This window comes from Dermacentor variabilis, chromosome 8, assembly GCF_050947875.1.
Source record: "Dermacentor variabilis isolate Ectoservices chromosome 8, ASM5094787v1, whole genome shotgun sequence".
In the NCBI taxonomy this organism is placed as follows: domain Eukaryota; kingdom Metazoa; phylum Arthropoda; class Arachnida; order Ixodida; family Ixodidae; genus Dermacentor; species Dermacentor variabilis.
Genome location: NC_134575.1, coordinates 65,126,450 through 65,270,628, shown reverse-complemented (window position 1 = coordinate 65,270,628; position 144,179 = coordinate 65,126,450). Strand labels below are relative to the sequence as shown.

The following is a 144,179-nucleotide window of genomic DNA, read 5'->3' as shown; positions in this document are numbered from 1 at the left end:
GCGATTGTCATTGCAGCTAATCCCCCTGAAGAGTCTTCCGTCACTCCTTCACCGACAACACCACCAACAGGTAAGTTCCACCTTGGAACACACTGAAATAACGAATGCACCCTTCGTGGGAAACTCAATGCGGTACGGCCTCTTTCAAAGTGTAGCGGTTTCAAACACAACACCAGAAAGTAATCGGCTCAAGAGGAACGAATGTGCACGCGCCTAAATTTGCGGTATGGTCTTGTTAGTATGCTCACTGTGGGTAGGTTGTCACCAGATTATGCAACTCATTACAATACGGGCGCAGCCTAAGTCACAGAAATATTGCTGTATATAAATGCATGACGGTGAATTGCATGGAAACTTGAAAACGGCAACATAGGTGTCACGTTATAGTGAGGGTGACGAATAGAATGCGACATAACTATAGTTAACGATTTAACTATTTATTTACGCGGAAGCATCAAATGGCGCATCGAGAAAAAAAAACTGACATCTAGGCCCTGGGCAAGGGAAAAACGGCACCTAAATTCTCATTGGCTCCGACGCCAAGTCATGAGTGCGTCCCGGTGGAGCAGAGCTGGCGAAAGAGAACAGCTGCTGCCGCGATAGCACGCCAGGTGTTGCGTGAGGAGGGGAGGGCATCGCCGCGACGCCACGTCACCCTTGCTCGCGCTCTCGGAAATCTGTCCTCCGCGCGTTGCTTGTTCCTGCAAGCTCTCGCCTCCGTTCTAACTGCGCCTCCGTAATCGCCATAAGGGAAATAATGTATGAAACAATAAATTCAAAGGAAAAAACGCTGGTGCTAGTGAGTTTCAAACCTACGACTCCAGCCTCAGAGGCCGAGTGTCTTATCTACTGGGCTAAACCAGCGCCTCGTAGGTAGCATGTGCGTAGGGGTCAACGTTCTTTCTCACGTCATTCATATACGGTCATCTATCAACTCACTGTTAGGAATGCGGCTGTGCGCCGGTGTATGGGTCCTGCCGGGTTCTTGCAAAGCACAAAGATTAAGACGTACGAGAGATTATTGAGGCGCAGGCTATCTGACGGAATAGTGATAGTGTGCTAGTGCCCCTTCGGTGGACTTGTTACATATAAGGAGATGGCTTTTTTGGATGGTTAAAAATTTGGATGAGGTGGCGCCACTGTGCACGAGTTAAAGAGGCGGGTATTTCCTGAAAATCAAGTTGTTGAAGTTTGCGCATTGTGGTGCCGTTTCCCTTCTGTCCTTGTTCGCTGGCGCTACATGTGCTTTCCGAGTCAGTTTACCAACACGCCCAACAAATGGCAATGCTTCATACACTTGAATTCCTTCACTCAACCTCGGCGTGCGTTTGCCACGCCTACAATTTGCGCATATTTCAAAACCCCCGCAGCAGACGCAACCAAAGCGAGCCGACTAAATCTACCGCTTCCCTATCACGTGAGGGCCTATTTTCAATCATCCGATTCTTACAAATTTTTTATGACTAGGCTTCACGATTCTCACGTGACGTTCCCGCCTAGTTCTCTTCCTCCATGGTCCCATCACAGTGGCACACAACACCTGTTTCTTGTTTCGACGCCGTACTCTTCGGCTATACATTAACACAAATGCCGCACAAACACCGTCCCACACGTTTTCAACAAGAGCGTGTGATGGCTGCGGCGAGGCCCCCGAAGGCAACGCGGCCTCAGCGGCGGCAGCCGTTGGCCACACTGTTCTCGGCCGTCATGCTGTGACGTCATATTTGGCACGCAGGCCTGCAAACATGTCCAGAAGGCGTAGATTTTGCACCGAGCCATAGCATATGTTAGGCGGGGGATAGCGGTTCTTCCCCGGCAAAATGGATAAACAATGTGCGTGTGTCAAGAACGTGTAGGACGACGCTACGGCAGCCGGCGGAGCATGACATCCTGTCGTCGGCCAAGGTAGAAAGATGAGTGGAGCGATGGTTGTGGAGCCCTTCCGGATGGATGACGAAGTTCGTCTTATTCTCGTGGATCGGGGGCCGAGCTACCCGATATTAGCGGCGGCGAATATGAAATGTGATGACAATGATGACGCCCCCCCCTCCCCCCTAACTGATCACTGTTCGCTTGATCACTGTTCTTGCAGTTCCCGGTCCCGTCACTCCTAGTCCGACGACTCCAACACCACCAGGTAAGTACACCTTGGAGCACGTTGAATAACTTATGAAAGCTACGCAGCAAACTCAATAGAGAATGGCGCCTGCGAAAATTTAGCGGTTTCAAATGGAACACCAGGAACTGATGAGCCAAAGTGGAACATGCGTGCATGCACCTGAATTCGTGATATCATCTTGCGCACTCGGAATAACAGAATTCAGCACATTATGGGCGGATGTGCACACAAGGTTATGCAATTCATATTAGAAAATGGGCGCATTGTATGTGACACAAATGCTAGTGCAGAATAATGCATGAAGCTGAATTGCATTAAAACCCAAAAAAGCCTCAGAGATGTTACCTTATCGTGACGCTGATTAAGCGCCAAAACGCTGCCCAATGTTTTCGCTATTTATTGGACGAAGTTCTGCCCAGTGAAACAAATAACGCAGAGCTAAACGTCAAAGGTGAACACAGTCGTCCATCGTCAAAATTTCATCGACGGGTCAGACGCGTCGGCTATTGCTACACCGTTTCTTCATGGGCGCCACCATATTGCCACGCAGTGGCGCCATCTATGAGCAGTCGGCATGCTGGCTTGGGCGACGTGTCTTGCATGGCAGGTGTACGCACGCCAGTAGTTTCTGGCGTTTGTTTTCGCGCTTGTGCGGTTTTTTTTATTCGACGTGCGTCTTGTACCTGGTAAAGGGTTCCTTGAGACGTGCTGAAGTGGTTTAAGTCGGTATGACTGGACATTCTGCTGGCGTTGAGGCGGAGGGAGCACGCAGGGCGATGTGTGCTCACATATTTGAGCCTAGAATCAGCCGCGGAGATTAATTGTGTATTTCCGAATGCTCCGCTCAATAATGTGACCTTATTGCAGCATTATCCTTTAGTTCTAAGCTGCGCTTTAGGAGCAATGAAACATACGCAACGATCGTGACAGCGTGGGTACCGTTCTGCTACGATAGGAGCTGTGCTGTAACACTGTTAGCTGCACTGTTAGCTGTTAACTGTTAGCTGTTAGCTGTTAACTGTTAGCTGCAGATTAGATTGCGCGACTGCTTGGTTCGGTGGATGAGGATTCCACCCATGAATGAAATTGTTTTGGTTAGTAATAACACCTTACCTTACAGTGTGAATTACGCTTGTCCAGCAAAGCGGCCGTTTATGAACTGCATGAGCGTCCTCAGCAGCCGTGGATGCTGGATTACAGATACCTTTGTTCTCTATAGCGCACGGTCCAAGCATACGGCATCAACGTTTATAGATCTATAAACGTTGTGCCGTGTGACTATGCGAGGTCGTATATTGCGGCGTTAGCCCGTTTTCTCTTTCTTTTTAGAGAAAGAGGATGTAACCCAATTGTTTTTTTCAGTTGTGTTCGTTCCATTTTCTACGACGCACTCATGTTTCACGCAAATTTTGTCACCCAAAACAGCCTTCGCATTCTTTTTATGCGATCGCTCTTATCTCTTATGGCTTTACTGGGCAAAAAGGCAATGCCGAAGCACATAGCTTAGATATGTATCATGCCGGTTCACCAACCGCAGTGATCGCTGTGTTGAGCAGCGCCATCGGCTTCATGCAGGAAGGCAAGCGTAGACATATAGCGATTGCAAGCCTACTAGACTTGACTTGCATGAGAACGATGCCGTTGTATCACAAATATTTCATAGCGCCTGCCGCTTAGATGTTTCGAAAGAAATGCAGCACTACATATGTGGCGTTCTGCAGCTGAGATGTGTGCGAGACCATTTATTAAGGAAGAAAAAATTGTCTATAGCTCTATCATTTTTTACAATGAGAGATTTCCTAAGGGACACACTCATTTGCCTAATGGGACATGTATAGGTTCTTCGTATTTCTGCTAAGGTAATTAAGTTTGCCAGATTCTAACGGCAAGACTACAAAGCGTGCTCCCTAATTTTGTTAAAATTGGCATAGTGGTTCAAAAGTCGACCTTTCAGTCCCGCATCTCCCACTATTAATTGACAAACCGGCGACAGCTGCCGAGACGAGAATGTGTTCCTCACTGTGTTTCGAATGAGGTAAGTTCCGCGCAATTCTTAAAATCTTTACTCATGGGCTTGTATAGCGCACAATCTGCATGCAATAACCATCAAACGTCCGTTGTAATGAGCTTCATCTTTGGGCTCAGGAAATATTGTTGGCACAGAAACAGCCCGCAGGTGTGACAGTGTCGATTCGACACCAAGCACCTTCACCGCTCTTGTTTCGGTGAAAAATGTTCGTTCCAGACAGGACGAGATAATATGGTCTGCACAAGCCTGCGTATTGCATGTAATATGTTCCTGAGTGCAAGGGTAATCATAACGACAAACATCTGCCTGCCGTTCACTGGTAACACGTTCGCAAACGAACGTGTGGCAGGAGAAAACCCCTAAAGCCACGTGCTTCGAGCTTGCTTTCAAATCATGAAAGGAAAACTCATATGCGAAGTGAATTATTAATATAAATAGAACTAAAATGGGTCATACCTTTATGCGCTCACCTTGCAGAAGTTACATCGCTGAAAAAGCATGTATCAACGTGGACCGCATGTTTCCTATTTTTGAAAAAAAATTGCAGCTGATACAACCTACCTTTTCAGAAGCTGTATACAGCGAAGGTATGCGTAAATGCATAAGGAGTTTTAAAACACAAGTTTTTGTTAATTCAGTGTGAGTGCAAACTGAAAGCGATCGCTTTATTTCTCTTGGCGAAAACCGCAATGCACCTTTGAACGCAACCAGCGTTATATAGAAGGCGAAGAGACAAGCTAGCTTTCTGCGCCATTTGTTTGGGGTACACGACCTCATCTTGACGTAATAGTTCGGCGTAAACCCGCAATGTGGATAGAAGTAATTAATAAAGGGAAAATCAGACATCCACCCATTCGTAGCAATTGCTACAAAGAAAACCCATATGGGCTCCTCGAAAGAAAAGTCTCGCACTTGAAGAAAAATTCGTCCTGGTCCGGGACTCGAACCCGGGATCACCACCTTTCCGGGGCAGCCGTTCTACTATATGAGCTAACCAGGCTCAGATGGTAGAGCCTTGTTAGCTGGTTGATGGTAGATGGTAGAGATGTGTGGATGTCTGATTTTTCCCTTTATTAATTACTTCTCTCCACTTTGCGGGTTTCCGAAGAACTATTACGTCAAACTCTTGCCTTTGCTTCGAGTTGTTGACAAATACGACTTCGTCCTACCATCTGCTAGCTGTCTGGTTAGCTCAGATGGTAGAGCGGCTGCCCCAGAAAGGCGGTGGTGCCGGGTTCGAGTCCCGGACCAGGATGAATTTTTCTTCAATTGCGAGGCTTTTCTTTCGAGGAACCCGTATGGCTTTCATTTGTAGCAATTGCTACGAATGGGTGGATGTCTGATTTGCCCTTTATTAACGACCTCATCTTGAAGGGGCCGATTGCGACCCTCTATGGTGCTCGCTGGTGGCTCAATGCATGCGCAACGAGAGGCCATCCCCTTCGGTGCCCTCTCGCCCGTCTCGTTGCTGCTCTTCGCGCTGCGACACCCTCACCCTGTCCACCCGTAGCCAACGACCCGCATGCGCAGGCTGGCTTCTTCCCCCTACCTTCCACTGGTCGAGGCGAAATAGTATGAACCATCGCTCCTAAATGAGGCTGCTGTCCCATAGACGAGTGTGAGCTATTACGTGAGAACGCAGAAGGAGGAGCAGGCAGCCACGGTCAGTAACATAGGCACAGAGGCGTTCCAAAAAGGAAGCTTCGCTTTAAAGGAACGCTGTTGCCGCTTTTTGCTCCGTCGTAATTGCCGAAACATACCGGCATGCAACACTTGCTTGGCATTTCCGCACCGTTATTTTATTGGAAACATGACTTACAGCGAGTATATAGACAGAGGGACCAAAAGAGCGACGAAGACAAGTGCTGACTTCAAACTGATTTTTTATATTGAATAACACGAATATATACTGAGACACCAAGACATAAGCGCCCCCTCCAAAGCACGAAACCAGCGTGAGTACGCACTCAAAGTTCACACGAACCAAGACCGCCTCCTTAAGATGAACGAGCGCGCAGGTGCGATCTCGGAGAAAGCAAGTTATCTGTTAATGAAGGCTTGCTAAAGGAGTCATTTTCAGTGATCGCTGCAGCTTCAATGATAAGTCCATTGTTTTCATTGGGATGCTTAGCTAAGATACTGGTCTTTTCAAAGGGCGGAATACAGCCACATTGTGCGCAATGGATACCTAGAAACCTTTCCCGCCGTTCGCGCACTTTATCGCTATGTTTTCGCAGTCTAACATTTAGGAATCTACCTGTCAGCCCTGTATAAGACCGACCGCATTTCAACAGTATCTTGTAAACTACATCTTTCGAGCAACCTGTATACCTTCTGCTGTGATGGATACTGCAAGAACTTCGTTCCTTACCACCCGGATTATTTCTAACGCAAAGCTGCGCAAGTTTTCTAGGCGCAGAGAAAACAACATTGACACCTACTTTTTGTCCTATTTTCTTAACTTTGTGAGAGATCCCACGAATGTACGGGAGAAAGCTGTTTTGTTTTGTTAACGTGATCGAAGAAACAAAAAAAGCTGTTCCCTGTGTACTCCCTGTAAGTGATGTTCCCAATGGAATACCAACTAGCCCGTACCGAAACCCTGCTCCATCCTTTCAGGCGACAAATTAACGAAAATGCCATAGAAACCAATACAGACACTGCTTCAACAATGGCTGCAATAGTCACAGCTTTGGTGAGGCCAGGGAATGCTACGCAGCCTCAGCGGCGGAGGGCGGTGGTAGGAAGGTTCTCTGCCGGGAAGAGAAAAGTTCACATGCATTCTTGCACGCAGTCTTGAAAACTTCTATACAGAAGGTTTAGGTCTTGCGCCGAGCCATAATTTTACCATTTCTTAGGAGGTGAAAAGTGGTCTATGGAGAAAGGATAAACAATGTAGGCGTGTCAATAACGTGTAGGACGACGCGACGGCAGCCGACGTAGCTTGACGTCCTGCCGTCGGCGTAGGCAGAAAGATGAGTGGAGCGATGGCTGCGTCGGCTACCCCCATGATGACGAAGCTCGTCTTATGCTCGTGAATTACGGGCCGTGCAGCCTTAGATTAGCAGCGGTGAATATGAGGCGTGATTACGATTATGACGTTGCTATGAGCGCTACTCGTCAACGTTCTTGCAGTTGTTCCCCCTCCTGTCACTCCTGCCCCGCGGAGTCCCCCACCACCAGGTGAGTGCACGTTGGAACGTTCTGGACTAACCAAAGCTACACATCAAAGTCAGCAGAGAATGGCGCCTCTGAAAATTTAGCGGTTTCAAGTAGAACACCAGGAACTGATGAGCCAGAACGCAGAAAATGCGTACGCAGCTACATTCGAGGTGTGATGTCACACACATGGCATGCTAAAATTGTGTTCATCGTGGGCGGATATGTTCACTAGAATGCGCAACTTATATTACAACATGGCAGCCTTGTATATGACAAAATTACTTCTAGAGATTGATGCGTGACACTCAATTTGATTGAAGCATTAGAAAGGTCACGTTATAGTGATGGTGATGAGCACAATTGTCAGAACGTTAAAGACTTAAGTTTTTAATGTACGAAACTGTGGCCAGCAATACAAGCAGGAAACAGAGTACAATGATAGCGCTGAGCACAGTCGTAGATCGTCTAAATCGCATGTACGGGTGAGACACGTCGGCTAGTTATACATGACTCATTGTGCATTCCAACGCACTCCACGCACGTTCTAAAACATCCACAAATACTCGCGTCTCGAATGTAACCTGTTTAACAGTATTCCTAGAAAATGTATACGGCCGATAGAATCGGCGACAGCATCCGCAAAACTTTTGATACGTGCAGGCGCGTCTTTCCAACCTCTCGCAGAGAAGTTTCAGGTCTGCGCTTTAGGTAAGATAACGCCAGCTACGTCACTATTCACGGCCGGTGGCAGCCATGTTCTCGGCCGGCGCACTATAAGGTCACATTCTTGCGCGCAGGACTGAAAACGTGTCCGTAATGTGTAGGTCGCGTGCCTAGCCATAAGTTGACTTTCTGTTCGGAGGTGAAATTCGGTCCTCGGAAAAAGGAAAAACAATGTACGCGTGCCAAGAACGTGCAGAACGATGTGACGGCAGCTGACTTAGCATGTCGTCCTGCCGTCCGCGTAGGCAGAAACATGAGTGGAGCAATGGGTGCTTCGTCCAGCCCGAGAGATCACAAAGCTCGTCTTATGCTCGTGAATAGCAAGCCGAGTAGTCCGAGATTAGCCGCGGCGGACATAACGTCTGATGACAATGATGACATTGCTCTGAACACCTATCGTCATTGTTCTTGCAGTTGTGCCTCCACCTCCCACTCCTCCTCCGCCAACTCCCCCACCACCAGGTGAGTGCACCTTGTAACGTTATAAAAGACCTAACAAAAACTACACAGGAAACTCAATAGAGAATGGCGTCTTTGTGAATTTAGCTGTTGTATGTACAACGCCAAGAACGGATGAGCCAGAACGGAGCAAGAATGCGTGCACCTAAATTGGCGGTGTCATCTCACACACTTGGAATGCTAATATTATGGCTGATATATCCACCAGGATATATATACATACATACATACATACATACATACATACATACATACATACATACATACATACATACATACATACATACATACATACATACATACATACATACATACATACATACATACATACATACGTACGTACGTACATACATGCATACATACATACATACATACTTATTTCAGCAGTTCACAGCTTATTACACATATCGTGCCCGCATAAGCGCAAGTCAAGTTACAACAGTCAGGTGATGCAACTCAAGTTACATCATGGAAGCCTTGCATATGACAAAAATTCTTCTGTAGACAATAACGTGATGCTGAATTTCGCTGGAACTACACATCATCAGCACAAGGGTGACGTTATAATGACGGGGACGAATACGAGTGCCAAAATGCTAGTTTAAGCTTTAACTATTTATTGGACGAACTTGTGCCAAGCAAAACAAACAATCCTCAGAACACATCGATAGCGCCGAGCACAGTAGTCGATCATCGAATTCCCAACTATGGATGAGACGCATGGGCTATTTATACATTGCTCATTGTGCATTCCAACAAAATCCGCGCACGTTCTGGTTTGTACCGAGTGGTATACTGCTAAAGGGAACACTTGAGTGCCGAGGACGTCCAAATTTCCCTCTCTCGCAAAAGTACAATCGCCTAGATTTGCAGCAGATAACTTGTGGTTGGTACCTTTGTCCCATTTCGACACAGTTGGGCACTGTAAAGACTGGTTTTACAGACTGGTGGTACACTGTACACAGCGGCTGGTTGCTATAGGGCTCCAGCAAAGATACAAGCTTGCATTTGCGTGTTCCCCTTAAAAGTGGTTAACATTGCAGACATTCATCTCGTCTCGAAAGGAATATGATTACATAATGTTCGGTGACAACTTAGACAACGGATGAAATTGGGGCTGGATTAAAAAAAATACATACGATGAACGCGGAGGTGTTTTTCCAACATTCTTTAGAAAAGTGTCAAGCCTGCGCGTCACGTGATTTGACGTCCGCTACGTCACTATTCACTGGTCGCCTGCTCACGCGCTTCACGCTGGCGGTCTGGTTCACGCTAGCGCGAAACGAAAAAAATAGAAAGATATATTTTGTAGTTTGTAATATACCGAAATCGGCCGCAGATAGAAACGTGATAAAGAAGAAAAAAATTTTTTAATAGATTTTCGCTATTTAACTTTGGAATGAACTATCAAAACACCTCAAAAATTCTGATGCATTTTGTGCCGCTGTCTCTTCTGTATAAGCATTCACTTTTTTTCTTGTTTTTTTGTTATCTGCTTGTGTGCAATAATGTCTTCCCCCCTCATGCAATACCTCTGTAGAGTTTTTAAGGGTACTGTAAATAAATAAATAAATAAATAAATAAATAAATAAATAAATAAATAAATAAATAAATTACTGTGTTCTAGGGTTAGATTGACGTTTCGTGACGCCGGAAGGTATTAGTATTAGGTCACAGTACTATTAGGCAGATATTTCTGAGTGGCACTGTAAAATTATCAACCAAAATGAGTAAGTAGCAGGAGAGATACGTCGAAGAGATATTTATTGCCCTCAAAAAAGGAAGATGCATGAGGGCTCTAAAAACGAAAGGCGCCATGTTCTGTAATGGGATTAGTTATCCCATCATTACAGAATACACACAACCTTAATAAATAAAATAAAATGAAAGAGCCCATGAGGTGAACCACTGCGGCCATGGTACATAATTCATATTTACTATTCGTAAGAAACGACACTTGCCCGCTAAAGCACATGTGATCGGTAACAAGTGCAGAGTCAACAGAACCCGCATATATACGAGAACAATTTGTCAGCAAGCACTCAATCCTTTCTTTTCCGAGCCTTCTCTTCCTTCCTGCGGACCTAATGCAAGAAATTATCTCTTAATAATTAACTAGCCCATGACAGTAGCCAAGACATTAATATGTTCCTCGGTGCGTTCGAATGAGATAGATTGAATGCGCTTCTGTAAAACTGTACCCACGGGCTTATAAATTGTACAACCTGCATGCAATAACTGTCAAATATCCTTGATTTTCGGGCTTAAAATATATTGTCGGTGCAGAAATAGGGCACAGCTGGGACATTGTAAATTCCACGTCAAGCACCTTCGCCGTTCTTCGCTCTGTAAAGGGTGCTGGTCCTGGATAGGACGAGGGAAAATGGTCTGCACACATCTGCGTGTACGTGAAATATGCGCCTGGCTGACACGGTTAATCATAATAAGAAACGTGTGCCGCCGTTCACGAACGACGCATTCGCAAACAACCACGCGACATGAGAAAACCCCTAATCCACATGTGTTGCTAAGATTTCTTTTAAAATATTAAAGCAGTGCTCACACGGGCAGTAAATTATGAACATAAACATAAATAAAAGGTGTCACATGTGCATACAGGAAGGCTGCGCAAGTTCTCTCACTAGGGTTGGCGATTGGGGCGAGTTGGTATTGCATTTTAAAACTGGTATAGCCCAACATGGAAACGAAGGGAAGGGACAGAGCTCTGTTCCTTCTTGTGCGGCATATTAACATATACGCCGCACAAACCAATACAGACACGTTTTCAGCAACGACTGCGATGACCAGCTGTTGCCAGACCAATATGCTACGCGGCCGTAGCGGCGGCGTACTACAGGGTCGTATACTTGAACACAGGCGTGAACACCTGTCCAGAAGGTCCAGAGGCGTGGCGCCGAGCCATAAGTGGACCTTTTGTTAGGAGCTGAAATTCGGTCAGCGGAAAAACAACAAGTAATGTACGCGCGCCCAGAACGTGTAGAACGATGTGACGCGGCCGACGGAGCATGACGTCCTGCCGTCGGCGTAGCCAGAAAGATGCATGGAGCGATGGCTGCGGCGTCCAGCCCGGCTGATGAAGGCGCTCGTCCTTATGCTCGTGGCACGTGAGCCGAGCTGTCCCGGATTGGGGGCGGCGAATATGACACGCGATTAGGATGATGATGTTGCCATGAACAATTCTCGTCATTGTTCTTGCAGTTGTCCTGCCTCCTGTCACTCGCCCTCCGCCACCTCCACCACCACCAGGTGAGTACACATTGGAGCACTCTAAAAGAACTAACGAGACCTACACACCAAACTCAGTAGAGCATGGTGCCTTCTTGAAAGTTGAGTGGTTTCAATTTCAAAACCAGGCACGAAGGAGAAATCCCTAGAAAACGACACCTGCTTCTTAATGCACATGTCTAAGGGAACAAGCGTACAAACAACAGCACCCACATATGTGCGAAAACTATTTATCAGCAAGTACGCAAGCTCCCCTTTGGGACCATTCTATTCCTTTTGCGGATGTAAAGTAAGAAAAAATAACCGTTAAGGGGGGATGTGGGCTTAAATTCATAATTTTGCCGAGAAATACACATTTTATATTTTTTGTTTTTGATTTCTGATCGTATACAGAAGCTCCTCGCGAAGTTTCGTTGTTATCTGTAGGATAAAATAGTAGAAAATGGGCTTTTTACCCAGCAGTTGATGTGCTCTGGCATTTTTTGAGAGTTTTTGGTCGGCTTTGGTCAGTTTGCGCTTTTTGGCCTATTAGCACAATTAGGAGAAATGTCGTTTCGAAAGCCGAAATGCGAAAAGTGTTTGTATGATTGTTTTAGGCTGAAAATTTGTGAGGAAAAAGACTTGGATATCCTGACTTTCCAAGTTGCCTCTATCGGAAAAAAGAAATCCAGATTTCTGGATTGCAGCATAAACAACCAGAACATGCTGTTTTCAAGTGATGCGAATACTACAGAATGAATAATAAAAGTGCAAACAGCTGCACCTAATTCTGTAAGATTGGGCGTCTAGAATATATTTAAATAGTAAATATTTATTTAGCTTTATAATCTTTCAAAAGAGAGCTCTCATATCGTGACACACTCATTGTCTTAATTGGACATGTATAACTTTCCTTCTGTTCTTGATATGGTAAATAAATTCTGCATGTTCTTAATGTAAGAAGACAAAGCCTGCTGCCGAATTTCGTTGAAATTGCCATGTTGGTTCAAATGTAAACCTTGAAGCCTCGTATTTACCATTAAATATTGGGAAACCTGTGACAGCTATTTGCCGAGACAAGACTACGTTCCTCATTTCGTTCAAATGAGAGAGGTTGAATTGAGAGAGGTTAAAATTTGTACCGGTGGCCTTATACTGTACAATCTGCATGCAACAAGGATCGATTGTCGGTTTCAATTAACTTCATCTTGCAGCTTAGGAAATATTGTCGGTACAGAAACAAGGCACATGGTTGAGTCGGCCAGTTCTACTTGGTGAACGTTGGCACTTCTTAGTTCTGTGAAACGTGTTCCTTCCAGATAGGACGAGTGAAAATGGCCTGCAGACCAACGTGTACGTGAAGCATGAGCCTGAGTGCCACGTTCATGATAATAAGAAACATCTGCCACCGTTTACTAACGACACGTATGCAAACAAGCGTGTGGCCGGAGAAATCCCCTCAAGTGACGTGTTTCTAAGCTTGCTTTTAAGTGAGGAATCAAAGCTCATATGATAGTAAAGTATGAATATAAACCGAAATAAAAAGTGTCCCAGCTTTATGCACGCACCCTTTACAAATGACATCGTTGCAACCATGTTTATCGACTTGCAGCGCATGTTTCTTAAAATAATGCAGCAGATCAAACCTCCTCTACCGGAATGCATATACAGCCAAGCTTTCCGCAAATGCATAAGAGGTGCTGAAACACGCGTTTGTGTTTACTCAATGTAAGTGCAAAGTGAAACTGAACGCTTTGTAGCTGTGGGCGAAGAATACAGTGCACCCTTGAACGCAACCCGCGTTATAGGGGTTGAAAGAGACAAACTGGCTTGTTGCGCCGTCTGTTTGAGTTACGCGTCTTACCCTTGGAGGCACCGATGCGACCGTCCACGTGCACTCTTAGGCAAAGTTACACCCTTCGGCTTGCCCCTTCTGCCACACAACAATAATCGTTATCTGCCTTGATGCGTTTCCTTTCTTTAACGCTGCGAGCCCGGAACTTTCCAGTAACGAACGGCACGCGCGTTATCAGAAGGGGCACTCCAAAGGGTGTAAACTGTTCTGTGCTGATAACGCGCGTGCCGTTCGTTACTGGAAAGTACCGGGCTCGCAGCGTTAAAGAAAGGAAACGCATCAAGGCAGATAACGATTATTGTTGTGTGGCAGAAGGGGCAAGCCGAAGGGTGTAACTTTGCCTAAGAGTGTGGTTGGCAGGCGGTGCAACGCATCTCCACCGTGAGGCCATCTCCTCCGGTGCCCTGTCTCCCGTCTCATCGCGGCTTTCCGCGTGGCGGCCCGATTGCCCTCTCCAACAGGTGCCATCCGCTGGCAATCGCAGGCCGCTACCTGCCCCTCCCCCCTCCACCCTAGTTTCCACTACTGCGTGAGATGTAGTGTGAGCGATCGCTCCTAGATGGCGCCACGTCTGCAGCCGAGCTCGAGCAATTCGACCAGAACGCACGAGGAGCAGCAGCAGCAGGAGTAGACAGCCACTGTGAGCATGAAATGCGCAAGGGCGTTCGCAAAGAAAACTGCGCTTAAAAATAGCGGACTTGTACCTTTTTGTTCCGTCGCAATTGCCAACACATATTTGCACAAAAGACTTGTTTCGCATTACCGTGCATTCATCTTTCACTGCACATGACCAAAAATGCCGCACAAACGAAGAAAGATGTGTTTTCAACAATGAATACACGCGCCAACTTGGCGAGGCTAGCGAACGCAACGCGGCGCCACAGTGGGGGAAACTGGTGGCAGCAATGTTCTCGGCCGGCATACTATAAGTGCATCAGCTAGCACGCAGGCCTGAAAGCTTGTCCAGAAAGTGAATAGTGGTCTCCGGAAAAATGGATAAACAATGTATGCATGTCAAGAACGTGTAGGAAGACTTCACGGCAGCCGACGTAGCATGAGGTACTGCCGTCGGCGTAGGCAGAAAGATGAGGGGAGCGGTGCAGCCCGACTGATGACGAAGCTCGTGCTTTCCTCGCGGATCGCGAGCCGAGTTGCCCGACATTCGGGGAATATGACATATTATGATGACGTTGCTATCGACACTTCTCGTCATTGTTCTTGCAGTTGTTCCCCCTCCTGTCACCCGACCTCCACCACCACCAGGTGAGTACACCTTCGAGCATTCTAATAGAACTAACGAAACCTACACAGCGAACGTAATAGAGAATGCCATATGTTTAAATTTAGCGGTATCATATGGAAGACCAGGAACTGACTAGCCAGAGCGGAGAAAGAAATGTGCATGAAACTAAATTCGCAATGACAATTTTCAGACTTGTAATGCTCACATTCAGCACGTTATGGGTGGACATATTCACTACTATATTGAATTCACACTGTAAAGGCGAAGCCTTGTAAGTGACAGAAATATTTCTGTAGATTAAGGCGTGTCGTTGAATTTCAGTGGAACTGCAAAACATCACGAATGTCATGTTACAATGGCTCTGACGAATAGAAGTGCCCAAACGCTAGTTAACGATTTAACTACTTATTGGACAAACTTGTGCTCAGCAAAACGAAAAACGCTCACAGCTGAACGATAACAGTGAGCTGAGCCGTTGATCGTTGAAATACCATATACTCTTAAAAGGACCGTTGTAGTTACTACCTAGCTTCACACCATTTTCTGCCATAGTGTAACGGCTGGTAGTGTAATGGCATACAATACAAATATTCGCACCTTTGCTGAGTATATCGGTAAAGCTGTGGCGTATACTCCAGTGGCTCCGGAATATGTGTTATAGAAAAGAAAAATTAAATCCGGTGGTGCTGAGAGCGTTAGGAATTGGTAACTACGAACCATCGGTACCAGTGACTATCATGTTTATTCAGTTATGCTACTAGCATTTATCGTTACCAGCTCAAATTATACTAAGATAGTAAATGGTGTGACGCCGAGTAGTAAGTACTAGGACCTTTTCTTTTGAGAGTGTACGGGTCCGAGGCGTCGGCCATTTATACACAAATCATCGTACAGTTCAACGTGATCCGCTCACGTTCTGGAATGTGAACCATTATTCGCGTCTCGAGTGTAATCTGATTACGCAAGGTTGAAGGACAATGTAGACAGCAGATAGAATGGGCGACAGGCGTTCCAGGAAGTTCCGACTCATGCAGGTGCGCCTTGCGAACTTCTGGAGAAGTTCTAGGTCTTCGCTACAGGTGATATGATGTCAGCTACGTCACTATTCAGGTGTTTATTGTTTCCACAGGGCTCGCTGGCACTGCAGCTGGCGCTAGTGCAAGTCAGACAGAATAATAAGCCCCATTTCAATATTATAATGTACGGAAATCTCCAGCAGATAGGCAGATTATGAAGAAAATAACGACATTGGTGTATTCGCAATTCGCAGTGGCGTTTCTTAAAGCACAAAATTATGAGTAGCTTTTCAGAAACAATAGGCGCGGTACTGAATGTAAGTATTATTAATGGCGTACAATTCATTTTTCTGGATTTGTACATAGAAACACATACATTTTTCAGATGCGCTGTCGCATATTCAACCACTTCATTTGACAAACCAGGCAAGATGTGTGCCGAAAAGAAAATTATTTCATACAAATACTGATGATGCATGACACATCTGAAAAAAAGAAAGCATCACATTCTGTAATTTAAATACCGATCCCATCATTACAGGGCACAGCTAAACATGACCAAATAGAAGAATATGAAAAATACGTTGAGGTGACACACTCCACACTTGGTGCATAAGTATGTATTTGAATTATTCGGAACGAGCCTGAGCTCTTGACCGAGAGTTAACCAAGAGTTAACCAAGCTTGCTCTCTTTTCTTTTTACTCGAATAATACTTTTGTAAGCACAATGTGCTTGATTGTGCACTGTTAAACTTTATTACAATATTTATATTTTTGCTTGAAAAACTGCTTAATCTACATTTATTGCTTTAATGCTACCAAGGCGGATGAGTTTCGGTGTTTCCTTGTCGATTATTTTTTTTCTGTTCTTTTCTTCCTTTTCAACATGATTGCCATTGTAATGTCCACTTGCTATGCTCTCAAGTGAGAGTGGCCGTACTGAAAATAAAAAATAAATAATAAAGTAAGTATACTATATCATAGGTAGCAAATAGAGAAACAACATTACCCGCATATACGCGAAAACTCTCTGTCAGCTAGTGCGAAAACCTAAGCTGTTTTTCAATTGCGGATGTAATGAAAAAAAGTATCCTTTAGCAATGGACAAACCGGTGACACTTATTGGTACAAGAATATGTTCCTCATGGCGTTTGTATGGGGTCAATTGAGTAAAGTCCTGTAAATCTGCAACCAGCAACAAATGTCGGTTGTCATGAGCTTCATCTTCGCGCTGTGGAAATATTGTCGGTGCACAAGCAGGGCACAGGTGCGACACTCTCAATTCCACTTTAAGCGCTTCTCCTTGTTGGTTCTGCGAAAGGTGTTGGTTCCAGGTACCACGAGTGAAAGCGGTCTGCACACGCCTACGTATTCGTGAAATATATGCGAGTGTGCCACGGTAATCATCATAATCTTCTGCGCGCCGTTCACAAGCGAGAGGTTGGCAATCAAAGACGTGGTACGAGTAGAGCCATAAGGCGACGTTTCTTTCTAAACTTCATTTCAAGTTATGAAAGCAAAGCTCGTCTGCGCAGTAAAGTATAAATATAAACAGAAATAAAGAGGGACATACCTTTATGAACTCAGCCTGTACGAATTACATTGTTGGAACAACGTACATAAACTCACCCTTCATGTTTCCTCCCTTTCAAAAAGAACACGCTTGCACCTTCTTACGCCTTCATTATCGCCGGAACATACGTGCACAGAACACAGTATGGCACTTCCGTGCCGTCGTTTTAATCTGCGCATTAAGAAAGAGGCCGCACAACCGATGATCGGCATGTCTTCAACAACAACTGTAGGCACCAGCTGCAGCGAGGCCAGCATTCAACGCGCCCGCAATGGTGGCGGCTGGTGGCAGAATTGTTCTCATCCGGCATGCTGTAATGTCATATTCTTGCATTTGAGCCAAAAAACGCCTGCAAGAGGTGTAAGTTTTTCGCCGGGACATAAGTTTAATGTTTGATAGGCGACGAAAAGGGGTCGTCAGAAAATGGATAAACGATGTACGCCAAGATGCCAAGAACGATTAGGACGACGCGTGACGGCACCCAACGTAGCATGTCGTCCTGCCGTCGACGTAAGTAGAAGAATGAGTGGAACAATGGCAGATGACGAAACTCGTCCTCATGCTCGTGGCCGGCGAGCTGAGTGGCCCGAGATTCACCGTTCACTGGTCGCCTGTTGACTCGTTTCACGGCAGCGTTCCGGTTCACGCTAGCGCGAAACGACAGAAATAGAAAGGCATATTTTGTAGTTGGTAATATACAGAAATCGGCAGCAGATAGGCACGTTATGACGAAAAAAGAAATTAAGTTATAGTATTTTGAGGTTAGCTTGGCGCTTGCTGAAGGCTGAAGATATTAGTATACTTACACTATAATTAGGCGACCCACTAAATCTAATCCTTCTTCTAAGTCGGCATACTATTTGTCTAGATTATATATGTATGAATTGCCTGTTCAAATTCTCAGCCAAAAATGTGTAAGTAGCAGGCAGGATATTTGGAAGAAATATTCATTGCACACAAAAACTGATGATGCATGTGGGAAAAAAGAAAAACGAAATGCATCACGTTCTATAATAGAATCGCTGATCCCATTATTACAGAATACACACAAACCTGACTAAATAAAAGAAAATGAAGATGCCTATGAGGTGAAACACTACGGGCATGATACATAATTCATATTATTGTTCGTGAAAAACGACAACTGCCTAATTATCCTTTAATTATTAACGAACTGACGACACTTGCCGAGACAAGAATATGTCCCTCACTGCGTTCGAATCAGCTAGAACGAGCGAAGTTAAATGAAACTGTACTTAAATGAAACTGTAGTTTACAAAGAGTATTAATAAAGAGTTTATAAGAACTATCAAATGTCGGTTGTAATGAGCTTCATCTTAAGGATAATCGAATACTGTAGGTACACAAACAGGGCACAGCAGGGACATTGTCACTTGCACGTCAAGTACCCTCGCTGTTCCTGGTTCTGTGTACAATACGGCGTGCACACACCCACAGATACGTGGAATATGTGCCTGAGTGCAATAGCGATCACAATAACAAACATTTGTCCACTGTTCACTATGACACGTTGGCAAACCAACATGTGGCAGGAAAGAGCCCCTGAAGCCAGGTGCTTATAAACATGCTTCTAAATGATGAAAGCAAAGCCAATATGCGCAGTAACGTATTAATAGAAACAGAAAAAGGCAGGGTCATACCTTCATCCAATCAGCCTGCACAAGCTATATCGCTGGAAGAGCGCGTATTGGCTTGCACCGCATGTTTTCTTGCTTTTAAAAGGCACACACTTGCACTTTTTAACCTCTGTAGTAATTGCAGGAACATATCTGCATTGAATACTTGCTTCGCAATACCATGCATTCATGTCGCGCTGCACTTTAGCAAACATGCCACACAAATAAAATTAGGCCCGTTTTCAACAACGAATGCGACGCGGCCGCAGCGGCGGCATCCGGAGGCAGCCATGTTCTCGGTCGGGGCACTATTACAGGGTCGTATACTGGCACGCAGGCCTTATCACGTGTCCAGAAGGTATAAAGGTCTGCCGCGGAGTCACAATTTGACTTTTTGATAGGATGTGGAATTCGGTACCCGGAAAAGGATCAAAAATGTGCGCGTGCCAAGGACGTGTAGGACAACGTGCCAGCGTCCTACGTAGCATGACGTCCTGCCGTCGGCGTAGGCTGATAGATGAGTGGAGCGATGGCTGCCCGACAGATGAAGAAGCTCGTCCTTATGCTGATGGCTCGCTGGCCGAGCTGCACGTGATTAGCGTCGCAGCGTCGCAGAGTGAGTGGCGTGATGGCAATGTTGGCGTTTCCATAAGCATTTGTTGGCATTGTTCTTGCAGTTGTTCCGCCTCCTGTCACTCGCTCTCCGCCACCTCCACCACCTCCAGGTGAGTACAGAAATGAGCACTCTAAAAGAGCTAACGACACCTATACAGCGAACCGAATAGAGAATGCAGTGTTGGAAGATTTAGCAATTTCATATACAACACTTGGAAATGACTAGCCAGAGCGGAACGAATGTAGAGGCACTTAATTAGCGGTCTCTCTTTTCACACTTGTAATGCTCACATTCAGCATTATCAGTCACCGAAGTCCGCTATCTCGTCGACAATGGCGCCAAAATTCGCGTCCTTCCTCGTATGTTTGCTGAGCGCCGCCATCTTACCGACTCTCCTCCTTTCACCGCGGTAAGTGGATCGACAATACAGACCTACGGACAAAAGTTGGTGACCCTTGACATTAGCCTGAGACGTACCTTTCGCTGTATCGTTGTCGTCGCGGCCATGCGTTAGCCCATCATCGGAACCGATTATCTTTGGGAATACAATCTCGTCGTCGACGTTTGGGACAGACGTATCTTGGAACCCGGGACGAGCGTGACCTTTCAAGGAGTTTCCTGCCCCACTCCACCGCTTCGGCTTCTCCAGGCGCACATGGCCGTTCCCGATCCTTGGTGAGCTGTCCTTGCCGAGTGTCCGGAATTCTTACGACCGTCCGCCTTTCAGCCCTCGGTCGCTCACAGCGGGACATCATACCGTAACGACTGACTCTCTCGTGTTTGCTCGGGCTCGTCGCCTCGCGCCGGATCGCCTAGCTGTCACCGTAAACGAGTCGGACCACATGCTTGATCTTGGCTTCATTTGTCCCTTTTTGAATCCTTGCACCTCGCCACTACATGTGGTGCCCAAGAAGACCTGTGACTGGCGCCCCTTCGGTGATTACCATGCTCTAAACAAGGCCACTGTCCCGTACCGATACCCAATACCTCACATTCAGGACTTTATGGGGGCACTGTACGACTGCACCAACTTTTGCAAGGTCGACCTGGTCAAAGCCTACCACCAGATTTGTTGTGGAACCCTCAGATATTACCAAGATCGCTATGACAACACCGTTCGGCCTGTCCCAATATCTGCGCATGCCTTTCTGTCTTGATCATGCGGCCCAGACCTTTCCGCGTTCGGTTGACCAACAATTAAGTGGCTTGACATGTTGCTTTGCCTATCTTGATGACATTCTCGTCTACAGCACCAACGTCGAAGCTTACAAGCTCCATCTACGTGAACTGCTCGCAAGACTAAGCAAGTTTGGTGTTGTCGTTAGTGCCCAGAAAAGCAAGTTCGGCATTACGGAGTTCGATTTCCTCGGCTTTCGTGTAAACGACCACGGTATTCGTCCACTCCCGACCCGCATCACAGCCATCCGTGAGTTTCTTCGGCCATCCACTACCAGGCAACTGCGCGAATTTCATGACCTCGCCAACTATTACCACTGGTTTATTCCTCGCTTCGCCAATATACTGCAGCCTGTATACAAACTTGTATCTGGCATCAAGACACTGAATGCTCTCGTGGCCTGGAACGATACCGCTGATGGCGCATCATCAAAGAAGCCATTGCTAACGCGACGCTCCTCGTCCAGCCCAAGTGGGACGCGCCAACATCTGTCATGGTTGACCAATAGGACACCGCTGTCGGCAAATTCTTGCAGCAGTTCGTTGCTGGTAGTTCCAGCCGATGGCCTTCTTTTCCAAGAAGCTTGCGCCCACTGAGCGCCGCTACAGCACGTTTGGCAGAGAGCTGCTCGCTATGTATTAGGCTGGGAAGCAGTTTCGACATTTTCTCGAGGGACACTCCTTTCATGTCCTTACTAACATAAAGCACTGATTTCCGCCCTAGCGTCCAGCAGAACATCCTACATCCACCGCGAAATGGGACAGCTCGCCTACATTTCTGATTACACCAGCGAGATTCGGCACGTCAGCGGGAAATTGAATGCCACTGCCACGCATTTTCTCGCGCCGCCATTCATGCAACGGACCATGGCCGACCAGTCATCGACTTCACGACCATGGCTACTGCACTGAGTGTCGACACGTAGCTCTAGCTGCTTCGGAAGAGCGGTACCTCTCTGGTGTTTAAAGATATCTTGCTTCCTCACTGCGACGTGCCCCTGGTTGGTGATACGTCACAGGTCGTCCTCGTCCTTACGTGCCTCGCCTATACTGCCTTCGATGCCCTCCATTACTTGGCTAATCCTGGCGTTCGCGCAACAAGGCGCCTCGTCACTTCTCCTTATGCGTAGCCCAGTATATGAACGGAGACATCCGTCTCTAGTCATACGCACGCCATCTGCCAACAGTGTAAAGTGCATCGCCACTGATATCATCGACCTGTCAGGTGTGAGAGACATTTAGGCGTACGTTCCATTGACAAGATGATTTGCCTCTACCCAGAAAGGTTGTTAGTGTAAGCCTGGACTTGTGAAGCGGGACAAACGTTCATGCGGGCGTCACCATGTCAATATAATTGCCCTCTTCTCCAAAACAGCGTCATCACTTTTTATTTTGCGAGCTGAGACAAAATGAAGGACGAAGGAAAGACAAACCGAAGGGCAGGAGGTCAACCACTAGAGAACCCACTTACAGAGACTCCAGAAGAAGACGTCGACAACCACAAGACCGCAAGCGGGTCTTTAAAGCCGTCCTGTCCCCCGAGTTAATCAGAACTGCTGGAGACTCGGATGACAGTCACAGCCATGTACCAATGAAGTGAATACAATCTTTTCTAATTTATTTCATCGTCACGATGCCGGCCTTCATCGTCGTTTCCTCATTCTTACGGTGAGGACCCATCTCACCCAGTCGAGAACGTTTCGCCGCACTGCGACTCCTCTTGGCACATTCCCGTCCCCGGACGCCCGCTTCAGCCCTCTGCACGTCGGTATTGTTGACCCCCATCGTTTCTCCGGGAACCATCGCTACTTGTTACGCTACATATATAGGTTCACCAGATGTCCTTTCTAAGTGTCTCTCTAACATCTAACAGATGGCCTTTCTTAGTGTCTTACTAACATCTTTCTAACAGATGGCCTTTGTGAGTGTCATTCTCACATCTTTCTAACAGATGGCTTTTCCGAGTGTCTTTCTCCAATCTTTCTAACAGATGGCCTTTCTGAGTGTCTTTCTAACATATTTCTAACAGATGGTCTTTCTGAGTGTCTTTCTAACATATTTCTAACAAATGGCCTTTCGGAGTGTCTTTATGATATCTTTATATTCGGTGGCTTTCTGACTGCCTTTCTAGCATCTTTCTAAGAGATGACCTTTCTGAGTGTCTTTCTAACATCTTTCTAACAGATGGGCTTTCCGAGTGTTTTTATAACATGCTTCCAACAGATGGCCTTTCCAAGGGTCTTTCTAGCATCATTCTAAGGGATGACCTTTCTGAGTGCCTTTCTAACATCTTCCAGATAAATTTGAGGCCTGTGCGTCATTTGACATTACGTCTGCTACGCCGCTATACATTGGTCGCTTGTTCACGCGCCTCACGCCGGCGGTCTGGTTCACGCTAGCGCGAGAACAGGAAAATAAAGAGATATATTGTAGTTCGTATTATACAGAAATCAGCAGCATATAGGCACGTTATAAAGAAGAGCAATTAAGTTTTTGTATTCGGATGTTAGACTGACGCTTCGTGAAGCCTGAAGGCTTTAATAAATTTACACTCTTTTTAGATGAACTACTAAATCTAAACCTTATTCTAGGCATTTCAGCATTTTCCTTCAGCATTTCTTACCTTGATTTGTTTATATCGATGAACTGCGTGTTAAAACTTTTCATAAATGTGTAAATAGCAGACAATATATGCCGAACAACCATATACTGCACACAAATACTGGGGATCCATGTGTGCTCTTAAAAGCAAGATGCATCACTTTCTGTAATGGTATTACTGATCCCATCATTGTAGAATACACAAAAACCTGAATAAATAGAGGAAATTGAAAAGTCCCGTGAGGCGATACACTCCGGGCATGGTAAATAATTCATTTTTATTACCCGTAAAAACGACACCTGCCTGATTATCTTTTAATAATTAACAAACTGACGACACTTCTGGATACAAGAATATGTCCCTCACTGCGTTCGAATCAGCTAGATTGAGTGCAGTTTAATATATTAAACTGTACAATGTGCATGCAATAACTATCAAATGTCCATTGTAATGAGCTTCATCCTAAGGATAATCAATTATTGTAGGTACACAAACAGGGCACCGCAGGGACATTGTCACTTCCTCGCCTAGTACCATCGCTGTTCCTGGTTCTGTCCAGAATACGGTGTGCACACAACTGCGAATACGTAGAATACGTAGGTGACTGCAGGGGTAATCATAATAACAAACTTCTGTCCACCGTTCGCTACTGACACGTTCGCAAACCAACATGTGGCAGGAAAAAGCCCCTGAAGCCACATGCTTATAAACATGCTTTTAAATGATGACAGCAAAGCTCATACGTGCAGTAAAGTATTAATACAAACAGAAGTAAAAACGGTCATACCTTCATCCAATCAGCCTGCACAAGTTGTGTCGCTGGAAGAGCGCGTATCGGCTTGCACTGCATGTTTTCTTGCTTTTAAAAGGCGCACACTTCCACGTTTTCACCTCTGTAGTAATTTCAGGAACATATCTGCCCTGAACACTTGCTTCGAAGTACCGTGCATTAATCTTCCGCTGCATATTACAAAACATTCCGCGCAAACCAAAATGGACGCGTTTTCAACGAATGCGGCGCGGCCGCAGCGGCGGCGTCCGGAGGCTGCCATGTTCTCGGCCGGCGTACTATTACAGGGTCGTATAGTGACACGCAGGCGTGATCATCTGTCCAGAAGGTATAGATGTCTGGCGCGGAGTCATAAGTTGACTTTTTGATAGGATGTGGAATTCGGTACCCCGAAAATGATGAAAAATGTACGCATGCCAAGGACGTGTAGGACAACGTGCCAGCATCCGACGTAGCATGACGTACTGCCGTCGGCGTAGGATGATAGATCAGTGGAGCGATGGCTGCCCGACAGCTGAAGAAGCTCGTCCTTATGCTGGTGACTCGCTGGCCGAGCTGCCCGTGATTAGCGTCGCAGAGTGAGTGGCGTGATGGCAATGTTGGCGTTGCCATAAGCATTTGTTGTCATTGTTCTTGCAGTTGTTCCGCCTCCTGTCACTCGCTCTCCGCCAGCTCCACCACCTCCAGGTGAGTACAGAAATGAGCACTCTAAAAGAACTAACGAGGCCTATACAGCCAACAGAATAGAGAACGCAGTGTTTGAAAATTTGCGCAATTTCATATACAACACTTGGAAATGACGAGCCAGAGCGGAACGAATGTACATGCACCTAAATTCGCGGTCACTTTTTTCACACCTGTAATGCTCACATTCCGCATATTCAGTCACCGAAGTCCGCTATCTCATCGACAATGGCGCCGAGATTCGCGTCCTTCCTCGCATGTTGTGCTGAGCGCTGCCATCTTCCCAACTCTCCTCCTCTGACGGCGTTCAGTGGATCGACAATCCAGACCTACGGACAAAAGTGTGTGACCCTCGACATCGGCCTGAGACGTACCTTTCGCTGGATCGTTGTCATCGCGGCCATGCGTTAGCCCATAATCGGAACGGGTTTTCTTTGGGAATAGAATGTCGTGGACCAGGTGTGGGACAGACGCATCTTGGACCCGGGGTCGAGCGTAACCTTTCAAGGAGTTTCCTGCCGCATCCACCACTTCTGCTTCTCCAGGCGCACATAGCCGTTCGCGATCCTTGGTCAGCTGTTCTTGCCGAGTTTCCGGAAGTCTTACGACCGTCCGCCTTTCCGCCCTCTGTCGCTCACAGCGTGACATCATACCGTCACGACTGACTCTCTCGTGTTTGCTCGGGCTCGTCGCCTCGCGCCGGATCGCCTAGCTGTCACCGAAAAGGGGTCGGACCACATGCTTGACCTTGGCTTCATATGTGCATTTTTCAGTCCTTGCACCTCGCCACTATATGTGGTGCCCAAGAAGACCTGTGACTGGCGCCCCTTCGGTGATTACCATGCTCTAAACAAGGCCACTGTCCCGTACCGATACCCAATACCTCACATTCAGGACTTTATGGGGGCACTGTACGACTGCACCAACTTTTGCAAGATCGACCTGGTGAAAACCTACGACCAGATTCCTGTGGAACCCTGAGATATTACCAAGATCGCTATCACAACACCCTTGAGCCTTTCCCAATATCTGCGCATGCCTTTCTGTCTTGATAATGCGGCCCAGACCTTTCCACGTTTGGTTGACCAAGAATTAAGTGGCTTGACATGTTGCTTTGCCTATCTTGATGACATTCTCGTCTACAGCACCAACGCCGAAGCTTACAAGGTCCATCTACGTGAACTGCTCGCAAGACTAAGCAAGTTTGGTGTTGTCGTTAATGGCCCGAAGAGCGAGTTCGGCATTACGGAGTTCGATTTCCTCGGCTTTCGCGTAAACGACCGCGGTATTCGTCCATTCCCGACCCGCATCACAGCTATTCGGGAGTTTCTTCCGCCATCCACTACCAGGCAACTGCGCGAATTTTATGGTCTCGCCAACTATTACCGCCGCTTTATTCCTCGCTGCGCCAATATATTGCAGCCTCTATACAAACTTGTCTCTGGCATCAAGACACCGAATGCTCTCGCGGCCTGGAACGATATCGCTGATGGCGCATCATCAAAGAAGCCATTTCTAACGCGACGCTCCTCGTCCAGCCCAAATAGGATGCGCCAACATCTGTCATGGTTGACCAATCGGACACCGCTGTCGGCGCATTCTTGCAACAGTTCGTTGCTCGTAGTTGCAGCCGATGGCATTCTTTTCGTAGAAGCTTGGGCCCACTGGTCGCCACTGCAGCACGACTGGCAGAGAGCTGCTCGCTATGTATTAGGCTGGGAAGCAGTTTCGACATTTTCTCGAGGGACACTCCTTTCATGTCCTTACTAACATAAACCACTGACTTACGCCCTAGCGTCCAGCAAAACATCCTACGCCCTCCACAAAATGGGGCAGGTCGCCTACATTTCTGAATACACCAGCGAGATTCGGCACGTCAGCGGAAAATTGAATGTCATTGCCAGCGCATTTTCTCGCGCTGCCATTCAAGGAACGGACCATGGCCGACCAGTCATTGACTTCACGACCACGGCTACTGCCCTGAGTGTCGACACGTAGCTCTAGCTGCTTCGGAAGAGCGGTACCTCTCTGGTGTTTAAAGATATCTTGCTTCCTCACTGCGACGTGCCCCTGGTTGGTTATACGTCACAGGTCGTCCTCGTCCTTACGTGCCTCGCCTATACCGCCTTCGATGCCCTCCATTGCTTGGCTAATCCTGGCGTTCGCGCAACAAGGCGGCTCGTCACTTCTCCGTATGCTTGGCACAGTGTGAACGGAGACGCCCGTTGCTGGTCATACGCACGGCACCTGCCAACAGTCCAAAGTGCATCGCCACTCTTATTATCGACCTCGCGGGTGTGAGAGACATTCAAGCGTACGTTCCCATGACAAGATGATTTGTCTCATCCCAGAAAGGTTGTTACTATAATCCTGGACCTGTCAAGTGGGAGAAGCGTTCACGCGGGCCTCCCCATGTGAAAATAATTGCCCTCTTCTCCAAAATAGCCTCATCCATTTTTATTTCCCTAGCTACACAAAGGGAAGGCAAAGGAAAAAAAACCCGGAAGGGCAGGAGGTCGACGACAAAAGAACCCATTATCACAGACTCCCGAAGAAGACGTCGAAAACCACAAGACCCCAAAGGGTTATTTATGTCCGTGCTGGCTCCCGTGTCCATGAGAACCGCTCGAGACTCGGATGACAGTCATGACCATGTACCAACGTAATAGAATACAATCTTTTCTAATTTATTTCATCGTCACGATGCCCGCCTTCATCGTCGTTTCCTCATTCTTGCGGTGAGGACCCATCTCACCCAGTTGAGAACGTTTCGCCGCACTGCGGCTCCTCTTGGCCCATTTCCGTCCCCGGATGCCCGCTTCAGCCCTCTGCACGTCGGCAGTGTTCACCCCCATCGTTCTTCAGGGAACCATCGCTATTTCTTAAGCTGCATTTATAGGTTCACCAGATGTCCTTTCTAAGTGTCTCTCTAACATCTAACAGGTGCCTTTCTTAGTGTCTTACTAACATCTTTCTAACAGATGGCCTTTCTGAGTATCATTATAACATCTTTCTAACAGATGGCTTTTCTGAGTGTCTTTCTCCAATCTTTGTAACAGATGGCCTTTCGGAGTGTCTTTCTAACATATTTCTAACAGATGGTCTTTCTGAGTGTCTTTCGTACATATTTCTAACAAATGGCCTTTCTGAGTGTCTTTATGATATCTTTAATTCGATGGTCTTGTTGACTGCCTTTCTAACACCTTTATAACAGATGGCCTTTCTTAGTGTCTTTCGAACATCTTTCTAAGAAATGGGCTTTCTGAGTGTGTTTCTAGCATGCTGCCAACAGATGGCCTTTCCAAGGGCCTTTCTAGCATCATTCTAAGAGATGGCCTTTCTGAGTGCCTTTCTAACATCTTCCAGATAAATTTGAGGCCTGCGCGTCATTTGACATTCCGCCTGCTACGCCACTATTCACTGGTTCCTTGTTCACGCGCCTCACGCCGGCGGTCTAGTTCACGCTAGCGCGAGACCCGGAAAATAAAGAGTTGTATTGTAGTTCGCACTATACAGAAATCGGGAGCATATAGGCACGTTATAAAGGAAAGTAATTAAGTTTTTGTACTCGGATGTTAGATTGACCCTTCGTGAAGCCTGAAGGCTTTAATAAATTTACACTATATTTAGATGAACTACTATATCTAAGCCTTATTGTAAGAATTTCAGCATTTTCCTTCAGCATTTTTTACCTAGATTTGTTTGTATCGATGAACTGCGTGTTAAAACTTTCCATCAATGTGTAAATAGCAGGAAATATATGCCCAACAACCATATACTGCACACAAGTACTGAGGATGCATGTATGCTCTTAAAAAACAAAATGCATCACTTTGTTTAATGGGATTCCTGATCCCATCATTGTAGAATGCACAAAAACCTGAATACATAGAGGAAATTGAAAAATCCCGTGAGGCGCAACACTCCGGGCATGGTAAATAATTCATTTTTATTACCTGTAAAAAACGACACCTGCCTGATTATCCTTTAATAATTAAGAAACTGATGATACTTCTCGAGACAAGAATATGTCCCTCACGGCGTTCGAATCGGGTAGATTGAGTGCAGTTATGTTAAACTCTACAATGTGCAGGCAATAACTATCATATGTCCGTTGTAATGAGCTTCATCTTAAGGATAATCAAATACGGTAGGTACACAAACAGGGCACAGCAGGGACATTATCACTTCCACGTCAAGTACCTTCGCTGTTTCTGGTTCTGTGTGGAATACTGTGTGCACACACCTGCGAATACGTGGAATACGTGGCTGACTGCAAGGCTAATCATAATAACAAACATCTGTCCACCGTTCGCTACTGACACGTTCGCAAACCAGCATGTGGTAGGAAAAAGCCCCTGAAGCCACGTGCTTATCAACATGCTTTTAAATGATGAAAGCAAAGCTCATATGAGCAGTAAAGTATTAATATAAACGGAAGTAAAAACGGTCATACCTTCATCCAATCAGCCTGCACAAGTTGTGTCGCTGGAAGAGCGCGTATCGGCTTGCACTGCATGTTTTCTTGCTTTTAAAAGGCACACACTTCCACGTTTTCACCTCTGTAGTAATTGCATGAACATATCTGCACTGAACACTTGCTTCGAATTACCGCGCATTAATCTTCCGCTGCACATTACGAAACATTCCGCGCAAACCAAAATGGACGCGTTTTCAACGAATGCGACGCGGCCGCAGCGGCGGCGTCTGGAGGCAGCCATGTTCTCGGCCTGCGCACTATTACGGGGTCGTATACTGGCACGCAGGCGTGATCACCTGTCCAGAAGGTATAGAGGTGTGGCGCGGAGTCATAAGTTGACTTTTTGATAGGATGTGGAATTCGGTACCTGGTAAATGATCAACAATGTACGCGTGCCAAGGACGTTTAGGACAACGTACCAGCATCCGACGTAGCATGACGTCCTGCCGTCGCCGTAGGCTGACAGATGAGTGGAGCGATGGCTGCCCGACTGATGAAGAAGCTCGTTCTTATGCTGATGGCTCGCTGGCCGAGCTGCGCGTGATAAGCGTCGCAGAGTGAGTGCCGTGATGGCAATGTTGGAGTTGCCATAAGCATTTGTTGTCATTGTTCTTGCAGTTGTTCCGCCTCCTGTCACTCGCTCTCCGCCACCTCCACCACCTCCAGGTGAGTACAGAAATGAGCACTCTAAAAGAACTAACGAGTCCTGTACAGCGAATCGAATAGAGAATGAAGTGTTTGAAATTTAGCAATTTCATATACAACACTTGCAAATGACTAGCCAGAGCGGAACGAGTGTACATGCACCTAAATTCGCGATCACTGTTTTCACACTTGTAATGCTCACATTCAGCACATTCAGTCACCATAGTCCGCTATCTCGTCGACAATGGCACCGAGATTCGCGTCCTTCCTCGTATGTTGGCTGAGCGCCGCCATGTTACCGACACTCCTCATGTCACCATGGTCATTGGATCGACAATCCAGGCCTACGAATAAATGTTGGTGACTCTTGACATCGGCCTGAGACGCACCTATCGCTGGACCGTTGTCATCGCGGCCATGCGCAGACCATCATCGGAGCCCATTTTCTTTGGGAATACAATCTCGTGGTCGACGTGTGGGACAGACGCATCTTGGACCCCGTGACGAGCGTAACCTTCCAAGGAGTTTCCTGCCGCACTCCATCGCTTCGGCTTCACCAGACGCACATGGCCGTTGCCGATCCTTTGTCAGCTGTCCTTGTCGAGTTTCCGGAAGTACGACCGTCCGCCTTTCAGCCGTCGGTCGCTCACTGCGTGACATCATACCGTCACGAATGACTCGCTCGTGTCTGCTCGGGCTTGTCGCCTCGCGCCGGATCGCCTAGCTGTCACCAAAAAAGTGTCGGACCACAAGGATGACCTTGGCTTCATTCGTCCCTTTTTCAGTCCTTGGGCGTCGCCACTACATGTGGTGCCCAAGAAGACCGGTGACTGGCGCCCTTGAGGTGATAACCATGCTCTAAACAAGGCCACTGTTCGGGACCGATAACCAATACCTCACATTCAGGACTTTATGGGGGAACTGTAGGACTGCACAATCTTTTGCAAGGTCGACCTGGTCAAAGCCTACCACCAGATTCCTGTGGAACCCTCAGATATTACCAAGATCGCTATCACAACACCCTTTGGCCTGTCCCAATGTCTGCGCCTGCCTTTCGGTCTTGGTAATGTGGCCCACACCTTTCAGCGTTTGGTTGACCAAGGGTTAAGTGGCTTGACATGTTGCTTTCCCTATCTTGACGACATTCTCGTCTACAGCACCAACGCCGAAGCTCACAAGCTCCACTTACGTGAACTACTCGCAAGACAGAGCAAGTTTGGTCTTGTGGTTAATGCTCCGAAGAGCGTGTTCGGCGTTACGGAGTTCGATTTCCTTGGCTAACGCGTAGACGCCCACGGTATTCGTCCACTCCCGACCCGAATCACAGCTATCCGTGAATTTCTTCAGCGATCCACTACCAGGCAATTGCGCGAATTTTTTGGCCTCGCCAACTATTACCGCCGCTTTATTCCTTGCTGCGCAAATATACTGTAGCCTATAAACAAACCTCTCTGTGACATCAAGACTCCGAATACTCTCGTGGCCTGGAAGGACACCGCTGACGGCGCATCATCAAAGAAGCCATTGCTAACGCGACCCTCCTTCTCCAGCCCAAATTGGACGCGCCAACATCTGTCATGGTTGACTAATCGGACACCGTTGTCGGCGCATTCTTGCAGCAGTTCATTGCTGGTAGTTGCAGCCGATGGCCTTCTTTTCCAAGAAGCTTGGGCCCACTGAGTGCCAATACATCACGACTGGCAGAGAGCTGCTTCCTATGTATTAGGCTGGAAAGCAGTTTCGACATTTTTTTGAGTGACACTCCTTTCATGTACTTACTAACATAAACCACTGACTTCCACCCTAGCGTCCAGCAGAACATCGTACGCCCTCCACGAAATGGGACAGCTCGCCTACATTTCTGAATACACCAGCGAGGTTCGGCATGTCAGCGGAAAATTGAATGCCATTGCCAACGCATTTTCTCGCGCCGCCATTCATGGAACGGACTATGGCCGACCAGTCATCGACTTCGCGACTATGGCTACTGCCCAGAGTGTCGACACGTACCTTTAGCTACTTCGGAAGAGCGGTAACTCTCTGGTGTTTAAAGATATCTTGCTTCCTCACTGCCACGTGCCCCTGGTTGGTGATACGTCACAGGTCGTCCTCGTCCTTACTTGCCGCGCCTATACCACCTTCGATGCCCTCCATTGCTTGGCTAATCCTGGCGTTCGCGCAACAAATCGACTCGTCACTTCTCATTATGCGTGGCGCAGTATGAACGGAGACGTCCATCGCTGGTCATGGGCACGTCATCTGCCAACAGTCTAAAGTACATCGCCATTGTTATTATTGACCGGTGAGGTGTGAGAGACATTCAGGCGTACGTTCCCATGACAGCATGATTTGACTCATCCCAGAAAGGTTGTTACTGTAAGCCTGGACCGGTCAAGTGTGAGAAGCGTTCCAGCGGGCCTCCCGATGTGAACATAATTGCCCTCTTCTCCAAAATAGCGTCATCCATTTTTATTTCCCTAGCTGCACAAAGGGAAGGACAAAGGAAGAAAACCCGAAAGGCAGGAGGTCGACAACAAAAGATCCCACTTCCACAGACTCCCGAAGAAGACGTCGACAACCACAAGACCGCAAAGGGTTATTAAGGCCGTCCTGGTCCCCGTGTTCATCAGAACCGCTCGAGACTCGTATGACAGTCACAACCATGTACCAATGAAGTGAATATAATCTTCTGTAATTTATTTCATCGTCACGATGCCCGCCTTCGTCGTCGTTTCCTCATTCTTGCGGTAAGGACCCATCTCACCTAGTGGATAACGTTTCGCCGCACTGCGACTCCTCTTGGCACATTTGCGTCCACGGACGCCCGCTTCAGCCCTCTGCACGTCGGTATTGTTGACCCCCATCCTTCCTCTGGGAACAATCGCTACCTGTTAACCTGCATTGATAGGTTGAACAGATGTCCTTTCTAAGTGTATCTCTAACATCTAACAGATGGCCTTTCTTAGTGTCTTACTAACATCTTTCTAACAGATGGCCTTTCTGAGTGTCATTCTGACATCTTTCTAACAGATGGCTTTTCTGAGTATCTTTCTTAAATCTTTCAAACAGATGGCCTTTCTGAGTGTCTTTCTATGATATTTCTAACAGATGACCTTTCTGAGTATCTTTCTAACATATTTCTAACAGATGGCCTTTCCGAGCGTCTTTCTTATATTTTTATAATCGATGGCCTTTCTGAGTGCTTTTCTAACATCTTTCTAAGGGATGACCTTTCTGAGTGTCTTCCTGACACCTTTTTAACAGATGGCCTTTCTGAGTGTCTTTCTAACATCTCTTCAACAGATGGGCTTTCCGAGTGTCTTTCTAACGTGCTTCCAACAGATGGCCTTTCCAAGGGTCTTTCTAGCATGATTTTAACAGATGGCCTTTTTGAGTGGCTTTCTAATATCTTCCAGATAAATTTGAGGCCTGCGCGTCATTTGACATTACGTCTGCTACGTCACTATTCACTGGTCACATGTTCACGCACCTCAAGCCGGCGGTTTGGTTCACGCTAGCGCGAGACCAGGAAAATGAAGAGATATTTTGTATTTCGTACTATAGAGAAATCGGCAGCATATAGGTACGTTATAAAGAAAAGTAATTAAGTTTCTGTACTGGGATGTTAGATTGATGCTTCGTGAAGCCTGAAGGTGTTATTATATATACACAATTTTTGGTGAACTAACAAATCTAAGCCTTATTCTAGGCATTTCAGCATTCTTTCAGCATTTTCATTTTTTTGCATGTCATATTTTGCATTTTGCATTTCAGCATTTTTTTGCCTAGATTTGTTTATATCGATGAACTGCGTGTTGAAACTTTCCATCAATGTGTAAATAGCAGGCACTATATGCCGAACAACCATATACTGCACACAAATACTGGGGATGCATGTGTGCTGTTAAAAAACAAAATGCATCACTTTCTTTAATGGTATTACTGATCCCATCATTGTAGAATACACACAAACTTGAATGAATAGAGGAAATTGAAAAATCCCGTGAGGCGAAACACTGCGGGCATTGTACATAATTCGTTTTTATTCCCCGTAAAAAACGACGCCTGCCTGATTATTCTTTAATAATTAACAAACTGACGACACTTCTCCAGACAAGAATATGTCCCTCACTGCGTTCTAATCAGCTAGATTGAGCACAGTTATGTTAAACTGTACAATGTGCTTGCAATAACTATCCAATGTCCGTCGTAATGAGCTTCATCTTCTTCATCATCATCATCATCAGCCTGGTTACGCCCACTGCAGGGCAAAGGCCTCTCCCATACTTCTAAGATGAGCTTCATCTTAAGGATAATCAAATACTGTAGGTACACAAACAGGGCACAGTACAGCACGGACATTGTCACTTCCTCGCCTAGTACCATCGCTTTCCTGGTTCTGTGTAGGATACGGTGTGCACACACCTGCGAATACGTGGAATACGTGGCTGACTTCAAGGGTAGTCATAAGAACAAACATCTGTCCACCGTTCGCTACTGACATGTTTGCAAACCAACATTTGGCAGGAAAAAGCCCCTGAAGCCACGTGCTTATAAACATGCATTTAAATTATGAAAGCAAAGCTCATATGCGCGGTATAGTATTAATACACACAGAAGTAAAAACGGTCATACCTTCATCCAATCAGCCTGCAGAAGTTTTCCTGCACATGCTTGCACCGCATGTTTTCTTGCTTTTAAGAAGCACACGCTTGCACTTTTTCACCTCTGTAGTAATTGCAGGAACATATCTCCACTGAACACTTGTTTCGCATTACCGTGCATTCATATTCCTCTGCACATTCCAAACGTGCCGCGCAAACCAAAATGGACACCTTTTCTATGAGTGCGGCGCTGCCTAAGCGGCGGCGTCCGGAGGCAGCCATGTTCTCGGCCGGCGTACTATTTCAGGGCCGTATACTGGCACGCAGGCTTTATCACGTGTCCAGAAGTTATAGAGGTCTGGCGCGGAGTCATAATTTGACTTTTTATAGGATGTGGAATTCGGTACCCTGAATATGATCAACAATGTACGCGTGCCAATGACACGTAGGACAACGTGACGGCAGCCGACGTAGCATGACGTTCTGCCATCGGCGTAGGCAGATAGATGAGAGGAACGATGGCTGCGGCATCCCGCTCGACTGAAAAAGAAGCTCGTCCTTATGCTCGTGGCTCGCTAGTTGAGCTGCCCGAGATTAGCATCGCATAGTGATGGCGTGGTGGCAATGTCGACGTTCCCATAAGCATTTCTTGTCATTGTTCTTGCAGTTGTTCCGCCTCCTGTCACTCGCTCTCCGCCACCTCCACCACCCCCAGGTGAGTACAGAAATGAGCATTCTAAAAGAAGTAACGAGACCTATACAGCGAACCGAATAGAGAATGCAGTGTTGGAAAATTTACCAATTTCTTATACAACACTTGGAAATGACTAGCGAGAGCCGAACAAATGTACATGCGCCTAAATTCGCGATGACTCGTTTCACACTTGTAATGCTCACATTCAGCACATTATGAACCCATATATTCGCTAGAATGTGCAATTTGTCCTACAAGAGAGAAGCCTTGCAAGTGACAGCAATGTTGCTGTATAGTAATGCATAACGCTGAATTTCGGTGACACTGCAAAACTCCAGTACATATGTTACTTTATGATGTCTCTGAGAGACAGAAGTGCCAATATGCTGGTTAGCTATCTATTTATTTGTGCGCAGGACACTTGTGCGCAGGAGAAAGACTGCTCACAGCACAGCGATATCGGCGACAAGAGTTGTAGACATTGGAAATGACATAGACACACAAACACCTACGCTAGCAGTTATTACATAGTTTCACAGCATCTTGTGCCTTAGTGTAACGGCTGTTTCTGTAACGGCAAGTAATAGAAATATTTTTGTGTGTCGGAAAAGTGTGTAGGAAAAGCTGCGGTCTATTCCACAGTTCATATATTGCAAGTGTTATAGAAAAAGAAAGCTCTGAATCCAGTGGTGCTATGTGCGTTCGGAATTTGTAACTGAGAACTACTAGTACCACTGGCTACCTTGTTTATTCAGTCATGATACAAACTCTATTGCTCAACTGTCAGGGCTCAATAGGAAGCGAGGTCCTCCAAGTCATCTCACCAGGAAGGACACGGAGTAAAACACTCTGGCAAACGTCCGTGTAGTCTCATCTTAAGTTCGCTTGGTCGAACAAGTCGAAGAAGTCGAACTTAGCAAGATCGGACGGCTGCTACAGCGTTAAGCATGGCGGCCAAAGTTTATAATTCCCACGCGGGTGGCCTCGGCCGAGCGTGAGGAGACGATAGTTGGTTTCTTCCGGAATTGCACATTCCTATTAAAATTCGCAAGCAGACTTTCGCTTACTTCGGCCTGTTTATAAAGCTACGTCAATAACTATACACAGTAACAGTAACTAGAAGCGCAGTGATGCAAATACCCTTCTTGATAAATGTCATCTATAGGCAACTTGCAACCATGTATTGGAATCTGGTATAGTACGAAGTGTACGAGGAGCAGGCTTCTTTTCAAGAGTGAGCGTTTGAGAGATAGGTGAACTTCGTGCTCCTCTTGCGAGCTCTGAGCGTGCTACCGGACTTCAAAGCTTGGCTGAGATGTTCACAACAGCGTATGATATCGCGGCGTACTGTGCTTTTTCCGACATGCCCGACGGATGGTTGAGGACGCCTTTCAAGAACGACTGCAATTGCCAGCTGCGGCGAGGCCAACTGATGCCACGCAGCCATAGGGACGGAGGCCAGTGGCAGCCATGTTTTCGGTCGGCGTGCCATAAGGTTTTACTCTTGCACCCAGGCCTGAAAACGTGTCCATAATGTGTGGGTCGTATGCCAAGCCATAATTTTACCATTTTTTCAGGAGGTGAAAAGCGGTCCCCGGAAAAATATATAAACAATGCACTCGTGTCAAGGAGGTGTAGTATGACGTCACGGTAGTCGACGTAACATGACGCGCTGCCGTCGGCGTGAGTAGAAAGATCAGTGCAGCAATGGTTGCGTACTCCAGCGCAATGGATCGCGAACCTCGTCTTATGCTCATTAATGTCGGGCCGAGCTGCCCGAGATTAGTCGCGGTGGATATGAAGCCTGATGACGACGATTACGTTGCTATCGACACTTTTTTCCATTGTTTCTACAGTTGTGCCCCCAACTCCCACTCCTGCTCCGCCACCTCCCCCACCACCAGGTGCGTACACCTTGGAGTGCTTTAAAATAACTTACGAAACCTGCACAGCAAACTCAATAGAGAATGGGATCTCTATATTTGGCTGTTTCTTATACAACACGAGGAATGAATGAGCGAGAACGGAGCAAATGTGCTGTACATAAATTAGCCGTGTCAACACACACTTGGAATGCTCAAACTGCGCATATAACGGGCGGATATATTCATTAACATATACCATTGAAATTAACGTATAAAAGCCTTTGATGTGACAGCAATTTTTCTGTAGATAATTGCGTGATACTGTGTTGCATTGGAACCACAAAACAATCACACAAATAGCACGTTACACTTACGGCGATTAACAGAATCGCAAAATAGTAGTTAAGGCGTTAACTTGTGCCCAGCAAGAGAAACAACCCACAGAGCACGTCGATAGTGGCAAGCACTGTCGTCGGTCATGGAAAGAGGCTGGTTGGCTATTTATACATTGACAACTTTACATTCGAACGAAATCCCCGCGCGTTCGGAATGTTCGGAGGGGTCTACTGCTGAAGGGAACACTTGAGTGGAGAAAACATCCGGATTTCCTTCTGTCTCAAGAGCACAATCGCCTAGATTTGCAAAAGGTAACTTGTGGTTGGTACCTTTGTCCTATTTCATCGTACTTGGACCATGTACAGGGATTCCTCTCGTAGCTTATTCTTGCTATAAAGCACTCGCCATCAAAGACACAAGCACGTATTCGTGTGTTCCCTTTAAGTGGACCGCAGTGGACACCATTATTCGCGTCTCGAATGCAATCTGATTAGACATTGTTCGGCGACAACGTAGACAACGGATAAGATCGGCGACTGCATTAAAATGTATCCGATGCATGCTGGGGTGTCTTTGTAGCATCTTATAGAGGAGTTTGAGGCTTGCGCGTCACGTGAAATGACGTGCGCTACGTCACTATTCACAGGTCACTTGTTCACGCGTGCCATGCCAGTGGTCTGACTCACGCCAGTGCGAAACGAAAATCAAATAAAATAAGAAGCTATATTTTGCAGTTCGCAGTATACGGCAATCGGCAGAAGACCAGGTAGTAAAGAAAAAAAATTATTAAAATACTACATTCTGTGTTTGCATAGGCGCTTCCTGAAGCCTGGAGGCATTAGTTTATTTAGACTATTATTAGGCATGCTACTAAATGTAATCTTTATCTTAGGTCAGCATTGTTACTTGTCTAGATCTACGTATATTTCTGAGCTGCGTGTTAAAATTCACAACTAATGTGGGTAAATAACAGGCAATATATGTCGAATAAATATTTATTGCACACAAAAACTGTAATGGAACTACTGCATCCATCATTACAGAATACAAGCAAACGTGACTAAATAACACAAAATGAAAAAGCCCGTGAGCTGAAACAATATGGGCATGGTGCATAATTCTACTTTGCAGAACAAAAGTAGCCGCATTTATGGGAAAACTATTTATCAGCAAGCACGCAACCCTTCCTTTTCTGGGCCTTGTCTTCCTTTTGGCGCTTGTAATAACAGAAATTATCCTTTAATAATTAACAAACCGACTACACTTGCCGAGACAAGAATATGTTCCTCAGTGTGTTTGAATGAGATTGTCGCGGGGTAGTGACGCATAAAGAACACAGTAGCAATACTGTGATGTAGGAAACTAGCGTTTTATTAGGTGAACTTGTAACCTCAAATACAGGCTATACTCAAAGAATGGCGACAGCGCAGCGGCGAACACAGTCGACGATGGTCGAAAATCTGATCAGCGGGTCAAGCGTGTCGGCTTTTATACATCAGTCGTCGAATGTTCCAGACTAATCGCTGTGAACTGCGTGCCTTCCACAAAGTTCTATATTATTGGCGTCGCGCACACATGCAATCAGGTCGCTATCTTGTACACGTTCGAAAAGCCGACTTTCGATTTCGCCTCACGTGATTGGCCTAGATTGGCCTAGGCCGCGATATCGGCGCAGCCTGGACAGTCGCGCGAGGCGAAATCGAACGTCGGCTTTTCGAACTTGTACAAGATAGCGGTCCAGATTACACAAGGTTCGGACACAGACAGCGGATGAAGCATCGATAACATTCCAGAAACTTGCGATAAATGCAGGCGCGTCCTGCGCTGTGCGATAACATTTCTTAGGCGGTGAAACGTGTCACCCGATAAAGACAAGCAAGTACACGTGTCAGTATATTGAGTGCAGTTACGTAACACTGTACCCATAGGCTTATATAGTGTGCAATCTTCATATAGTAAGCTGAAACTGCCAGGTTTAATGAACTTCATCTTTGCGTTTATGAAATAGTGTCGGCACAGAAACGGGACACAGCTGGGACGTTGTAAATTCCACGTCAAGCACTTTCGCCGTTCTTGGTTCTGTGAAAGGTGTTCGTGCAAGATAGGACAAGTGAAGATCGTCTGCACACACTGGCGTGTAAATGAGGCATAGGCCTGACTGACACGGTAATCATAATAAACATCTGTCACTGTTCATTAGCAACACATTCGCAAACAAACGCGTGACACGAGCAAACACATTAATCCGCTTGTTTCTAAGAATGATCTTAAAATATGAAAAACTGTTCATATGAGCAGTAAAGTATAAATATAAACAGAAATAAAAAGTTTGAAACCTGCATACACGCAGGCTGCGCAAATTCTATCGCTGGAACAGTGTGCATATACTTGCAGCGCATGTGTTCCTCTCTTGAAAAAGAACACTCTTGCACTTTTTTGCCTCTGTCGTAATTGCAGGAACATATCTGCGTACAACACTTGCTTGACATATTCGGGCATTCATCTTCCGCGACACATTACCAAACATGCCGCACAAACGAAGATATATGTAATGATTTGCTAGGGTAGTGCAGGCAGAGGCCATTCTTTTCGCTACATTCTTCCGGCTAACCTCGTCCTCTTCTTCCTTTCCTGATTAATCCACTGGTGAGGTGGATTGCCACACACTCCCAATCGGCTTTCCTGGCCCCCACGATAATAATACGGTATCATATTCCCAATTGGAAGCCTTTTCTGCATTTTCACTGGGTCCATGGTACATTCTCTTCAGGAGTCCTTGCTGTCTAGTACCTTGACGACATAGTAAGGTCCTGTAAACTGTGTTTTCGAATGACGTCCCTTTCGGAGCAGAATCCTCGATTATGGTTCAATCTCCGGCATCATTGTGTAGTGCTTTCGGTCAAAATTCTTACTCATTGTCGCTCTACATTTTTGTCACCGTCGAGGAGTCTTGGGATGTTCCTGTAGATCAATTTGTTTCACTAAGCACAATTCGCGGTCCGCTGGCAGCCATGAACTCGTGCCCAATGTTGCAAAATGTGGGCTTCATCCCAGGCCTGCTGTATATGATCTGTTGTGTTGCGCAACGGCGGCTTCGAAGGCACATTTCCAGCCGCCTTTGAATTCGGGGAATAATTGTATGTACATCAAAAAGTCCCTTATCATTCTCGCTGCGAGGCAAGTCGCTTCCGGGTGGTAAGGTGCTGAAAAACGAAGGGTGCTATTCACTTTTTTCAGCCCGAAGTCGCAGTTTATCGCTTTTAAATGCTGGGCCATTGTCTGCGACGACGACGACTCTGACGTTCTTGAAGAGTTTTCGTTCCAGTAATGACATCACGCAGTTTGCGTCCTTTCCAGTTTTGGCGGCGACAAAACGCGTGCACTCGTCCACGGCGACATGGAATGCTTGCGTCCTCCTAACTCCCTCGCCCTTCTTTTTAATTTAAGCGAAATCAAGATGAACAAACTGGAAGGGGATATCGGAATACTTTGGCAAGACCACCCTTTTGCCTCTAGGCTTGTACTTGGCTTTAACAAGCTGACAGTGACGACAAGTTTTCACATAATTTGGGATGTCTTCTTTCATCGTTTTCCAAGTGAGACGCTGGGCTATGTTGTGGAATTTCTTCCAGAATCCGTCGTACCGTCCTGGCTCTGGACTAGTTTGGTAAATCTTCAGGACTGTTGGTACTTTGGTCTCGAGGACGTATGATTTTCGGTTCTTTACTGCCATATCCTGTGTGCCTTCCCAAAACTGCAACAACAGGTTTGCATTTCTAGTTGAAGTTTCATGCGGCAAGTGGAGTCAAGATACGGCATCGGCGTCTTGATGTTTCTATCCCTGGCGATGTATGATGTCAAAGCTGAATTGTTGTATTTCGCTACCTCATAGAGCTGTTCTGCCCTTTGGCTGTGATAGCTCTAACAGGTACGTCAACGCCTGGTTGTCTGTGAACAGCTTGAAGTGGTTGCCTTCCAGGTAGCTTCTGGAACATCGCAAGCGTAACACCACCGCCAGTGCTTCTTTCTCCGTAGTTGCACAATTTTGTTGTGTCTTCGTAAAAGTGGCAGAGTAGTAACGTACTACCCTCAGCTCCTTTCCTTGGTGGTTTGTGGCATCACGCTGGTAGAGTATGGTGCCTACTCCATAATAAGATGCGTCGGTATAGAGTTCAAGGGGCAGCTTGAAGTCGGAGAGCATTATAACAGGGTCCGATGAAATGATGCGGACAAGCTCCGTGTTGCTGTTCTCACACTCTTCTGACCACATAAATGGCATGCCGTTTCTGGTGAGTGCGGTGAGACATTTGGTTTTCCTTGCATAGTTTCTTATGAACGCACTGAAATGGCCCACCAGTCTCAAGAACACTCGGAGGGAATGAACAGCATACGGTTTCACCATTTTCTTGATGCGTGGAACATTCTCTTCTTTGTGGCTTTTCGTTTCACTGTCACACACCGCTCCGCAGAAAACTACCTTATTTAAAAAAACAACTCAATTTTCTTTCTGTTAACTTTAAGTTTTGCGGTCCTTAGTGCCTGAACTACTTTACATAAATGCCCCCAGTCGTTTTCCCTTGTCCTGGAGGGACAAGAGAAAACCACGATATACACGATATCATCCACATATACATTTCAAAATTTTCCAGTCAACTTGCTCAGAGTTTCGTTCATCATCTTCTAGAACCTCGACCCAGAATTCTTTCAGCCAAGAGGTAACCGTTTATGCTCGTAAATGTCGACCGGTGTGACAAATGCTTCGAAATTCTTAGTTTCTTCCTTCAGCGGCACTTGCCATTAACCTTTGCATAAGTCTATGCGTGACAATCATTCGCATCCTCTAGTCACTAATGTCATCCATCCTAGGCATCGGGTGTGGAAAAAGATCGGTCTGCTTGTTTATCATCCGGTAATCAGTGCACAGTCGTAATGATCCATTTTTATTAGGTACAATGGAAATAGGGGAAGCAAAACAGGATGTCGATGGCTAATGATCACTGCTTCTAACATGCCTTGAAGTCCTTGCCTTAGTCATAAATGACCTTCATAGCTCAGGATATACGGCCTTTTTTTCTCACACCTGTGCTGTCGCGCAACACGAACGCCACCTGAATCGCGGTTGTGGCTTCCGGATATGGCCCAATGCAGATTAGCTCGGGGAACTTCAGCGCTACGTCTTCCACACATGATGGCTTTCGTTCGTTGGGTTTTTCTGTCAAACACACATCTTGCTCAGATTGTCCAATAAAAAAATAAATTATGGGGTTTTATGTGCCAAAACCAGTTTCTTATTATGAGGCACGCCGTAGTGGAGGACTCCGGAAATTTAGACCACCTGAGGTCCTTTAACGTGCACCTAAATCTAAGCACACCGGTGTTTTCGCATTGCGCCCCCATCGAAATGCGGCCGCCGTGGCCGGCATTCGAGCCTGCGACTTCGTGCTCAGCAGCCCAACACCATAGCCATTAAGCAACCACGGCGCATATTGTACAATAGTCACCTTGTCATTCCATAGTATGGAGATCTTCATGTTCTTTGTATGAGGTCGTGATAAAAAAAGGCGAAGTACACCGCTAACATTACGAGCGGTTACACCTTGAACTTCTACCCGTCAAACTCAAGAGCTGCTATTGTCCATTTATGTTAATGTCAAGATAAACCATCGTAGCTACACACAAGAATAGGCTTTCCGGATATCATGCTGGTTGACTACACTAAAGTTTCATTATTTCGCTCACAGAAGCGCCAGTGTAAATCAATGCTTACGTGTTTCGGTTGTTTACAAGCATCGGCACTGACAGAATGCCTGATTTAACAAGGAGCACCATTTCTTCAGCATATTGGTGAGATTCTGTAATGCTGGAATTTTGGAGGTATGGCTGGTTATGAAGTACCGAGCCTCGCGTCTACTTGTCGCTTGGTCTAGACTTGCGACTCTTGTCTCTTTTGATGGCGCAATGAAATCTGTCTCATAACGTGTGCCAGTGAGTGAAGGAGTTGGTCTATTGTGCTTGGGGACCTAGCTAGAACTTGTTTCTGCCACTCTCTTGTCGTACCGTGTAAATGAGGATGATAACTGACGATTTTGGAAGTTCGGGCTCGGCTGTAAAAATTGAATTGCACTTTTTGAACACATACCCTCTTATGTTTATTGCTTTCTGTCTGTAGAATATGGCGTTATTCTAAAGTTCCACGGTATTCTTCTTGAATGATCGAGAGAAACTCACCTTCCACCCATTAAATGATCCATTCAAATGTAGACGTAACCGAAGATCATACCATTTCCGCGTGTGGCCACACAGAAATGGCAGAATGTTCTGTGTGCGATCCTCATTAGTCAACCATTGGTTTCTGGAGTAAGCATACTGATAAAACTGAAGCTAGGTATGGACATGCACCGGACGAGTTTCCATCAAATGTGTCTGGTTTTAAGAAAGGTTCTTCTCTCTCGCTTCCAGATCTTGATAGCATAACAAGAAGATCTGCCAGCTGCTGCTGTTGCTTCATCTGGCATTTATGAGTGCGTTATTAACAGTTATATCACTGTCTGGCGGCGTTGCAACTGGCTCAGTTTCATGAGTTAAGATGGGTCCTTTAAAGCAAGTTCCAGATTCGTCCAGGAGGCGCTTGGAACGCTCTATAGGAGATCAGTTGTGGTGACATCCTCCAGTGGCCCGGCATGTTGTTCCTCACCTGCTTTGCAGCCCTCGATGGTGGTTCGTCCTTCGTTGAACGCGACCTTCATCTTCTTCTTCATAGGTTCCTATTTTCGACTGCGCCCATGTAATAATTTCACTGGGGTACTGCAGGTGGAACGCATTTATTGCTACATTCTTCCCGTTAACCTCATCCTCTTCTTTCTTTCTTCCTTGCCCCGCTTGTGATGTGCATCACCACAATAGACACGCTTTCAACAATGACTGTGATCGTCAGTTTGGCGACACCAACGAATGCGATAGGGCCGCAGAGACGGCGTGCCGGTGGTAGCAACATTTTGGGCCGGCGCACTATAGCACCCCATACTTCCACCCAGGCGTGAACTCCTGTCCAGAAGTTCTAGACGTGCCATAAGTTGGCATTTTGTAGAGATGTGAAATTCGGTCCCCGGAAAAGGATGAACAATGTACGTGTGCCTGAACGCGTAGGACGACTTGACGACAGCCGACATAGCATGGCGCCGTGTCGTCGGCGTAGGCAGAAAGATGAGTGGAGCGATGGCTGCGGCGCAGTGCCCGACTGTTGACGAAGCTCGCCCTTTGCTCGTGGATCGCGAGCCGAGTTGCCCGACATTCGGGGAATATGACACCTTATGGTGATGATTGCGCTGCTATCGACACTTTTCGCAATTGTTCTTGCAGTTGTTCCCCCTCCTGTCACTCGACCTCCACCACCACCAGGTGAGTACACATTGGAGCCCTCCAAAAGAACTAACGAGACGTACACAGCGCACCGAATTGAGAATGCTGTGTTTGAAAATTTAGCGGTTTCATACAGAAGACTAGGTACGGACTAGCCAGAGCAGAAGATATGTGCATGCACCCAAATTCACGATGACACTTTTCACTCTTGTAATACTCACATTCAACACATTATGGGGAGCTATATTCACTAGAATATGTTATTCATACTACAAAGGACAAGCCTTGTAAGTGACAGAACTGTTACTGTAGGTTAGTACAGAACGCTGAATATCAGTGAAAGTGAAATGACTCTGACGGACCGAAGTGACAATATGCTGGTTAACTTTCTATTTATTGGACGAACTTGGATGAAGTCACTACTCCATATGGACTAAGCGTGACTGAAACCAAAGGACAAGTTCCAGGCCTGCGCGTCACGTGAGATGACGTCGGATACGTGACTATATACCGGTCCATTGTTTCCGCGCCTTTGAACGGTGATGCAGCTAGAGTTAGTGAGAGACAGAAACAACAGAGCGCTCTATTTTGCCGTTGCTAGTGTGCGGATATCGGCCCGAAACATGCACCTTATGAAGAAAACATCAGCGAAATTTGTGCGTCCTGGAATTCACTCTTGCCTTTCTAGAAACCTGAAGATATTAGTAGATTTACAAAATTACTACGTATGCTACTAAATGTGATCCTCATTCTTGAAGGACATGTTTATTTATGTGGGTTTATACATATATTTCAGCTGTGTTAGAAAGATTCCAACCGCAGTACTTCTTAAAGACTGTAAAATGCGTGGGGAAAAACACAGACGCACTGCCGTCGGCGTGAGTAGACAGATCAGTGGAGCAATGGTTACGTGGTCCAGCGCAACGGATCGCGAACCTCGTCTTATGCTATTAATGGCGGGCCGAGCTGCCCGAGATTAGTCGTGGTGGATATGAAGCCTGATGACGATGATTACATTGCTATAGACACTTTTTTTTCATTGTTTCTACAGTTGCGCCCCCAACTCCCACTCCTGCTCTGCCACCTCCCCCACCACCAGGTGCGTACACCTTGGAGTGCTTTGAAAGAACTTACGAAACCTGCACAGCAAACTCAATAAAGAATGGCGTCTCTGTAAATTTGGCTGTTTCTTGTACAACACGAGGAATGAATGAGCGAGAACAGAGCAAATGTGCATGTGCCTAAATTCGCGGTGTCATCTCGCACACTTGGAATGCTCAAACAGCGCATATAATGGGCGGATATATTCACTAGCATATTTTATTCAAATTAACATATGCAAGCCTTTTATGTGACAGCAACTTTTCTTAGGTAAAAGTGTGATGGTGTATGGCATGGGAACTACCAAACAAATGCACAAATATCACGTTATAATGACGGCGACCAACAACATCGCAAAAAGGTTGTTAAAGCGTCTACTATTGATCGGGCGTACGCGTACCCAGCAAAATAAACAACCCACAGAGCATGTCAATGGCGGCAAGTCCAGTGGTCGCTCATAGGAAGAGATGCGTCGGGTCTTTATACATTGCTAAATGTACATTCGAACAAAATCCCTCGCGTTCTGGAATTTTCGGAGTCGTCTACTGCTGAAGGTCACACTTGAGTGCAGAAGACGTCCGGATTTCCCTCTGTCGCAATAGTACAATCGCCTAGATTTGCTGCAGACAACCTGTGGTTAGTACCTTTGTCCCGTCTCACTTGGACACACTTGGGCAGTATACATACATTGCTCCCATAGCTTCTGGTTGCTATAAAGGGCGAGCAGAAACAGAGGCGCGTATTTGTGCAAGTCCTTTATTGGCTTCTCAGATGGAATCTCATTGTACATTGTTCGGCGACAACGTAGACAACGGATGAAATCGGCGACTGCGTTAAAACGTATCCGATGCATGCAGGAGTGCCTTTCTAACATGTTCCGGAGAACTTTGAGGCCTGCGCGTCATTTGATATGACGTCCGCTACGTCACTACTCACTGGTCGCTTGTTCACGCGCTTCACGCCGGCGGTGCGGTTCATGCTAGCGCGAAACAAGGAAAATGGAAAGACGTATCTTGTAGTTTGTAATATACAAAAATAGGCAGCACACAGGCACGTTAGGCAGAAAAAGAATAGGTTTTTGTATTCTGATGCTAGATTGGCGCTTCTTGAAGCCTGACGGTATCAGCATATTTACACTATTTTTAGGTGAACTACTAAATCGAATCCTTACTCTGGGTCAGCATTTTTACTTGTCTCGATTTATATATATCTGTGAACAGTATGTTAAAATTCTCAACCAAAGTGTTTAAATAGCAGGCAATATATGCCGAATAACTATATATTACACACAAAAACTGACGATGCATGTGTGCTCTAAAAACTAAATGCATCACGTTCTTTACTGGAATTACTGAATCCATCATTACAGGATACAAACAAATTGACTAAATAAAACAAAATGAGAAAGCCCGTCAGGTGAAACAATATGGGCATGGTGCCTAATTCACGTTTAGTATTCGTAAAAAACAACTCTCTGGTAAAGGACATGCCACAGTTAACAAGTGCACGATCAATGTTTGCTGCATAGATGCGAAAACTTTTTGTCAGGAAGCACGTAACCTTTTCTTTCCTGAACTTTTCCTGCCTTTCGGCGGATGTAATGCAAGAAATTATCCTTTAGTAATTAATAAACAAATGACAGTTGCCGAAACAAAAATATGTTCCTCACTGCGTTCGAATCAGATAGATTAAGTGCAGCTATGTAAAACTGTACCCATGTGCTTATGAAGTGTACAATATGCATGCAAGAGTCCGTTGTAATGAGCTTCATTATTGAGCTCACGAAATATATACAGTACAGATACAGGGCAGAGCAGGGATATTGTAACTTTCACGTCAAGCGCCTTCGCCGTTCCTGGTTCGGTGAAACGTGTTCGTTCGCGACAGGACAAGGGAATATGGTTTGCACACACCTACGCATACGTGGAATATGTGCCTGAGTGCCAGGTAATCACAGTACAAGCATCTGCGCGCCGCTCACTTGTGACACTTGCGCAAGCAAATATGTGGCAGTAGAAAATCCCGCAAGCCACGTGCCTGTAAGCTTGCTTTTAAATTATGAAAGCAAAGCTCATATTCGCGATGAAGCATTAATTTTCACAGAAATAAAAATTATCATAACTCTATGGGGGGCAATCAGGCTGTACAGTTATATCGCTGGAAAAGCGCGTATCGGCTTACACCGCATGTTTTCTTCCTTCGAAAAAGCACGCACTTGCGCTTTTTCACCTCTGTAGTAATTGCAGGAACATATATGCACTGCACACTTGCTTGGCATTTCCGCGCATTCATGTTCAGCTGCACATTACCAAACATGCCGCACAAACCAAGACAGGCACGTTTTCAACAACGACTGCTATCGCCAGCTCTGGCGACTTCAACAAATGCGACGCGGCCGTACCGCCGGCGTACTACAGGGTCATATACTTGCACGCAGGCCTGATCACCTGTCCAGAAGGTATAGAGGTCTAATGCCGACCCACAAGCCTAACTTTTGTTTGAATGTGAAATTGAGTCCCCGGAAGAAGGATAAGCAATGTATGCGTGCCCAGAACGCGTAGGACAACGCGACGGCAGCCGACGTAGCATGACGTCCTGCCGTCTGCGTAGGCAGAAAGATGAGTGGAGCGATGGCTGCGGCAGCCAGCCCGACTGATGAAGAAGCTCGTCCTTACGCTCGTGACTCACTAGCATATAGCTGCCCGAGATTAACGTTGCAGAAGGGGCCGCGTGATGGCAATTTTGACGTTGCTATGAACATTTGTTGTCATTGTTCTTCCAATTGCTGTGCCTCCCGTTACTACTACTACGCCACCTCCACCACCACCGGGTGAGTACGCATTGGAGCACTCTAAAGGAATTAACGAGACCTACACAGAGAACCGAATACAGAATGCCATGTTTGAAAATTTAGCTGTTGCATATAGAACACTAGGTATGGACTAGCCAGAGCAGAACAAATGTGCATGTATCTAAATTCTCGATGACACTTTCCACATCTGGAATGCTCACATTCAGCACATTATGAACAGACATAGTCTTTTACCGAGCCATAAGCTGACTATTCGATGGGACGTAGAAAGCGGTCCCCAGAATATGAATAAACTATGTACGCGTGCCAAGAACGTGTAGGACGATTTGAGGACAGCCGATGTAGCATGGCGTCCTGCCGTCGGCGTAGGCAGTAAGATGAGTGGAGCGATGGCTGCGGCGTCCAGCCCGACTGATGATGAAGCTTGTCCTGACGCCCATTCCTCGCTAGCTGAGCTGACCGAGATTAGCGTCACAGAATGAGTCGAGTGATGACAATGTTTACGTTGCTATGATCATTTGTCGTCATTGTTCTTGCAGTTGTTCCGCCTCCTGCGACTACCCCGCGGCCACCTCGACCAACACCAGGTACGTGCGCATTGGAGCACTATAAAAGAATTAACGAGACGTACGCAGCCAACCGGATAAAGAATGCCATGCTTGAAAATTTAGCTGTTTCATATAGACCTTTTCATCTGGTGAGGAGGAAAGGGCACGCTGCGAGCCTTTCCGATCCGGCGAGACGCTGCTTGAAAGTATTGCTGTCGCATGCTGCGGAACGATTTCGAGATGTTTTAGATCGTACTTTGTGAAATTTACGCAATGTCCGTTCATATAAGCGTGTCAGGGAAGCCTTTCGGGGCATCGGTATCTACAGTACGCAGTAATAGTTCTTGGTGGCGCAAACATGTGACGCGCATTATCACCCGCGGTGTTTGTACGTATTGTGCGCCATTTTGCCTATATCGGTTTTAGTTCAACGAAGAGAATCAGTATGTATGTATTACCAGCATTAATTGATAAATGTTCTCGCTATCTGACCACTTGGCCGAGGGACTAAAACATAAAACATAAGAGCGCATGCTCTTGTACGGGCAACCTAAGGCAACCACAAAACATCTATGTGGCAGGCTCTATCAAATATTTGTGATACACCGGCGTCGTTCTCACGCATTTGAAGTCTAGTAGGCTTGAAATCACTATATATCTATGTTTCCCTTCCTGCATGAGGCCGATGGCGCTGCTTAACACAGTGATCACGGCGGTTGGTGAACCAGCATGATACATATATAAGCTATGTGCTTCGGCATTGCGTTTTGCCCTGCAAAACCATAAGATATAAGAGGGAACGCATAAAAAAATGCGATGGCTACTTTTGAGGACAAAATTACCGTAATACGTGTGAGGGCGTCGTAGAGAACGGAATGGACACAACCGAAAAGAAATTGGGTTATCATCCTCTTTCTCGAAAAAGAAAGAGAAAACGGGTTAACGCCGCAGTACGATCTCGTATAGTCATGCCGCAGTACGTTTATAGATCTATAAACCTAGATGCCGTATGCTTGGACCATGCGCTATATAGAACAAATATATCTGTAATCCAGCATCTACCACTGCTTAGAACGCTCATGCAGTTCGTAAACGGTCGCTTTGCTGGACAAGCTTAATTCACCTTGTAACGTATGTTCTTATTACTAAGCAAAACAACTTTATTCTTGGGTGGAAACCTCATCCACCGAACCAAGTTATCACGCAATGTAATCTGCAGCTAACAGTGTGAACGCGTGTGAAAGTATAACAGCACTGCTCCTATCATAACGGAATGGTACCCACGCTGTTACGATCGTCGCGTATGTTTCATTGCTCCTAAAACGCAGCTTAGACTACAGGATAATACTGCAATAGGGTCACATTAGTGAATGAAACCTTCAGAAATACAGAATCTCCTAGGCTGACTGTAGGCTCAAATATGCGCGCACACAAAGCGCTGGGGGCTCCGTCCGCCTCAACGCCAGCAGAAAGTACGGCCATACCGACCTAAACCACATCTGTATGTCTCACAGAACCACCCACCACGTAGAAGACGCACGTCATACTAAGTAGACCGCATGAGCGCCAAAGCAAACGTCAGAAACTATTGCTCAGCGTATACCTGCCATTCAAGACGGAGCGCTCGCCCAAGCAAGCATGCCGACTGCCCATAGATGGCGCCACTGCGTAGCAATATGGTGGCGTCCATGATAAAGGGGTGTATAGAAGACTAGGTGCGGACTAGCCTGAGCGGAACAAATGTGCATGCACCTAAATTCGCGATGACACTTTTCACATTTGTAAGGCTCATACTGAGCACATTATGGGGAGATATATTCACTAGAATATGTAAATCACGATACAACGCGAAATCCTTGTAAGTGACAAAAGTGTTACTGTAGATTAACACACAAAGCTGAATATCAGTGAAAGTGCAAAACACCAGCACAAATGTGGCATTATAATGACTCTGACGGACTTAAGTGCCAATATGCTTGTTAGCTATCTATTTATTGGACGAACTAGTGCGCAGCAAAACGAACTATGCTCGCAGCACAACGAAATCGGTGAGCAGAGCCCTAGATCGTGCAAATGTCATATAAACTGAAAAAAAAACTACCGTAGCAGTTACTACATAGCTTCACACCATTTGCTGCCTTAGTGTAACGGCTGTTAGTGCAACTGCAACTAATACAGATGTCCTCACCTCTGCTGAGTATATCGGAAAAGCTGTGGCGTATTCCACAGTGAATCTAATGTGTTATAGAAAAGAAACTCTGAATCCAGTGGGGCTAATTGCGTTCTGAACTTGTAACGGAAAACTACCGATACGAGTGACTTCCTCGTTTAGTCAGTTGTGGTACAAACTCTATCGTTACCAACTGCACTTATACTAAGTTGCAAGTTGTGCGACGCTTAGCAGTAACTACTGTGACCTTTTTTTTATTATCAGTGCACGTGTGCGACGCATCGGCTATTTATAGACGAGTAATTGTGTATTTTATTGTAATCCGCGCACGTTCCAGTATGTAAGCCGTTACTCACGTTCCGAGTGCAATGTGATTACACATGGTTCGGGGGCACTGTAGATAAGAGATACAACGGGTGACAAGATTCAACAAAATTTCGATCCATACAGGCGCGTATTGCGAACACCTTCCAGTTCCCTTGAGTCACGAATTACGATATTCTGTCGTGAAAAAAATTTGAACCTGCAGGTATTGATCTTTGAGGGGTCCCGAGCGGGAAGAAAAAGAATCATCTCTTTAGGGAAACTATTATTTGGAAATTCGGTCGCGTCCTCACATGGGGACATCGTGACTCAATACTTTTTTTTTTCGCAAGTACGCTTTGGCAGTTTGCAGGAAGGAGGGGAATTGCGTATTCAAGGTTGAGCGAGTAGTGCATCAACAGTTTACAGGTTGTGGTATTAAAAGAAACAGTCCTCCTCAGCTGCGATGCGCCAGAAAACATGGAATTTCCGGCAGCGGACCCTGATTTTCGCCCCACACTTCTCGTACATACACTGCTTCGGAAACCGTGACTGGACTTGCTGAGGCCAGTGGTTCTTCGCGTCATGATCGCAACGTGTTTAGAGCAAGGACGATGACCTAAAATTAGCTGTTGAGGAACGACATTAAAAGGAACAATGCTAAATTGCAGCGCCGACAAAAGTATCAAATACGAAAACAACAGTCCTTGCTGGTTCCGGGGCTCCGCTTCGCCGGAACAAAAGCATATTGATCTGGCATAAAACTGGGAGTCACTCGTATCCAGACAACCACTCGAGGAGGCGACATAATTGATGGACCGACAAGGTTCTCTCGATTGTCCTCTAACCAGAGCGTCTACCATTTTCGCGATGGAACTGTGCGTACGGCGATCTTTGTACTACATTAAAAAAATTGGGTCCATTTGAATATATAAAGGATTCGCAAAAGACAAAAAAATTAACTCTTCGGTGGTGAACTAGATGGCGCAACAATTCCATACAAGCGTCGTGTGTAGTTATAAAGTTTCGTACGTTGCGTATAGATCGCCGGCGTGGTAAGAAAAAAGTGATTAAATCACGGTGTCCCCTTATGGAGGCACTTATAAAAACAGGGTCAAAACTATTCAGTAGGAGAACTCTCCCTATTAAGTAACTGCTTTTCATTTAGCGTAACTTTCTCTTTACAGCCAACAGGGGATTTTAACTCTCTTAAATGATTAAGGCTGCGCTAAAAGAGAAACATGAGCATCGACTTACCAGAAATTCGGTAAAACGTCGAGGCGTCCATATTCGAACTTCTTTTCAAGCGAAGCTTGTATTGGCTCAAACATGGCGTTGTCGTGGCCACGCAAAAAAAAAAAAAAGACAGAGTTGCTCCCATAGCACATCTGCTGCGGGACAGGGTGGTTTGATGAGTAGACAGCTGCGCCGGCTCCAGAACGGGAGTCATTAGCAAAGATTCCAGCTGCACAGGCGCAATCACGCCCCTATCAACCTAGTCAGAGCCGTTTCACCTCCGCCGGGGAAGAAACGGACAGGAAAGGGTTTCCCACGCGCTGCACCGGCTTCATTTCTGTTCAGTTCACTTTCAGAAAACGGATGAGGCGGCCACGTGTTGTGCGTTCCCCCAAGGAACGGGCAGCCTTCGACGAGCGGCGGCGAGTGCTCGCCTATGAAAGGGCTTGCCGCCGGCGCGCCGATTCAGCTATTAGCCGCCCTAGCCCAGGCAATCCGACAGCAACAAGCTCCTGAGCTGAGGGAGCGGGAGGCCGAAGCAATCCGGCACCGTTAGCTGCGGGTTACTTAACCGAGCCGAAGGTCAGGTGCACGCAGGACAAGCCTCGCTTACTCCCCTTTTCCGGTAGGGCGAGGGTTGGTCATTTTTCCTTCAATAGTGTTTAGCTCCTTCATGTCAGATGGAACTCATTTACGTTTATGTGTGCCTCGAATACTATTCGCAGCAGTCTGCAGCGCGACCCCTTCGCTTTTTAATGAAAAAGGCAACGAAGAAAGTCGCGTCTCCATATGGAGTCAGCGTGACTCAAAGCAATAGACAAGTTCCAGGCCTGCGCGTCACGTGAGATGACGTCAGCTACGCGTCTATTCCCGGTCGCTTGTGTCCGCGTGCCTCGACGGTGGTGCAGCTCGAGCTAGCGGTAGGCAGAAATAATACAGCACCCTCTTTTGCTGGTAATATTGTACGGAAATCGGCCGGAGATATGCGCATTATGAAGAAAAGAACAACGAAATTTCTGTATTCCGCAGTTCACTCTGGCGTTTCTTGAAACCTGAAGATATTAGTAGAATAAAAAAATTATTACGCGGACTACGAAAGATGATCCTCATTCTTGAAGCTGATGTTCATTTGTATGGGTTTATACATATATTTCAGCTGCGTTGTAAAATTTCCAACCACAGTACTTTTTAAAGACGGTAAAATGGGTGGCAAGAAACATTTTGTGCTTCGGAAAACTGATCATGTTGACAGCTCTAAAAAAAGAAAGGCAGCACTTTCTGTAATGTAATTACTGATTTTAACATTACAAGATAGGTGGAAACTTGTCCAAGAAGAAAAAAAAGATTAAGCCCTAGGTGTGGAACACTGGGCAAAGGAAACATAATCCTGTGTTCGAATTCGTAGAAAACGACTCCTGCTTGTTTAAACAAACATCATAGCGAACAAGTTTACAAACAACAGTATCTGCATATATGCAAAACTATTTATCCTCAAGTACTCGAAGCTTTCTTTTCTGAGGATTCTCTTACTATACGGCTGCAAAGCAAAAAAAAAATTATCCTTTAAGAGGGGGAAGGGGCGTAAATCACACTTTTCTCCAAACATTCCTATTTATGCTTTTGTGTTTTAGATTTCTCATGATATAGAAAAGCTCCTCGCCAAGCTTGGCTTGTTATCAGTGCCATAGAAGAATAAAAAATTAGCTTTTTTACCTGACTGTTGTATGTGTTCTGGCATTTTCGTTCATATTTACTAAGTTTGAGCATTTTGGCCAATTCGCACATTTCGGAAAACTATCGTTTTCAAAGGGGACATGCAAAAAGTGATGGTATGATTGTTCAAAGCTGAAAATTTGCGAGGAAAATGGTTTCGGCACCTTGACTTTCTACGTTGCCTGTATCGAAAAGAAGTCCAGATTCTTGCATCATGGTATAGACAATCCGAAAATACTTAGTTTTGATGTGATGCGAATCCTACAGAATGAATCATAAAATTACAAACTGCTGGGCCTATCCTGTAATATTGGGCGTTCAGAATATATATTTGTACAAAAAATGTTACAAATTTATAGTTATTAAAATGATAGTTTTCCTAGGGGGACATACTCATTTGTTAGTGGGACATGTATAACTTTTTTTTTCTAATTCTAGTCAGATATCTATATTTGGTACATGTTCTAGCGACAAGAAGACAAAGCCTGCTGCCGAACTTTGTTAAAATCGGCATGTCACTTCGAAAGTAAACCTTTGAGCTCCGCATCCCCCTTTAATAATTGACAAATAGGTGACATTTGCCCTGATAAGTTCCTCATTGCGTTTGAATGAGGTAGGCTGAGTGCAGTTCTTGAAATATTTACCCGTATGCTCGTATAGTGCGCAATCTGAATGAAATAACCATAAAAGGTCGGCTGTCATGAGCTTCATCTCATAGCTCCAAGCTCATATGCTCCAGTGTGGCTGTGCTACGTGGTGCGGACTAGCATTGTCCAGCACCAGCTACACCGACGGATGGTAGTCACGCCCAACTTGCATATTTTGAAGCACTATCATTGTTCAATACAAAGCGTAGCCTTTCAGCCCGTCTCACCTGGAGGGGCACGGCGTAAACGCACGCTTGCAAGTGTGTGTGTGGTCTGACTTCAAGTTTTCCGTGGTTTGATCCTAGTTGACGGCTCAAAACTATTCGAACTTAGCGAGATCACCCGTCCACTACACCGATAAGCGAGCTGACCACGGTTTAATTCCTACGTGGGTGGCCACGGCCGAGCGTGAGGTCACGATAGTCGGCTTCTTCCGGAATGACGCTATCTGTATCGAAATTCGAAAGCAGATTTCCGCTTACTTCAGCGTGTTTGTTAAACTGTATGAATAAATATGCACGCTAACACTAGGAAGCATCGCACTGTATCAAACACTCTTCTTAATTGATGTCAGCTATAGGCAACTTGCGATCGCGTATGCTAGTCTGCTATATTACGAAACAAAGCGTCCACAGAACGATGAGGTGAGGACTCCTTCTGAAGAAGTAGCGTTTAAGAGAAAGGTGACTTCGCGCTCCCCTGGCGAGCTCTGCGCACCCCACACGACTGAAAAACTTAACTGAGATGTTCACGGGAGCGTGTGCTATCCGCGCACTATACTTTTATTGCGATAACAATTATACGGAGAGTCCCAGTGCATTTTTGACGTCGCCGTGATGTCTCGTATAAATTTGAAGGGCGATAGCACCGTCGCCACGCGTGGTATGCTGTATGTGCGAGTGAAAGCACGCGAAAGGAGCCGGCGATCGCGGCTCAATCTGTAAAACGGGGTAAATCCGGAGCAAAGCGAAGAGCAATCGCGCCGTCTTCCGTCGCGCGAAAGACCGTGGGGGGGATGGTAGGGAAATAGGGGGGGCGGCGTTGTGCTTCACCAGCAACTAAGTATTTCGCGACCGGACGCAAGGGTAACTGACAACCGCGGTTCAATATCGCGCGCTATCCTTACTTCGTATAGCTGTCTACTAATTTTCTATCGAAATCTATGCTTCACCTCTCGGGAGAGACTGCGACTTCTTTAATTAGGCAAGCCCAAAGGGGTGGTTCAGGAGCCCTTTCAGCAACTGCAATCGACAGCTGGGGCGAGCCAGCCAATACGATGGGGCAGCAGTGGAGGCGGCCGGTGGTCGCGATGTTCTCGGCCGGCGTACTATAAGGTCATATTCGTTTACGCAGGCGTGAACAGTTGTCTAGAATGTTTAGGTCTTGTGCCGAGCGATAATTTTGCCATTTTTAGGTGGTGAAAGGCTGTCCCCGGAAAAATTAATAAACAATGGCCACGTTGCAAGAACGTGCAGGACGACGTGACGGCAGCCAACCTAGCATAACGTCCTGCCGTTGGCGTAGGCAAAAAGATGAGTGGAGCAATGAGTGCGTCGTCCAGGCCGACATATCATGAAGCTCGTCTTATGCTCGTGAATCGGGTGCCAAACTGCCCGAGATTAGCCGCGGTGAACATGACGCCTGATGATGATGATGACATCGTCATGGACACTTTTGGTCCTTGTTCTTGCAGCTGTTCCCCCGACTGTCCCTCCTGCTCCTCCACATCGGCCGCCCCCAGGTGAGTACACCTTGCAGCACTCTAAAAGAACTTACGAAAACTACACAGCAAATTCAATAGAAAATGGTATCCTGGTACCTTTAGTGGTTTCAGGTACAACGCCAGGAACGGATGAGCCAGAATGCAGCAAGTGTGCGTGCACGTAAATTCGCGATGTCGTCCCACACACTTGAAATGCTCAACTTGCGCACATTATGGGCGGATATATTCATTAGCATATAAAACTGAATTAACAACATGGAAGCCTTGTGAGTGACAAGAATGTTTCTGTAAATAACTGCGTGGCGCTCAATTGAGTGATTAAATTATGGGTAGGGTTGAGTGCAGTTCTGTAAAACTACCCATGGGCTTGTATAGTGTACAATCTGCATGCAATAAGCATCAAATGTCAATTCTAATTAACTTCAACTTCGCGCTTAGGAAATGTTGCCGGTGCAGAAACAGGGCACCGCTGGGACATTGTCAATTCCACGTCAAGGACCTTCGCTGTTCTTGGCTTTGGGAAAGGTGTTCGCCTTAGATAGGTCGAGTGAAAATGGTCTGCAGACCATCGTGTGCGTGAAACATGTGCTTGTGTGTAAATATATTCGTAATAAGAATTATGTGCTGCCGTTCACTAGAGACTCATTCACGAACAAGCACGTGACTTGAGAAAACCCCCAATGCCACCTGTTTCTATGATTACTTTTAAAATATGAAAGCAATGCTAATATGGACAGTAAAGCATGAATATAAATAGAAATAGAAAGTGCCACACCTTCATCCATGCAGCCCGCACAAGTTCCATCGTTCGATGCATGTGTATCGACTTGCACCACATGCTTCGTTTCAAAAATCCAGCAGATTCAACCTACTTATTTGGAATTTACATACAGCGCAACCTAGCATCTTTACGTAAATGCATAAGTAGTGCTGAAACACGTGTTCGTGCTTATTCAGTGTGAGTGCAAAGTGAAACAGAACGCTTTGTTTGTGTTGACGAAGATTGCAATGCGCCTTTGAACACAACCAGCGGTATAGAGGTTGAAAGAGGCGAGCTCACTTGCTGCGCCACTTGTTTGGGTTACCCGACCTCCCCTTGGAGGCGCCGATGCGACCGTTTACGCCGTTGGCAGGCGGTGCAGCGCATCCTCAACGTGAGGTTATCTCCACCGAAGCTATATCCCGTCCCATCGCTGCGCTCCACATGGCGGCCCGATTGCCATCTCACCCAGCTAGCGGCCAACTAGCTGCATTAGCAGGCCCCCTACCCTCTCCGCGACAACCTTTCAGTGCTGCGTGAGAAGAAGTGTGAGCAACAGTGTTATGCCATGTTTTCAGTTTACTTGTTTTCTTGCATTAATACATGTTAACAATTCTACCTCTTTGCTATATTTGCATTAACCTGAATTGTTTTGTTACTTTTATTTGTTCATAACGCCATTCTTTGTACTATCATATGTTTTGGTTCCTTTGCTGTCATGTGTAATTATTTGTAGACAACTTTAAAACTTTGCTGCGTTTGCTGTAACCTAACTTGTTTTGATCTTTCTAATTAGAACAGGAGGTCCCCCTACAGCCTTGCGCTTTGGGACCTCCTTCTGTATATCTTGTTACTGTGATTTTATTTTCTTGAGTGAATAAATAAAATTCTTCTTCTTCAAAAGCAATCACTGCTAGATGGGGCCGCCGTCCCGCAGTCGAGCCTCATGGGTGGCGACAGTGGAGAAAAAACCTGCCATGAGTAACTACTTAAGAGGAAAAACGAAATCGGGAAACAAACAATTTGTGAGAACTCAAAGGGAAGCTGATTACCTTTCGAAGCGAGATCAGGATGCCTTAGAACACGCACCGATAAAGCCAGATATAAGAAGGAAGAAGAAGCATGTGCCTGCTGTTGTAAAGCGAGGGAAACGATGGAGCATGTTTTATTAGAATGTGCGGATATCTGCCCAACGGTCGATTTACGCACCACCGGTTTCCTTGAAGCGCTTGGGTTCAGCGAGAGCAGGGAGAAAGTAAACATGTCGGCAATAGAGACTAGTAAGACGCGATTGGAAGATTGGTGGAAGAAAAGTCAGGAAACGAGAAAAAATGGAGACGTACAAAAACGAAGTTCACAACAGGGGGTCAAAAAATTGGTTATGGAAATTCATCGCGAGCTTTTTTTATTTAACTTAAGTAGGTTATGGCAGTATAATAACAAGAGCTTGGTGGCGCAACCCGCCGTCCCCGTTCCGAAGGGGACGCTTATAACATCCATCTGTCCATCCGTCTATCCGAGTTTGAGCTATTCGGTGAGAACGCGCGAGGAGCAGTACTTAGCGGAAGCAGGCACCAGCAGTCAGCAAGAGTTGCGCAAGGGCGTTGGCAAATAAAGCTACGCTTTAACGGAGAACGCTAGTACTTATTTCGTCCCTCGAAACTGACGAAGCTCGTCCTTTGCTCGTGGATCGCGAGCCGAGTTGCCTGACATTCGGGGAATATGACACATTGTGATGATGATAACGTTGCTATGGACACTTCTCGTCATTCTTCTTTCAGTTGGTCCCCCTCCTGTACCTCCACCTCCACCACCTCCACCACCACCAGGTGAGCACACCTTCGAGCACTGTAATAGAACTAACGAAATCTACACAGCGAACGTAATATAGAATGTATGTATGTATGTATGTATGTATGTATGTATGTATGTATCTATGTATGTATGTATGTATAATAATAATAATAATATTTGGGGTTTTACGTGCCAAAACCACTTTCTGATTATGAGGCACGCCGTAGTGGAGGACTCCGGAAATTTTGACCACCTGGGGTTCTTTAACGTGCACCTAAATCTAAGCACACGGGTGTTTTCGCATTTCGCCCCCATCGAAATGCGGCCGCCGTGGCCGGGATTCGATCCCGCGACCTCGTGCTCAGCAGCCCAACACCATAGCCACTGAGCAACCACGGCGGGTGTGTATGTATGTATGTATGTATGTATGTATGTATGTATGTATGTATGTATGTATGTATGTATGTATGTATGTATGTATGTATGTATGTATGTATGTATGTATGTATGTATGTATGTATGTATGTATGTATGTATGTATGTATGTATGTATGTATGTATGTAGGCGTAGCCTACTGCTACAGCTACATGCAGCGTATTCGCAGCGTTTGCTTGGTGCACGAAAGGGCTTGAGTACGGGCCGGTGCTCACATTTTCCAGTGTGGCCGCGTTGCGTGGTGCGAGCCGGCTTTGTCCTTGCAACAGCTTGACGGGCCGATACTAGCCACATCCAACTTGGGCATTTACAAGCTCAATGAATAGCGCAATACATAGCAAAGTCTGTCGACTCGTCTCACCAGGAGGGGCCAGGAGTGAGCGGGCGTTGGCAAAGGTGCGCGTGGTCTGAGCTTAAGTTTCGCGTTCTTCGATGCTAGTTGAGTGTTCAAAACTATAGACCGGTACAAACTTAGACGGCAGCGACATTTCCTTCTCAAAGGCGGATGCACACAAGCTTCCACCAATGGGTGCGCACTCTAGACTGACGTCAAGAGCCGGATGACCGGTGACCCCGCCGACGGAGAACATGGCAGCCCGTGCTTTGAACTGGGCCGAGTCGCCTCAGTGTGACTATTTCTTTAGTCGGGGAGGCAATCGGCTGCCGCGTTTCGGTCATCTGAGTGGGGCATCTCCAGTCTATTTAGGTTGTACCCGACTGTAGTCGCACCTAGGGAGACGCGAGGGCTGCTACACCAATAAGCAGGGTTGCCAAAGTTTAAGCCCTACGCAGGGGATGAGCCTGAGGCTGAGCCTGAGGAGGCAATAGCCAGCTTCTCCTGGAAGCCCGCAATTCTTATCGAAATTTGAAAGCAGATTTTCGCTTACTAGAGCCTGTTCATAAACTGCGTCAATAACTACACACTGTAACAGTAGGACGAAGTGAACTGACCCGTACACCCTTTTTTTGATTGATGTCAGGTATAGGGAAATACCATCCGCGCATAGGAATCCGCTATTATTACGAAATATTACGAAAACCGTCGCAAAGCAAGAAAAGGAGCAGGCTTCCCTTAAAAGGTGAGCGTCCTAAAAGAAAGGTGACTTCACGCTCCGCTTGCGAGCACCACGAGCCGCGCGTGACTGCAAAATTTGGCGAAGTTGTTCACAGCAGCGTATTCTATCCGCGGACTGCGTTTTTTCGCTAATCCCGAGGGTTGGCTCAGGGCTTCTTTAAAGAAACCGTGGGCGGCATTGTACGCCATTATTCGCGTCTCGAATAGAGCCTTATTACAAAAAGGTTCGGCGACCAAGTAGAGAACTCACAGAATCGACGAAAGTATTCGAGAAAGTTCCGATGCATGCAGGCGCGGCTTTCCAGCACCTTCTAGACACGCTTCAGGCGTTCGTGTCACGTGAGATAACTTCGGCCACGTCGCTATTCAGTGGACGCTTGTTTCCGACTGCGTCGCCGGCAGCGCAGCTCGCGCTAGCCCGAGAGCGAAGAAAAAATAACAAGCCAGATTTCGTGGTTCGTAATGTGCAGTAATGGACAGCAGATAGTGGGCACGCTATGACAAAAATAGAAATTGCAGTATTTTGAGCTTATATTGGCGTTTCTTGAAGCAAGAAGTTGTTAGTAGAATTACAACATCATTCATCGTTCTACTAGATGTTGTCCCTATTTTTGGTAGGCATTTTTATTTGTCCAGATTTGGATATATTTTTGAACTGCGTTGTAAAATTTTCAATATCAATATATTTATGAAGTAGGCAAGATGTACGACGGAAAAAAAAACATTTACTGCATACACAAACTTGCGATGCATGAAACCCTCAAAACATAAAGAAAGGCAGCACACTGAAATGTAATTACTCATCCCATCATTACAGAATAGACACAAGCAACATCCAAAGAGAATAAAAAAAAGTCGTAAAGGTGAAACAATATGCACATGTATGGTAAATAATTCAGTGTTAGGATTTGTAGAAAACGATACTTCCATACATTAGAGCGCATCTCAGAGTGAAGAATTGTAGAAGCAGCAGTGCCCGCATATATGCGAAAAGTATTTGTCAGCAAGTGCATAAACCCGTCTTTCCTGAGCAATCTCTTCCTTTGTGCGGATGTAATGCAAGAACATTATCCTTTAAGAATTGACAAACCTGTGACCGTTGCCGACACAAGAATGTGTTCCCCAATCTGTACTCATGACATAAGTTGAGTGCAGTTCTTAAAAACTGTGTCCATGCCCTTATGTAGTGCACAATCTGCATGCAATGACCACCAAATGCGGGTTGTAATTAACTTTATCTTTTTGCTTAGAAAATATTGTCGGTACGGAAACGAGGCACAGGAGTGAAGCTGCCAATTACCCTTGAAGCACCTTGGCCGTTATTAGTTCTATCAAAGGTGTTCGTTCCAGATAGTTTGAGTGAGAATAGTCTGCAAACACCTGCGTGTACGTGAAATATGCACCTGAGTGGCATGCTAAGCATAATCAGAAACATGGGCCCACCGATTACTTGCGACACCTTCCCAAGCAAACGCGCGACTTGAGAAAACGCCTTAGGCCACGTGTTTCTAAGCTTGCTTTTAAAATGTGAAATCAGTGCACATATGGGCGGTAAAGCATATACAAATATAAACAGAAATCGAAAGTGCCATACTTTCATGCACGCAGCCTGCACAAATTCCATAATTGGAACAGCTTGTACCGAACGTGCACTTGATGTTTCGTTCCTTTGAAAAAGAACACACTTGCACCTTTCGTCTTCCGTCGTAATTGCTGGAACAAAGCGACACGCCGAACTTATTTGGTATTTCAGCGCCGTCCGTTTCGGCTAAACATTAAAAACAACGCCGCAAAAATGAAGACGGACATGTCTTCAACAACGATTGCATGGGCCAGCTGTGGCGGGGCCAGCGAATCCAACGCGGCCGCAGTGGCGGCAGCCGTTGCCAGCAATGTCACCTGACGTTGCTGACGTCACCCAGGCCTGCACGTAGGCCTGAAAACTTTTCCTGGAGGTGTAGGTCTTACGCCGAGCCATGAGCTTACGATTTGATAGCAAGGAAAGAGCGGTCTCCGGGAAATGGGTAAACAACGTACGCGTACCAAGAACGTGCAGGACGACGTGACGGTAGCCGACGTGGCATGACGTACTTCCGTTGGCGTATAATTAGAAAGATGGGTGGAGTGATGGCTGTGGCGTCCAGCCCGACTGATGACTTAGGTCGTCCATATGCTCGTGGATCACGAGCCGAGCTGCCCGAGATTCGCGGCCGTGAATAGGATGCCTGATGACGAAGATGACGTTGCTATTAATACTTTTCGTCATTGTTCTTGCAGTTGTGCCCCCATCTACCCCTCCTGCTGCGCGAAGTACAACCACATCATGTGAGTATGCTTACGGGAGCACTCTAAAAGAACTAACTAAACCTGCCCAGAAAACTCAGTAGAGAATGGCATCTTTAAAAATTTAGCGGTTTCACATGCAACGCCAAAAACTGATGAGCTAGAACAAAACAAATGCGCATGTGCTTAAACTCGCGGGCTCATCTTGCACACTTGGAATGCTCAAACTGAGCACACATTTGGCGGAAATATCAGCTAGAATATAAAACTCACATTATAACATGGGTGCGTTGTAATAGAAACGTTGCTGTTGATAAATGCATGACGGGAAATTGGATTGTCGCTTTAAATCAGCAGTATTTTTGAATAACTTGTGTACAGAGGAAAACGAAGGTAAGAAATTGAGTTTGGCACGGCCATGACATGCAGTCGCAGTTTCTCTGAGGGACAAGTGTTCAGCAGTAACACGTTTCGGGGCATTGATATCACTGAGCGCTAGCGGTTTAGCAGTTTTTCAAATCCCGCGCGTTTGATTTGCAACTGCATAACTTGACTAATATAATGGAAAGGTGTTAGAAATTCTCAATTGAAGAGTTCAAGTTTAAAGCAATGTTTTTATTGGTAGTCAGTTAATCACCGTTTGTTACCGAAGCCATACTGAAAATAACCAAGAAGACAGTGAACAACCCTAAGTTGGATGCATTATCGTAACCCACATCTGGATATCTTAAGACTTGGTACGAGCTAGCTGAAACATCCCTTATACAGGAATTCTATCGTATAGACTTTTTGGGGCTTCTGCGCTTTCTTCGATCTCCTGCGCTCTCCCTTCCTAGATATTGGCGTGCTCAAGAGGGTTGGATGTCACTTAGTCTCGCTGCCTGAGTCTCTTAGCAATATTTCTGGACTTACGTGTCGAACACAGTGCGGCCACAGTCGTGCAAGCGTGCTGTTTTTTTGCAACAATTTGCACGCACTTCCAGGCTTATAAATTCCGATTAGCACGTTTGCCTTGATAGTTTATACCTACTATGACATAGTAAATTCTCTAAAATTGATTCTATCATCCTTTTGTCTTTGGACCTCCTTTCATTTGTCATACACGCTGGTACATGTCTTTGTCGAATGTAGAAAACACAGAAATAACTGTCATTTTGTTTATGCCGCACTTGGAGCACGTAATCCTCTACGAAGGTTATGCACTATCTCTCATGTCGTCGGCGACTGGAAACAAGAGCCGAAATTAATCAGCGCCTGGCAGTAGCAGGAAAGAATTATTGCACTACATTATATCACTGAGATAGCATCTGTTTGTTTTCTCTCTGACGTCAGCGCTTTTTGCGGATTTGGTCATTGTCTGACTGGGCGATTGCGTGCGGTCTTGCGTTGCGATCACCGAGTTGGGAAGACTGTTAAAGTGAAGCTTTCTTGTAAACCTTTACCATTGGGATCTTTTTAGCATCGTCATCCTATTGTAGTAATGCCACCGTCGTCATTCTAGCTCGGTCACTTTCCTTCCTCACACCGTAGTCTTCATTCTATCCTAGTAATTCCCTTGCAATCAGCCGATATCAGCATTACATTTTTATCACTCCACCGTCATCAATACAGGGTCGCGATCCAATGGTCTTCATGCTGTCGTCATCACATCATCGCCATTAATAAAGTGAAAATGAGACATCCACCTGTTCGTAGTAATTGCTACAAAGGAAACCCATACGGGTTCCTCGAAAGAAAAGCCTCGGAGTTGAAGAAAAATTCGTCCAGGTCCGGGAATTTTTCTTCAACTCTGAGGCTTTCCTTGCGAGGAACCCGTATGGGTTTCCTTAGTAGCAATTGCTACGAACGGGTGGATTTCTGATTCTAACTTTATTAATTACTTCTCTCCACCTTGCAGTTTTCCGCAGGTCAAATACGTCAAACTTCATCGCTATTCCACCATGGTCACGCCATCGTTCTCATTACCGTCGTCATGAAGTTATCATCATGGCATCGTGGTAGTTCCGCTGCCATTTTGTCGTAGTGACGTCAAGGCATAATCGTTCATAGTATTCATTTCAACGTCATCGTGATAACGTCCTTAGAATGATAAGCACTTGGACTATTTGTTTTGACATTATATCTTGCAAAGGGGAGCGCAGAAGAGTTGCCGAAGAAGGGAGACCGAGACAGGAAAGACGCGCACTTTCAACTGAGAAACACACCAAAATGAGCGTTGTTGCGCCTGCGCTGACAACGCTTCTGGTGGTATGCTTCTGAAAATAAACTCAGTTTCAAATGAGCGTCTTTGCTGTCTTGGTCTGCATTTTTCCAAAGCACTTTTGCGCCCCCTTTGCAAGGTGATGATGTCGGCGTGACAATTCGTCCTACCATGTTAGCCATTTTAGCATCGTCATGATATTGCTGTCATGTCGTCGTTGTCATTCTAGCTCCGTAATTCCCTTTGTCACACCGTCCTCGTCATCCTGCCGTCATACCATTGGTATCGTTCAAGCAACCATATCACGTTGTCCTCAAGCCGTCGTCGTATCACTGTCGTCATACCATTCTAATCATTTTAGCATCGTCCCACATTGTCGTCATACTGGTGTCGTCATTGCCGCTCCCAAATTCCTCTCGTCACATCATCCTCATCCTCATCATACCGTCGGTATCATTCTAGCAACCGCATCACATTATCGTCACACTGCCTTTGTCAAATCTTTGTTGTCACTCCAGCGTTGTCATTCCATGGTTGTATGACCATCACTGCCATATCGTCGTCGCCATTCCGGCATTAGGTCACTGTCATATTTGCATCGCCATTATGCATTCGTCTTAGTGCCGTTGTGGCCGTTCCATAGTCTTCCACTACCTTCGTTTTCGTCATTCTTTCGGTCCCGCTGTCTATGTTGAAGTTGAAGTTGAAGTTTATTCAAAATAGGAATGTACACAGAAAATGTTGAACAGGATATCTGAATCCCTAGCTGTAAGTACGAGCTGTAAGTGGTGTTTGCAGTGGAATACCAACTAGCCCGTACCCAAACCCTGCCATCCTCTTCGCTTTGCCGCAGTGACTGTAGGGCTGTCATGACATTGTGGCCATGGCGTCGTCGCCATTTCATCGTTGCCGCTGCGTCGTCGTAATAAAGTCATCTCTATGACATAGTGGTCGCCATATTCGTCATACGTGGTATATGAATCATCGATCGCGACGAGGCTATGTTGGGCGAGTTGGGTGACGTGGTTCGCAGCGAAATTGTCCAACTCGGTCGTGTGTCCTTTAATTGCAAACATTCACTAAGCAGGAACATCATCCTTCAATCGTATCCATGAAAGCTTCGGCTAAACCGATTTCCGCAGCAAGTCGCCTTCTGTATGTGACAACATTACCTTCAGTATGACCAATGAATACATCAAGACCTATTTGGTAAGATCTCATATTCAGCAAAATGGTGACGACGATGATGACAGCAGCAGTACAGTGGGAGTAAGAGGAGAATAAAGAGGAGGAGAAAAGTTGAAGAAAGAAGCAAAGAAAGCTTCGCTTTAAAAGGGGGGAGGGTATAAATTCCCACGTGGGTAGAGCACAGTAAAAACAGGCTCGACTATGGGCTAAGCTTGTGTCTGCTCCCGGCCGCCGCTCTGCAAGGCGAATATTCACAACGTTATAAAATTGTCGTAGCGGGTTTTTATAATTCCATATTTGATTAAAGCTGCAGCAAGAGAAAGGGTGAGGATCGGAGTAGGCAGAGGCGTACATTATCCAAAGGAAGCAGCGCTCTTCATGGTCTGCGCAGAACGCAATTTGCGAATGCGGCGCCACCACTGGCAAAGACACGAAACTGACCCCAGTGTACGGGGCCTGGCCAAACAGCCACTACTAAGCAGTGTCATAACGTTTCTTGATTAGCTCTTGTCTTGAAGAATGTAATTAATTTATGAACATTCTGACACTGTCACCTTCAAACTAGTCAGCTTGCGCTGCAAAATAGCCCTTCCTGTATTCCTGCCGCTTTGCAGGTATTTCCTAGGTCTCGGCAATCTTTCCTACACAAGTCGAGCCACAGATGCGTTTCTTACTTGATTTCCGCAATTCTGCTGGAACGGTAAACTTTAATATTTAACCTTGAGCTTTGAGTGACATCAGCGAGACCTAAATCTAGTCAATGACCTACCTTTGACTTCGTGAATCATCACAGAGGACGAAACCTCCGGTGTGCGGGTACTACACTTAGACGGTGCAAGCGTGATCGCAGCGAAAACAGCCAATTTTAGCAAGACACCCCCCCCCCCCCCTGGATAAAAGAGAACAGAAAATAGAACCTGGGCATTTCTAAATATCGCGAAAGCTCCTTCATCATCTTTTTCAATATTCTCAGCATGGGGTTAGTGGAATTCATCCGAAATAGCCGAGCCCGCAACAGCGAGCTTCAAAGCCAAGTATTAGTGAGTCTCGAAGGAATCGTTTGTCGGTAACAAGCGCAAGCTGTGAGGCACAAGAACCTAGATGCTGTACAAGGACAGTGCGAGTATTCCACACAGATGAGCTTCTTGCCGTAAACGGCATCGTTTCTTTTCCACGCACAACCCAAACTCGAGATATTTCACTCTCCTATCAAAATTAAAAGCATGGCGCGAAGATCGCTGTTTTGTCTGTGTGGCGAACTTTTCTTCTCCTGGCGGGTCGCTGGTTTTGGACATGAGCGAGTTGGACAGTACGGCTTAGGAGTTGAGGAAGAGGAGTTAGAAGATGGAGTAGATCAACTGAAGGGACGTACAAATCGAACCCATGTGTTATGTGCTTAGTCGTTTCAAAGCACGACTGCCAAAATCAAGCACCAATCGCCAGAGGCGCTCGACTCGGATGGGAATTATTACTTGTACAAATAAATATTTGCACACTTGCAGAAACACAGGGAGCACTGTATCCCTGCGCGAGGAGACTATTCCACAGGTGTAATTGTTTAAATGAAGACATGTATTGCTTAATTGAAAATAGCACCAGTCGCAAAACGTCTTTGGCCCTACTGGGAATAAAATTGACAACCCGGTACTCCTCACTTTTGGGAGAGGTCACACTCCTTTACTTGCGGACAACTTATTGTGGCGGTGCTTCTGTGCATGTCTTACTGTGTCAAGTAGCCCGGCTGCGTTTGACCATACTTTCGGTCTCTTCGAACCGATACCGGTGGAATTAGCGTAGCTTGCACCGTCCGACGGTTTTGAATTTCCCTAAACGCTGAAGAGAGACATAGTGAAAAATATTGCGCGCAGACACGAGGACAAGCCGAGAGAAAAACAACCACGAGCACTAATTCACAATTGAAGTTTATTCCAGACACATGCACGGGGGGAATAAATAGGAAAACCGAAAGAGAACAAAACGAGGCGATCATCTTGAACCAACTCTTGAACCAACTTGGCCAACTCAGTCGGGTACATGGGGTAACTCGTGATGTTCAACATGATAGGCTTGTTTTGTTTTGTTTCGGTTTTCCTATTTATTCCCCCCGTGCATGTGCATGGAATAAACTTCAATTGTGAGTTAGCACTCGTCCTTGTTTTTTTCTCTGCTGGTCCTCAGATCTCCACGCAAACTTTTTCAGTATGCATTTTAACCAACTAGAGCAACTTTCTGCTCTCCTAAACCGAAGAGAGAAGGGGAAAATATGTCATATGTAACCCTGACTGGAGTATTTTGCGTTAGTTTGCTTTTTTAAGGTGCGCTTTTGCTTCTGCTCCTCTCTCCCCCGTAGGTTTCTCTTCATCGCCGCAGAAACTTGTCTGCGAGCATAGTGTGTAATTTCCAATGTAATTGTCCTATTAGCATTGCACGGCCGCAGCTTTAGATATTGCCATTTTCTAGGGGCGATATTTTATTGCAAAAGCCTTTGTCCGTAAAGCAGTGACATGAAATGAGTGTCACATTTTGAAACGCACCTTCATTGCCAATATATGTTTCATACGAACCCGCAGCCTTCTTGTCCGTTTGCCTCGCGTTGTATTTGTACGAACGGCAGTATTTTTGGCAGCAACACCGATGCCAAGCGCCAAACTTATTGTTTGTTAGTTTTGTCTATTTATCATGTGAGAAGATCTAGTACAATATCGCAATATCTGCGAATAAATATATTGAATCAGCGATGCCCCAGTGACAATGATCAAACTCAAGTTAGCAAGTAATTAGGGTTCGCTAAGGTTTTTTTTAAATCATGCGTGAACAGCGCACAAGCTGTCGGCGACAAAAGAAAGACAACGAGACAAGCACAGGTCTAACAATTTAAATTTTATTTGGAAGCAACATGCTATATAAGAAAGAGATGTGGGTCACGTGCATGATACGCATTCAGGAAAAATCAATAACAGTGATCTCGCCTTTCAGTATTTCAATTCCGCCCTCTTTTTCTATCCCTCTACAGCTTATTTCTTCTTGCATTTCGCGCAGCTGCACCCCCCGTACGAGGGCCGGCGCTGATCTGCACGTACAACATTGAACGATTCTCAGCGAGTTCGGTGCTACCTGCTGACGGCATTTGCGACCAGATATACCTAGACTCTGTGTGCAGATCCCCGCCCTGCAGCACAGGTGCACAATGGACCCTCACAAAAGAGATTACTGAGTTTCTCGATGCTGCCAAAGCGTCAAAAACCGGCAACAAGAAAACGAGGCTAGGCTTGGCTTTCGACTCCCAGTAAGTTTTCGCGCAACTTAAGCTTTCTTCTTCTACCGCAAAAACACACTAACAGAGCCCACTTTTATAGATCCCACCTACCGTAAGCTGCAGCTTTTCGCTAAAGCTTTCCTTCACTAAGGATGTTAGCAAGAAATCTGTAGAACGCCCCCCATTTGCAAAGAAGTGCTTTCCACTCTGCTTTATTTAAAGCAAATGAAACAAAGAAAGTGTCATTGTCATACGACTGCCAGATGTTCAAAACTCGGATGGCTTGAGGTTGTGAAAAATTTCAACGATCTTTTATCGTATCTAGTGGAGACCTTTTAGATGTTTCATGTAAGCTGGCATGGCTCTTTTCTGAATGGATTTCGCCATTCTGATGACGTCAATAACTCTTTATGGCTCCCTGGCCGGTGTCGTTACCATGCGCACATTCGAAGGCGTCATCTGCGTCTCATTGCGAGTCCCTTTTCCCGTTTGTTGCATTGTTCAGTACATCAGCCACTTTCGCACTGTTTCCAGAGTGACCAGATAAATCATATGTAATATGGATTGTACCCTGAAGGGCTAGCGCTTTGAATCACCAGCGATATTTTACTCGCTGACAAAAGTGCGGTTCTCATGTGAATTACCAAGGTTATGACTACCTCCGTTACATACTGAATACATGTGCACAATTTTCGCAGCAAAACCACTACTGATCTCCGCATACAGGTACTGTTTTGCATGGTGTTCAGTTGAATACCTTATTTGTGGCTATTAATTGCCAGCTACGTGCACGTGGGTGTCGGTGACGACGCTGCTTGATAGTTTTAATGTCTTCAATTTCCCTGCAATAGAAAGGTGCCGCACCTGAATATGAACTATTATTTAACGTTAGCAGTATTTTATCGTATATTTTACATATACACACTACTTACGTAGGTACCATTTGTGCGAAGTCGTCAGTCTCTGGAGCCGCAGGGCCTTAGCAAAATTTGTAGTGGGACGCATGGGTAATGCGGTGGTTGGGGGTTCGGTTCTCACCGGTGGCAAATTGTGTTTTATCTACATTCATTCGGATCCCTTTATCTTGTCATTTCTAGACTAATCGTGGTAAAAATTCCGTGCACGTCGGAGGGCGTGAGCGTAGGCAGGGCTTAGGTTGGGAGCTATAATTTTCAAAAACAGCTCTGGGCACGAGTTGGTTGGCGCAGAAGTCTCAGCAGAGTGAGGCCGTCAACCAAAATTTCTAGAAAAACCGGTTCAGTCTTCCAAGGGCTACATTTTGGTCGAGTGACGCACCTTGAAGTACTTGCAGAGTAGAATAAAAATTCAGAAAGGGAAGCTATGGGCGCGATTGTCGGGGAGAGTGACGAAAACTCTTCGAAGCGCTGTGCGATGGGCCAGGAGGACGTCATGAATCGGTGATACTAAGCACTGGCCGTCAAGAAGTGGCAGGAAAGGTTGCGTGGATAAGTAGGCCACAGTAGCAGACAGCAGCCGAACAAATTCGACGCTACGAAGGAGGAACTAATCTGTGGTAGCGTCGACAGGGAACCGGGAAAATTCAAGCCAGATGATGAAGGAAGAAGAGACGATGAACATAGAATTGATTGTTACGAAGTCGATTCCCATGATCACTCCATGAAGACTCTGGGTGAGGACAGTCAAGCAAACTAATGTTGGCCGACCAGTGGTAGTAACACGGGCATTGCACATTCCAGTCACGGCTGTCGTGCTTCCATTGCTACTAGCATAGTAGGCACTCGGGAAGTGTAAGAACTCTACAGAGACTGCTACGGAGATCACATCGCATTACTGAATCATGAGCTCCAGTATCAATAAAAGCTTGAACAGATACGCAAACAAGAACTTCCACTATGTTGCGTGTGGGAGCATGGGCCAACAGAAGTTTTTGAGTCCGGATGATTAATGTAGCTTCACCTGCGGGAGGTGCATTCTTTAGTTTCCCGAAAAGCGAGCATATTAAGGTGGCGGCGGAGATCGTCGATATGTAGGTGAACGGGACTGACGGTGTTTAGGCGAAGGCGAATGGCTGAGGCAATACTTCCAAGTAGCAAGGTCGGCACTGGGCGGCACAAAGGTGGGATAAAGCGGACGAGGTTCACGTGTGGAGCGGTGGTGAGCATATGGTCTCAGAGAAGAAGTGTACCAGTGGTTGCGGCAGTGGCGGGCGATGTGTCCAACTAGAGAGGTCAGAAAACAAGTAGGCCTCAGTGGCGTAAAACTGTTTCTCTAGGGGGGGAGGGTGGCGATACGCAAATTATCCTCTCTCTCTCTCTCTCTCTCTCTCTATATATATATATATATATATATATATTGCATTACGAGAAAGATACAGCGAATACATCTGTCATAGGATATATAATTACCAGCAATACACGTAATTATCAATCACACATGGTGAACCATGGTGGTCAAACATTGTTTCAGCGTAGTGCCTGAAAATATATAAAATCTCTAGATACTAGAGTGACAAAAGGCAATTAGTTCCTGACGAAAGTCCCTGACTATGCATGGTAGCGAGCAGTACCGTGCTTTTAAATACAGACAATAATAAAAACAACAAATGGTACTATTGGTGTAAGTCTACAGTGCAATTTTATCGCTAGTTAGGGAAGTTGTATTGTCGAAGCTATGCACATCAAAGTACAGCCAACATTAACAACTTACAATATTCATAGAAAGAAAAGAAGAAAATACCAGCAGATGTTTGCGACTTTGCAGAATTCCAAACCAATTTTCAGCGAAGACGTTTCTTTCGAGCTGCTCAAATAAGAGAGTTAGTTTCCTGTAATTAAACCTTAAGAGGTTGTTCGGTTACATTTGAAACCTTGACTGCAAATAACGCTTTGGAGCACCTATAGTAAGGAATTTCCGAAAGCCAGTAATTCATCAACACAGTTTACTTCGCCAGATCATTAACCGTAGCTGATGGTATAGCATCGCCCCTTCCCTATTTTTGCTAAACGTTATCTCATTAAGTTCGCAGATCTCCCAAAGCAGCGAGATAAATTCTGCTTTGTTCGTAAAACACAATGATAAAGCTCTGGATCACTTGCATCCGTAATACGCGGCGAAGGTCATAACTTGTGCCCTCACTTTGAAGTTAGCCTACCCCATAACGCCCATATTACCCATAACGCACCCCTTATTTTCTCTAAATACAACCAAGGTACCTTGATTGGCTCACGGAAGATTTAGCAAAAACCAGCTACGAAGCTCTCTTGACGTTTGAAAACAGAAGAAAAAGAAAAGAATCGATCAGTTATTTGCAAGGCTTCTAAGTAGACCAGGAACCTTAAAAAAATTGTCGGAGATGGTACTTAGCGTGGCCACCCCTCCAATTTCCTCAAAATATAAACATGTAACCTACAGACATGTCGGGGCAATGGGAAGCATGTCACTGCTTCCGATTGCTGCCATATCGCAGGTTCTAAAACTCAGGGCACTCTTTTATAAAAGCTCTGTTTGATCCACCTAATATAACGTTGCGCCGATATTTTTATAACCTCATAGCACTTTGTGCTAAATATTGCCTAGAGGGTGTCTGTAGTTCTGTTAGGTCAACACGAAAAATTCTGCCCCGTTCATTAGACACGCTCATTACGCCAGATCATTTATATACGTGATTTATTACCACAGCCTCCATTATGCACCGCCGCAGTAGAACCCCCCCCCCCCCCCCCCCCCGCTTGTACATTCTGCCATCAGTTAATTGCCTCTGAGGCTTCTTGACGTAGGAAGTTATGTCCATCATTACTATAGCTCGGCCTTTAGCAGCAGACTTTATAACAATATCTGAGCGTTTCTGCAATCCTTCAATTGGTTTTCATTCGTGGAGGGAAAGATTATATATATATATATATATATATATATATATGTTTGTGTGTGAGGGGTGCCTGTGTTTTCTTAGGTTATAAAAATATGTTAATGTCACTTGTGACAGCTACTGCTATTCGAAATGTTTTAGCTCGATTACTATGACTATTTCACTTTTGTCAACAAAATTTCATTCGATAATTTGCTAATACATTTACAGTGAATATCGCAATTTACGAATGGTAACCGTTGCGCTCCCAAGGCCTATCCACTTGTAATTCTCACGATGGCACTAGGTTCAATGTGTTCATTCCCAAAGTGTACAACGAGATATATTCCCGCTTCAGTTATTTGTCTGCTTGAATGCATAAAAGGGCCTTTTGTTAAATAGCGTAAGTGCAAAAAACAGCGCATTCTTACTGCCTACGTGAAGGCGCACATATTGAAAGCGATGCTGTCCTTGGTACTCGTTCCAAGCGGATATACCTATGAAACACATCGGATACAATTGGCAATTTTCAATATGCGCGGTCAGTTTTTGGTTAAAAACTCAACTGACAAACGCTTTCTTGGAAGATGTATCTCGAACTTTGTCTCACAGATTTATTGAATCGCTTTTCGAATGGAAACACCTGGCTGAATGCCACCTTGCTTGAGCATTCGCAGGCTCAACGTTAACTTCGTCGTGAAACGGCCGTTCCGTCTAGCCGTAGCGCCCCCTCTCCCCCTCGTTTGCTCCATCTTGCAAGGAAGCCGCCAAGTGCACGAATAATCCCTAAGAGCGCTGGGCTGGCTGCCGCTGCGCTGTGGCAAAACATGAGGCGGGTTGTCGCGGACCCGTTGTGTACTCTAGAATTGACGTCAGTATCGAAAAAGAACAGTTAATCCTATCAAGGGAGACGGTGTCTTTGAGTCCTCTGTAGACGAACGAAAGGCGCTTGGGCCAACGCTTTACGACTACGAAGGGTCCTTTATAGGGCGCCAGCAGTGGCGGTCCGATCGCACTGTGTCGCACAAAAACGTGCGTACAATAAAGCACCTTTGATAAACGGCTGCTGTGTATGTTGTGATGTTGCACAGAGCTGTACAAACGACGCCTATGGCACCCTTGACGCCTCCGACATCGACTGGTGGAGCAAGTGGAGGGTCAGATTATCAACTGTAGCCAGGAGGGTTTAGCGTGGTGCGGAGCACAAGCTCCGCTGCCCAGAAGGAAACGCCAGTTCGTAGCACGCTGCTACGTGCGAGTGGAATGAGTGGTAGGTGTGGCCTCCATTCCATCAACGCCTCTGACACCATCGTCGAAGCTTTGAGATGACGGCCGAGGTGCTCAACTATGCCTTGGGACATCGAGGAGTACGCCGTCGCCTTGATGTGGCTTACACCAAAGCAACGAAGTCAAAGTGCGGATGAACGCGGAGGTGAATGCACGATCGACCGCAATCGGTAGTAATATTCGTGGGAACTCCGGAGCGGTTGACCGACCCAGTACCATGTCCGAGGGTGATTGATACCGCCGTGATGTCGCTGAGTTGTAGAACGACAGGCCGCCGCATGAACCAGTAATGCATGTGAGCGTTACTGGTTCAAGAACCAAGAACCACAACAGGTTCGGTAACCAGCTGTTCTTGCGTGGAGGCAATCGGCCAACTTGGCCAAGGTGTACGTTCGCTGAAGAGGCAACCAGAAGGCCTGAAGGTTGCGATATGTGTCGTTGGACTTTGGCTTGCTGGCATTGGAGACAACAACGTGTTCAGCGACCAACGTCAATAGTTGTGTGTGGTCACAGACATCACGTATTAGGAGTTGCGGAGTCGCACGGGCGTCATGTTGGAAGGAGTGCAAAGCGTCACAGACGAGCCGAGGGAATGATGCTGGAAGATGGGGGGGGGGCGCATTCGGTAGATGTGCCACAAACCAAGGTAGCCGCGCAGCTGGGAACACGTCCGTCCATGAATTCCATTGATTTGTTGTTTGAAGTTTGAAGTTTGTTCATTTCGGACAATCATGTACAGATTTTCCGTGGACACACTACTGCACCAAATGCTGCAGTAGTGCTCCGACAGCAACGTTCGACGAGACAGCCGTGAGTAACATGAAGGAGTCGAACTTTGCGTTAGCAAGTAGGGTCGCATTGTCCAGTGCTTCCTTGACGGTCATCTCTTAAGAAGATGGAGGTGGCTGGATTTGTCTGATCGGACGGCAGTACAACATCCTGTCGCAAGATGGCGGGGCAGGGAGGAACGAACAGTCATTATCTCGTTAATATATATTTCCATTTATATTGCATATAATGCCCTGTTCTTTGAGCAATCTAGTGAAAATAATAAAGGGAAAATGACACAGCCACCCAGTTGTAGCAGTTAATTACTGCACATTTTCCCTGTATTAATTACTTTTCTCCTTCTTGCGGGGTTTCGCAAAGCCATTATGTCAATCTAGTGGAAAGATTAGAAGTGTGCTATCTACCACAGGTAACTGTTATAAATTTTGTTTATTCTATAAAGAAACACTTTGGATAAATAATCGCTGTTTCAGATTTGTTTGCAAGTTTGAACGTGTCGCGCTACTTTTATTGATCTGAATTTTGTCCGTTCTCATTTAGTGCCAGTAACAATTTAAAGATCTTAACTGAAGATAACAGGAAAAAGATTTCCGAGGAACTGTGGAGCACTTACAAATGTTCCTACTATGCAACTCTTCAAAACAACATCCGCTCATTTAGCAGCCCGGCGCTGTCATCGCAACTATGGACCCCATTAATGGTAAGTCTGGTTTGTCTTCCTTGCCATTAATGCTAACACTTAAGAGGAAGCGTTAGCTCGGGCTGAACTCCAACGTGGCCTATTGAAATGCATGTAAAACGCAAAAAAACGTTTTTCTGTGATAACCCCTGGGCCGGTTTTAATGACATTTTTTTGCATGAGAGACAACGTTAAATTCTAGTGAGTTTTGGAAGCGGAATTTCGGGTTAGGTCCTGAATTTGGTTTAGAAAATTTTCAATAATTCAAAAGTTTGAAAAATATAAAAGCACGAAGTTTACAAATTCATTGCTATCAGATATCGCTGTTCTGTTAACGGCATCCATTACATCATACAAAGCGGATAAATTGGATATGTCATTTTATATTTTGCGTGAATTTGTTACGTTGTTTACAAGGATTCTGCGAAAGCTGTATTTCCATATTACTAATTATCTTAAGGTTCATGTGTAACATATAAATTTTGTCCGCTTCGGATGTACTATTAGATTCAGTTCACAAAATTGTATTATCATTTCTCGTTGCTGAGTTACAGAGCTGTAAACTTGATGTTTCGTTTCCTGAAAATTTTAGATTTTTGCCTATCTTTAATAAAGAATTGACGACCTATATCGGAAATTCGAGACCAACAGTCACTAGATTTTAAGTTTTTCTTTTATATGTAACAAACCTTGCCAAATTTGGTGCTGTGGTTGCCGAGAAAAACAAATTCTCCTTTTACATGTATTTAGATAGCAACACCCGAGCTAAAGCTTCCTGTTACGCGGAAGTATTACCAGCGGATATCTTGTCTAAATACCTGCCTATTGATAAATTGTTTTCATCGGCAAACACTGAGACGAGTTTGAGAAAGTTTGTCCCGATTAAAGCTGAAACACTAAAAGGTCATTCAAGTTGGGGAAGCAGTTGTAGTTACGCTATTCTTTTTTTTTAAATGATGAAATTAAAGCATGAATGCAACTTCTTGATTCAGAAACGTGCAACAGTATCACAAACCTATAAACTGTGCTTATTAAGAAACCTGAAGAGAAAAAAATATGGGTGTGTTACATTCCACCTCCCAAGTATACCTCTAATTTGTAGAACTTCTCGCGTAGCTTGTCAACTTATATTTCAAATTTGTACGCTTTACATTCTGTAGAAGATGCACTTAACAGAACCCCGACCTCCTACTTTGGTGTAGAATTGCGTGTCGGTAAGCTTTGTCCTTAAGTGTGCCTTTTTTTTAAGCTAGCGAATTTCAGGAATTTTCATAACAATTTTGCCCTTAGACAAAGACAGCCTGCTAGTGAAAGTACTCAGCATTCTCTCCTCATTTCAACAAATTTATTTCAACTCGGTTCATCGATTCTTAAAAATTTTTGAACGAGCGTTTCTCTGTTTTACTTGCAGTGTGTTTAGAAGTTCGGGGTTGTGACGAGGTAAAGAACTTGTTGACTGCTCCTAAAAATAGAATTCTGCGGTTTTACGCTCGAGAATTGCGATGTGACTACAAGGCAGGCCGTAGTGGGAAACTCTGAAGCAAATTTGGCGATCTGAGGTGCTTCGCAATTTACAAAGTGCACGGCTCATGAGCGTTTTCGCCCACCGCCCTTAAAGGAATCGGGTCACCACGGCCGTGGTCGAAACCACCACCTTAGGCTTTCAAATTAACTCCATAGGCGCTCATCTAACGCGGCTGGTAACTGCTGTCTAGCTGCAATGCAAGCAACTATAGTAACTGATCTAGCCAGGTACCCTAGTATAATAATTGAAGTAGAAGTATTGAAACTGCAGAATGTAGCAAACGGTAACAATTGGCTGAAAGGGAATTGAATGCAAGAGCAGCCCACGCGCTACACGAATTATTGCATGTGCCGGCTGTTTGAGTAACAACTAAGGCAATAAAAGAAGCAATAATGGATAAAATGTTGATTATTGTTTACAAAGCGCATTGTTTCGAATACAAAGAATGCTTGATTTTTTTGTTCACTTATTTCGTTACATATATTACAACCAATAGATTGGTCCAACCAGGAGGGACAAAGAAATAAACAACTAAATGTGAGATTATATTTTAAGTACAATACACTAAAAAGAATCAAACAAATAACTGCGAAATTGTTGACAAGGGCTGAACGAAAACCTTGTTGGTAACATGAAAATGCCGTCCTGGAACTCAAAACTATTTAATAGGAGACAGTGCCTTCTAGTAATTTGCCTGAAGAACCACACAGCCCTCTAGTTAGAAGCAAGTAACCAGTAGCCGTTTTTATTACACAGGGCATACTCTACCTTTAAGCAAGTCAGCTGAAACTTCGCTACAGGTTAAAATAGTTGACTGGTTAAAAATATGAGTTTAAGATTCGGGTAACTGATGAGTGCAAAGCCATATAAGTGAATTCCGAATGACGTCGGGTTCCACACAATTTTTATCACTTTTTAATTGGCCCGGCAATGACCACCTCACGTGTTATCAGAAAAGGCTGCTCTCGATATAAGAAAACGGCACTTGACAGGCTCTCTTAAAACAGGTTGAAAATATTTTAAAAAGTTATAAGCTATTTCGATCCAATTTAATACACTTTCTTACTTCTCCCTTATACTCACATGTGAGTATTGTGCAATCAGTCCGTCAGTGCACCCGCCATATATTCAGGTACAAATACGGGGATAAGCAGCAGTTTCAGATGCTTGCATACCCGTGCATGCAGTGAAATGCGGTATTTATTTACCAATACAGCGGTGTTTATATAGAAAGTATCATAAGCTGATAATGGCCATATATTTTGCATATGTTATTATTATTGTGAACTGACGTGTTCAGCCCACATTTCAAATGCACCGTATAATTCACAGAATTTGGACGATAGTCATCAGAAATCGCTCCAATGAACTTTTTCGAGGCTATGAGGAACATAGCCTCGAACGCAGTGCAATGTCGCCATCGCACCACTTTCCTCCTCGCAGTGGGAAGGGCAGACAGTCATGGCATCCAGCGGTAGCTTGCAGCAACAGTGATGTCAGTGGAAATTGCTGCGAATCTCAGATGATTCTTGTGTAAAGATTGTGTTATCAGGTGAGGCGAGGCTAAAATGACCTCTGCGGTGTTCTAGGCGGCAAAAATTAGTTTCGTAACAACAACTACTGGCAGCCGAATTATGCGAGGCGCATCTTCAGCTGTTGCGTTCGTATCAGCTGTTTTTTTATAGCGGCCATGATTTCTTACTGACTTGTCCAGCTTTCACTGCTTTTTTTAAACACGTCTTGTATGTGAAGCGTACAAGCTCCCTTTAACTACTCCGACTTACTTCGTTCGTTCTTGTATCTTTTCTTTTTTTCATAGTTCATGAGAAAGCAACTGGAGAGCCTTAGTGGGGTGCAAGACGATTTCGGGTTGGTGCTGGGTGTGACAAGTACGGACTTACAAAGGTTCATTAGGAAAGTGATTGAAGACTACAATAGGTGAGAACAGCTGACAACAATTGCTCATCTTTACTTAGTGCGGTGCAAAGAAGATGCTTAAGCTGAGGTGCAACTCTGTTTTCCCGATTAGAATGCAGGGAGGATATCTTTATGTCCATCACTTGTTTTAAATAAAAACATGCAATATTTGCTCAATTTACAGGACGAAATGTGAATTTTCTCCTGAGGCTGACGATCATTTGCAAAAAAGAGCAACTAAATATTACATTAAGTTTTACATTTTAATTATAAACGTCACTGTCCACGCTTACAACGGAAGCTCGAAAGTAATTGTCATAATAGTCTAGTTTCGCATTTCGACACTTCAAAATGGTCATGTAGACCAAGATAGCTGGTTTCAATTTGTTCATTCAGTTTACATAAATACGCACAATGAGCCACAAAGCGCGGTCAGCAGTCCAAGTCCACTGTGATTTGAACTTCGCTATATTGCCAATAAAGTGGTCAGTCTCAAACCCTTCTGATGAAGTTCATCCGTTTCCGCCAAGAACTAGCGCAAAGCCATCAATCAGAATCAGCTTGTGGGAGGAGGAGGTGAGTGCAACACCAGCTTCTTTTTACGCTACGCTATTACGTCACGCAGGGGTCAGGCAGAAAGCAGTGCTTCGGGGTGCCGCGTGCATCATCAGGTAAATTGAACCTATAAATTGAGATAAACTGAGAATTTCGGCTTACGTAGCTCTTTTGAAATTAAAAAAAGAGCTTCAAATTTACTTTGATAACGATTCCTTAAATCTTTTCATTACAAATGTGTTCCGTAATGTTTGTAAATACTAAGCTTATCATTGTGAAGAATGCATTTCGTGAAGGAATAGTTTTGTTTTTTTTCACAGATGTCTGCCTGGGTAGGTTGTGCACTTGTAGTGAGGTAGTTTCTGTAAATAGTGTTTTTCAAGATTTTTTGTGCTTGTAAGGAAAGTTACGTTATAGCGCGCGCACACACACACACACACACACACACACACACACACACACACACACGCACACGCACACGCACACGCACACGCACAAGCACACGCGCACGCGCGCACGCACGCACGCACGCACGCACGCACGCACACACACACACATACACACACATACACACGCACACACGCACACGCACACACACACGCACGCACACTAACACACGCACACTCACGCACGCACGCACACACACACACACAAACGTACCACAGTTCTGCCAAATATATTTTTGGAGTACCTCGAGCGGGAAAATCTGGCTTATGAATTTATACCTTACGTTGAATTTGTAAAGACTTTGTGGGAACTTAGCAAGAGTACTGCTAAAAATTAAAAGCACATTTCGGAGCTATGTAAATTCCATATGAAGTACGCTTTATATATTTTAATATGAGAAACTTACAGAGTTATCATATCGTTTGTTGCCCAGTATAACTGAGGCTCGATTTTCTTGTGTGTGTTCAGACTTCCGAACAACTATGTAAACGTTTAGCAAAATAAATTGCAAATTTGTAACCTGGGGTTAGCATCTTTTAACTTCTTTAAATACGACTGACCTAATGAAGACTGCTGCGGTGATTGCCGATTGTTCCTTTGCAATGCAATGATTTTTTTAAAGTTTCGCATATTTGGAGTGCCCAGGCCCTAATTCAAACGTCAGCACCTTGGAGTCGCGAGGACTTAGTTCTCAAATGCAAGAAATTCGATTAGCAGTGCGCAGTAGTTTTCTTATAAAAGTATTTGTGCGCTTTGAATCTACTTAAATAGGAAAAACGGAGTCAGACCCGGGCTGCAACTGCTTCCAGCGCTACTATCTGACCTTTATGCATTTAAATGAAATATTATTAGGTTTTCTCACTCGATGAAACCATACAACGATTCATACAACTCCGCCCGTTTTGTATTTATTTATGTATAGTTTGAACAACAACAACAACAACAACAACAACAACAACAACAACAACAACAACAACAACAACAACAACAACAACAACAACAACAACAACAACAACAACAACAACAACAACAACAACAACAACAACAACAACAACAACAACAACAACAACAACAACAACAACAACAACAACAACAACAACAACAACAACAACAACAACAACAACAACAACAACAACGACAACAACAGCAACAACAACAACAACAACAATAATAACAGGCTTTAATGGGAATTACAAAACAGAGTAAACTTAACCTTGACCCCACTGTGCTAAACTAGAAAGTATATTTTGGCTTGTCGAACACAGCATGTATCAACTAATGGTTACGACTCTTCATCCTATTTAGTGACCTCTGGTGCACCGCAAGGTTCGGTATTATGGCCCTTAACTTGCTAATTTACTTCAATGACCTCCCTAGCCGGGTTTCCTTAGTCATACGAATATTTGCTGACGAGAGTTTAATTTACCGTGAAATAATTCTTCAATGAAATATTTATTGTGTCGGTTTACTGTGGAACCCGTTCGCATAGCCCGCTTGTATTTAAGTTTTGAGGGACTATTAACCGCTGATACTCTTTAGAAAACATTGTATGTATAATACAGATTGTGTAACGTTATGCACAATTAAGTGAAAATAAGACATTTAGAAAGTGCAGTTGTTGGAGGGCACTAAGCAGATCTTTAATGTCAAACGGAATTTAATTTCCATGTCCTGGACCAAGCGTCATCGGCAGTATTGTCACGCCATGAAAGAGAGTAAAGTTTGATAATACTGTGCAGCCATAGGCTTCGTATGATGCTGCTGTTGATAAAAAAGGAATAAAAAAGAACAAAAAAGGAATAAAAAAGAACACTTTATAGAAAGCGCCTTTTTCATCTGACTGCGCTGACGAGTTGCAGCCGTAGCCAAAGCAAGAAAGAAGACAACCTCCTTGTCATGACTTCATCATTCATACACCTTCATGATTCATACCCCGAAAACATATACGTTTTGCCAAAAGAAGTACAATAGTAAATACTTTTACGATCTAAGACGCCTGGCAGACTTTGTAGGGCTTCGAGAATTTCAACAATTCACGACGCGGAAAAATGGCAGCTAGCAAAAAGCATGCCATGAGTCCTTTAAGCCATCTTTCAGTGAGGCCAACGACGTCACCACTGAACAGCGGTTCGTTTAGCACTAAATTATCATTGTACGTAGTTTCCTATACTTACGAATATCTCGACTCAATGGGTGCAAATGTTGTCATTCTGTCTTCTCATTTTAAATATTTGATCCTCAAGGCCTAAGGCATGACACAGGGAAGCACGCAAGAAATATTACAAATAACACTAAATAGAGTAACATGCAGTTAGTAATAGCAAAAATGAAAAAAAAATCAAGTAACGTATTAACCCTAATACTTCGCTATCATAAAGCGAAGGAGTCCACGTCCTTTGTGGTCAGTGAAAGCAGTTACACAGTGTGCGCTATTACTTACCTAACTTCTCATGGGGCCCTGTCACTTATTGCCAGTGTTGCTCGCAGACGTTCGACCAAATAAAAAGAATTATTGCTTATATATTACAGTTACAAGACCGCCTGGACTAATTTTATCATCATTAGCCATACAACGTTTGAAAACTACGCCCTGCCAGCGTATGCTAATCCTACGAACTTCGACTTGACCAACTGCTACATTATGCCACCTACTATATACAACTACAACAAACACTACAACGAGACCTACTACACATCTCTCGTAAGTATGACTACATCAATGTCTTTGTAGTTTTCTGGGTTTTTGCGGAAGGGTCCCCCCTGTTAACATCAGAGGGTAAGTGTTTGTGGTAAACCCTCATCGGATTTGCCGAAAACAACACAGCCCAGCGCGGCATCATCTCTAGCTACGCGCAAGTATACATAAGCGGTGTAAAAAGGCTGGAAGTTGAAAAAAAAAATCCTGTAATAGGAGCCGGGCTCACCAGACGTACCTACGAAGTTGCTCATAAATTTACTGGAAATGCGTGCGTATGTGCGTGCATGCGGAATACATTCTCATCGTGTCTCTTTTTTTCATGTCCTTAAAGGAGGATTCGCGGGACTTCCTGAAAATCCTTCTGAATGCGCCCGCAAAGATTCCTACAACTATTTCAGTGACGCTGAAGGGCCGCTTCTTTAAGCCAATTGACCCCGTAGCTCAAAACAGCGACCTGTTCAAGAAGTGCACGGGCATCAAGAACGTTTCGGACGCAGCACCATCCTCAGTAAGTGCCGCACTTTGCTCAAAATGATACTTTCCCACTTTAAAACTGTTCGCTTGGCTTCCGTAAGTCGTAGATTCGTATGTCACTTACACGACTGCAATAAAGACCTTCAATCCTCATTCTACTTGGGCACTGCGCTTTAATTTGAGGTTTTCTCTTGCTCCAAAAGAAAAATCGTCATTGTTTTACGCATGGGTTGCCAGGATAAGCGAATGCAAACTGCTACATTATCAGGCCTCACAGTTACCTGCGTTCGATCGCGCTAACAGTTGCCTCCACTCACCGCCACCTGCACTCACTCACGTATACTAACGCCCTTCACAGTCACTCACGTTCCCACTCACGTCCTTCTCGCACTCATCGCCCCACTCACGCCTGTGAAATCAATGTGGAAGAAGTACGCGTCAGCGTACTCGTCTGTGCGTATGCCGACCTAACTATCGCGCGCCACAGCAACGGGGGTGTGAAGTTGAAGTAGAGCGTCGGCTTCGTATAGCCAAACCAAGTTTATAGTTGTATAGTTATTGCATGGTTATACTGTTATAGTTATATAGTTATTGTATAGCTAAGCCAAGTTGTATAGCCAAGCCAAGCCAAACCTCGCCGGACTTCGCTCACCGTGGATGTTGCTGTTGTCTTGACGAATGGCTCATAGGCAAAAACTTTTACGGGGTGATCACTTTTAAGCGTTACACCTTTTTTAAAAATTGCCTGTAGCGAATACCATAAATCTGGTCCTTGAGCTGCGTTATTCAAAGAGGCGGACATGCACGAGAAATCAAAGCATATAATCAACCATAATTGACGAAAATTAACAAAAAATAAGTTTTCCTCAATTTCCTTACAGTAAACATTGCAATTTATCAATTCTAACCGGTAAGCTTTCAATACACATCCACGTGAAACAAATTTTCAGAATGGCCATCGTTCTGAGATATGCGACATCAGACTACTTGTATAAATGCATTTTTTACGTTCCTCTTTAGAGCGCGGCTCTTAGGCGCCCGTTCTTAGCGTCGGCTTGCGTCGGCGCCGTAACCGTGCGCACGAACACAGCGAAAGATGAACGAGCGAACGCGCAGCGAGGGATGAAATACGGCGGGAGCGAAGAGAGCGCGAGGAGGAAAGCGGAGGAGGAGGGTGCAGCGGAAGCATGAGGACGGAAGCGGAGGAGGCCGCCTTGAAGCAACACCGGATGGCCTTCACGTTTGCGCATTCGCGGCAGCGGCGGCATCGGCCATGCGGAGGAAAGCAGCAAAAGAACCAAAACGGTCGCTTTCGCGCATAGCGTTCGGCGCAAGGGTTGGTAAAGATTAAGGCTGTATAATGTGCAGCTGCCAGGAAGCAGCGACTGTGTGGCCGGTGTATATACAGGGCGTCCCTCGTAATTTCAGCCATGGATTTAAATGTAAAGGGAGCGTCTGAAGCGAATTGAACCGAACGCATACTATACGCCAATAGCCTATAGTAACTCATGCAATTTTTCGTTTTCCCCGTAACTCACTAACTATAATGAGTGTAATTACCCAACTTCTTAATTATTGGCTGAGGACCCCAAGTATGATACGCAGATTTCTAAAGAACCTTCAGAAAGCACCGATCGAGTTCTTTACGTTACGCCTCACGTAGTCCCTTTTTTCCGGGCTGCAAAGAAAGCTCGCGAAATATGAAAGAAAAAAGCCAGAGCATTTGCGCAGTGGTATTGTCCTGCTCTCCAGCGTGCATTCCGTGAACAAGGTCGGCTGCATCGTGACTGGCGAAGAGGAAGCGGCAGGGCGTTCTTTATCTCATCGGCAGCGCTCAGCCAGCAGCGTGTATTTGCGAGAGCCGACGACAGCCGACCTTGTTCACCAAACGCACCCTTGAGAGCAGCACGATACCACTGCGCAAGCGCTCCGTCAGATGGCTTTTTTCATATTTTGCGGGCTTTCTTTGCAACCAGGAAAAAAGGACTACGTGAGACGGATCCTAGAGGAAACAACTCGATAGGTTGTTTCTGAAGGTGCTCTGCCAATCTGCGTATCATACTTGGGGTCCTCATCCAATAATTAAAATTTTGAGTGATTAAACTTAATTAGTGAGTTGTGGGCAAAACGAAAAATTGGCTGAGTTACTACAGGCTACTGGCGAATAGTATGCGTTCCGTTCAATTCGCTTTCGACGCTTTTTTCATGTTTAAATTCTTGGCTCAAGCTGTGTGGGACACCCTGTAAAACGACGCGCGTCGTGGTTCTGCCAGTCGGTGCGGTGATCGGTGCAATGCCTGAATATATCGCGAAATGAGAACACGCACATAACTACACTCAAAGTTCGCATTAGATTGTATCGTAACGGTCGGTGATCTTAATAAAACGCTGCTCTGACGTGATAGTTCAGCGGAAGCCCGCAAAGTGGACAGGAGTAATTAATAAAGGGAAAATGAGGCACCCACCGAAACGTAGCAAATTCCTACAAAGAAAACCCATACGGATTGCTCGAAAGGAAAGCATCGCAGTTGTTGGATGAAATGCTGTTACATGGATTGAAGCATAAGAGTATCTGGAACGTCCGTGTATTTTTTCCTCGCACACTTTGGCAATGTATATCTCAAAACTGGTTTGACCCTAAAAATTGATTCTACGTGGACACGTGTTCTAAGCTCAGCGGCTACAATTCGTAAGTTTCAATATGTCCCTTAGAGCAAATAATAACAAGTTAATTGGTAAAATTTTAGTAATTAGCTGAGTATGTGTTTATGTTTCTCATGCAAGTAATGTCCGGCTCCTTGAATAACCCAGCTGTAGGGCTAGAATTGCGCTATCTGCTACAACCGCATCCTTAAAATTTTGTAAACCTTAAAGAAACGATCACCTCGTATAAAGAACCGGCTAATAATTCACATATTCGTCTGTACTACCCTACAGATGTGCCTGTATGGCCTGCTCTGTTCTCTGCGAATTTACGGAAGGAAACAGCAAGCGAAACGTACATATCTTAAAGAGCGACAAATATACACCTTAAAGCGCCTCGAGTTTTATTAAGGGCAATGTCAGTCTTTTTTTCTTCCATTTCTCCCGTTTTCCTTGTCTGAGATGTCGGTGACCTCAATGGCGCGCATACTTCTGCCAACGTCCACTGGCTGTTCGATGCGCATACGTCTTGCGCGGGGGCTTCTCGACGTCTGAAGGTTTCGATTCGACGCTCGGTGTCGGCGCTGTGTCGCGTTTCTGCGACGCCGGCTCCGACGGTTCCTCGCGTTCGTCGGCCAACTCAGCTGCACGTCGCTTGACGAGACGCGGTGTTTCGTCTCTGCTGGATCGCCACAACATCAGTTAGACTGACTACAGTGCGTAGGACGTGCGTGTACTTTGAAAGCGAATGCTCGGAGAAGTGTACGATTACTTACGAAATACATTTAGTAAAGCGTTAGGTATGTTGCGCAGATGCCAGAGGCTACTACCGATATCACAGAAACTTATGGTGTATAACGCACTATTTCGCTTCTCACTTGTGCTATTGTAAGCTCGTCTGGTCAAGCAGTACTAAGAGATCGTTAGGTAATTTAGTTTCACTTCAAACGAATGCCTTACGTGCTATTTGAGACTTGCCTTACAATGCACATACGCGTGATATATTCCAGAAGTTTTCCGAGTAGACCGCCTTTACGAGTATCAACTTATTTGTTCTTTTAAACGTGACATGATTAAGGTTACTAATCGTATCATAAACATCGCGAACTTGCAGCACAATCCTTCTTTTCGCCTAAATCGATACACTGAACACTGGGCAGTCCCGCGCCCACGGACTAATTGTGGCCTTCAAGCACTCTCCTGGTGTGTTCCCTCAACACTTAACATATACAATCTAAGCGATGTAAACATACGTCATATATTCAACAACACATTACTGAAAAAAATTCTGTGAATGTTAACTTCTTCGTTTGGCACTTGGAAAGCATTGCTTTGCCATTGCAATGGTGTCATTTCTGGTTTTCTTGTATATATGTATGTGTATATACATGCGTATATATATATATATATATATATATATATATGTATATATATATATATATATATATATATATATATATATATATATATATATATATATATATATATATATATATATATATATATATGAAGTGTACGAAGTGTATATGTACAACGAATATGTTGTCATGTTGCTACCTGTTGTTCACAGGGAGGTGGGCCCAGTCAAGCTGCCGTTATGCACCTTTTATACATCAGTGTACTTATGTGGTAAACGAAAAATAAACTTCAAAGTATCAAAGTATCTAGCCTTCTCAGAGTAAATGAGGGGGCAACGTCAGTTCGTGTGTCTTTTATACGGTCCCTCGTCATGCCGTCGTGATTCTGTCGTCACACCGTCCTGGTCAGCCGTCGTCGCGCCGTAACCGTCTCCGTCGCCATCGTTCCGTGTGGTCGATACGCCGTGGGCCATCTTCCAAAACAATGGGCGATAAGTTTGCGATGATGCTCGAAGAGTGCTATCGACGTCAGCAGTGTACTTCGGAAGTAACGCCAGGCTGAGCATTCAATTTCGGCGGCCCCCATAGGCTATTCACTTACTCGGACAAACGTCCCCGATGTTTCCTGCAGGAATTCTTGCCCGTACTTTCCTACCATAATCCCTGCGGTGCTTAACCAGGGATGTTGACGAATAGGTCAACATTGGAAATTTTAGGAATCTAAGCAAGTGCGCACTCATACCAACTGCGCGACGCCGCGACGCCTGTGACGCCTGTGACCCTGGTGCAGCACTTGGCCAAACCTCCTATATGAATAGAACAATCAAACCCTGGCCCTCAGTCTCCAGCAGCTGCGAAGCAACTGACCACGGTGGCGGTCAGACCTGCGACGCAGCTGAGGGTGCTAAGAATCCTTGGTTCCGAACAGGCCGCCATTGGAATTTAAACCTGGCAACGTTTAACGCTAGAACGTTATCTCGTGAAGCAAGTCTAGCAGGGCTATTGGAGGAATTAGATGGCAGTAAATGGGATATAATGGGGCTCAGTGAAGTTAGGAGGACAAGAGAAGCAAATACGGTGCTAAAAAGCGGGCACGTCCTGTGCTACCGGTGCTTAGCGGAGAGACGAGAACTAGGAGTCGGATTCCTGATTAATAAGGATATAGATGGTAACATACAGGAACTCTATAGCATGAACGAGAGGGTGGCAGGTCTTGTTGTGACACTTAATAAGAGGTACAAACTGAAGGTCGTGCAGGTCTACGCCCCTACATCCAGTCATGATTTGGCCGCGCATCGACGATGCCTTGGACTGTCCGCAGGGAGCGGAATTTTTTTCCCTGCTGGGTCTGTTCTCCGAGTACTGCCAAGTGCCAATGGCAGGGGCCGATCGCCAAAAGACAGCCTTCGTAAAACCTGATGGGCTACATGAATTTACCGCCATGCCGTGCGGCCTCTGCAACGCGCCTGTCACTTTCCAGCGAAAGATGGACACCATTCCTCGAGGGCTGAAGTGGAAAACGTGCCTATGTTATTTAGATGACATTGTGGTTTTAGCCACCGACTTTGCGTCGCACCTCAGCCGCCTCGAGAAAGTAATTTGAAGAAATGCCACTTCGGCGCTCGCACGCTTACTATTCTCGGCCATGTAATTTCAAAAGACGGTATATGCTCCCGGACCCCACGAAACTTATCGCCGTATCCGAGTTCCCTAAATCAACCACCATGAAAGGCTTCTCAGCTTCATCGGCCTGTGCTCATATTTCCGACGCTTCGTCCGTAACTTTGCCTCTATCATCGCCCCCTTGACGCACCTTCTCACCGGCAGTTCTGACCTATCAGCCTGGTCGCCGGCATGCGACGACGCATTCCAAGAACTACGACGCGTTCTCAACTCGCCTCGTTCTAGAGAGACGTTCTATCCCGGTCACCCCTGCCCTCTGGCCCTGTCCACTCGTCTATTTCCACCTGCAGTGCCTTTGCCCTCAAGATTTCCGACATGCCATCAGAGCAGCGCAAGGACCCACGGATCTCTTCGCTTGTTGACTTCCTGTCTAGACAGTCGCCAGCGCCGATCTCTCGGACGCTCCGTCGTCAAGCCGCGCACTTCATCATTCGAGATAACGGGCTGTACCGCCGCAACTACAATTCGAGCGGCCGCTAGTGGTTGCTTGTTATACCCCGACACCTCCGCTCCGACATCTGCGCCACGTTCCGCAACGACTCACAATGTGGCAACGCTGGTGTATTAAAGACGTACTCTCGCCTCCAGCTTCGGTACTACTGGCGCGGTATGTACCGTTTCGTATGCCAGCATGTCCGGCCGTGCCACATATGCCAAAGATGCAAGACGCCACCGCAGCAAGCCACCGGCCCCTTGCAACCTTTACCATGCCCTTCGCGCGCGCGTTCGACCACGTCGGCATTGACCTATACGGTCCGCTTTCCGACACTCCAAGCGGCAACCACTGGGTTATTGTTGCTATCGACCACCTCACGCGGTACGCTGAAACTTCAGCCCTAGCATCTGCCACAGCAAAAGACGTCGCCAGTTTTATCGTTCAAAACTTGATTTTACGCCATGGAGCATCTCGAGAATTACTGAGCGACCGCGGTCGCGTTTTCCGCCCCGACGTCCTTTCAGCATTGCTAAAGTAGTGTCGCATCATTCACCGCTCTACCGCAGCATATCATCCTCAAACTATTTGGATGACAGAACGTTTCAACCGCACCCTTGGCGACATGTTGGCCATGTTTGTTTCATCTGACCATTCGAATTGGGATCACATTCTCCCTTTCGTCACCTACGCTTACAATACCGCCACGCAAAGCACCACTGGGTTCTCCCCTTCCTTTCCACTTTACGGACACGAACCTTCATGCACTATGGACAAGATTCTAACTTACCGGCCAGATGCTTCGGAGTGAACGACTGTTTCTAGAGTGGCTGCTCACGCCGAAGAATGTCGCCAGCTCGCTCGTTCGTTCACATCCCAGAACTAGTGGCGCCAAAAGCTTCGCTACGATTTATCCACTACGGCTACGTGCTTTGCTCCTGGCTCGCTGGTATCGTTATGGGTGCCCTCTACTCCTCCAGGCCTTTCCTCCAAGCTGCTCCCCAACTACCACGGTCCTTATCGGGCATTGAAACAAACATGCGCGGTCAACTACCACATCGAGCCAATCGAAACACCTTCCGACCAGCGTCGTCGCGGCCAGTTGCCAGAACGCCAGTTGCCTCAAAATAAGCTTCTGCCTTCGTGATGTAAGCCTTCCAGTTGTCGGACTGGTCATCGTATTCCGGTAGATGATGATGAGCCATGGTCGGTATTTCCGCGGCCGCTGTTTCCTGCTTGACTGCCTGGCTTAATTCATTTTTCACCTCGAGGGTTCTGTCTGGCCTCGTCGCCACTGTTATACAGTTACGACACACGTGCCGTGTCTTACTGTATGCGACAGCACGCAGTTCGAAGGTTGGAACATGAATCTTTATTGCTTCCGTCTCGGAGCGTATATATACGAAACAGAGAGGGGGAAAGGGAGAACATGGGAAGGATATCGAACGATAAACGCGCGTGCCGCTAGCGCTTGCAAGGCAGTCTGTTTGCGGCTGACGTCACTTTACAACAATTTCTTTGTTTTTTTTTCTCTAGCACTCCATCTCTCCATCAAAAGGTGCTTGATTATTCTTCAAGTACGTGGCGTTCCCTGGGCACGTAGCGTCAATCTTGTATTACACGTTGTTGCCCTTGTGTAGTTCTGTGTTTCCATAAAGCTTCGGGATGTGCGCGTTAATCTTGAACGAGGAAAAACGAAATAGAGGCGCTCAGTTTTTGGTAGACGCAATCCCATGAAGCCAGAAGACAATGAAACTGAGAATAGCGATGGGACATTACGCCTTGCTTTAGGTGAAATGCAGAAATGATAAGACAACGGGAGAACACAAGCGAACGAAAAAAAAAATTACCGACGATTACGTTACTTCATAATGCGAAATTTGAGCGCAGCAAATAAGCTGTTTCACCTTTTGGATAGATTGAGGCAAAGAAATCGAGCAACACATGTATGCGCTATCACAGAATTTTTTTTTTCACACGTATTCCTTTAACAAAGACTCCACTAACAGTTCTTGACAGTCATGAAGGAAGCTTTGTGGTCGGAGAAATAGACTGATATATGTTCGACTTGGTACACCAATGCTTGATTCTCAAAGACGAGATCTATACAAGTGGCTCGCGAGGTTGTCACAGCCGTGGGGGAAGCAGAGGCTAAGCGCCGCCGCCGAGAAGACCCTGCCGTTCGCGCCGCCGAAGCGGAGGCTCATCGCCGCCGTCGAGAGCAACCAGCAGTAAGCGAGGCTGAAGCAGAAGCTCATCGCCGCCGCCGAGAAGACCCTGCAGTTCGCGCCGCCGAAGCGGAGGCTCATCGCCGCCGTCGAGAGCAACCAGCAGTAAGCGGAAGCGGAGGGGGGCGGCGTGTACACCCAGCGGCAAACGATGGGGGCAGAAGCGCGCGCAGCAAGCGGACAACACGATAAAGGGAGGAGGGAAGAGATAGCAGCGACCCTTTCCTCCTCTTTCTGCATGGCGGCGACGGTGTTCTATGCAGTCACGTTATCTTGACTCTCTAGCGGCGTCAGCGGCATCCAGCGGTATCAGTCGGTCGCTGCTAGCGCTGGGGGGATGAAAGGGGGGCGGAGCTGGTTACGAGGCCGACGACAACGCCGACGACAACGCCGACGACGACGCGAAACCCAGGAACGGACGCCAAAGAGCTGCGCTCTAAAACTTGGTTCCTGTGGGAGCCGGACCCACATGTTGCGCATTACGCTTGCGGTGATATAGCAGTTGAGCCATGGGGACGATTGTACTTGTATTCATAATCTGGGATATGCGTGTATGTGCAGAAGGACTGGCCCTTAGAATGTTAGGCGGTGCCGTTTATGGCCAAGGCGGATGATGTAGAACACTACTAAGAAGCAATCGCTTTTTAGAGCGCAGCTCTTTGGCGTCCGTTCCTGGGTTTTGCGTCGTCGTCCTCGGCCTCGTAACCAGCTCCGCCCCCCTTTCATCCCCCCAGCGCTAGCAGCGACCGACTGATACCGCTGGATGCCGCTGACGCCGCTAGAGAGTCAAGATAACGTGACTGCATAGAACACCGTCGCCGCCATGCAGAAAGAGGAGGAAAGGGTCCCCCCCCCCCCTGTTCTTGTGTGGCGGATAGCTGGGGTTGACTCACTATCGCCGTCAGCGGCATCAGTCAGTCGCTGCTATCTCTTCCCTCCTCCCTTTATCGTGTTGTCCGCTTGCTGCGCGCGCTTCTGCCCCCATCGTTTGCCGCTGGGTGTACACGCCGCCCCCCTCCGCTTCCGCTTACTGCTGGTTGCTCTCGACGGCGGCGATGAGCCTCCGCTTCGGCGGCGCGAACTGCAGGGTCTTCTCGGCGGCGGCGATGAGCTTCTGCTTCAGCCTCGCTTACTGCTGGTTGCTCTCGACGGCGGCGATGAGCCTCCGCTTCGGCGGCGCGAACGGCAGGGTCTTCTCGGCGGCGGCGCTTAGCCTCTGCTTCCCCCACGGCTGTGACAACCTCGCGAGGCACTTGTATAGATCTCGTCTTTGAGAATCAAGCATTGGTGTACCAAGTCGAACATATATCAGTCTATTTCTCCGACCACAAAGCTTCCTTCATGACTGTCAAGAACTGTTAGTGGAGTCTTTGTTAAAGGAATACGTGTGAAAAATAAAAAAAAAATTATGTGATAGCGCATACATGTGTTGCTCGATTTCTTTGCCTCAATCTATCCAAAAGGTGAAACAGCTTATTTGCTGCGCTCACATTTCGCATTAGGAAGTAACGTAATCGTCGGTAATTTTTTTCGTTACCTTGTTTGTTACCTCTTTCTGTGTGTGTAGAATTTCCCTTTCTCTTTTCCTGCTCGGGATTTTAGTTTCAGTTCGTTCACTCAAATGGTGCATATGGTAAAGAGATTTGCTTAAAGTACGTAGGCGTTATGCAGAAATTAATTTCATTATTAGCTACAGCGCGACAGAAAGACAGAAGATTAGAACGAAGCGAAGACACACAACCACGTGAACACGCAGAGTGATCTGTGTGTTGACTTGGTTTAATTCAAAAGTCAGTTTAAGTCAATTTCTAAGTCCAAAATTAAGTTGACAATTGGGCGCTTGTCTTAGTCGCCTCGCGTTCTTTGTTTAAAGTAAACACACTATAGAACGCACTAGAAAACAGGTGCCTATTATCCTGATGTACAGTAATAGATTTGACTAAACCGAGAAAACGAGCACTTGTAAGCGTGACTGAAACGATTTTGGTTGTCAACAAAAAAGAAAAAAAAGAAAAAAATGTCCAGTTCTATTTGATTTCTCACGCTTGTACGTTCGTTGCTTTCTCTTCTGCACCAAAGATCTGCTCTTCCAAAGCACAAGGCTCGTACACATACAATGCAACTTATGAGTCTGGCTTCTTTAAAGGCGGTGGCCGTGTTTTCACATTCGATACGGAACAGGCGCTAAAGTCTAAGGTAAGTTAATCATCATACGAGCGTTTCTCATTTTAAAATTTTTTTTTTGCTATTCATGCCACGACATACTGTACTCTGCTGTAACATGTATGGTACACTGCACGCTGAGTGACTTCAGCAAAGTCACCTGAAGCCCGTGTCTGAACGGTACGCCCAATGTGTGAGTCAACGGCGAAACACGGCGAAATAAGACGTGGTATATGGGACGTCTTATTTCGCCGCGTTTTCAAATTATCAATCCTCAGCGCAAGTCACACCTACTGAACCAAAATTTCTCGAATGTAGTCGCCGGTTGCGCGCGTATACCGAAAGAGGCTCATTTAACAACCCGCCATGCTGGCTTATTGGCTATGGTGTTGCGTTGCTAACCCCGAGGTCGTGGGTACCATTCTCGGCCGCGGCCACCGCATTACTATAAGCGCAAAATGCAAAAGCTGTCGTGCGTCTTGTGTAGGGTGTACTTTGAATAACCCATGTCCAACGCTTCATAAAATCTTTCATTAACTCTCTATGCCAGACAGCAGCGGGCCTTCCAAGAAATACGCGCGCATGTTTGACGACTGTTGCGCTCTTAAAGGGGGCGTGACATAGTCATCCAACATTTTGCGTTTTGTCCCGAGAAAATGTAGTAGAGGGCCTACTATGGCTATACACGTGTGAAAACTGGATGGTAAAACCACATTTCTGTCCAAAATATGAGCAGCAACTCGCCGGCTCTAAGCCCCGCTTTCGGCACCATCGTCATATTGTCAAGCCACGTGTGACGCCATCTGCTGCATACAACCGAGCCATCGCCTGCTACAAAATCAGACACTGTACCACGTGAGGGCAGAGCATGTGTGCCGTTTGTTGCCGTATTCACTCCAGATATCGAGTGTTATGTCTTGTACAATGCCAATTTCGCGTGATCAAGCATGCGACCAATTTAAGCAGAAGCAGCAATGGCGCTACGCCATTTTGACTTGGACCTCATCGCCACCACCTCAGTGACGAAACACGGTCTTGGAGATACGCGCGCGCCAGCCAGGGGCAAAGCCGGCGCTCGCACATCTTTGAGGCCACGGACAAAAGCAGCCTAGTAAACGTGGTCAACATAAGACGGCGACATTAGTGCTGTGCGAAATGCTGTTGACGCCTTTCCGCATTGTTATTTCATGCGTGCACCGCTACTTGACTAGCCTTTCACGGAATATACCGAAGTCTGGTACTACCTCGCACAATGCAAATTGTTAAGCGCATATTTTGTTCGCTGGCGTACATTTCTCTCGTATCAGTACTCAAGAAAACTACGATGTCGTTAAGCTACCGTGCGTTGCCACCAGTTCTCTCATTTCTTTTCCTTTGTAGTTGCGTGTGCATATGTAAGCAAATGCTCGTGCATGTGTGTCCGCGGCGCAAGGATTTTGCGTGATGTAGGCTTTGGCTGAACCATTACTTGAACTTGCTTTATTGCACCCGATATCGGTCAAAAAAAAAGCAAGGCTAACATTTGGCCGGGGCACTGCCTGTCGGATGGGTCGGTACACGAACACGGTCGGCATCGCGTCTAGCCGCAGCCTCAGCTTCTTCACGGGTTTTCCGAAAGCGGCATTGGCTTCCTGCCGATATTGATCTCCCATGCCTTACGCTTGATGGGCTCCATGGGGAAGCTGAAGTACGATACGGATCACTCATGGCTCCGTTCGCTCTGGCACCCAACAGCGCTACGCAGGCGCCACTGTGGCATTGTTTCAGTCGCTGCGAGTTGAACGTTTCCAATGGCAAGCTGAACAAAGCAAAAGTTTCCTGCGTGCGCGCGCAGTTGAAACACGGATTCTTCGCCGGAATATACACGCTCGCTCTGCAGGCATGTAGCCCATGACGTCACGGGTCGCGAGAGTGCCAGTGTTGCTCGACCGCTATGCACCTTCTCCCCCCCCCCCCCCGACCCCCGTTCGAGGGCAGTATAAGAAATTCAATTACAAGTGGCGTGCTGGCTCAAATGCGCTAAAATTTTGCCAGCGTGTTCTTGAACGCACAAGGATGACCTTACGACATACAGACTATGATCGAAATTTGGGTGTCATGCCCCCTCTAACGCTTCGTACGATTGCAGTCTGAACAAATTAATTGCGCTTTTCGCGTTTGCGCTTGCGTTTCTTGCGAAATATCGGCACAATACGTACGCTGTCTAAACGTACCTTTAGACGATCGTCTTTAGGTCACGGGATGTGAAGACTGTGCGAAATGTGCTTGCGCGGGAACATTTCTACGGGGCACGATTACTTCTGCATCTAGTGCGTGTAGATAGTGCACATTCGCGTACTGGACAAGTGTATATTGTGGCTCATTCTACTTGATCATAGCCACCTGCCACTTACCTGTCTCTCTTATCTATCACTCCCACTTTCCCTCACCCCGGTGAGGAGTAGTAGGCTAGAAGCACGCTGTCCCAGACGACCTCTCCTCCTTTATCTTCACTAAAATCTGCTCCTTCTCACTAAAGAACCCAAGGGGCTCAAAGTTATCCCGAGTGCCCCTCTACGGTGCACATCGTGGTCTCGTGAAACACCAAATTTCGTTAATTTACGTCCAGCCTAATTACGTTGCCCGCCCAAGGTTTCCAGCGAATCATTGGATGGCGCGTGTAAAGGCACCAGCCCCACATAAAAGATACTGTGTGCGAGAGCCATCTGCGATGGGTGATGCCACAATTTTTGTCAGAGAAGTTAACAAGCGATGGCTGTGCCAACTCATTATGTGAAAAAAAAAAGTGTTGTACCGACACGGAACCGAGACAAGAGTATGTGACATAATTTCTTTAATATATTGCAACAAAGATGTCACATGTACCGTATAGATCGCTGGTCTCGCAACTAACACGAACATCATTGTGACTGAGTGCGCTTTGCCGCCACTGCAGGGGAAAAAATTACCGCAGAAATTGCAAGTGAATTTCTTAATGCCGAGAAAGCAGTGGGTTCAAGAATAAAGAAAAGTTTTTCTTTCTTCTCAAACTTGGATTAAGACCACCCATTCTTAATAACAGCACTGACTACATGAGCATGATAAGGTAGAAATTTGTGAAAGGAAATTTCGGTAGATATTTTTCTAGGGATGCTATAAACCAGCACGAACGACAAAACACAAAGAATGTGGAACCGGCATAACGGGCGTGGACTAACTACTGTGGGTTTATCGATCATAAGAGTAATGGCACACGCATGGGAATCAGGCAAAGGAACCAGACGTAAACAGCTATTTGCATCAGCTTCCTTCTAATTCGCCAAGTGGAAATAAGAGCGGGACAGATTACTCAACAACCTAACTGATTATACAGAAAGGCAATTGCTTTTTACAGAAGGGCTTAATATCGTTGCCTAACGCGGAAGTAATTTCTATTTCCTTTGTGATACGTTTCAAGGTCTGTATACTTTACATTCTGACACAGATGTGTGCCTTCAAGGACCAAGTCAAAGATTTGAAATTCAGCTTCGCCGTGTACGACATCGATGCCGACGAGTCTAACAGCCCGTGCACAGCGGTCGAATACACGGGCCAGTACAATAGGCTGAAGCTGCTCCGTAAGCTGTCGGACTTCATGGAGAACTACACCAACATTAAGGACTGCAAAGGTGTTTCCTAGCAACTGCTGACCCTTACTGCAGCGCGTTGTATAGGGAAACGGCCTTATGTGTGATCGTCTACTGGAATTCGTGGTGCAGACTGCACATTTAATTTTGTGCATGCACCTGTTTCTCTTATAGTGCAGCTACCCTTTTCATTTGTCTCAGTCTCACTTATGCTGTTACTTTCCTCTCTAAATGTGTTTTTTAGACGTTCTTACCTTAACACCAAAAGACAGTGCTTGTTTAGCGACTTCATTGTCTGATGGCATACGTCGGTCATTACGCTGTTATTACTGTTTTGTGTACTTTCTTTTCTTTCTAATGCGCAAATTAGTTTGAATTTCCGTTGTGCCTATTCGCAATCGTTTGTGACCATTGTTGCGGTGAGTTCTGTTCTGCTTTCGCGCTGTTTTCTCGCTATTAATGTAATCTAATGTCAGATAACGTATTAAACAAAGTGTTGCCGGCGCCTCTGCAGTGAAGTATGCCTGGGACAAAAAAATATGCGCGAGCCTTAACTGCCTGGACTTCCGCGGATCGCGTGGAGATTGTCGTTCAAAATTGAGCGTTTTGCTTGAAGGGCAGTCCGTATGCCGCTTGAAGCTACGAGTCAGAGTAATCTTGTTCGTTCTTTGCTTCGACCTTCAGTTCATATCACCATGCTGGCTAACGAATTGAGCGACAAAGTCGCACAAGGTAACACAAGCTCTTTTGTCTACGATCAGTACCATTACGAGCTCGCCTTTCTCCGCATTTTTACAAGAGGTAAAATATACCTAATTGAGAGAATTTTGGAGAGCTGTTGCCGAAATAGCTAGCGGGCATGTGTGATTGTGTGCGCGTCTGTGGACAATGTGTTAGTTGTGCCCTGGATATATTTACGAATGGTTCACGACTGTAGTACATTCGTTGTAGTGCGAAGCCTTACTTGCATTATCGAGCACAAGTAACATGTGGCCTGCAGTCGGTTTAGCCTCGTCCACAAATAGAGCGCGTCTGGCGTTGGATTCACACCAAGGTGTCACAGTGACGCAGCCGGATGCTTTAATCCCTAGGCCAAATATGCATGCATGGAAGGACCGCTAACAACCTTATCCACTCCTTTACTCGCGTCAACACGGCATAAATTGAGAGGAAGAGAGGATTAGAGAGATTAGATAGTAAAGCAGGGTACCATTTAAATCTCATTTCAGTTATTTTCTCCCTGAGCACCCGAAGGACTGCATAAAACAGGGAGGGTGGGGGGGTTGCTCAGATTTATGGGAAAGTAACAACTGCAAAAACTTGGTAGAACATCTTCACAAAAATGGTAAAAAAACACAGTAAATAACATGTACACAATACTCTTCGAAAACAAAACTGCAAGGAGGCAACACAAAATGCGTAGAAGTGAGGGTATTCCAGTGAAAGGCAACAAACAAGCAAAACGATCCATCTTTCAATGAACAATTTAGTTACCAAGGTTTATCGTTGCATTATCACGAAATTTTATGTGGTCTGTACAGGCCACAAAGTTTTCGGGTAACGTATTTTGAATGCTTACTAGCGTATGGGAAAAAAAGTCGCAATGCACGTTTGCTTACTAAATTATTAAGCACGGCGTCACACGCGCACTCGTCGCCAGAACACTGGCGCAAATTGGCAGCAGCGGAGAGCGAGTGCTTCACGGTGCCTCTAGCTTCAACGCGTCTGAGCAACTTGTCATTTTCTCGATCTCCAACACTAGGCGCACGAGAACACAGCGCACACGACGCCACAAACCACCTCGGCTCACGTAACCTTCGCACCCGTCACAGACTACTTCCAAAACAGGGTGGCTGCGCCCGCGCTCAAAGCGCCACGCGCGCGTTCACCTGCATGAAATAAATGTTCTAAAACTGTGCTGAAGAGGGGAAAAATTCACCCAGTAAATCCACTGGTGTTCTCTAAGTATGTGTAAGCATCATGCCATTTGCTCTTTTCCACGCAGCTCGGTATCAATATCAGTCTTATCAAACTTGATCCGACCAGTATAAACACTTATCATCGCTTATTGGTAGTTATCAACGTTTTCGGACTAGATCAGACTCTTATGAACCCTTATTGGTTGTTGTCAACCTTATCGGACTGTATCCTACCCTTATGAACCTTTATCGCTTGCTATCAACCTTATCGCAATTGATCCGATCCTGAAGTTATCAACCCTTATCTGTCTTTATGTAGCTTATCGCTCATGATCCGACACTTACAACCTATTATCGGTCCTTATCAACCCTTATCGGCACTTGTCTTCCTTATCATGTTTGCTCCGAACATTATCCCTCTTTAGCACATTATACATCCGCGTCGAACCATTATCAACGGTGATGAGACCCATATAACCCCTTATCACTCCTTATTATCCTTATGAACTCATCGGCTGCTTATCTGTCAGTGTTGTGCGACCTGAAGCGCTTGACATTTCAGAGATCGGTGGCATTTTGGTCGGTGTGGGAACGCCCCGGCGGAAGGTGTATCCCGCGACCTCCGAAACACATCGGGGATGTGGCCTGCTTGGAATTAAATTTTCGCATAGTAGATATTTTTCTGATGCGTAGAATGCTCTAAGTCGGCGCTACACGTGTTCTATTCACCCTCACCAAATCTTTGAACAAAGTCGTCATGGGAACTGTTCCTCTTTAACGTTTGTTTTTTTACAGCCGGTGCAACACATTCATATGGTTCAGATATATTCACCTTCTGCAGGGCCTGGGGGATTAGCCCAGTGGGTAAGACTCTCGGCGTTTGAGCGTCGAGTCGTATAGGTTCGAAACTCGCCATTGCCAGTGCTTTTCGTTTCGAATTCGTGTTATTTCTTTATAGCGATTCGCCTTACATGACGGACGCACAGGTTTCCTCGTTGGGTAGGTATTGAAATGCTTACGCATTTAAAGAAAGTTAATTGATCTTGTGTACTCATGTGTGATTCGCTGGCATCTTCAAGTCGTTTTGTGGAAAGGGCCCTAAGTGTTATCGGGCGGTAATTTATTTATTTCAACATACTGCAGCCCCGAAGGGCTCTCACAGGAGTGGGGAAATACAATACATGGAAAATAATAAATATAGCACTGAACATAAATGATTAGTAATATACAACAGAAATTCATCGAGTTGTAAATAAAGATCTTGCGTAACCAGTCAGAGCATTTCACAATTCTATAGGATGGTAAAAAAAAACTGTTTAAACGCATCAGTACTGGTACTGATGCGTATCGTCTGCAATAAAAAAACTAGCATATTTAACGCATGTGGGGCCCAAACTTGAGTACGCATCATTCATCTGGCATCCTTCGCAAGCTTAGCTCACCGATGACTTACGAGCCGTACAAAACCGCGCTGCTGGCTTCATTATGTCACAATATTCAAGACATATCAGCGTAACCCCTTTAAACAAACTTTGTCTCTTCCATTGCTTGCTTCACGGCGCGTAACTGATCGTCTTTGCCCTTCTCCGCACTTTCATTTACTTCACCCAATCAGTACACGCCCTCTTAAAACGCCCTTTCAGAACATCATCATGTTTATCTCATACTCACCCCTTGGCAGCGACAAAGTGCTGGACGACGGCGATGAGCAGCTCATTCTACCCCAAGCCGTAAGCTTTGCTTACGGCTTGGGGTAGAATGCTTTCCTACAGCATTTCTTTCCTACAAGGATATATTCGACTACAACAACCGACCCTTAGGCCAGACGTCTCTTGTCGAACATCGTATCCATACAGGCGATAATCCACCCATCCATCGGCGACCCTACCGAGTCTCAGCTTCGGAGCGTTTCGTCATCAAAACGGAAGTAGTCAAGATGCTAGAGAAAGACATCATTGAGCCATCGTCAAGTCCCTGGGCGTCCCCTGTCGTGCTGGTCAAAAAGGACGGCTCATCGAGATTCTGCGTCGATTACCGCCACCTCAACCGCATCACGAAGGACGTCTACCCACTACCTCGTATTGATGACGCCCTCGATTGCCTATACGGGACACAGTATTTTTCGTCTATCGATCTGCGGTCCGGATATTGGCAAATCGCTGTCGATGATCTCGATCGTGAAAAGACCGCCTTTATAACGCCTGATGGTCTTTACCACTTCAAAGTTATGCCTTTTGGTCTATGCAACGCTCCGACTACCATTCAGCGTATGATGGACTCATTACTCCAAGGATTCAGGTGGTCGACTTGTCTGCTACCTCGAAGATGTTATTGTGTTCTCGCCCTCATTCAGCACACATATTGAACCCCTTTCTGCTATACTTGCCGTTTTTCGCAAGGCCGGTCTGCAGCTCAATTCCAAGAAATGTAGCTTCGGCTACCGTGAGATTACTGTTCATGGACATGTCGTCAATGCGACTGGCATCCGACCGGACCCAGAGAAAATTTGCGCCGTGAAAGAGTTCCCTGTTTCACAGTCCGCAAAAGATTCTGAAGTTTAGTGGACCTTCGCTCTTACTTCCGCCGCTTTGTTAAAGATTTTGCCACCATAGCACGCACTCTCACAGATCTCCTGAAGAAAAGTGTGCCGTTTTCATGGGGGCCCTCTCAGGCCACCGCCTTTTCTCGCCTTACCAGCATGCTCACCACCCCACCGATCTTAGGACACTACGCTACTTCAGCCCCTACAGAGGTGCGCACCGATGCAAGTGGCCACGGAATTGGCGCCGTCTTGGCACAAGTTCAACGCGGCCATGAACGTGTCATCGCGCACGCTAGCCGTCTTTGGTCACCTGCGGAGCGGAATTACTCTATTACCGAGCGCGAATGCTTGGCCGTTGTGTGGGCAGTGGCGAAATTTGTCACCTATTTATACGGCAGACCCTTTTCTATTGTAACGGACCACCACGCCCTCTGCTGGCTTTCGTCCTTAATGTATCCCACATGGAGGCTTGGACGATGGGCTCTGCGGCTGCAGGAGTATTCCTATTCTGTTGCGTATAGGTCTGGTCGCCTACACAAGGACGCCGACTGCATGTCCCCTTACCCTGTACACACGCCCGCCAACACCGACATGGACGCTTCCGCAAGTGTTCTTTCCGTTTCCCTGCTTTTCGACATGGCCAACGAGCAAAGCCAATACGCTACTTTGAGGACCATCATTGACCGAATGGAATCTGTTCCTACTGATCCATCGTTACGGTCTTTCGTCCTCCACGATGGGATATTGTACCGACGCAGTTTTCATCCTGACGGTCCTCCCCTTCTCCTTGTCGTTACTCAACGCCTCCGCTCAACCGTGCATCAGGAGCTTCGTGGCGCCCCAACTGCCGTATACCTTTGTTTCGCTCGCACTTACAACGCGTGCGCCGCCGCTTCTACTGACCCGGCCAGGCTCGCTCCGTACGGCGCTATGTATCTGCTTGCAAGCCCTGTCAACATCGCAAAATGCCTGCAACGCTTCCTGCCTTGTACTTACAGCCGATCGACATTCCACATGAGCCTTTCTTTCGCATGGGTTTGGATCTCCTTGGCCCTTTCCCCGAGTCCAGCTCTGGCAACAGGTGCATCGCTGTCGCTACTGATTACGCGACGCGCTATGCCATCACTCCGGCACTTCCCACGAGCTGCGCAACTGACGTCGCAGTTTTCCTCCTTCGCGATATCATTTTAATACATTCCACCCCACGACAGCTCCTTACTGACCGCGGCCGCACTTTCCTCTCCCAAGCCATAGCCGATATGCTACGCTCATGTTCTACCAAGCACAAACTGGCTAGCTCCTATCATCCCCAGACCAACGGCCTTACTGAGCGACTTAATCGGACCATTACAGACATGCTCTCGAAATACGTTTTACCCGATCAAAAGGACTGGGATGCGGCTCTACCTTATGTCACGTTCGCCTATAATTCATCACGCCACGATACTGCTGGCAATTCCCCCTTTTACTTACTCTTCGGTCGTGACCCTGTCTCCATTAGACACGTCACTCCCCTAGGGTTCGAGGGCCGAGTATGCCCGCGACTCCATCGCCCACGCTGACCATGCGTGCCAGCTTGCCCGTACTCGTCTGTAGGCATCGCAGGAATCTCAATGGCAAGCTTACAATCGCCGCCATCGCGACACATATATTTCACCAGGCTTTCTCGAGCTACTTTGGTCCCCTTGCCGCCGAGTGGGGCTCTCCAAGAAACTCCTTCCGTGCTACAAAGGCCCTTACTGTGTTCTACGTCAAGTGGCCAATGTTACGAGATAATCCCCGCGACCTCCCACATGCCACTCAGTTTCACATCATCTGACGTCGTACACATCGCTCGGCTTAAACGCTTAAACCTTACTATACCCGTACCGACGGCCCCGTCTGAAGCACCGGGACGGTGCTCTTTCTGCCGGGGGTCGTGTTACGGTGGAAAAAGAGGACAAGCTCGTCGACGGTGATGACGACGAAGTGGTAGCAGCCTCTGGGGATTCTCGGCTACTGTTTATATACGCCCCGTAAATACTCAGTGTAAATAGCTTCATACCCGTGACAATATTTATTTATCGCCTCGTTGGTACTGTGTATATGTTCCGTTTCGTTTTTTTTGTAATTCTCTCTTTTTTCTACCTATTAGAATCAATGTGCAGTTTCGTATGTTACTTTCTTATGAAGCTTTACAACTTTGATACATGCCCCCCCCCCCCCCCCCCCACCCTTTGTAATGCCTTCAGGCCCTTAAGGTTGAATGAATGAAAAACTAAATGAGAAATGGTGAAAATGGACATATTCAACTCATGGTGATGTCTGGTTGTTGTGGGTCCAGCGGGTGCGATCTGGTTGCACCCGCTAGACTTTCATTGGAAATCGTGGGGAGAAACATCCACTTTTATTTCCATGCACTTATTTCTCTACTTTAATAAATGAGTACAAGTAATTTACCCTTTGTTGCTCTTGGTGTCTTTGTGTGTTGGCTTCTTATGGCGCGCGCGCGCCTACACACACACACACACACACACACACACACACACACATATATATATATATATATATATATATATATATATATATATATATATATATATATATATATATATATATATATATATATATAGGTGAAGGCCCTGCCAGGAGGCATTGTTGCCTCCTTTTGCCGCGCCTCGTGGACATACTACCACCTATGTATGTCCAAATAAACTGAATCGAATTGAATATTTATGAATCATATGCAGCTAACTTCGCCAATGCCTTCCATGGCGTCAGTGGTTGTTGATTTTATATCCTCATAATTATCTGGTATCATAGCATCTGGTATAACGCAGGAAAACACGGTCATAAGAAACGACAGATAGACACAAGCGCTTACTATCAACAACGAAATTGTAATTCAGGGAATGGTCGTAATTATACGCACACAAAACCACGAGCACAGTCATATCAAACCTCCATGATCTATAAGGATATAAGCGCACTCTTAAAACTGACATAAATTCGCGAAGAAAACTTTAATGACACATCGCAAAAGAAGCCAGCATTCAAGGCATGCGAATTGTGCCAGAACGCAAATAGTCCTGCTTCACAAATTACGACAGCAGTGGACATTTTGAAATATGCCTTTCTCTTCATTCATAATAAACTTAGTTACTTAACGGGTCCGACTTCTTCAAGTTATCGCCCAATCCACGCTTCCGACACAGACATACAATGTATGCCGAGCCACCATTAACGCGAAATGACACTTTTAAATATAGCTATTTTCCTATGGTAAATAAGAATGGAACATGCTGCCCGATTCACTGGTTTCCTCTTCTTCTTTCAAGTACATTCGTAGACGAGCTGCAGATTCTTGTATGTTCAGGTCAAGATGCGTTCTGATCCGCTAGATTGATAACACCGCGCTGTGGTCGCGACGAGCACAATTGTGCTCGGTATATTGCTAGTATGAATATGTGGGTAAAAGCAGTGCCTTGATTAGTATTATTGTCCTTACATTCATTGTTGTGGGTGCGATTCTTCATTGTATTGTAAATATAGACTGTATCTTCATTCCTGTAATCACACTTTGGCGGTTAACAGTATAAATGAACAAACAAATAAACTAAGCATGGCAAATAATCAATTTCTTTCATCGACAATGACGGTCAAGGTTTTTACATTGGCCAGAGGCAAAGAGGATGGCTCTGTTTCTGTCATTAGTCTTACAGACTCGGTCTTTCTTTATGGTGTATCGGTTTTAAAGTTTCTTATTATTACTATTATCATTATTATTAGAGCATTGTTGGATACGCTATAATATTGTAGTGTTAATGATTGTGTTATTGCAACATTAAAAGTAATATCGAGGCATCTTATTTATGCATAGATATATGATGGGGGGGTGCGACGTGCTTCACCATCCTCTGTTATTACAAGAGGCCCTGGGAGTAAAACAAATATAATGAAATGTCATTGCAAGCAACTCCCTGGTGTCCAGGAAATCTCACGTGATTAGTGGTGCTTCTCGTCCTCTACCGTAACATGAGGAAGAACTTATTCTTGTGCTTTGTCACAAGCTATACCACGATCCAGTTTTGAAAGTTCAGTTTGTTGCAACCCCATCTTATCGTTTGACCCACACACACCATCGCCATAAGGTGTACATGTAAAAACTTATCGCACGAACGCTTTTCTTTATGCCTATGCACTATGCACGTCCAAGGACTGGAACTATTTCCCTTCAGACATCGTTTCTGTTTGAGACTATAACTTGCTTGGTTCTTCTATTCGCAGTTATATTAGTAATGCTCCTAGAATGGCGAACGTAAAAATGTTTTGACATTGCTGCTTAGTTGACTTTACCTTGCGTCGCATTTGAATTCTTTCTTGAGTTGCGGGAACTCTTACATATTGAATACTCATATGTGCCTGTACATGTTCATGTGCATTCGTTCATTCGTTCTGAATTTTGTCGTGCTTAGTTTGTACATACGTCCGTACCCGTCTTCCCTCTGCGAAACTTTGTCCGCCTCGAAGTAAAATGAATGAATGAACGAAGTTATTATCAAAATAATTGCCGAAAAATGCTTCGACCGGTGGGTAATGGAATTATTACTGCTTCTTAGTGACATAAAGACACAGAGACAGTTAGTGAGCTTATTTATATTCAACACATTGTTGTCCAAAAACAAGAAAGGGGCTGACAGATGGAGTAGCACACTGTGGTATAAAGTTTGTAAACAGGGATAAGGTGCCTCAGAAAGGCTGGCCAACGTTTCGATAGGAGGACCTATCTTCGTCAAAGGTACTCCTATCGAAACGTTGGCCAGCCTTTCTGAGGCACCTTATCCCTGTTTACAAACTTTATACCAGAACACATTGTTAGGAATTCTGTGGCATTCCTTAGTGGGTACGAGCCACGCGAGAAGTTCATCATCATCATCATTACTACATTTTGTGGTATCGAGAAAAGCTATGATCTTCTTCATCTTCCATCCTTTCGTGAGGAGGCGATTCCAACGCAGTTACAGAAGAAGAAGGAGACGAGAAGAAGCTTGACGTGTTGTGCGCTATCGCTACGCCACGAACATTTCGAGGAGCCTATTTCAGCGCGCGAGAAAACGTTCTGGCCAGGCGGCGGGCCTTCGACTAACTGCCTTGTTCTTGACGTAGTAGTTCTGCGGAAACGTCTGCGAAAAGTCCTCGCCCCGAGCTGCAGGCGATTTTTCTTCGTGGTCGTACTCTGAAAGCATGGGTAAGCTTTCAATTCTCACCTTTATCATTGCTCTAAGCCGCTCTGCGACGGACTGTAAATCGTTGTTATTATTTCTTGCATGGAATACCTAGAGAGAGATCTGAAAGTGAGCTAGAATCCGCTAGACATCCTTGCGAACCAACGGGAGGTCTGCTGTGAGAAATTTGAGCAGCGAGCAGTACGTATAACCGGAAGGAATTATTAAGTAGCGAATATGTAAATACAGTATTTGTCGCACTCTAAGTATACAACACTTTTTTTTTTGCGTAATGCTGCAAAGCACGTATTGACTGTATTTAACACAATACTCACTGCTTTGCGATACACAATGCACCGCAATAGTCCTGTAAGAACTAGTTTGAGGGCACGCTTTATTAGGGATAAGAAGAACTGAAAAACCCTATTTCGGAACTTCTTCCAAATACAGGATTAATGCCCCGCTAGAACGCGTAAAATGTTTAGCGGTCCTGCCATAAATTAGCTAACAATGATGTATGCAACATCTGATCTTAAGCAGCGTTGGCCCTACGCGCATTTACCCCGCTAAACAAGCTAAACCCAAGAAGCGTAAGCCATAATGAAAATAGAAAAAGATGAGAGCAATTTGTGTTGTCATGCTAAATAACTCATAGAGATGGGTGCACTGCGGGAAAAAAACTGCTTCTTTGCAGCTTATAGATACTGATACCATTTTTCTACTGTAGTAATATTAGAATTTGTATAACGCACTTCCTCATTCTCAACTTAGCTATAGCAAACTGGTACGGGGAAGTGCCGCGCTTTCTCATATGTATGGCGAATTCATCTGATCGAGAAAAATATACCTGGCACACATTTTTGTATGTTTCACATTGTAGCGCTGCCAAGTGCTGACTTAAGGGGCTGTGATTCCTGTCAACACCCCAGCCGCTAAGCCACGGCGGCGGGTAAACGTACATGGGCTGAATACAATTGCGATATTGCAGATAATAACAAATATTTTTTTGTTCACTGGCTATATAGAATATTGATCGCTTGCGAAAGAAGTCCGGTTTCATTGTAGTGTTGTTTGTTCAATCTGATTCGTGCCCTTCTCCTGTCCTTTGCCTTTTCTTTCTTTGCCTCCTTCTGTCTGTGCTGTTTTTCACTAATCTTTTTTTAGAAGATTTCGACATCATTTGGTCAGTGGCGCACTGGCGGACTGCATACTCTGAAGAACGGACGGGCTACTGAGGCCGGTCAACCATTGAAGCGCAAATCCAAAATTCTTTTGAAGACGCTATAACCAACTAACACGCATATACCGAGCCCCAAATTGCCGCACGAGACAAAATTGTTGAACAGGAACGGCACCTAGTACGTATTCCGCGATCAGGTTAATGTTCATATGTCGCTATAAGATAAGCTGCTTGAAAACAAACTCAATGTTTCCTTCAGTGTTGCTTACGTGCCTAAGCGTTTGATGAATAAAAAGGGAATATATAATTATTGAACGGATTACATCTAACAGAAAAAGTCCCATCTTGACTTAGGGACACTTATAGGCAGCTTGGACCGGGCAGAATTTGCTGCATCATAAGCATCATAAGAGTGGTGTTGCCGACGCCGGGCGCTAATGCTGTAGAGAAATTGAATCGATCTTTCCAAAGGCCAAGCGACGCTAGGCGAACGGTTCCAAGCTTCGAAATGTTAGGGATGACGCGTTCGAGCGTGACCCTTGTCTCGTGAAAAACCTCCTGGAGTGTCAACCGAATATCTGAATCGCTTCTTATATTGCGCTGTTTTACCTGACGCTGCTGTTACCTGAGGAAAGCTTAGCGAAAGCCGCTTATTAGCTATTCGCCTTGCATTGAAGCTGAAAGGCTTTTCGCGCAAATATATACTGGAAAGCAGATGTGTTAACGCCCGCGTGCTGAGATTGTTGTATAGCGTGTATACACACTAACAGTTCTATTCCTTTCTTGTGGGGCACAGCGAAGTCGCCATCTGGTGAGTATTACAATGCTTTATTTTTTACTCTGCGTCATTAACAACCTTCAGAGAGCTAGCTCAAAGATTGTGACTACATGTAAATTATAAGAAATATTGCCACCGCCTGCAGCGTGCACAGGCTAGATGAAGGCGGCAACTTTTACCCCTGTTTGGTAGATATCGCTTCAGCGGCCGCAGATCAATTAATAATGGCACGCTGTTACTGCGAATTCGTTTAGTGTTAAATATTGAATTGCGTGCTATACTGAAGATCCTGTTCATGGCTAGGCAGTGCGTACGCGGCGCGTCCACGCGTGGAACGTGCTCGTCCCAACACTGACGGCCGTGCCACTGGCTGAGTGCTGAAGACGCACTGCCAAGTGGCAAACCTTATGTTTCCTGCACCCCAGTAACATGTGCCAACCACTGACGACAAAGAACTCGCGCTTAGAAATCGCAGTCTCTGTATCGACCCCTATGATCCCGTTTGGACATAAGTTTGCGCGCCCGACTAAGCAAGGCCCGTCGTTCTCCTTAGTACCTCGACAAAGGCACGTTTTGACGTGCAAGAGAGGCAAGATTTCCCAAAATAGGGGCCGATTTCTCTCTGGGGACTTTTTGGGTCTGACAACCGGGAGAAAGAAGCTTTCGCGAAAGGCTGTTAGGTTTCGGTGCATGGCCTCCGATATCGGGCGGGGTGCCCGGTGACAGCGCAGGCCGCCCGATTTCGAAGGCCATGGTCCGTGATACACATTAACCATTTCTGTCAAGGGGTGGTGCTGCCATCCGTTTTATCCTGGGTCCACTTTCTCGTGCTATCTATCGAGAAGATTCTGGAACTATGTAAGAGGACTCGCAGCTCCAACTAGAAATTTGCAAACAGCCGTAAGGGATGAAGACGCTAACATCTGCGAAAGAGGCGACGCACTGTGGTGCATTGGAGACGTTATTAGGAGTAAATTACGCAAGAAAGAAAGCCTAGTTCAGACTTATACCCAGAAAAAGAGAAGCCTGACAGATCAAGGTTGAGCGTAGAAGGGTTTTTCTGGAAAACAGCAGAAGAAAATGTTACTAACACAGCCGCAGGTCCCGACGTAATCTCAAAACGGCCAACCTAGCAGCTGCGTCCAGAGAGCACGGCGCAGCAGAGTAACGCTATGGAGTAAGAGGTTAAAATGAACAAAATTCTATTTAGGCTTCGTGAAAGCGGGATCAACCTTATCTCTAAGGGCACATGTGGTAAGGGTAAGACGATCTCGTACGGGCAGGTTACAGTACAATCGGTGTCATATAGAATGGCAATGCAAGCCAAAAAATTAGAACAGTCGAAGTCGGCGGAGAAAACGGAGGGAACAACAGAACGGCCTGAGGCGAGGTAGATGATTAGAGGATAATATTTTTGTACTAAAGCAGTGCGTAGAGATTTCAGTAGCCCAGAATAGACCTTTATAGAAAGCATTTCTCAAAATTAAGGAAGCTTACGACAACGTAGACAGGAAATAGCGGTAGAATTTTCTCGAGCATGAGGGCATAGACGACGATTTCGCAGAGCTGTTGAGCGAGATATGCAGGAACAACCGAGTACAAATCATGTGGGAAGGCCGCAAAAGCATCAAGTTGTGGGAATTCGCCGAGGGCTGAAGCAATGGGCTCCTGTCTCCATTGCTGTTCACACTTTATATTAAAGGCATAGAAAGACGACTGGAAAGCGGTGAAGGTTTCGATCTATCTTACATCCTTAATGGGCAAAATAGGCAACAGTAGAAAGCCTCTGGGCTGGTGCATGCGGATGACATAGTGGTACTAGGGGACAATGCAAGGGATTAACAGAAACTTGCAAATACAAGTGACAGTACAGTAACGAATGTAGGCCTTAAGTTTAGCAAAGAGAAATCGGGAAATATGATGTTTAATGAATAGAGGAGTAATGATGTGGTATGAGTTCAACAGGAAGTCATATCCATTGTCAGTCAATATGAATACGTGGGTGTGCACATCAGTGAAGGAAGCGCCTACTCAAGGGCTCACCAAGTAATCTAAGATGTAAAGGGAAGTGGAATGCAGGAATAAAAAAATATAGAGAGCTTCGGGGCTACAAAAATTACGAGGTGGTGAGTAGAACTTGAACAAGTGTAATGGTGCCAGCGCTAACGTTCCCAAATGCATTTCTGTGATATCAACGAGACATGTTGTGGATGTTGGAGATTAACCACAGGACGGTGGGCCGACCAGCTTTGGAGGCCCACGGTAAAACCACGAATGAAGGAGTGCTAGGTGATATGGGTTGGGCTTCGTTGAAGTCAGGGAAGCGCAGAGCAAGATTAGCTTTGGAGAGAGACTAAGGAACACGGATGAAATGAAATGGGCGGCTAAAGTGCACAAATATCTCTACCTCAAGAATGTGGACACGGAATGGAGGAAGAGGTCGAGAAATTTCGCAACCACGTATAGCGTAATTGAACGTGTAAAAAGAAAACTAGGATACATAATAAGAAACTGTAAATTCGATGCAAAGAACGATAACAAAAATGACCATCGATATTTCCAAAACGACAAAAAATAAATAAGGAGGAAAAGTCTCTTTGATAACGCCTTTGATGCCAGAGTTTACCGCCAGAGGGCAAAAACATACCGGAGCAAATATGTGCTCCGGGAGGAGGCACGTATGTGCTACAAAAAGAAATCTCGGATACGACTCGTCAATGCGTTACGGAATGCCAAGATATTTATCAAGTGTGGCACGTAGTGAGTGTTCATGTTCCAGAAGTATCGCGATTGAAAGACGATGGAACGATTAAATGGCGAGCAGTTGATACAAGTAGGACACGATTATAGTATTGGTGGAGGAATAACATGGAAGATGTTGACAGAAGCGGAGTCATTACAATTGTAGATATACTGATACAGTATGGCGATAGAGGTTTCACAATCTAAATTTAGGAATGAGATCAGATACAGACAAGAAGGCTAGATAGTGCTACATGTACAAAAACCTGATGAAATTAAGAACGATAGGTGATTATCTGTCCACACCCTGGTTCAGAGCGGATGCTAATAAACATCATCATCAGCATCGAGTCGAGATGGAGTGTTGAGTAGAGGAACGTTCCAGAATACAGGGGTTTGTGTTTTGGCAATTTTGGACACGCACACGCACGCACGCACGCACGCTACCTATAATTCAACTATGGAAGGGATAGCCACTCTTATTTAGGGCTTTATACAGGTAGTCAGTAACGTTGGCTAACATTCCCAGAAGTACACGCCGTGGTTGCTTAGTGGCTATGGCGTTGGGCTGCTGAGCACAAAGTTGCGGGATCAAATCCCGGCCACGGCGGCCGCATTTCGATGGGGGCGAAAACACCCGTGTATTTAGATTTAGGTGCACGTTAAAGAACCCCAGGTGGTCGACATTTCCGGAGTCCTCCGCTACGGCGTGCCTCATAATCAGAAAGTGGTTTTGGCACGTAAAATCCGACTACTTTTTAACATTCCCAGAAGTGCCATGTGGTTCTTCTATAAGCACGTAACGTAAGCACAAGAAACGTAAGGGTTAGATGGTGGTTTGTTTCCTTAACATACCTGCATGATTGCCACCCGTGTACTGCATGTTTGCATGATCTGAATTAAAGTTTTTGCAATCACCTATAGAATTCATAATTTTCTTCGAATGAAAATTTTTTTTACTGCTTCAGCCTTTAAAATAAATGCTTATCTTTTTATTTTCGACATTTATGTAGAGAAGACAGATCGTGAAATAGGTAGGTACCAGGCAAATGTTCTTTCAACCAACTAAAATACGCCTTTCAACTTAGTGCTTTAAGCTTTTAATTCTTGGGAACTTGTTTGTCAGCATTGACATTGTAAGTGAAAAAGAAGTGCTTCAAATTTGCCCATCTCTAATGAGCGCGCACGAGACGGAGTGTCACCACTGGGTACGAACATTGAGTGCGAAAGTTGCGAGACGTAGGGAAAGCGTTTCTTCTGTCAGAACCTTTCTATAATAAACAAGTGTAGGGGTTGATTTGTCATTACTCCCAGTCTTATTACGTCGGAGAAAAAGAATAAGTGAGATTTGTGCGCTGATGATGAGCATATAATAAAAGTTCTAAAACTGCCCTCCCCTCCATACCTGTAATATATATTATGGCTTAAGAAAACGACAAAGCTATAAATATTTGACCTATAAGCAGAATAAATAAATGCTCGACTGATTATTTGATTGTTGAGGGGTTTTAAGTGTCCCTAAACAGCACAGGCCTGTACTGCGCATACTGTATGCAGGGCTTGAGGCTCATTTTGACCATAACTAAACGTGCAATCAAACATTTGCGCATTGGCGTTTTTGATTTCTATTTGTATTTGTGTAGTCGCCGTGACAGGGAATGCAGTAGAATCGTAATGCTACGCAACCGCTGCAGTGGGTGACAAATGTCACCACCAGCAACAAAATGCATTAAGAAATAAATTATTGTGCAAGGGGCACCTTGAGTTTGCAGTGCTTTGAATACGATGAAAGACCGTTGTAAACTTCATTTCTAACTTTCCTGGCAACGGTGTTTTTCAGAATCATCATCGTCGGTGCAGAAAGCTGGTAAGGATTTAACTATAGCTGCTAATAGGGCTATGGTAACTTACTGCAAAACTTGGGGCCCTATTCGCGCAATAGAAATCTTACTATATAACTGCTTATTAGTATTACTTTGAGTTCACAGTGCTTTGAATACGATGAAAGACCGTTCCCACCTCCATTTCTAACTTTCCTGTCCACGGTTTTTTCAGAAACATTATCGTCAGTAGAGCATTTGCAGAAAACTGGCAAGGATTTCAGTATAGCTGCTAACAGGGCTATGGCAACTTACTGCAAAAACTGGGCCCCGTATTCATACACATAAAAACATTTTACTATATAGTTGTTTATTAGATGAAATCTCAACCAGTCCTAATGATGGACATATTAATCGTAAAAGTGCTCAGCCTGCATTCACAGAGTTCTCGCTCGAAAGTATTCACTGTCATTAGTCGGCTACATTCCCTAATATTATGTCAAGCATCAGAATTGGCTATAATTTGCTCCCACGATTATTTCTAACGCAATTCATTTTTTATGAGTACGGGCCTTGAAGCCTAAGCGTAGTGTGCATTTCTCTTGATGTGTGCAGTGTGCAACTCAAGCCTCGCATTGACCAAGAAGTTGTTACATTGAAATTGCTCGTTAGAACAAGCACCAGCCAAATCTAATTTAACGCAATATTAGTGAACGTGGTCAGCCATTGACATACAGCTCTTGCGAACGTAAAGTTTTGTGAATTGAGCCCCAGCATTTAATAGCCATTGCAAGATAACTGTGCTTCGGATTTGTCGTAACATTTTCATTTCTAAATTTTATGTGCGCTGCTTTTTCAGTATCGCCATCATCGGGAGCGAGTCGGCCGGAAACCGGTAAGAATTTAGAAAGAGCTTTTTTTTTAGGTTTGATGAATTCCTGCAAAAGCTACCTCCGTCAGCTTTCAGCGAAATAAAATTTATTTTTTTCTTCTATGAATGTACAAAAGTAATGAGCGCTTTTATTTCAAATCAATTGTGCACAATCAGGGAATCACCTAAATATGGGTCTGCAACACGGAGTAAGAAACATTTAGGAGTGGAAACTCCGCTGTTTGCGGCGACCAGAAAAAGTCACAAGCCCGCGGAGCCGTTATCGTGCTGGCGGCGCCTGGCGGCCTGGAAAGAAATTACCGCCGTTGAGAGCGCGCCGGAGCGGCCTGCCCGGGCGCTGCATTTTTTTTTTCGCTGCGGCTTCTCCGACGCGCCGCGTGGCGCCGCCACTGTATATGGCCCCGTTGGCGCATACAATAATTGTGACCTTATCTGGTCGCCCGCGCTCGCTCGCGCTGAAGGGAGTTTCCCCTCCTAAATGTCTTACTCCGTGGTCTGCAATAAGAGAGAAAGTTGAGATAGTTGGTATATACGACACATTACTTGCAGTATTCAGGACATTTTCCATTCGTGCATTTATTTCTCGTTCTCCTGATTGCCGGTATAGTTGCTTGTGTATACACTATTAAAATGGTTGCACCCTTTGGCGTGTATATTTGTCCCACAACAGTAATCATCACCTGCTTTGCTTGCATTTTCTTTCTTGAAAGATTGACGCTCGCACCTTCCTACCGAGAATGCTGTGTTACACTGACACAGCATTCTGTTACCGTTCGTGGCTGGGAAGTACCGGGCTCGCAGCATTAAAAAAGGGCAACGCGGGCAAGAGAGATGACTATTATTGTTATGGGACAAGATGAGTCCCAAAGGGCGTAAATTGTTTTTAAGAGTGTGGCTCTGTCTCGCCTTCTTCATGTGCCTCTCTCGAATACCCTTAACAAACATGAGTTCCTAATGCCATCAATAACATCATATTGGAAAATAGAAAACCTGGCATATTCGAAGGGAGCCGTACATCCAAGAGCAACTGAATTATGAATACCAAGCTAAAATTCTGCGCTTCCCATAGCAAGTGCGAATATTTTAGCACATTAGTGAGGTACGAAGTTTGTTTTGGTTTTCTTTAAATGTCGCAGTTGAACCGCATAATACTTTGGCAATATTGAGTTGTGGCGAAATAAATTGGCATCTTTGAAAATATCTCCCTCGTGCAACAGAAGCCAATCTCGAAGGACATCTTTTTGTGTACTGCAAACGCCGGAAGAGATTCCGGAAGCTATATAAACCCACGGCTGCCATGCGTTGTTTTGCTTTCTTGCATGCGCATCTCGGTGGTGTGCTGCGGCTGTTTGTCGTGCGAGTGAAGGAACTGTGGGCCCAATTCAATGGCTCAAACCCTCGCTGCGTCGTTGGCTTCCAGAGCGTGCAAAACGAAACGTGGCTTTTCGTGGGAGAGATTTAGAGTAAAAGGTTTCTAATCAATATTTTCAGTTTAAATTTGCATTGGGAGCCCTGTTTATTTGTGTGTGTATTCACATTGGGCCCGTTACTCTCAGTTACAATACTAAACTAGCCGGGCGACCGCGTAGTGGCCAATGTAAACTTACGTCTGCACATGTTACTTTTTTCATGATTGTATTGAGTGAGTTTATTCAGTTTACGCTTCATTGTCTTAACTGTGGCAGCGCCACTAGCACACCTGATCAACTTAACGTGCTTCTTATACGTTGTCTTCCAGAAGGCGAAGCACCAGTCACCACAGTAAGCAGGAGTCCGGGCTTGGCACTTTTTCGTTAAATTAGGCGACAGAGACGTTGAGACCCGGAGCACTAATTTTAACGAAATTCGGACAGTTCAGTATGTTGTATGCATCTACGTACATTGGTGACAATATTGAGTGCATGAGAAATCTATTTTCATAAAGCTTTTAAAGATTTGTTGTTCCAGACATAGCCAATTAGACATTTTGCCAGTTCTGTAGAGCCGAGGACGCTGCTATCGCCTCTGTGATTGGCACAAGATGCCGTCATCACGAAATTTGACATTATCGCGGAATTCGGCAACGTCCCCATCAAACACCCCAGCTCACAAATCTCACGGCGCAGCTGTTCGTGCGAATAGAAGCGCTCGAAAACGTTATCAGGCTATTTTATGGGTGAATTAGCGAGAAGGATAGCACCAACAACAATTTATATTAAAGCCCGACGCTTCTGAGGCCGACTTGCTCCTTCTTCAGGTTTGAGATGGCGTGAGTCGTAGCAGACTAGTGGAAGTGCTCTAGGTGCCGCAATGCCGGTCACAGTCTCCGCGCTCGCCGTGGAGGATATCGAAAAGCGTGAACCTTAAGCTTTCACCCGCTAGGCAAAAAAAAAAAAAAAAAGGTTTGTGTGCTACGTGTACCATAGTTTTGCGCTTGCTAAAATTATCCAAGGTGGCTGCTCGCTTCATCTACTCTGAATGCTCCCCTTTCGTTAGTGTTTACACTTCAGAAGATCATGCTCAATTGCAATCGCCGCATAAGGTTGCTCGCTTAAGACTTTTACATAAACTTTATCATTAGACATCTCTCCGTGAGGAGTTTCTCCTGCAATCAGCACCTATCTTTTCTCTCCGGGACTGTGCTAACAAAGTAAAGCGTAGTATTGTCACGTAGTAGTGAGGAAGGCAGCAAAACTGTGATTGACGAAACTAGCGTTTTATTGGGCGAACTTCAGCTCTCAAAAGCAGGCTACACTCAAGGAACAACGATAGCGGCGAACACAGCCGGCGATCTTCGAAAATCTGATCTGCCGGTCGAGCGAGTCGGCTTTTATGATGCATGGATCATCGAAGGCTCCAGAGTAATCGCTGGTGCCCGCTTGTCTTTCAGAAAATTCTGCACAATTCGCGTCGCACATGCAATCAGATTACACAAGCTTGGGTGTAAACATCGATAACATACGAGAAGCTTCCGATGCATGCCGACGCGTACCGTGCTGAGCGATAACATTTCTTACACGGTGAAGGGCAGTAACCCGAAATAGATAAACAAGTACACGTGTCAATGCACCCCTCTCAAAAAGCCTCGTCCCGATGCTACAAACACAACGAGAGAACGAAAAAAGGACGTTTAGTAAACAAAAGTAACAAAATAACAAAGGAACAAAGTCCAAAGTAACAGTCAAAAAAAAAAAAAAGAAAGCCCAGTGTTATTCTATGTAAAGTCCCAAAGTTCGTTAGCGCTGGTAGAACGGCTTGAGTCACACGACAAATACTATTTCAGGATGTGAGCGACGCCGCTGTGATAGCCAAATAGCGTCTAGTGCAACCTCATTATTTTTTGGGCTTTACGTGCCAAAACCACTTTCTGATTATGAGGCACGCCGTAGTGGAGGACTTCGGAAATTTTGACCACCTGGGGTTCTTTAACGTGCACCTAAATCTAAGCACACGGGTGTTTTCGCATTTCGCCCCCATCTGCAACCTCATAGTCGAGTGCGACCGGAATACACGTAAAGTGCCTCGAGCAGCTGGTCGGGCGGCAATTCTGCGTGCCTTTGCGGGTTTCTTTCACGCTCAGAAAAAATACTTTTATGTAATACGTATTGAGCAACAGAAACCTGTATCGGGACTTCATGTCCTTCCACAATTTCTCGTTGGCACTTTTCATCTAGTTACAATACTTGAAAAGTTGAATAAGTCTTTAAGACTACTTATCGCATTAGGCGGAATAAAACAAATATTTGAGTATCTCCAAGCGATGGCAAACAATATTACTTTGGTTCTGCCCTGCTACGTGGCATTCACACGTTTCTATACACTCGCTAAAGTTACCTGGGGCATCCTGTATATGGAATAGTTATACCTTTCTTTTTGTGCTTATTCTACTATAGTATGTTCTTCTGAAATTTGTACAAGCCTGCACTGTTAATTTGTCAATTATCATGTTCATGAATCCTAGTGACACCACAATAGCTTTATATGTACCAGACCGTCCCTATGTATTACCCTCAACCACAGGGCGTTAGCGGTAACTCGAGCGAATAAATAAATAAATAAATAAATAAATAAATAAATAAATAAATAAATAAATAAATAAATAAATAAACAAACGAGTTTTCTCTAGAAGACCGCCGCTTTCCGCCTCGCATGGTGGCATCTCATTAGTTTAGTGCCCTTTTTTACTTCGTTGTATTAGCAACGAATTAGATACTTGAAGTGGTGCTCGTCATAGAGGCACACGTATCTAATAAGCGAAAATTGCCATTGTACACTGGCGCGGAACAAGTGACCCGGAACAGAGACATCTCGTGCGCATGTGGGATCGATGTTGGTAACTGCCTGGTGTCATGCATTTGAAGTGACACCGAGCACAGTTCACTTCGGCAGAGTGGTTATAAGTTATATATGAGGCGCTGGTACTTGAATACTTAATGAAGCACGCGCATCCCCGCTGCAAATATATGTTCGCGCAGGCAGCCCACGAAAACCCTACTGCTCAGCCGGCTCCGACAAGTGGTCCCAGCGGCGACGACGGCCCGTCTTCGGACGATGACCAAGCGAGCTCCACAGATGCGTCGCCCGCTGCCGCAGTGGTCGAGGAGGCACGCGCTGAACAGTTGGACGAGCAGAAGTGAGGCGACGCTAAGAGTTACGGGAAGGACAAGTTCGCTACGCTACGGCGAGTCAGTCTTCGGATTAGACACGTCTCCCGTGCTACGTTGCAGACAAAAAAAAAAGTAACTGCGCAGAAACAGCGGTTGAAAATTATCGAAGGAAGCGAGTCTGCCAAACGGCGGCGGTAAAGATTACGGTCGTATAACAACATGACGCTCTTGAAGGCGTCGTTTGTTTCAGCGAGGATGTTTAGCTATCGTTCGCTGCTACATGTTCTCCGCGTAACACTGCGAAGAACAGAGCCGCTAATCGGCGCATTTGTTGCAGTGGCATATATGGCCGTACAAATAAGCCAGTTCGTTAATGCGTGCGTTGTCACCGTCGGCGGGAGTACCTGCTGGGAAGGTGACTGCCATCCTTCTCTCGCCTCACCTGAGGCCTTTGTCGTAGCCACGCCAAAATGTAGAGGGAGGCGAAAAAAGCTTGAGGCTGCTCATCCGTTAGCGCTACACCACACCATGTAAGCCTTCCGACGCTGCGAAGCTTGTCGCGCGAGAGCGTGTGCGTCTCCAAGGGTTGTAACAGCTGCCGAGGAAGAACGGCGCGAACGAACAGAGACGTCAGTGTTTTCTATCTCGTCCCTGTTCGTTCGCGCCATTCTTCCTCGCCAGCCACCAACCCGCCCAACACTCAGTGCTTCTAAAGAGCTGCCGTTTGGTGACGAATGCGCGCTGCAACGAAGTTGTACGAGAGCTCACGTCTTTAGCATTGTCGCCTCTGTGCCGAGAAGCGTTTTAAACGGACCGCACTGAAAGCGCTGGAACGAGCTATAACAAGTTATTCGCGTTGAAATGCTGCAGTGCCATTCACACAAAAGCCTTCTTCACGGACTGACGATGACATCATGATTGAATTGAATGGTATATTTATGTGGCTGCAAAACAGCATACAACAAGCCTTCTAATTTGGTGCACAATGAAAATAACATCAAGGTAAGAGTAACGACGATAGCGCGTCGACATACCGACACCTACGTCAAATATAACCACACCGGTGATAACGCAATGACCTGTTGAAGATGCATAACAATTACGGAGACGACGTTATTATGCACGACCTCGAGGACAGTATTCATATCATAACGACAGCAGGGGCGACACGGCGGATGAAAACGCCGACGACGCCTAACACGAAGCGAACGTGAGTATAAATCCTTGATGGAGGCGAATAGATTACGATTGGAATCGCATAGACGCAATTACTACCTCTGTCGCTAAACATTGTACATGGCATTAAGCTACAAAACAAAGAAAAGAAGACAGGAAGTTGCAGCTTCGCCCGAAAGGCGGAGCACCGATTGCGATAGCAAATTGATAGATGGCTGTAAGAAGTAAGGATAGCAGCTTTATCGGCTGTATCAAATTATAAACATTCGCTTACTAACTAAATTAGGAAGCACGGTGTCACGCGCGCGCAGGTAAACATCAACACATTTCGCCCATTGATAGTGGAAACTCGCTGTCAGAACGCCGGAGGGAGGAATATCGGAATGAGCAGCGAGCGAACTGACCTTAGTGTATTTCTCGCTTCAACGCGAACCATACATCTAAAGCACAGCATATACGAAGCTACCGGCACTACGCGCACACTCCAAAAATCGCAGATCGCTTTCAAGATTCGGCGCCCGCACGGCCGCACCTAAGCAGCAGCCGCGGGAGAAGAACGCCCTCCCCCTCCTCTTCCTCCCTCGCCTTGTCCCCGTGCCTCGCACGCGACAGAATGGAGCGCGCTTGAGGACCGCATTCCTCGCTGGCGGACGCGAGATTGAGGCGCCTTGGCCGGCTCGCGCTCTCACACTTTCACTCGCACATGCAGCTTACGGTGCGCGGCGACGCCTTTATTGCCCTTGGTCCTTATACGGAACCTCACGGCGATGGCGACGGCAACGGCGACGCCGCCGGCATAAATGCGCATGGAGTGTCCATATAACAGCTGTCGCAATGAAAAGGAATAGAAAAAGATACTGCTTGCGGATCTCCACTCAAATTTTGCCCAGAAGTACCCTTTTGCATGAAGTCCATTTGAAATCATGTTTTAAAAAAAATTATGGGGTTTTACGTGCCAAAACCACTTTCTGATTATGAGGCACGCCATAGTGGAGGAGTTCGGAAATTTCGACCACCTGGGGTTCTTTAACGTGCACCTAAATCTAAGTACACGGGTGTTTTCGCATTTCGCCCCCATCGAAACGCGGCCTCCGTGGCCGGGATTCGATCCCGCGACCTCGTGCTCAGCAGTCTAACACCGTAGCCACTGACCAACCACGGCGGGTGAAATCATGTTTTCAGGCATTACTTATGTTACCGTATGTTGTGAAAAAGCATGTTGTACTAGGGAAATTGTAACTGGCTTGAGATTTTATTATGTAAACCATCGTAGTCGGCGGTGCCATGCTCTAAATTTTCTCAAATTATGTTGAGTTCCGTTCTCTGCGTCAGTCAGTGCTGAGATACAGCAACAACACCCGACTGCTTGTCGTTGTCCTCTACCTATCAGCATCGTGGCGAGACAGTCAAACTGAGGGCTAGCAGAACTTTGCACGATATATGGACCGGTGGCTTCCGACATCCTACGGGCACACAAAGATGCATCGCTGCGATCTACAGGCCGCAATAGATCTGGAATCTTCAGCTATTTCCTTAGAAATCGCGTTGTGGCTAACCGTCACTCTCGGAAGACGCCATACGCTTACATCGCATCTGCAGTCGAAGATATGAAATGTTCAGCATTTAATAGTAGACTCGCTGAATACGACGGCCTAACACACACACACACACACACACACACACACACACACACACACACACACACACACACACACACACACACACACACACACACACACACACACACACACACACACACACACACACACACACACACACACACGCGCGCGCGCGCGCGCACACACGCACACACACACACGCACGCACGCACGCACAGAAATTATACCTTGAACACTGTCGGAAGGATTGTCCTTCCTGTTCAAGGGAGCTAAACGCTGAAACTCGGTAGGTTCTGATGCCACGCTTGCTACTGGAGGCACCTCTCAGTTGCGCCACTCCTTTCCCACATCCAAATGCTGCACTGTTGAATCCCAAGCTCCGAGATTTTGAGAGAATATATGCTCGCTTTTAGGGCGAGCCAGCAGGATCCAACGACCGCTCGGGTTGTGTAACAGTTAGCGCTTCCATGAATTTCCGCCGACTAGTATTTGTTCTTGAAATAGTAAGCGCAGGAAAGTTTAATAAGAACGTGCGGGAAAACGCCATATCTTCTAGTATAGCTTACAAAACAGCCCAACTAAAGGAAAAGCCGTTACGCGTAAAGAATGACTGCTAGACACAACCAAAAGTGGGCGCGCCCACAGTGCGAAACGACGAAGCCGAAGAGGCATTCCTCACGTGATACCACTTTACACGGCACTCGGGCGCTTGCGGTAGATGCAGAGGATAGCGCTACCATATGTCTGCTGGCTCAATATGACGCCAACTTAGTTCCCTGTAGGGCTAATGACAACTTATGTGTGACTGTTACATGCTCTGCGCCGGGAAGTGCTGACTTAACAAAAAAAAAAAAAAAAACAGTGGCGTCATAGCGCTAAACGCGAGAGAAATGCGTTGCGCCTCTTTGCAATCCCGGATGCACGATTTAAATCACGTTCGCCTGGTTGCAAAGGGTCGTTCAGTAGCACTCTCGACACACGTGCTTTTTCTTCGGGGAGCGAAGTATAGATGACGTTAGTCCAGGGAAGACCGTCGTCTGTTGCGATATACATATACGCGTCACATTTAGACACTTCGGTTCTCACTAATTGCGTGAACCACTGTCTTTGCAGAACGGTGCCAGCCCTAATGGTAACGCTGGCCGTCATCTTCGCAGTACTGGCAGTAGGCCTAGTCGCTGTGGCTTTCACTTTGTACATCTTGACGAACAATGGTGAGTTGGCAGCTTCTTACTGAAGAACGCAGAATTTAGACAGCCTAATATCAACGGGCACCCAAGCCAGTTATTATATCGATACTGTTTACTAAAATTACATTTCTTTTGCTTTAAGTGTTTATTACTGTGCCCAGTACTATTATTACAAACGGCTGACTAGCAGATCCAAGTGACCGAATTGAAAAGCCACCACTAAAACACAAGCTGGTTTTGGCTACTGTCATACACCCATTTCGTCCACTGGTGTAGAGATTCATCGATGCATTTCACGAAAGGGGCGACCTGTTTGAGGGCGCCCCTTTTCTTAGTAGTTAAGTACAAACTACAGTGATGAGCTTTTTGCACATGTCATTCTGCGTCAAGTGGTCCAGGACAGACTGACAATACATTTTCTTCCAGTTTCTCTGAGCGGATATCGAATCGCCTAAGCTTGCGGCATTTTCGTATGTACCAGAAGGTCTGGAAGCAAGAAACGAAAATTGAAATTTATATGCGAGTTGTGTACTTATGGTCTTTTTAAATATTATGTGTGGCCATAACTAAGACGTTTAGGGATAGTACATTTCTGCGCAGCTGTATTTCTGCAAGATGCATCGGCTAAAGCATGCCAATCCCTTTAAACGCATGCTTTTCATCGCTGCAGCTTTCCGTCCCTGCAGCAGAAAGCTGACCATGGGCATACCAAGTGGGCAGGACCTCGTTACTCCTCCGACATCACTCCCACCAGCTTGCGAACTCTACTGAAAGGGAACCCTGTATACCAGCCGACGTTAGCCAAACCGTTGAACTAAAAGAACGGTAAAAAAAAAAAACCCACGGTGCTTGATAATATCTTAAAACCTATACGGTGCGTAGTCGCCAAACGTCTGGCAACCAAACTCCGTAGGTTTTACAATTATATCGGGTACCGTGCCTTTTGGATTTTTGTTTTTGTCGGACAGCTTGGCTAACGTTAGCTGAGAGAAACGGTACACTATAAAACGCAAGTTTACAACCCTTGGGGACTTACAATGTCCCCAAAGAATAATGACCACCTGTGGTACGCGCGCCGTGGCTAAGAGGCCATGGGGTTGGGTTGCTAAGCAGGAGGTGGCGGGTTCGTTTCGCTGCCTCGGCGGTTGCGTTTCGACGGGGGTGAAGTGCAAAAAACGCTCGTGCACCGTGCAGTGCATGGGGCACGTTAAAAAATCTCAGGTGGCCAGAAATATTCTTGAGCCTCCCACTACTGCGCGCCTCATAATCACATGTTGTTTTGGCAGGTAAAATTCCCGAATTTACCCTTTTTTAGCCATCGGCACTGCTTGCATTTCCTGTCATTAAAACTCGGCGCTCACTGTTTTCCTGCAAAAAAAAAAAAAAACGCGTTGTCACTCCGATATGCACATGACCTGAAAGTGTCGTGTGCGTAGCGGTGACTAAAGAAAAGGCACGTAAGATAGAAGACGTCGAAATAAAGCAAGCGCTCGCCCAGCCGTGAAAGGAAATAAAAGATATAATGACGTTTCGAGACCGCTACTGGTCTCTTGTTCACATTGCAGATGGGCGCCAGAAGGGCGAATAATTATGCTTTAGGTAGCCCAATGCGCGAATGTACATTTCGGGGTTATTGCCCCACATTCGGTTTCTCGCTTGTTAGCCGATTGATATGTCAAGATTCCAAGAGCAGCAGTGATCATAGGCGGTTCTCTGGTTTCGATGCACACTCGCAGCCTCCCCATCAAAGATGTGGTTAGAAGTCATGACATGATCAGCCAAGGCGTTCGAGCTTGCATTGTTTTTGCTGACGTTGTTCTGATGCAGCTGAATATTTCCTTTCAGCTGTCCAGTTCTCCCTTTGTAGGATACGTCACAACACTTGTATAGTATCTTGTATATTACCCTATTAAACCTTGACTTTTCTAAAGCTCCTGATACACCTACGAGCTTACGTCTTGGTTTGTATCTTGGCAGCTGTGCGATTTCTACTCCATGTTCCAAAAACTTTTGCCAATGTGTCACTGATTCCTTGCGTGTAGAGGAGGGCCGCACGCCTCTGCTTGTCGTTTTCTTGTAATGTTTCATGGTTAACAACCGCAGAGTTTTCAGTAGCAGCGAAGGGTAGCCGTTGTGGGAGATGTCCTTCCTCAAAACTGCTAGCTCTTCCTTGCGCTTTCGAGGTCCAGAGAAGATGTAGAATGCGCGAGGGAAGAGTGCAGCGCCAACGGAGCCGTTCGGGTCCTGTAGTATAGACAGCTCAAATGTGGGTCGGCTTCCAATGCACACTGGTCGCAGTTCCCTAGTCCGAACGTCGAGGAAGGCAATCTGTCCATAATTATTTTTTCTTCTTGCATGGTAAACTGGATACGTGGCACGAAAGAGTTCAGATGCTCAGGGAAGTGCAGCACGTGTTGGCGAAGGATAGGAAAAAAGAAAGAACAGTTGTCTATGCACCGGGAGAAACTTTTCCGAGCCATCTTGTACGAGGCTTTCGAAAAACTTTCAAGTGCCTCTAGGCTGGTGTTTGAATAGGAGACCGAAACGGAAGCTCCCACTGCTGTTCTGAACTGCTGCTTGTAGAACGCTCCCTTAAAGACAAAATACATGTTCGTCTTGCAGCATCGAAGGAGGTGGATTTAATAATTATTGTGCTTCATATAGCTAGCGAAGCGTCATTCTCGCACCAAGGGACTGCGTAATCGACTGTGACGGAAGTAAATAAGTCAAAATGGACCATCATTTCCTCGTTGTTGATGGTGACATATGTTACAAGTTCAATAAAATGGGCGGAATCCTTGACATAAGTGCATGGGCGTCCTACCAAGGTGCCTAGAACAAGGATCAAATAGGCGGATAATTCATTCAATGAATATAGCATGTGAAGTCTACTATTGGTCTGAGGGGCACCTCAGGTTTGTGAACCCTCGGCAAACCGCAATTTTCAGGAGCCAAAGTGTTACGACAAAACAACTTCTAATATAGTTGTTTTCTTGTGGCACAAACATAAATGCTCCCGTAAGTATAGTTTTTCTAGTTCGGAACCTATCCTTGTCGTTGGGTCCCGGCTCAGCTCAGTGCAGGTTGTTTCATCTTGAAGCAAGGACGTCACCTTCGCGACGCAGGCTGGGCGATGTCGTTATTCTACTGAATCTTCGCAACGCTATTTTCTCAGCGACAGGTGGCGTGTACGTGTTGGTCTTTGACAGCTTGGAGAGGACCGTGCTGGCGCTTGAACGTGCCTTCTCTTGAAGAGGGAGGTTGACCATGCGTACAGCTTGTGCCACGGCGCAGGATATTTTCCCGTAGTTTTGACCAACGTTGAAGTTGAAGCCACGGCTGAGAAGGCGTTCTTCCGAGGGGTCGAGCGTGTGCGGAGACAGGTTGCAAACAGCCAGCATACCAGTATTGATCAGCGTTCTTTTGCATCGATAAGGAGAACTTGGCGTCCTGGGATTCTGTCCTAATTTCCCGAGTCCGGCAAGTGACGTTATTTGCATGCGGCCACGCATAATGAAAGTCGCTGAGAAAGTGGTATTCATGCAGGCATTGGACAAAGAACATGTTACCGATGAGGAAAGCATCAAACTGCCCGCTGAGCCATTAAGCCATCGTCTGTAGCAGCGAAACGGCACCCAAATTCCCATTGGCTGTGACGGGTGCCTCGACGGAGCAGAGCGGGACAAAGGGCATATCTACTCGCGCGCTGGCGCACCTGGTGTTGTTTGAGGGGAGCGGGCATCGCCGCGCCGCCATGTCTTGCCTCGCCGCCAAGTCTCGCCGCATCGCCGCGCCGCCCGTTCGTTGCACGCGCAACCTATCTCCAGCGTTGCAACTTCGCCTCGGTAATTACCATAAAGAAATTAATGCATAAAACAATAAATTTGAATCGGAATACTTTGGCAGTAGGGAGTTTCGTACCTACGACCCCACCCTCAAGAGCCGAGTATCTTACCAAATGGGCCGTACCAACGCCTCCTAGATAGCGGACATTTGCACTCTGATTTATGACGTCATGCTACTTGTAGCGTAATTTCCATTGCGAAGCCCGGCGTTACGAAAGCGGTAACGTCCAGTTTTCCGCGGCTTACTTGGCAGCGTCCCCATTAGATTCTATGGCAGTCGGGCGAGGGAGCATGACGTCATGGGTCTAAGTGCACTGGCCTTGTGCTATCAAGGAGGGGTTGGCCAAGTGCTTCAGCCAACTGTCTCGCCAAGTGTCTCGCTTGCCCGTGAGTGGTTCATACCTGGTAAGGACCGCTTAGCGGTGTTTATGTGGACATTGATGCTTCCGCATTCACAACTCACAAGGAGTGCTTAGGCGACTTCCAAATTCTTATTTTCGAGACACTTCATTGCTGCTTTTTTTGCCAAAATCCGGGCTTGTAGCAGGCGGTTGGCTGCTTCGGCAATTTTCCGTCTACTATGCTAGTACGTGCAAGCAGCAGCAGGTTGATTAATACTTGGGGACAACATGAGCCCCATAGGGTGCTAGCCCTACTTGGTGTGTGTACTACTGGCTGAAGTAAGCACAAAAAAACGTCATTTTAGCACCTCTAAGTGTGTTAAAATGTTTGCTGGTTAGCCTCACTCTACCAAGATTTTGCCATCCTTAGGGCATATTTTGTCCCAAAACACTAATCGTCTTCTATCTTGCGTGACTTTTCTTTATTTAACGCTGCGCGACTGGAACTTCCCTATCACGAACTGGATGCGCGTTATCAGTGTCACATATTTTTCCTGGAAGAAAAGCAGCGAGCGCAGAGTTTGTCAAGCAAGGAAAGGTAAGCATTACAGATTACCATTATTGTTTGATGTAGAGCCCCGGAGGGTGTAAAGATTTCTTCAAAATTCCAGGCTAGGCAGTCACACGGGAGTGGTGTGTTATCACTATGCGCCTGCAGGCGTAAGCATTCACCGCTGTTGCATCTTTTCGGCCGGCCTGTCTTGTTTGGCAGCGCATGCTCAAAAACATACCAGTCAGATACCGGAGGAACATAAGGTTCTACGCGCACGAGCGTACTATAAAACATTGCTCTCGCCCTCTAGGTGAGTGGGCTATACCCTGCCTTTGTTTTTGTTTTAAAATTTGGTTCCATAGCATGTCAGCTAAATTGCAAGTTAATGACTGGCCATGCGTAAAACATGACTTTCCTCTTTGCATGTGAAAACGGCCCATTGTACTTATGCTAACTGAGTAATTTGCCCGTCGCTATATATCTGTACGAGTTTGGTTCTTTAACAAAGTTTTATTTACATAGCCTTTCATTTTTCTATAAAATGCATTCTAATTTTCTATTTATTCTACTTTATATCAAGGAGGCCAATATTTCTACCTAAATACTGATAAAAATAGCGCCTAAGTTAACGCTCAAATTGTCACGCAAGAACATCAGTTAATTGATTTTGCTGATTTAGTTTGACAAAATCCTTCATACTCTCCGGCAATATTTAGAAAAGTTTCTATTGAGACAATCTTGAATTGAATACTTAATTCTGTATATTAGAAAATATTTAAGACTCATATACGCTCAAACTTTGTCAAAGAATTCGTCTGGAACAGCCCAGCAAATGTGTGAGTTGGCGAATATGATTCTAAGAGGCTGCAAAAACTTGATGGCACGCAAGTGATAGAGTTTGCCTTTTCAACAGTAACCAATGGGAAGACATGTTTGGCAAGTGTACTTTTCATTGTGGTGAAGTTCCCTCGCTGGGAAAAAAGAAAATTTATGGCGGCACCAGCGGTCTCAAAATCCTACCTGTCAAAAGCGCTTGAGTTTACGGGACCAAAATTGAGGGTTCTTGTGCTTTTATCACGACGCCGACAGAATTGCTACAGCAACACGTGAATGCATCGCTGCATGGGCCACCGTGGAGAAGTGGATGGCCATGAATATCAAATTAGAGTGTTCAGTCAGCGAAGACATGCGCGGCCTACAGGAGATTCGTCGTGTTTCTCGAAACAGGACAACCTTTGTCGGGTCCTTCCGTGAACACACCATCACTGTGAGGAGCGAGCAATATATCATTCTATTAAAGAGCTCGGCAACGCAACATGCGTCGCCGCGCTTAATTTTCTTCCTTTGAAAAGCATTTATCATAAAATGAGAGTTACCTCGCGTACCCCTCACGCAAACAGATAGCAACTTCTTCGCCTGAATTTTTTTTTCTGCGTCTCTCCATAACTTTTGCTTCTGACGTGTTTTGCCGGCTCCACGTAGGAGGTCAGCTTGGGGTTCGTGCAGCTGCACTAACACTAGGACTGCGCGAATAGTAATTTTTGACACAAAATTGAATACGAATAGAACATGGATAAAAGCGAATTGAATAGTTCTCCAATCGAGAATAGGCCTATTGACCGAATAATATAAAACAACGTTTACATCCCAATATTTGCTACGTTAGTGAGTTTCCGTGATTACACTGCCTATTACGAAGTATACTTATTTAAAAGCTCGAAAGAAGCGGTATAAACAAATAAGCAGGATTTTTCGAAGCATGCGTGGTTATCAATTAACAGAATGGAGGTTTAAAAGGTAGCCTTGTCTTCCCGTTAGTGCGTGCGTCTACAGTCGAGAAATTCTCGTTGACTGCAGCAATATAGCAGATCGAAGAAATCACGTTTGCTATGGTTGGAAGGATCACTGCAGATGGCGTTACTAAAATATCAAATAATGTTACATTTGAAAGCATTCAGATTTCTTCCCAAGAGAATACACAGTTTGCAGCTTCGATAAATGGTACAAAACAATACCCGTTGCTGTATGTCATGTCTGAGCGAAATATGAGTGCGAATTCTTTTGATTCGGCAGGCAAAATCTGGTTCCCAAAGCGACGCCGCGCGCGCTCAACGTAACTTCCCGTTCTTGGTGTACGCGGTGGCATGGTTGAAATGTGCTTAATTTCTCTTTCAGTGTCACGTTTGTTTGCGCACAGCTTGCACTATGAATCATTCGAAAGCCATTCAAAATATATGTTCAAATTTGTGAATAATGACTATGCGATTTCGCCGCCTTAACAAATGGGACAATATCCATTTCATTATTCGAATAGTTCGGACAGCCGCATATCGCCTAATACAGAGCAGGCCAACAATGTATAAGGCGTGAGAGTCCAGAAGCGGCCGCATGGCCAGGGTGCCGGTAATAACGTTCAGCTGACATCGCTTATGACTCATCACTAACAACAGAAGCTCGCTTATAAGCTTTCGCTGACTTTTACGTTTGAGATTCTCGGATTCGCTTATACCGGCGAATAATTCTTTTTGTGCCCGCTAGCCAACGTCTCCCGTAGCTAATGTATATCAGCATTGCGGAATACCTAAATTGGGCGCAATGGTTGTGAACGTCTAGGATGACGTGGCGACTGCTGACGTTGCCTGACGTCCTGCCGTCAGTGTAAGTAAAAAAAATCTGTGGCGCCATGACTGTGGCACCTAGCTCGACTGATGACGAAAGCTCGTCCTGGTGCTCGTGGCTTGCGAGCCGAACTACTTGATATTTGTGAGGTTGACTATGATGCGTGATGTCGGTAAATGACGGTGACGCTGTAAAAATTTTTGTTTACAGTTCCACCCGCTAAAGATTCTCCACCCGCTGAAGATTCTCCTCCGACAGAGCCACGTGAGTAGCTGCACTTTCGAACACTGTGTGTAAAATTACTCCATGAAACGTAGACACAGCGAACTCAACGGCGTATAACATCTTCCGTAGCGTGGACGTTTTAAGCACACCAGCAGATATGACCCCAGAGCGAAATGAACGCGCGTTCAGGGCAAGTCCTAGCTTGCGCAGTTACAATGTCGAGATTAGGCACATTAGTGTCCGAGATTATCAAATTATGCAACTCGGATCGTATAGGTAAACTGTGTGTGCTCGAAATCCTGTTGCGCATTAATGCGTGACACCGAATTGCTTCGTAGCTTGAAAGCAACAATAAATTATCAAATCTAATTCTTGGGTGCAAGAATTCTCATCCAAGAACCGCAATATAATTGTGAAGCACGCCATAGTGGCGCGCTCTGACTTTATTTCGACCATGTGGGGCCCTTTAACGCGCGCACAATGCACGGTACGCGGGTGTTGTTGCATCCGCCCTTATCTCAGTGCGGCCGCCGAGACTGGGATTGAACCTGTGACCTCGAGTTCAGCAGCGCAGCGATATTCTTGAAGAATTTACGGTCAGACGAAAAAAAAGGAAGGTACAGAATTGAGCTTGGATTTACCGGGACATAAATTCGCAGTTTCTTTCTTGAGCGAAACGAGAAACTTGAGAATTTATTGAAAATATCTCGAATAGCAAAGGCTGGTCCTTCGAGGACAATGAGATATCTCGTGTAACTTTAAGTTTTGTCACTAGCTGTTTCTCTAAAGTGGTTGTTGCTCTTTTATGCTCCTCAACGTGAAAGTATTCGGCTTCAGCAAACGCCGCTTCAGAATTAACATCGCGCGTGTCTCTCTCTCTCTCTCTCTCTCTCGCTCTCTCTCTCTCTCACACACACACACACACACACACACACACACACACACACACACACACACACACACACACACACACACACACACACACACACACACACACACACACACACACACACACACACACACACACGCACGCACGCACGCACGCACGCACGCACGCACGCACGCACACACGCACACACGCACACACGCACACACACACACACACACACACACACACACACATACACACACACACACAACGGTACAACGGTTACGATGTGAATATGAAGGGAGGTTGAGTTGAAATGCCTTATTTATCTAGGAAGAAATTAACTCCATGAATAGTTACGTATAGCCTATGTTTATGCATCTGATCCTCACCCTTTCTTAAATATGTGAATGCTTACAGGTGCTACCGTTAAATAAACAAAGGGGTAGGAATATTTTGCACAGAGACGTGTACATTCAGTGTATTCGGGGAGAGACAACCGCAGACGCAAATTTTCCTGACTCACAAAGTTCTCTCCTTGAAAGGATGCTCAGGTACGGCATCGAGACCGGAACAAAACAGTTACAGGCATGAGATTGAGAGAACAAAAGACAGCGGCAAATGTTCGGAATAAGACGCAGCTAAATGACGTATAGTTGACATTAGAAGACCAAAAGAGAGTTGATAATACGCGGAGAACAGATATTTGAATTCTTATAACATGTTAAGAGTTAAGCAAAAGTAGGATTATAAACATAATGGCTGCAAAACGTTTCAGAATCTGTCTGAATCTGATGCTTTCGGGCATTGATGTTGATGAAGTCGCCGAATTATTTTTAAGGGTAGAAGGCTGGACTTAACTCATTGGCCTTTAAGAAAAAGAAAACAAGATGAAACTAAAAACACGCGTTAAAGGAACACAATAGAAAAACATTAAATCAGTTTAGCCTAACAGAGTATTCGTTGAAAAAGCTATGTTATCGTTTATTGCGCGGTAAGAGCTTCATCACAACGTGAAGAAAATTATATGTAAAGCTTTAGATTTTTTTTTATTTCGCTAAGAATCCCCGGCGCCGATACGTTAGCGTAACATCACGGATTTCGAAGTTTGTTCTCGCAATTCATCTGCTGTGGCCCCGTAAAATTTCTAGAAATTCGCGAAGTTCACTCTTTGACTATTTGTGAATACATTGTAGCCGTTCTTTACCGATAAAACCTGACCTATAGGGCCTGGCGATTGTCATCGAAATTCATGACGTCACAGTGAGATGGGGCCGGAACATTACGGTGGTGCCGCCACTTGTCTTTCGTTTTTGCGTCTTGTATCCTTTAAGAAGCTTCTCCTCATGGTTCGACTTGCTTTTTTGGTATTGTGGAAGGTCGCTTACAAAAATAGATTTTTATTTATTTTTAGCTTTGGGGTTGTGCACTCATACGCGGCTCGAAAGTAGTGACGAATCCGTAGTGACGAATTCAAGAAACTTTAAAACCAACGGCATACAAAATAAGTGGAGTGGAGATTTATTACTGCGACAGCAACTATATGGAACATGCAGGCGCATTTTTGCCATCGCCGTCACCGTGATGCTCCGTATAAAGTCCAACGGCGATAACACCGTCGCCGCGCGCCCTATGCTGTATGTACGAGTAAAAGCACGCGAGGGGAGAGAAAGAGGTTCTTGTTGTGGAGGAAAAATTGGGGTAAAGCGCAAGAGCGCTGTCGTGGGAGGAGGCTAACAGGTAGCTAGGGTTAGGGAGAAAACTAGATAAACGACCTCTCACAACGAGGACATCCCCCGCGACCACGCGAGGGGAGCCGGCGATCACGGCTCAGTCTGGCGCGTGCAAGGGGGAAAGCGGAGGGTAAACGCACCACTTTCAGTCACGCGAAAGGCCGTGACTGGATGGGAGGGAGGGTGCGGCGTTGTGCTCCGGCAGCAAAGGCGTATTTTACGACGGGGGCGCATGAAGGTCTGACCATCGAGGGTCAACCTTTCACGCGAAAGGGAGGAAAGCAGGGAGGCAGCGCCGGAGGGACGGGGGAGGCGGGCGGCTTTTACTCCGTCAGCAACTGCGTGCTTTGCGCGGGCGCGCGCCCTCGCGAGTGCCGTATATTAAAAGGGATCTGCAGACGTATCCTACTAATTGTACGTGCTATTTTCTCTCCGCTTAGTTTGCGCTGAACCCATAGGCAGCACGAAGGTCACTTCGCTCGCTGCTGCTACCGCGCTTGCTCACGCCAGCGATTTGACGGCGAGTGTCTGTGATCATTTAGTGTGACGTGTTCGTGTTTCCCTGTGTGCTCTGGCACCGTGCTTCTTAATTCAGTTAATAAGCGAATGTATCCAAGTTTATACGGCCGATAAACCCTTATGATAGATTCTTACTTGGTATGGCTGTCTACTGATTTGCTATCGCGATCGATGCTTCGCCTTTCGGGCGAATCTGCGACTGCTGCTCTGGGGAATATAAGTACGTTGTTATTGAAGGTAATAGTGATGAACACGATGACAATATATTACATAGTTATACTTCCTGCTAGACACCGGTCATAACGTGCGTTTTCTTATTTTTTTTCCCCGGTAGCCGTCATGAACCCGCTGATCTGCACTTTCAACATCTTCAAGTTTACAACACAGTCGGTGCTGCCTAGCGATGGGACTTGCGACATGATATTCTTAGACTCGCTCTACAGAAACAACAAGAATGCAATATCCAAAGTTCCGAGCGGAGTGGTCGAAGAATTCTTGAAGGTCGCGGACAACTCAAGAAAGAAAAAGCAGAAAACGAAGATGGGCCTAGCGTTTGACTCGCAGTAAGTCTGCCCGATTGTTTATAAATTTCTTGAAGGAAGACTTCTTCTAACTGCAACAGTTCAGTGTTTATACCTTCGAGAATGATAAATGCAAGTGTTATAATGCTTTAAGACATGCGCTGAATCTGCATGCCAGCAGGTCGATAACTTTTCACTAGCCATGCATGTCCAGCGTTCTTTGTTTGTCCTTGGGAGGAAAGTAAGTTTGAGTTCCTTTACAAGCTTCCTAATGATACACATATGTAATGGTCTCACTGGTTTACAGGTACAATAATTTGAATGCAACCTGTTAAAACTGAAAGAACAAGTAAGAATAAAGTGGTGGTGCAAGGGGAGCGCTGATTTAAGGAATTGTTTTGTTTAGAAATTCGACAATGACCCCCCCCCCTCGAAAAAACATTGTAAGCGATAAGTTATCTACATAAACGAAGGGATAAAGAACGTGTTAATATTGTAAACAATTCTCCACCATTGTGCAATGATAAGTAGAGGACAGCCCATCTGCGATTACGTTGTGCCCTAATGTTACTCAGGCTGTGTCCCACACTTATGAGTTGAGCGTGCGTGGTCACTACAGTCGTGCGGAGACACATTACTCAAGTGTCTGTGATACACACGTCTGTTTATGTTGCAAGCGTTACACGCAGCGCTTCTGGCATATTATCTCAACATTACCATTAAAGTTGAGTGTAATACCTATGCGTTCAGCTGTCTTATTTTCACCCGCGTCCCTCCTAGGTCTGCTACTGATAGAAGAGCGAAAAGACATAGACGGATATTAATGTGGGGTCTTGGCGGTCGTAAAATCGATGCTGCAATAATATTAATCTCACTAAGTTCTCAATTAGACAATTTTTAGTATGTATTATTTCGTACTTTTTTTATTTGTAATCTAAAATGTTACTTTAATTTCAAAGTGTGCAATACAAAAATGTTAAGTCAGCTTTATGATGATATACGGTCAGAATTACGTCACTTACAAGTCTTTTAGCGCTCATCGGAAATAAAGATGACGCTATGGTTACACGTTGACGGAAAGTGAGCGCTAGCTGTTTGCCTCATTTCAAGCACCATTTTGCAAACTTCGTGCTCCTCCCGGTTAAAGCCGTAACACACACACGCACACACACGCACACACACACACACGCACACACACAAGCAACACACGCACAGAGAAAGACAAACAAAAGACAGACAGACAGACAGACAGACAGACAGACAGACACGCGAAGAAGTCGGGATGCACCAATACTCCTATACGTAGTCTGAATTGAAATGTTCATGCTGTCCTTGGTTTTTAGAATGATGGTTCTTTCCTTGCTTTACCTTACATTTGTGAGTAATGGTTTATTATTGCACTAGCTTTCGATTAGTATAACTGTAATGAAAAATATTGCTGCTTTTTTTCTTTATTTAGCTCCGCCGGTTACCAGAGTCTAACCTCAGGTAAAGACTGGGGAGACTTTCTGAAAGCTATGTGGAACAAATATAAGTGCTCCTACTACGGTGCTCTGGACGGGAACATTCGGGCGTTTAATAGCCTCAACAAGGCAGAGGCTGTATGGACACCGCTCACTGTAAGTCTCATTTTGTTCGCCGGCTTTTGATCTATTCATTAGAAATGATGATCTAGGAAAGGCAATCAGAACAGGAGATATATTTTCTAGGGTCAAAAGCCAGCCTCTGCAAAAACGAAAAAACTGATGGTGAAAAATTTAGCAACGCGTCAGCGTTTAAAGTGCTGGCACCTTAAGCGCAAGCTAAGCTGCGGTAAGCGCGATGTATCCTCTTCAAAACGTTAGAAGGACAATGCATGTCACCGTATGTGACTGAAAATAATTTGGTTGTTTACGTTCGAAGCACGATGGTCGAATTGCAGAGCGCATTTTGCATACGTAAAGCAATCTGCATCGCTCTAAGAATTATCAGCATCAGCGTATGGTATGCTCACTGGCCGACCGAAAACTTTTTCCAGCCATCTCGAATTACCCCCCTGTCTTGCGTCAGTTTCCCACTTTCATCACGCCACCCATTTCTCTGCCCTCATTTAAAGGCTCCTACCGTCTCTTGGTATCCTATCTGTAATTTTAATACGTTATCTTACTAGCCATTAGATGGTCTGTCCGAATAACGTCGTCCTCAATTTGAACTCTAGCGCATCGGCTACCGCAGTTTTCTAATCCAGATCGTTGTGTTCCTGGCCAGAAGGCTAGAACCGCGGCGCGCGGACAATTTATCGGCAACTAGAAGGCACTGAATATGGAAAATCAGTTTTGCGGAAGCCCGCGAAATGGGGGAAGGTTCATGAAAGGTAAAAATTGTCATCCAGCCAGACTGCTAAGCAAGAAGATACAAAGAAAACCCACGTACGGGTTTCTCAGAAATAAAGCTTAGTTGCTTAAGAAGATATCGCCTTAGTCCGGGATTCAAGCCCGCGACCAACGCCTTGGTACCCGGCGTCGATCCCGTCTAAGTATTCGTTCTGCACCAATGTTTTTGCCTCAAGGGCGATGCTTCTTTTCTCGCAAACCCTTATAGGTTTGCTTTGTGGGGTTTTGCTGCGATCTCGGTGGGTGACTGTTCTTTCTCTTCCAATAACCTTCCAGTGTACCTTCACATTGCGAGCTTCCGCAGAACCGATCTGCCATATTTTCCCGCTTGTGAATAATGTACCGGTAGAGTATTCATCAATATTTGCTATTTGTCAGTTCAGAACAGGTCAGCACGTTTCGTCCTTTCCAATTATTCTCGCACAGCTAGTGGCTATGGTGTTGGGCTGCTGAGCACGAGGTCGCGGGATCGAATCCCGGCCACGGCGGCCGCATTTCGATGGGGGCGAAATGCGAAAACACCCGTGTGCTTAGATTTAGGTGCACGTTAAAGAACCCCAGGTGGTCAAAATTTCCGGAGTCCTCCACTACGGCGTGCCTCATAATCAGAAAGTGGTTTTGGCACGTAAAACCCCAAATATTATTATTCTCGCACAGCTAGCGTTTCTTTAATGAAGTCAAACCTTGGCCTTATTACTTTGCAGATTCGAAGAAAAAATTCCCGTCTCTGCCTTTTTCAAAAAATCATTTACCAAAATAACTCGCTTAAACAAGACTTCATTTCAGAGCCTTCGCACATGTCGTCGCGTCTTGATCATCGATTTAAAGTGTTCATTCCTTTCTGTTGCACAAATGTTTTCTCTGATTAATTTCTGCCCAAAACCAGTGCCGAGTGGAACCACCTTCCTCCCTCCATCATCTGCATCGAGGAGGCATCATCTTTCAAGATTGCAATAACTGATTATGTTTTGAGTTTATCACCTAAATACTAATAATTGTTTGAACGTGTTGTATTCTTTCTATTATTGTACTCCCCCCCGCCCCCCTGTAACGCCCTTCTGGGTCCTGAGGGCACTGTAAATAAATAATAAGTAAACATTCACGCATGCTCTCGTTACTCCTTCACTACAGAAGTTCCCCATGACTACTCTTACTTACACTCAATGGAAAGCCTTTTCGTAACCTATGATGTCACATAAAGGGTTTTGTTATAACCGACAACTTTTGCAAAAACCTGACTGGTGGCATGGCTGTGATGCATTGCTAAATAACCTTTCCGAAAGCCCGCCTACTGTGTGCGTTGATTGAAAAAAAGCGTTGTGTACTGCATATCTTCACGGATCATTGGTAGAATGCCGGAAGCAAGCTAATGGTTTAATTCAATTTGCTAACTTCTTTCTTTTTATGATTTAGCATGATGTTAGTATTCTCTCAAATATCTGGGGCACATGAACTCATGAGGCATTGAGGTTGGAAGTTTTTCGAGTGCATTTTCCCCTCTATTTGCTATGAAATCATTCGCTACTTCGTCCTACCCTGCTGCTTTTCCCCAGGACATATCTTGAGAAGCTCTTGCAACATCACCGCCACGTAGTTACACATGGTGCTTTTGTATCGTGTTCCTCAGTACATCTGATCGAGGTTACATGGTTGCCCTGGATAGTGAACAATTCAGTGCAGAATTTATGTGCTGTATTTATTGCATTTTGAACAGTACTCATGATACTACCCTGCTCATCTTTAATTGCAAACATCTTGTTCCTTCCATTGGAAAGTTTCCTTCTTAATAATTTTATGCCGCTGCAATTTTGTGCTCCTTCCACAATCCTTACAATGCCACATTTTGTTTTCTTGTTTTACGCTGTGACAATTCAAATTCTGGTTAGGACAGAACGAAAATTCTCTTATTTGTATGTTCATTGATCAGTTTTGTGGCGTTTCTGTATTACTCATCAATGAGATATTAACTACTGCGATCACTTAGCATGACGAGTGCCACGAAAAGCAAGTGGCATTTGGGACCATTTGGTACTCATACATTCCAACTGGGTGTGCCTGGGAAACTCCTTGACATTTTTACGTTTTGTTTCTTGCGGGTTTCCACCCAGTTCTTACGCATGGAATTGGTGAAGATAGCTGGAGCAAAAAATGACTATGCTGTAGTGCTCGGTGTGACAAGTACGGACATGGGTCCTTTCGTAAAGAAGGTGGCCGACCATTTGAAAGGGTAAGTTCACGTCACTTCTCTCCGTCGTATGGATGTTGGGTGCCTCTCGAACCGGAAGAGTGCATATTTGGGTTGGTTTGGATGCTGTATAGTCTATGTTTCTCTCCTTGTACTGTTGTTTAAATCAGCTCTGTAGTCTGTGTCCCTCTTCTTGTGCTGTTGTTTAGCGCTGTTTACTGCTCGCTCTCGAACCAACTTACGCGAACTCACTCCAGCGAGCTGTGCTCGTATGACGGGTATCGTGAAACTGCTTGTTTTGTTCACGATTAGCTGGCATGCAGTGTACTGCAGTTTTATCAGAATCAAAGCCACGAGCCATCTTATGTCCTGGACGCCCTCTCTACAAAGCGAGCGCCGGATACATGGCCCTTACTACCGTTCCCTAGAGTACCACGTGACAGAAACAAGCCTTTTGTGCACCTCTTGTCACATATCTATCATGCCTGAGGACAGCCGTCCGAGAATAATAAGTAAATAAATAAATAAATAAATAAATAAATAAATAAATAAATAAATAAATAAATAAATAAAACGAATGTATCACGCGCACTGATAAAGCAGAACAAGTACACCTATGCGCCTGTTTTTTATCAATACACACACTGTTCCGTCCGAGGGCAGATGGTTCACTACCGGAATTTTAGCCTACTGAATCTCGCGGATAACACGTTGTGAACTTTTAGAATCTCCTTCGTAGTAAACTGACTTGAGGACCAGCAGATGGCTAGACGACGAATTCGAGTGTGCCAAATGGTTCGTCTAAGGTTGAACACGTATACCACGGGGCAACCCTCATAAAAGGAACTAAACAAGTCTGATGTTTTGTTGCAAGTGGCGCTACGCGTACTTAAGGAGGAATTTACGAAATCAGTGCCGTTCTTCCTCTCGGGATAAACGGGCTACCCCTCGCACGATACAACGCATTCAGAAAGATTTACGGGATAATGCCGGTAAATCACGGTTAGCACTGCTGCAGTGCTAAGCTAGACGAAGACACAAACCCACAGAACGGACACTAGAAATCGGCATGATTTACTGGAACAGTGATTACGTGCATGAGAGGCGCACTGGCCTCAAAGATCACGAGGACAGGACATATAATGCCGGCGTCCCTTCGTGCGCGTGCGCGATTTGCACGATATTGCGACATAAGGTACGGGAATGCAGTTGCCGGATTTTTCTATGCCAAAATGCTCTAGTCGGCACTTTCAGTACACCAGTGTGCTGAGAGACTTACAATTGCAAAGGCCACTTTGACAGCTCTCGGCGACTCGGTCATTGTGCAGCATTTAACACTGGGCTGACTGGAGGGCTCTTGATTTACTCGTTGATTTATGTGATTTGCTTCGGTTGATTTTTCTAGACCGGAACTTCTACTTTCGCTGACGTCAACAGTTTCATTTCTTCATGGTCCAAGCCGCGCTACAGTTGCTCGCGTCATGAAATAGGCGTATATGAAAGGTACAAATAAATATTTGTGGCGCTTTCGAAAAATTGAGGCTTCATACAGTAATTGTAGGGTCGACAGGCACATAGAAAAAGTAAAATAAAAATAAGTAAACTGCCCACAAGATGTTTGTGTAAGTACACCTAACGGCTGCTGTATTTCATCAGCAACTCTTACACTGGAGACTTGAATAAGTGCGGGTAATATATGCGTGCCTCTTTTCAAAGATATCACTCTTCTTTCTTGTTCACAAGCACGCGCATACGTGCTAATATTTCCGCGACCGTGAACTTCACTGGGACACCTGCTTAGTTCCCATGTAATCTTTCTTGTGCTTTGTTAGCGAGAAAGGCCCTTGTGGGTTTGTTAATGTGCAGCTGCATGCAAGGTGTTTGCTCTAAACGATTGTGGGCGTTATGAGAATAAGAAACCAGAATGGGCAACCGCACATTGCTACTATGGCAACTGTGTTTGAATGATGTGTGCATGTTTCAATTAACATTTAATATCTCTAGCGAAGCATGTTCGCAAAGTGGCCTAGACTAATGCGACGTGGTATACACAACTAATAAGTTAAAATATAGCTGCGAGCATTTACCGGCAGGCTATGTTGTTGATTATTTAACAGATGTATATTAAGTGACGCTAACAATGTCTCTAAGAAAATAAAAAAATAAAAAGAAACATTGGGTCAGCGCTGGCGAGCTGTGGTAAGCGATTCCTACTGTGGGGAAAAGCTCTTTGAAAAGAGACACAGAAAGGCTCCCCAGGTAAACTAACGGGAGCACTTCTAACAATCCATGTTCACTTTTGTGCCCAAATATATACTCATCATCGCATAGCCATGTGACGCCTCCTATTTATCTCACTGTTAAAAGAAGGAACACCTTTTCCCTTGCAATTGAACTCTGTGGTTTTACGTGCCAGAACCTCGATTCTATTATGAAACGCGCCGTAGTGGAGGACTGCGGATTATTTCTGATCACCAGGGGATCGTTAGCATCTGGGAAGTGCCTGAATGAAGGACTTCTAGAACACAGAAGGAAGCTAGGGGGGAATGACCGCGATGACAATCTTTCTGCACATTGTCATGACTGTAGAATACACAACAAGAAGCGGTGTAAACGCTTGTTCAACATATGTAGGATAGTAGCCAAAAATAAAAAATCAGGATGTTAGGGAGATACTTGAAGCAGATTGCATTAGGAAGGCGGGTGCGTCGTGTGTCAGCGCACCTTCTGTTTTTCTGTCGTCCAAAGAAACTAAGTTTCTGAGCACGGCTACCTGATGTCGGCATTTCGCTCCTGTGACGTCATGAAAGAAAGCGTTCAAATGGTTCAATTTTGTAAGCACGCGACCTGTTGGAAGTAAGCGCTTGTGTTGTCTTCTCCTCACGTTGTCCTTGTGTGCGCTTGGCCGTAAATTGACCGTTAACGTGCCCGCAATGCACGGGACCTCATTTTCCGTTAACCAAACCGATGGTCTGCTGACACATTTCGCTCCATCGCTGATGGTGGCTTTCGCCTCTTGGATTTTCCGCGCGCATCTTACTTTATGGTAGCTGATTATGCGGCAGCTTGAAGGCAGTGGTGAGCAACCACAGTCATTGCAACGTGCTCACAGATGCCCGTCTGCGTAATGTGCAAGGTTCTTTTCTTATCGGTGCTCTATTAATCGGTACTTTAAATCTCGGCCTGTCTTACGGATTTATTTTCTACCACAGGACAGTGATATACGCAATGAAACGCTGAGGTTGAGAGAAAGAGAGAAAAGGAAAGCATTTTAAAAGCGCATATACGCAAAAATATATGTCGGGAACGCGAAGAACACGTTTGCACGTCCAATGAGAGCAAGAGAGAACTGGGTTTAACGCCCCTATAGGACGGTTCGGTACATAAAAAATTCCAATTAGTACGTCTGTGTTAATGAACACTTGAAGGAGCATTTTATTGACATATAGATGCAAGCATATTCCATTTTTCCCTCCAAGTATATCCAACCCAGTGCGACACACAGATCGCGTTCACACGAATTCGAAAGTATAGCGTATCGAATGTCTTATGACAGCGCAACAACAACATGCTACAGCGTTTATACGTGGGGTATTATCGTTCGTTTTATACAAGCCGGAACCAGTTCCTAAAGAATGCGTTTCGTAGGCGAGTGGAAGGGAGCACACGCTGGCATCCGTCTTCCATCTCGGTTTATACAGTATACAAGGTGCGCCACGTAGCTTGAGCCAAGAATTTAGACATGAAATGCCCGCCGAAAGCGAATTGAACCGAACGGATACTATTCGCAATAGCCAATGGTAACTCAGCCAATTTTTTAATGTTTTCCCATAACTCAATAATTAATAAAGTTTAATTAACCCATACGTTAATTATTGGCTGAAGAACGCAAGTATGACACGTAGATTTGTAGAGCACCTTCAGAAACCACCGATCGAGTTGTTTCCGTTACGATACGTCGCACGTAGTGACTTTCTTCCGGATTGCAAGGAAAGCCCGCGAATTATGAAAAAATACGCGTGACGGAACGCTTGCGCAGTCGTATCGTGCTGCTCTCAAGCGTGCGTTCGGTGAACAAGGTCGGCTCCCGTCGGATGACTGCAAAAAAGCATGCTGCTGGCCGAGCGCTGCTGCTGAGATAAAGAATGCCCTGCCACTTCTTCGTCGCCAGTCACGATGCAGCCAACCTTGTACACCGAACGCACGCTTGAAAACAGCGCAATACTACGCGCAAATACTCCGTCATGTGGCTTTTTTATGCTTCGCGTGCTTTCTTTGAAGTCCAGAAAAAATAATTACGTC

The 144,179-nt window shown here is 45.7% G+C and overlaps 1 protein-coding gene and 1 long non-coding RNA gene across 2 annotated transcripts; both read left to right on the top strand.

The window, feature by feature from the left end:
* Nucleotides 1–37,186: 37,186 nt before the first annotated feature.
* Nucleotides 37,187–57,167, top strand: LOC142591071 (uncharacterized). Its single transcript, XR_012830328.1, has 3 exons — nt 37,187–37,237; nt 49,346–49,393; nt 57,117–57,167. It is a non-coding gene; the product is annotated as an uncharacterized LOC142591071 (long non-coding RNA).
* Nucleotides 57,168–69,924: 12,757 nt separating this feature from the next.
* On the top strand, nt 69,925–84,468 carry LOC142591070 (uncharacterized). Its single transcript, XM_075703436.1, has 5 exons — nt 69,925–70,168; nt 76,581–76,740; nt 80,064–80,182; nt 83,693–83,864; nt 84,193–84,468. Exons 2-5 carry the CDS (start codon nt 76,738–76,740, stop codon nt 84,394–84,396), a joined length of 498 nt encoding a protein of 165 aa, XP_075559551.1. The 5' UTR covers nt 69,925–70,168; nt 76,581–76,737; the 3' UTR covers nt 84,397–84,468.
* The last annotated feature ends 59,711 nt before the right edge of the window (nt 84,469–144,179 follow it).

Excerpts from the sequence above, each read along its gene's own strand:
- LOC142591070 (XM_075703436.1), top strand. Across the intron at positions 80,183-83,692 it reads GTGATTGAAGACTACAATAG|TTACAAGACCGCCTGGACTA; the intron begins GTGAGAACAGCT and ends TATATATTACAG. Across the intron at positions 83,865-84,192 it reads AGACCTACTACACATCTCTC|GAGGATTCGCGGGACTTCCT; the intron begins GTAAGTATGACT and ends ATGTCCTTAAAG.